The 121,522-nt window shown below is 37.4% G+C and overlaps 1 protein-coding gene and 1 pseudogene across 3 annotated transcripts; one reads left to right on the top strand and one right to left on the bottom strand.

Annotated features, from left to right (window-relative positions):
• The first annotated feature begins 20,867 nt into the window (after positions 1 to 20,867).
• LOC105473364 (TBC1 domain family member 15) lies at positions 20,868 to 108,386 on the top strand. 3 transcript variants are annotated; one of them, XM_011727153.3, is made up of 18 exons: positions 20,868 to 20,974; positions 60,689 to 60,787; positions 61,547 to 61,621; positions 67,215 to 67,353; positions 71,539 to 71,749; positions 79,606 to 79,708; positions 80,706 to 80,756; positions 81,068 to 81,265; positions 82,329 to 82,457; positions 83,055 to 83,158; positions 84,226 to 84,320; positions 93,421 to 93,537; positions 98,420 to 98,520; positions 102,256 to 102,355; positions 103,018 to 103,115; positions 105,291 to 105,407; positions 105,933 to 106,019; positions 107,576 to 108,386. In XM_011727153.3, exons 1-18 carry the CDS (start codon positions 20,945 to 20,947, stop codon positions 107,795 to 107,797), a joined length of 2,076 nt encoding a protein of 691 aa, XP_011725455.1. In that variant the 5' UTR covers positions 20,868 to 20,944; the 3' UTR covers positions 107,798 to 108,386. The 3 variants fall into 3 exon arrangements, with proteins under 3 accessions (XP_011725455.1, XP_011725456.1, XP_070927541.1); XM_071071440.1 differs by lacking the exon at positions 20,868 to 20,974 and adding an exon at positions 37,717 to 37,740; XM_011727154.3 differs by lacking the exon at positions 80,706 to 80,756.
• On the bottom strand, positions 30,363 to 32,471 carry LOC105473470 (magnesium transporter MRS2 homolog, mitochondrial pseudogene; annotated as a pseudogene).
• Positions 108,387 to 121,522: the final 13,136 nt, after the last annotated feature.

Below are 121,522 nucleotides of genomic sequence, written 5' to 3'. Positions count from 1 at the left end.
TATTGCAAGGAATAGGTTTATGTGGTTGTGGGGACTAGCTGGGCAAATTCAAAATCTATTTTGGCAGGTCATCAGGAAAAGCAAGCTGGAAACTTTGGGGCAGGAGCTGACACTGCAGTTCACAGGTAGAATTTCTTTCTAGAGAAAACATCAATTCTGGTCTTAAGATCTTTCAAGTGGTTAGATCAGACCCACCCAGATTATCCAGGATGATGTTATTTACATAAAGTCAAGTGATTGTAGATATTAATCATATCTACAAAATACCTTGGAAGCAACATCTAGATTGATGTTTGATTGCATAACTGAGTACTGAAGCCTCGCCAAATTGACACAAAAAACAAGCCATCACAATACACTCTGTTGGCAAAGTTATGAGAAAATAGACACTCATATATTATTGGTAGAAACACAAAATGCTAATATCCTTATGAAGGGAAATTTGGCTATATCTAGCAAAATTACACAACATTTATCCTTCAATCTAATATTCCCATTTCTAAGGTTATATATCAAAACATGCTGAAGAAAATGTAAAAAGATGTGAGCACAAGCCTATTTATTGCAAAGCTATATATAATAGCAAAAGACTGAAATCAACTCAAATATACATCAATAGAAGACTGGCTGAATAAATAATGACAAATAATGGTAACTACAATATAAATTATAAAATGATGATAACGATGTTTTCTTAGGGTTAAAACAATGTTTTATGGATTAAAAAAAGAAACAGAACTGCAATATTGGTGAGAAATATGTAAACTGGGTGTGGGGAAGCTGAAGTGAAATTTTTCTGAAATTACTGTAATGTTTAATTGTTCTGTTAAATTATGTATGCAGGGTACCATTTTAAGGATAATCAATAAAAAAAGTGAAACATAAATCTCAAACCAGTAGAGACAGAAAAGCAAGAAAGAAAGGCAAAAAAAAAAAAAAGAGAGAAAAAGAAATGCAGAACAAATAGAATTAAGAAAGTAAAGCAGTAGAAAAACAGACAAACCTTGCCAGTTAAAAGACAAAGACTGCCAAATTAATTTTTTCTTAAAAAGCCGTATTTCAATGACAAGATACACATCTAAAGCATAACACAAAAAAAGTCAAAAGTAAAAGAATGGGAAAATATATATCTAGCAAACACTGACCAAAATAAAACTGTTATCAGTATGCTATTATTATAACAAACACATTTTAACATGAAGCACTTTATACAGAAGATCATTACATATTGGTAAAATAGTTAATTAATCAAGAATATATAGGCTGGGCTGGTGGCTCATGCCTGTAATCCCAGCACTTTGGGAGGCTGAGGCAGGAGGATCACTGGAGCTCAGGAGTTCGAGACCAGCCTGTGCAACACAGGGAAACCCATCTCTACAAAAAATTTAAAAATTAGCTGGGTGTGGTAGTGCTTGTAGTCCCTACAACTCGAAAGGCTGAAGTGGGAGAACCGCTTGAACCCGAGAGGTTGAGGCCACAGTGAGCCATGGTTGCGCCACTGCACTCCAGCCTGTGCAACAAAATGAGACTCTGTCTCAAATAATAATAATAATAATAATAAAGTTAACACTTTTAAACCTGGGTTCATATCTATTAAGATAATCTCAAGATATATAAATAAAAACATTTTTAGAACTATAAAGTTAAATTGACAAACTTACACCACAAGGTGATACTTAAATTATTGATATGTCAAGCAGACATAAAAATATAAACAAAGATTACACAATTAATATATTAGATCTAATGAAATGATATAGAATTCTGCATAATTAGATAATATACATTTACCTCAAACATACAAAGAACATTTACAAAAATTGATTATATACTAGTCAACCAATTTCAACGAATATGTTTCAAAGACACCATATTTTTTACTATAACACAATTCAATTAAATTAGATGTTATTAGCAAAAGGTAATATTTAAAAATGTTTCAAAATATGAAAAATTTAAAAACACACAAAATAACTCATGCGTCAAAAAAGAAATCATAATAAACTAAAAAATACTTAGAACTGGATAGTAAATGAAAACACTATGATACTAAAACTTGTGAGATGCAGCAAAAGTGGACTTTTTGGGAATTTATAGATTTAAAGTTTGTATTAGAAAAGAAGAAAGGAAGAATATTAATGAGTTTAACTTAAAAAAATTAGAAAAAGAACACCAGAATAAACCCCCAACAAAGTACAAGGAAGCAGATAGTGAAAATAAAAGCAGAAATCAATGAAAGAGAAAATCTCAAGAAACAATAGAGAAAGGTAAGTTCAGAGATTGGTCCTATAAAAATATTAGCAAAATAAATTAAAAAAAAATTTCCAAGGGAAAAAAAGCACAAATAACAAATGAGAAAGAAAACATAAGTACAGTTACCTTAGAAATGAAAAATGAAAAAGATAATTAAAACAACTTTTCAACAACTATTATGCCCATACAGTTGAAAAAGATTAAGAACTGAGAATAACTTCAATAAGGCTGTAGATTACCTACATCAACTTGACTTAGCTGTTTGTTCAAGAAAATTTTACCTGGAAAGCATTATGCTGTAAACAATAAATTACTTCACTGCTTCAGAAAATTCCCACAGATCAATTTTTCTGAGACAACAGACTGCTCACTTTGGCAACTGGTTTGCAGGTATCATCAACAGTTTACTTATCAAGAGTCACTCCAAGACCCTCTCTTCTCTGTGTGCACCAATCCTAAATGATTACATCTCAAATTTGCACAATCCTAATCAGTTCCCTGCCTTGAAACACTTTGACTCAAAAACTGTATCAATATTCCACTTCTGACTTCCCCTTCTGAGACAGTGCTGAAATTCTGTCAAGGTAGTGTTCTTTTATTGCAGTAAGTTCTAGCAACAGCTTTGCTCATATATTATATATTATATAAAATATATATTATATATTATATAAAATATATATTATATATTATATAAAATATATATTATATATTATATAAAATATATATTATATATTATATAAAATATATATTATATATTATATAAATATATAATATATATTATATAAATATATATAATATATATTATAAAATATAATATATAATATATATATTTAATATATATATTTAATATATTTAATATATATAAATATATATTATATATATTTTATATAATATATAATATATATTTTATATTATATATATATAATATAATATATATTACATATATTATATATATATAAAATGGAGTTTTGCTCTTTTTGCACAGGCTGCAGCGCAATGGCTCAATCTCAGCTCACTGCAACCTCTGCCTCCCAGGTTCAAGTGATTCTCCTGCTTCAGCCTCCCAAGTAGCTGGAACTACAGGCGCCCACCACCACGCCCAGTTAATTTTTGTATTTTTAGTAGAGATTGGGTTTCGCCATGTTGACCAGACTGGTTTTGAACTCCTGACCTCAAGTGATCCACCCGCCTCGACCTCCCAAAGTGGTGGGATTACAGGCGTGAGCCACCATGCCCGGCCCAGCTTTGCTCTTTAGTGACAGGTTTGGTGATGTTTGGGGAGTTCAAAAGGATATGTTTCCTCTTTTTGTGAAACTCTTGGTATAAAAAATAAAGACCTTAAAGGCTTTCAAATTTCCCCACATATTTACCTTTTCTAGTGCTCTTCATTCTTTCTGATGCATTCTATACGGCAAAGCAAGTCACAAGGACTGCCTGGTTCAAGGAATAAGGAAATATTAATAAATGTCACCTCTTGATTCAGGAAGCTGTAAAGTCAGTTTACAAAGAGTCATGCATGTAGGAAGGCATGAAGACGTGTGGTATTTTTGCAATCTACTACAGGGATGAGAAAATCATCTAACTCAATCCCTGGCTTTCAGTGGTGAGGAAAACAACGTACCTAGCTTAGAGATTAGTTGATTTGCCAAAGGTTACACAACAGTTAAGTGGTAGCACTTCCCTTGAATCTGTTTCTAGATGTTCCTCTTCAGGGCCTCTCTCAGGTGTTACTGATTCTCACAGTGTGTAGTGCAGTATATTGATACAGTAGATATTTAGCAAATACAGCATTAATGGATATCTACGATTTAAAGGGAAGAGCTAAACCAATTATTTAGAATATTTTACTCTGGTATTCCACTCCTCAAGTGAAATATTCAGATTTATTTATATAGAACAAATGGTGTGAGGGTTTGGGGGCTTGAATCCCTTGATTCTCCTCATAAAAGAAGATACAGAAAGAATCACCAAGTATAATGTCTTCAAAATATTCTGATTATTTTATTATTTGAAAGTAATACAGAGGCACTGCCATAGGAGCCTTTCTCCAGATTCTTCTTTGTTTTTTGGTTATTTTTTTGAGACGGAGTCTCGCTCTGTCACCCAGGCTGGAGTGCAGTGGCGCCATCTCGGCTCACTGCAAGCTCCGCCTCCCGGGTTCACGCCATTCTCCTGCCTCAGCCTCCTGAGTAGCTGGAACTACAGGGGCCCGCCACCATGCCCAGCTAATTTTTTGTATTTTTAGTAAGGATGGGGTTTCACCGTGTCAGCCAGGAAGGTCTCAATCTCCTGACCTTGTGATCCGCCCGCCTCGGCCTCCCAAAGTGCTGGGATCACAGGCGCGAGCCACTGCGCCTGCCTCTCCAGATTCTTCTTAACCTCTGACCCTATGGGAGCCTCGTGGGTTTCCTAGAGGAAAAGCCCAGGGTGGAGCCGGTAGGGCGAGACCTCCCTTTATCGGACCCTCCAGCAGCTTCACACTCTGGAACTGGCCTCTGGTTGGCCTGCAGGAATTCATCAAGATTTCTGATTTGAACTTCCTGGTGGCTGTGCCCCTGTTAAGATGCTGGCCTCCTGACTCCTAAGAATATAAGTTCAGGAGCATATAAACCATCACATTTGAAGGCGAAGCTTCTGATAGACTGAGGAAACAAATGTCAGAAGATCAAGTTTCTTGCCCAGCATCATATTATCACAGCCCAATGGGTTCTTACTGCCTGCTGCCCTGAAAAAAACCAGTAAGAACAGCAGGTGTTGCAGCAAAGAAAGAGTTTGATAATCGCAGGGCCAGCCAAGCGAAGAAAACAAGAGAAACTTCTGCAACTGGTATCTCCAAGAATTCAGAGGCTAGGGTTTTTTTTTTTTTTTTTTTTTTTTTAACTACTTTGGTGGGCAGGGGCCTGGGGAACTGAAACAATTGATTGGCTGGGTATGAAATCACAGGGTTGTCTAAAACTGTCTTTGTGTAGCTGAGTCAGTTTCTGGGAGGGGATCTCAGAACCAGGTGGTGTCTCTTGGTCTCCTGAAATGCTAAGTCTGAAAAATATCGCAAAGACTGGTTTCTTAGGTTTCACATTAGTAATGTTATGTATATGAGTAGTTGGGGAAGTTATAAATCTTGAGACCCCCGATTACATGACTCTGGGGCAGTAAGCGACTTAGAGAAAAATAAATTAAGCAATGGCAGGTCATCGTTTAGCTATGCCTATTCTTTAGCAAAGTTCCAGCCCCTGCCATAATTCTAACCTTGTCTTATGAATGCAACTTCAGTCTCTGAACAAGGAGAGGGTTAAGTTTTACTTGTCTCAAAGTTTAATTATAAACTAAATTATTCTCATAGTTACCTTGGCCTCTGCCCTAGACTAAGAAAAAAAAAAGAAATTTAGCCTATAAGTTCAGAAGCAAGATGGAGTCTGTTATGTTAGATTTTTCTCATTACTTAACATTCTGCAAAGGTGGTTTCAATACTGCTGGTAAGGATTCACACAATATTGTCTCCAGATACCACCCTCCACTGCCAAGAAGGAATCTGACTTCAGTATAATACAATGAAAAATTGTCTCACGATAGAAAAGCAATGTAGACTGATAGTTAAAGTTTCACACAATATAAACTGCCGACAGAGTGGAATTCCTCAGTTCTAGGAGCTTGGTGTTTGGTATAGAATCTACTACACTGCAAATCCTTATGGCTTTTTATTTTTTCTCTTTTATCATATTATGCCCCTAACTTGTAAGGAAATAAAATAGTTTACTTAAGTCATTGCTCCCATGCATTCTTAAATTCCAATAACAGGCTTAGATGGCAGAATTCTCAAATCTTATCAACTAATTGAATCAGGTTCCTTGTTTACTGTATGTCTTCTCTTAATGTTTAATATTAACTCAACATTGGGGATGTGGAATAGGGGAAACTACACAAATTATGCATGCGTATGCTGTTATGTAGGGAACATTCATACCATGCTTAAATAGCCTTTTTCAGGAAATATAACCCCTTAAACTTTGTATGGAGTAATTGGACTGTAACAGCTATTATTTTCAAGGGTTCAGCTTACGCTGAATTTGAATTCGTTAGTTTTGTCTTCTCTTAGCATTATTAGAGGACAAAATGCTGTAGATTCATGCCAATATAAATTTAAATGATTACATTGATATTCCGTTTTATCCTAAAATAGCTTTTAAATTTCCCTTTTCCTTTTTTTCTTTCTTCATTGTATACAAAATTTTAAAAAAAGCTTTTAACGTAAGGCTTCATGACATACTAAAGGAGAGAAAGATGTGAGTGGGTAAGCAATAAAGTTGAAAAGGACAAATTTGATACTGGAGAATATGTGCTTGATAAAGAAAACAAGAATACCTTCACAGGCTTGAAGAATAACTCCATTTCTCAATAGTTAGCTATGGTATGATTCAGAGAGAGTGAAGCGAAACAGTTCATATATAATCAGCAGTTTTGGAAGCTATTTTTTTAAAACTATTTGTCTAATAGGTCTTTCATTTCCAAAACATCATAGCATCAGACAAAAAAACATGGTATGTATAGGCCGTCACTGAGATACAATTGACATTCAAAAATTCACTACTTATGTGGGTTTGAAGTTTTTGTTACTTTTTAAATAAGTCTTTATTGCTTCTGTAGCTAACTCCTACCATTCTATCAGTGGAGATTCTTTTGCTAGTTACTACTGTGATGAAATAATTGTGTAGGATGGAATTTCTTTCTTCTTTTGAAAAGGAGAGTGAAGATAATGGAGGGATTTTTTTCCCCCCTTAAAATCACATTTCCAGGCTGGGTGCAGTGGCTCACGCCTGTAATCTCAGCACTTTGGGAGGCCGAGGCGGGTGGATCATGAGGTCAGGAGTTCAAGACCATCCTGGCCAAGATGGTGAAACCCCGTCTCTACCAAAAATACAAAAATTAGCCGGGGGCAGTGGCAGGCGCCTGTAATCCCAGCTACTCAAGAGGCTGAGGCAGGAGAATCGCTTGGACCCCGGGCGGCAGAGGTTGCAGTGAGCCAAGATCACGACACTGCACTCCAGCCTGGGTGACAGAGTGAGACTCCATCTCAAAATAATAATAATAATAATAATAATAATAATAATAATAATAAATAACAATAAATAAATAAAAATCACATTTCCAGTTTTTACATCTTATTCCAGTCTTCCATTTATTGTTTAAATAGCTATTGAATACTTACTGTGTGGTTGATATTAGGATCAGAAATCACCACCCTCAAGGACATCAATGTCTATATAGCAGAGGTATAGAGACAGATTTTCAGATTAATTGAAAATATCCAGCCCTAGTTAGAAATGTGGACATTTGCATTTATATATTTAATTCTTCAATAATTGGTATTTATTTTTCAATTTGAAAGTTTTATAACTTAACTTTTAAGGGACAGTGATCTTATTTCAGAGTTTTTTTTGAATGTTGAGAAACTTGAATATTTGCACTCTACGATGTTCGTTTACTGGAGAGACCACAAATATTGGGTGTATTCACTTCCTTATTGGACACCTGACAACCCTAAAAGAAATAGGTACAGGCACGGTGGTGGTTGTGAGGAGGAGCACCTGATACTTTCTGGGGACTATGTCACCAGAAGCCTTGCAGGAGAAAGATTAATGTCCAGGCTGATTCATAAAGAATGAGGAACCATTTCCTAGTTGAAAAGAGTAGGTTTGGGAGTGGAAAGCAAGGGCATGCTAGGCTGAAGGAACCTCATAAGCAAAGAAACAAAGAGCACAGAAATCCAAGAACCACAAACAGTTTAGGGTCATTAGAGTATAAAGTCCTGCAGAGGATGGTGGAAAATAGACTGAAGAGTTAGGCTAAAGGAGCCTGGACTTCATCAGTCAGTGTTGACAGAGAAGTAGGAAATGATCTTAAGGGGTTAACGGTCATATTTGTGATTTAGATAATTTTGTTAAAAAGCATAAAAAGACCACTGTGCTTCATTGTGGAGAAAGAATTAGAAAGGAACAATATTTTAGCCAGGAATTACAAGGAAGCTGCTGCTGTCATTCATGGGAGAGATGATAGTGACCTTAGATATGATGGATAACTGTAGAGCTATTATTTTTCAGTTGCATTAAGGGTTAAACAAACTTTGAATCCCAGCTGTTTATATTGTGTTGAAGAGGTATAGATTGTTTATCCAATAATCACTCTCCACTCCCTTTTTTTTTTTTTTTCTTCTAAGTATTCCCTGGTATTAAGTGACCATCTGCTTCAGGAGAGACTGGACATTCTTGCCAGCCACATGGGGGCAGGGGTAAATCTTGATTAGTTGAAGCAAATAATGATATTTCCATTCCCAGAAGTGTACTAAATTCGAGTATGAGAATGAGATGCAATTCTGGCCAATAAAGATTTGAGGAAAAGACTCCTGAGGTCTTTTCATTAGTCTCAAAAAGGAACTGTCTCTTCTGGATTTTGAACAGTTTTGTAGATGTGATGAATGGGGATGCTGCAACTATTTTGACAACAAGAGTGGACAATTTTAGGATAAAAGCCGGCATTCTGCAAATGAAAGAGTGGAAATATAGTGTGAAGCTGGGTCTTTGATTACTATGTTGAAGTGGTGAATTAGTCAACCCTAAAACTGCCCTCTCTTGAATTGTTATGTGACACAAAAACATCTACTTATTATTTAATTCATTTTATTTGGATTGTCTGCAACCTTTAGCCAAAGGCATTCTAAATGATACAAATGTGAAAAGATGTAGCTGAATTTCAAACATATCCAACATAAGTAAACATTGGAAAGCTGCAAAAAAAAAAAAAAAAAAAAAAAAAAAAAAAAAAAAAAAGTACAGGGAGATCCCATGTAACTTCAGCCAGTTTTTCCCAGTGATAGCATGTTAGATAATGATAGTACAATATCAAAACCAAGAAATTAACATTGGTACAATCCACAGAATTTAATCAGATTTTAAAAGTTTTATACGCACTTACTTGTGTGTGTGTGTGTGTGTAGTGTGTAGAGTATCCAATTTTGTCACATATGTAGATTCATGTCACCACAAGGCTCCTTTGTGCTCTCCCTTTATGGCCACACCCATCCTCTTTTCCTTGATCCCCAATCCCTAACTCTTGGAACCACAAATCTGTTCGCTATGTCTATAATTTTGCTATTTTGAGAATATTATACAAATAGAATTATATAGCATGTAACCTTTGGGATTTTTTTTTCACTCAGGATCTTTCCCTTGAGATCTGTCCAAGTTGTTGCATGTATCAACAGTTCATTACTTTTTATTGCTATGTGATATTCTGTGGTATGGATATACCACAGTTTATATTAAGCACATACCTCTGTTAGAGGATGTTTGGGTTGTTTCAAGTTTTGGCTACAATAAGTAAGGTTTCCGTGAGTATTCATGATTAGTTTTTGTGTGAACATAGTTTTCACTTCTCTGAATAAACGCCCAAGGGTACAATTACTGGTTCATGTTCATGTTTAGTTCGGCAAGACACTGCCAAACTATTTTCCAGAGAGGCTGTATCATGTTTCATTCTCACCACAATGTATTATTGATTCAGTTTCTTATGTCCTTGCCAGCTTTTGGGGTTATTATTACTATTTTTGATTTTAGACATTCTGATAGTGTACAATTCAGTGTCATTAAGTGCGGTCACGTTGTTGTGTAACCATCGACCCCTATTCATCTCCAGAACTTTTAAATTATCTCTAGAACTGTTATCAATTTCTAGAATTTTTTCATTATCTCAAACTGAAATGGTAGAGTTAAACAACAACTCTCCATGCACTCAGGCCCTGGTAACCACTATTCTTTCTGTCTCTATGAATTTGACTTTTCTATGCACCTCAGATAAGGAATCATACAATATTTTTACTTTCGTGTTGGCTTCACTTAGCATAATTTTTTTTTCTTTTTTTTGAGACAGAGCCTCACCCTGTTGCCCAGGCTAGAGGGCAGTGGCACAATTTTGGCTCACTCCAACCTCCACCTCCTGGGTTCAAGCAATTCTCCTGCCTCAGCCTCCCGAGTAGCTGGGATTACAGGCACATGCCACCACGCCCGGCTAAAATTTTTTGTATCTTTAGTAGAGACAGGGTTTCACCATGTTGGCCAGGCTGGTCTCCAACTCCTGACCTCGTGACACGCCCACCTCAGCCTCCCAAAGTGTTGGGATTACAGGCGTGAGCCACCGCGCCTGGCCAGCATAATGTTTTTAAGGTTCATCCATCTTGTACATTGTATAAAAATTTCATTCCTTTTAAAAGCTAAATATTATTCTGTTGTATGTGCATACTACATTTTGCTTATCCATCTGTCAATGGTCACTTAGCTTACTTGCACATTTTAGCTATTGGGAATAGTGCTGCTATGAACCTGGGTATACGAATATCCTGCTTTCAGTTATTTTAGGTATATATTTCAGAAGTGGAATTGCTGAATTTTATGGTAATTCTAGTTTTAATTTTTGAGGAATCACCATACTGCTTTCCACAGTGGCCATACCACTATTCTACATTCCCAGCAACACTGCCCAAGGGTTCCCATTTCTTCACATCCTCACCAACACTTGATATTTTCTTTTTTTTTTTTTTTTGGTAGTAGCCATTCTAATGGGTGACAATATCTCTAATGAGATAATATTTTGTTGAGGTTTTGATTTATATTTCCTTAACGATTAGTAATGCTGACCATCTTTTACATGCTTTTGGCCATTTGTATATTTTCTTTGGAGAAACATATATTCAGATCCTTTGCCTGTTTTTGAATGTTTGCTTCTTGTTGTTGTGTTTTAGGAGTTCTTTATAGATATTTATAGATATTAATTCCTTATCAAATATACAATTGCAAATATTCTATCTCATTCTTTAGGGTGCCTTTTAACTCTGGTGATAGTGTCTTTTGATGCACAAAAGTTTAAAATTTTTATGATATCCAATTTGTGTATTTTTGCTTTTGTTGTCTGTGCCTTTGGTGTTATATCTAAGAAATCATTGCAAAATTCAATGTTGTGAAATTTTGCCCTATGTTTTCTTCTAAGAACTTAATACTTTTAGCTCCTATGTTTAGATCTTTGATCCATTTTGAGTTAATTTTTTTTTTTTTTTGAAACGGAATCTCACTCTGTCGCCAGGCTGGAGTGCAGTGGCGCGATCTTGGCTCACCACAATCCCCGCCTCCCGGGTTCAAGCGATTCTCCTGCCTCAACGTCCTGAGCAGCTGGGACTACAGGCACGCGCCACCATGCCTGGCTAATTTTTGTATTTTTAGTAGAGATGGGGTTTCACTGTGTTGGCCAGGCTGGTCTCAAACTTATGACCTCGTGATCCGCCCGCCTCGGCCTCCCAAAGTGCTGCGATTCCAGGTGTGAGCCACTGCGCCTGGCCCATTTTGAGGTAATTTTTATATTATATAAGTTAAGGGCCCAATTTCATTCTTCGCATGTGGATAGCCAGTTTTTCCAGCATCATTTGTTGAAAAGATTGTTCTTTTCCCACTGAATGGTATTGGCACCCTTGTCAAAAATCACTTGATCATATATGCAGAGGTTTATTTCTAGGCTATCTACTGTATTCCATTGATCTATATGTCTGTCTTTATTCCAATACTACACTGATTTGATTACTGTAGATTTGCACTGTGTTTTGAAATCAGAAAATGTGAATCTTCCAACTTTGTTCTTCTTTTTCAAGATTGTATTGGTTATCTGGGGTCCCTTGAGATGCCATATGAATTGTAGAATGGGTTTTTCTATTTCTGCCAAAAACATCATTGAGATTTTGATATGGAGTTGCATTGCATTAAATCTGTAGCTTGTTTTGGGTGGTATTGACACCTTAACAAATATTAAGTCTTCCAACCCATGAACACAGGATATCTTTCCATTTATTTACATCTTTAATTTCTTTCAGCAACATTTTATAATTTCCAGTGTACAACACTTTTAAGTCTATTTTTAAGTATTTTATTTTTTGATGCTATTGTAAATTGAATTAGATTGTTCATTGGTAGTGTATAGAAATGCAATTGATTTTTTAATGTTTTATATCCTCAACCTTGCCAAATTTGTTTATTCTTTCTAACAATTTTTGTGTGTGTGTGTGTATGTGTGTGCAGTTAGGATTTTCTAAATATAAAATCACGTAATGTTAAAACAGAGATAATTTTACTTCTTCCTTTTAAATTTGGATATACTTTATTTCATTTTCTTGCCTAATTCATCTGACTAGAACTCGCAATACTATGTTGAATAGAAGTGACAAAAGCGGGCATCCTTGTTTTGTTCTTGATATTGGGGAAAAGCTTTCAGACTTTTACTATCGAGTGTGATATTAGCTATGGGTTTTTTCATATGTTTTTTCATATGTGGTCCTTATCATATTGAGGTAGTTTTCATCTAGTTCTACTTTGTTCAGTGTTTCTTTAAATCATAAAAGGATGTTTAAATTTGTCAACTGCTTTTTCTTAATCAATTAAAATGATAATGTGGTTTATTCATTCATTCTGTTAAAGTGGTGTCTTACATTGATTGATTTTTGTAGGTTGAAACGTTTTTGCATTTTTCCAAGAATAAATCCCACTTGGTCATGGTGTATAATCCTTTTAATATGCTGCTGAATTCGGTTTGCTAGCATTTTTTGCAAATACTAGGATTTTTGCATCAATATTCATAAGTGATATTGATTCACAGTTTTCTTATAGTGTTTTTGGCTATGTGTATTAGGGTAATGGTGGCTTCATAGAATGAGTTTGGAGGTGTTCCTTCCTTTTTTATTTTTGGAAGTGTTTGAAAAGAATTGATATTAGTGCTTCTTTAAATGTTTGGTAGCATTCTTCATCTGGTCCTGGGCTTCTATTTGTTGGGAGGGCTTTGATCACTGATTCAATCTCCTTACTAATTACAGGTCTATTCAGATTTTCTAGTTCTTCATGATTCAGTATTAGTAGCTTGTATGTTTCTAGGAATTTGTCCATTTCATCCAGGTTATCCAATTTGTTGCCATAGAATTGTTTAAAGTGCTCTCTTATCCTTTTCATTTCTGTAAAATCAGTAGTAATGTCCACATTTTTATGTCTGATTTTATTCTCTATTTTTTTCTTAGTCAATTTTGTCAATGTTATTATTTTTAAAGAACCAACCCTTTGTTTCATTGATTTTCTCTATTGTTTTTCTATTTTCTACCTCTCCTCTGATCTTTATTATTTCTTTTCTTCTGCTAGCTTTGGGTTTAGTTTGCTCTTCTTTTTCTAGTTCCTTAAGGTGTAAAATTAAGTTGTTGAAATCGCTTATCTTTAAATTGATGTTGATTTTTATCAAGGGTTGTGTATGTTTTGGTGTGTGTATTTCACAGATTCTAAGACACTTTTTCATGTTATAATCTTTGAAGTCTGGATGTATTTTACAATTGAAGTGAAAGAAAATATGTCTTCATTTAATTGGCAGAATTTTATTTCTTAGAATATCATTAAAATAATATAACAAAATAATATACCTTTCAACTGTGGCATCTTAGATTTGATAAATACAACAGCTATATGAAGCTTATCATGAAAAACATCAGTCACAAGCTTTTCCCTTTCCACTCTGGTTTCTGCTTATCAGGGGCAACCACTTAGAAGTTGTTTTGCTGCTAATTCTACTTATCTCTAGACTTCCAAATGACATCATCATACTGTTATTTCTTGATCTCTCAATTATCCATTGACAGCGGAAGATTAGTTAGTTCATTTATTTTCACAGCCCTACTATATAGATGCATTCTCCCCTTTCAGTGTATTTACTATACATTTTTATTAGACCAATATTTGGTGTTTATGTCATTATGACTATGGTAATATTGTTCACAGCTGAGACTTGTTACATATTACAAAAACATTCTTTTCTCTTTTGTTTTCCCTGTAGTTAAAGTTGTCTTGGTTTTGTTTTGCTCAGTTTTTGGTGTACATATCACCAATTCATCTATAGACTCCACCAAAAGTGTAAATACATCAGTATACTCAAATTAATTAAGTAATCTATCTCTATTTTCCCCCTTGGTGACATCCTTCTTGGAACCCCACGTTTCTGTTCCAATCTGAACTAGCTTCTCTCTATTCCTGCCACACAGCTGTCACCCAGGGATTTCTCTCTGCTATTGTCTTTGGTGCAAAGAAAAGTTAAAATTTAATTCACCAATTTTCTTAAATTTTCCCCCTTATTTCTATAACTTTGTCTTCTTGCTCTAATTTATGGAAAAATTTCTGTTTACCTTCCAATCCATTTAGGAATTTTTCACATATATTATCTTTTTTGTTTGTTTGTTTTTTGAAGCAGAGTCTTGCTCTGTTGCTCAGGCTGGAGTGCAGTGGAGCAATCATGGCTCACTGCAACCTCTGTCTCCCGAGTTCAAGTGATTCTCCTGCCTCAGTCACCAGAGGACCTGGGATTACATGTGCGTGCCACCATACCCGGCTAGTTTTTGTAGTTTTAGTGGAGTTGGGGTTTCGCCATGTTGGCCAGGCTGGTCTCGAATTCCTGACCTCAAGTGATCCGCCTACCTTGGCCTCTGAAAGTGCTAGAATTACAGGCATGAACCATTGCACCTGGCCTATTATCATTTTTTTTTTCAAGAGTCAAAGCAGAAGTTTATTAAAATTCATTTATATAGTGTTTTACAGAAAAAAGTAGTCGTCAACATTCAGGCAATGACCTCTATTTTCAGAAGCACTTCATGAGAAGATAAATTTCTCTGCCTTCCCCACAGTAAGAGATTTCTGTTTATATTTCTAAAAATGATGCATTTAATTACACCACCTGCATAAGAAAAATCCCTTTGTGATCCCAAAATCTTTGCAGAGAGTGAAAACAGACAAACAGAACCTTTTCTAAAATGCAAGTCCTTATGACAGAGGTGTAATGCAAGAGATTTATAAAATGGCAGCTCTTCAGGGGAGTGTGTGGGCACCCAGCAGGTAGGCCACTGGGCAACCCTTAGCTGCAGGGTGTGGCCAGCCAGGACTGCAAGGCCTCCAGAGCCTCTTCTTCCTCCTTGTCCTCTGAGGTGGCCATCGCTCTTGAAGATTCTGGCTCCAGAAGGACATCAGTCACTTTACTTTGCCCAAGGCCCCTGCTGTAATTTCAGATGAAATCAGGTGCATTCAGGGTAGTATGGCCGTAGACCCCTGTAATTTCAAACAGCATTTTGTCAATTTCTATTTCTGCTTCTTCCTCTATTTCTTCCTGATTGTCCATGCTTTCAAAAGTGCCTTCTAACATCTCCTCTATGATCCCAGCCTTCACCATTTCTTTGGACAGCTCCTGCATGGTGGCCTGGACTTCTTTAATCTTCACAAGACTTAGCATCATATTTTTAGTTTCTAACAGCTTACTTTTGTTCTCTGAATATTCTTCTTTCATGGAAGTAAAATCTCCTCTTACGTCTCTAAAGACATTTATTCTAATTAAAAAGCTTTCTTCTTCTGTTCTCTGTGTTGTTAGTTCGCTTTGAATCACCTTTTTTGTTTGTTTTGGTCCCTGATTTTCAAATTAAAGATTTTCTTAAATGTGGAATGATCTATGGTTAGATGTTCATGTTTAATAGTTGGGCACCTCAACTTCTTCTGTTCTGAAAAAAAAAAGTTGGGTACTAGAGGCTGATTGGAAGTTTTGGATATAAAGGTGGGAACTTTGATCTTCACTGTAGCATGATGTGGTTGTGTCATTTCTCTCTCTCTCTCTTTTTTTTTTTTGAGACAGAGTCTTACTCTATCGCCTGGGCTGGAGTGCAGTGGTGTGATCTCGGCTCACTGCAACCTCTGCCTCCTGGGTTCAAGCAATTCTCCTGCCTCTGCCTCCTGAGTAGCTGGGATTACAAGCACATGCCACCATGCCTGGATAATTTTTTTACTTTTAGTAGAGATGGGGTTTCATCAGGTTGGTCAGGTGGGTCTCGAACTCCTGACCTCATGATTCGCCCGCCTCAGCCTCCCAAAGTGCTGGGATTAGAGGTGTGTGCCACCATGGCTGGCTGGTTGTGTCATTTGAATGAGGACCCCCAACTGTAACTAAAGGTCTGATTTCCTATTGGGGGAACCAGCCCCCAATATTTCAACATAGGTCCTTTCTATTTTCCCTAAGTGTCAGCCAGTCTAGAAATAAAGAGAAAGAGTACAAAGAGAGAAATTTTACAGCTGGGCCTTCGGGGGTGTCATCACATATTGGTAGGAACATGAACGTGATGGTGACACCGAGCCGCAAAACCAGCAAGTTTTTATTAGGGATTTTAGAAGGGGAGGGGTGTACGAACAGGGAGTAAGTCACAAAAATCACATGCTTCAAAGGGCAATAAAGATCACAAGGCAAGGCAAAATTAGAATTACCGATGAGGGTCTATGTCCTGCTATGCACGCACTGTTTTGATTAACATCTTAACAATCTTAACAGGAAACAGGGTTTGAGAGCAGACAACTGGTCTGACTAGAATTTACCAGGCAGGAATTTCCCAATCCTAATAAGCCTGAGGGTACTGCAGGAGACCAGGGCGTATTTCAGTCCTTATCTCAACCGCATAAGACAGACACTCCCAGAGCAGCCATCTATAGACCTACCCCAGGAATGCATTCCTTCCCCAGGGTCTCAATTATTAATATTCCTTGCTGGGAAAAGAATGCAGCAATGTTTCTCCTGCTTGTACGTCTGTTTATAGGCTCCCTGTAAGAAGAAAAATATGGCTCTATTCTGCCTGATCCCACAGGGAGTCAGACCTTATGGTTATCTTCCCTTGTTCCCTGCAAATCGCTGTTATTCCGTTCTTTTTCAGGGTGCATTGATTTCATATTGTTCAAACACACGTATTTTATAATCAATTTGTACAATAGTGGTCCTGAGGTGACGTACATTCTCAGCTTATGAAGATAACAGGATTAAAAGATTAAAGACAAGCATAAGAAATTATAAGAGTATTAATTGGGGAAGTGATAAATGTCCATGAAATCTTCACAATTTATGTTCTTCTGCCTCGGCTCCAGCCGGTCCCTCTGTTTGGGGTCCCTGACCTCCGGCAACAATTTCCTCAGCTAATCAACTTCTCCAGAAACGAATCTTGTAATCTCTTGGCTTTCATCGAAATCCATGCTCTCTCCATGGTACTATCTTGATAAATTAAGCACTAAAAGTCTGTAGTCTAACTGCTTTAAGAATTCAAGAGAGGTAGAGATCAATTAGTGGAAACGCTGGGGAAAACTTAATAGATCAAGTGGGACATGGGATAAGCTCAAAAGACAAATAGGCCAGCCAGAAACTGAGGTGAGAGAGAATCAAAGAGAACAGTAATTAAATGCTGTAGTTCAGAAATAGGAATGATCACATTTAGCTGATAATGTAGCACAGCTAAATAAGACATGTATATGGAATGAAGTCTCTATTCAGCCATCAAGCAGCTTGTGACTTCTGCAAGGTATTACTCTAAGACACTCAATTTCTTCACTTGAAAAAGTTGGGGAGATTATCTTCAGAGTCCTTCCTAGGCCTAAGGTTTCTTTATGGCATTTACTATTAAGATTCTTTTGCATTATATGACTTTTCCAGTAATAAATTATAATTAGTGACTATATAGTTTATGGGAGTGAATCTAGGAGCTTTGAAATTACTGTCATGATAATATTAATTTATAGGGAACTTAAGGACTTTATTTACATTGAATCTCTTATGCTTTAAATCTCATATCTCATACTGCTTTAAAACAATCTGTCCACTTGCTATATGTAAGTGTACTCTGATTATTCCCTCTAATAAAGTAAAAAATTAAAACCTGAAACTAACCCTTCTGAAATCCTGACCTTGTTTCTTCCCTTTGCATGTAGACAGAGGATATCATTGAAGAAGGAAAATAGGTCTCTTTCCTCTATTAATGTATAACTGTTCCATTCCTAAATGGGATAATTGATTCAAATTAATTTGTAACACATGATAGCAACACTTCCTTGACAAATTGAGTTCTAGCTACATCTCTTGTACAGCAAAGTGTACTAATTTTCAGAGAACAAAAGCAAAATAAAATTTCACTTAAGACTATGCATCTCAAAGTTTAATATACAGACAAATCAGGGATCTTGTTAAAATGCAGATTTTTCTGTAGTTCTGGGGTGGGATCTGAGATTCTGAATTTCTTTTTCTTTTTTTTTTAGACAGAGTCTAGCTCTGTTGCCCAGGCTGGAGTGCAGCGTCATGATCTTGGCTCACTGCTACCTCCACCTCTGTCTCCCAGGTTCAAGCGATTCTCCTGGCTCAGCCTCCTGAGTAGCTGGGACTACAGGCATGCACCAACACTCCAGGCTAATTTTTGTATTTTTAGAAGAGACAGGGTTTTACGATGTTGGCCAGGCTGGTCTTGAACTCCTGGCCTCAAGTAATCTGCCTGCCTTGGCCTCCCAAAGTGCTGGGATTACAGACATGAGCCACTGCGCCCAGCCAGATTCTGCATTTCTAACAAGCTTCCAACTGATGCTGGTGCTGCCGGTCAGTACACGTACACTTTGAGTAGTAAAGGCTTATACTTTTTTGACGCATGATTAGGTCATTCAAGTCAGGAGTCCAGTGGCAGTGGACACTGGGACTAGAGTTTAGGAAAGAGAGACTTGGGCTGGGAATACTTGGGAGTCATCAGCACATAGGAGATTTTGATGCCAGAATATGAGGATGATGGCCCAGGAATAGTGTTTGGAGAAAAAGGAAGAGAGGCCCAAGGCTAGCCCATGGGTAGCACGATTATTTATGGCGCACTTGGAGAATGAAGCGTAAGAAGGTAAAGAAGTAGCAGATGAACCTGAGAGGGGAATGAGGCTTTTCAATGAGAAGTTTGTAGTTCTCAAACTTAATATATTAAAATATAAGTAATAACTACCAGTCATTGAGCCTTTTATTCCTGGCATTGTGCTAAGGGCTTCAATGTTTCTCTAAAACACAGGGTGTAAGAAATGTGACGTCACATTTAAATTTTTCTCTAACCACATCCCAATGCTCTGATCTGGTGGAAAATGTAATTTGGGTCATTAGTAGGATTTTCCCCTCCACACCCAAGATTATACGAAGATTCTAGGGGTTTTAGTCTCAGTCCAGTACATGTGGAAAAGACCCTCTAGTCTTCACTCAGTGCTGATTACTGCTAATATTCTCATTTTCTCACCTCATTCATCCCTTGTAGGTAAGCTGCTTTCTTGATTCAATGCCAAGCTTGGGCATAAGGATCTCAGTCATGGTTGGAATCTCAGATACCTAGGATGCAATCTCCCTAATATGCCACACATTCATTCCCACCTAAGGTTCCACCACTTTCCTCACCTACTAGGTTCCTGATATTCACATAACTAGCAACTCTCCTTTTCTGTCGTTCAGCTTGTTGCCACCTACCTCAACCAAACTCAAAAGCCTCTAACCTCTCCTCACTGTGTGAAAACGTAAAGTACCTCAATGCGCACAAGTGTTTTTGGTGAAAGGGACTTTTTATTCTGCCCTGGAGCCAGGGAAATCCCAGATCTGTGCCAGAGTTATCAAAGGGGTAGTACACAATCATTCTCTGCATTATTTTACAGCACTGAGAACAAATACAATTCTTATCTTATTATCTTTACAAATCATTTTACCACACATGTATTGTCCTATGAAATCTCTACAACCACTCCACGCAGGAGTAATTCCCAGTTTACATCCTGAAGCTTTGATAAATTTACAAACCTGCTTTAAGTCACAGAGCTATTAAGTAATGTGTAGGTGCTATAAACTATGTACCTTGGACTCTGCAGCTATGAGGGCATGGTATTATCACAGTTCCCATTGAAATACCTTGCTGGAGGTCATGTGTGAGTGGCAGTGACCAGACAAATAGAGAAACCTCATATATAGAGGGGAAAAGTCTCCATGTTAGTTCCTGGAATATCTCCTTGTTAGTGCTGGGCTTTTTTGGATCTTCACGGCAACGCTACTATCTTTATTTTACTATAAGAAACTGAGGTTTCGAGCGTGTTGGTCATTTGCCTACTGCCACAAAACCAGGCGAATGGGTCGGGCGCGGTGGCTCAAGCCTGTAATCCCAGCACTTTGGGAGGCTGAGGCGGGCGGATAACCTGAAGTCAGGAGTTCGAGGCCAGCCTGGGCAACATTGGCGAAACCCCCTAATAAAAATTTAGAAATTAGCTGGGCGTGGTGACGCGCGCCTGTAATCCCAGCTACTCGGGAGGCTGAGGATCGAGAATCGTTTGAATAGGGAGGGGGAGGCTGCAGTAAGGCGAGATCGCGCCACTGCACTCCAGCCAGAGCGAGACTCCGTTTCTACAACAACAAAACAACCAGGGCAATGCTTGCGCGCTTCCAGTATGGTATTCTTTTCATCTCACCAAAGCGACGTGGCCTGCGCTAGCTTCAGAGTCTCGACAAACTCCAATACAAATAAGGTACACATTATTTTAGGAATCTTTCCCCGGGAGGACGTGGGGTAAGCACAAGCGTAGCGTTGCGGCTGAGACTCAGCCCTACCCGCCTCTGAGCCCAGCTCAGCACGCCTGCGTCTGGCGGCTTTTTCCGCCGGGCCACGTTCCTCCACGCCCTTCCCGCCACACCCCGCCCCTTTCCCGCCCGGATGTTATTCTAGTTTTGCCGGATGTTGTTGTAAGTCCGAAAGACACGTGAGGTTCTGCTACGTCATTACCAGGCACGCGCAGGAAACATGGCGGCGGCGGGTGTTGTGAGCGGGAAGGTAGGTAACGGCCTCCAGGAAGTCCTCGGCTTTTCTCTGGGACGGGGATGCTTTTGCTCTTTGGCAGTTGGCTGGGGGAGGGACACGAGGGAATTTCTATGTCCGGACAACCCGTGGTGTCTGTAGGAGAAGATTGGGTGGTACCAGCTGGTTTCCAGTGAATGCCAGTTCAGCCGCGGAGTTACAGAGCCGGCTCCTGCTCCAAGGCCAGCTAGGCCTCGGCGCTCTTCTGCCCCAGAGCAGAGAGGCTTTTATTCGTATTACCTTTACTAACGGACAGGTGGCTCTCTAGTTCCTTTTTTTCCCCCCCCCATTCACTTTTTCTTGACTCTAGTTCTTTGTGTCTACTCTTCTGACTCCAGCGTCTTTTCAGTCTTTGAAGCGTTAACCCGACTTGCCTCTTGTCTTCTTTGCTACACTCTGTTGAAGATGTTTATGCTTCCTTCGGGAGGACCTGAATAGGTGCTAGGCAGCTAGCCGTGCTTTTAGAAGAAACGAGTGTACTGGGTCTGTTTTTACCAAGGTGCTGAGTTGGTTGGTAGTGTGAGCAGCGGGACTGTTTCCTGAGAGAAATGGAGATTTACACCGCCCTCTGCTTGTCTAGGAAGGCTTCTATTCAAATATTTATTTTCTAGGCATTTCAGTGGGAGTATTGGTCATGCTGGTTTACGGAGGTGGTCAGTGACACTCCTAATTTCGTTGGAAACTAGGATTATGTGCGGAGATTTCGTCGAATAGTGCCTATTCGCGTTCCGAGGGCACATCTTATGTATAGTTAGGGCTATCAGCTTTACGATACGCCACGGGTAGTATTTCCCAGTGAAGGAGTATTTCATCAACAGCTGGAATCAACTGAAGTGACTCATCGAACACTAAGTGTTGTTTACTCATTGCAGATAGCGTCCTCTGTTCCTTGAGTTTCACTCATGTCTCCCTGTTGCCTTCCCTACTCTATTTTGAGTTGTTTAACAGCGTTTGTGATTTGGTGTTTGGAGTATTAGACTAGGTGGCCAAATAACAAATATGGGATTGGTTTTGCTGTTAATCTGAAGTATGACCTTGGAAAATTGGGCAGTTGTGACTTCTGTGTCTTTCACGTTCTTTATCTGCAGAATTGAGGAGATGGCAATCATTATTTCTTGTATTTCTTGTATTGGAGTTGTTAGGGTTATATGAATTTTTTTTTTTAAACGTAAAATTACATACTTGTACGTGCTGGCTCTTTTAAAGGATAGGTGGGCATCCTTTTTTGGATTATTTGTGCTCTTGGTTTTCTTGTCAGTTTTTACTTTTTATGTTCAGGGTGGATGCTGATATTCTGCTTGATTTACTGCATATTTGAAGGTTATCCTGTTTGATTTTCCACATAAACTGATCCAGGCTAGGACTTTTCAAGAGGGGATCCCTTCCATTTAAACATCTCCCTCTTTCAGGTTTGGATTGATTTTGAAAGAATCCTTGAGGCAATGAAGCAGAGTTGTGAAATGAAAAACATTTTTCACTCTTTGCAGCCACTACCTTTCATAGTCTGACTTCTTAAAACGAGACTTACATTTAATAATTCTACTTCATAACCTCATTTATTCTCATTCACTGCAAATTCACACCTATTGCCATCACTCCACTGAAACTAGTTTTCCATGTGAAAAGCTACTCCTCTCCGAAGTAATACTATCATGACCAACAAAACCCACGGTTCTTCTCTCAGTATGTTCAGATCTGGTTTAATGGCGTCATCTTTCACCTGTTGCATGTTAAACATACTTGGAGACATTCATTCCTATAATACTCTCTAATCAATAACCATGTCCTACCAGTTTTACCTTAAGAGGTTTCTTAAATTTGCTGCATCTTTACTATCAGTGCATAGTTCAGGCCTTTAGTCTGCTTCTATTCTTGATTTTTTGGCTGATTTTACTCCTTTTCTACAGTCTCTGCCCTTAATCTTCTCTACACCACCACTGGAGTTATTTTTCTAATGCGCAAACCTGATAATCTCTTGATTTAAAAAGCAAATGAAAACTCTATACTTTTTTACCATCAGCATTATAATAATAATACTAATGAAAGCTGGTTAATGTAACATTAAAAGACATGTTACCTTTATGCTTCCCTACTTCCTAATCTTTTTTTCTTTAGGAAAGGGGATGGGGAGAAAATGTGTGCGTATGTTTATTCATCTCCCCCTCCCTTCACCAAGTTTTAGCTAAGAGTTCTAGTTTAGAAATACAGGGGAGTGAATGTTAACCAAGGCGCACAAAAATCACTTGTGATACTGTTTAATAGAAGTACAGATGCTGGGCTACCAGCTCTGTTGAATTAGAATCTCTCAGTGTCTCCACCTAGGATGTAACTTTTCTTACAACTCTACTTGCTTTGAACTTGGAGTTTCAGAAAGTGATGGAGGAAGTTAATCTCTGTCTTGTAGGGAAGCAGCAAAAGGTAATGGTTAAGAGCTTGGTCTTTGAAGCCAAACTAGTTTCAGAAATTGTTTTCACACATTTACAAGCAACTTCAGTAAAATTACTTAACCTCTCTGTGCTTCAGTCATCTGTGATATAACAGTACCTACTTTATGCTTGGTATGAGGATTAATGAGTAAATATATTGGAAACTGTAGACTGAACTAATCATCATAAGGTCGGATCCTGAAATGTTTCATCTGCACCTAACATAGATTCTGGCACATAATAGCTATTCAGTGAAGAGGAAGAAGCAAGAAGGTACGAGAAAATGAGGAACCAGGTGCAGTGGCTCACGCCTGTAATCCCAGCACTTTGGGAGACTGAGGCGGGAGGATCACTTGAGCTCAGGAGTTCAAGACCAGCTTGGGCAACATAACTAGACCCCATCTCTATGAAAAACAAAAAAATTAGCTGGTTGTGGTGACACGTGCCTGTTGTCCCAGCTACTTGGGAGGCTGAGGTGCGAGGATTGCTTGAGCCTGGGACTTGGAGAATGCGGTGAGCTATGATGGTGCTACTGCATTCCAGCTTGGGTGACAGACCAAGACCCTGTCTCAAAAAAAAAAAAAAGAAAAGAAAAGAAAAAGAAAATGAGGAGGGATTAGAGTGGGAGAAATGGGTCCATTAATAGCTCTTTTGTTTCAGAGTTGTAAAATCCTATTATAGTACACTTCCATTCACTCTAGGTTTTTCTATTAATGTATTAGAATTTTTTTTCTATTGAAAATTACTGGCCGGGCACGGTGGCTCACACCTGTAATCCTATCACTTTGGGAGGCTGAGGTGGGTGGATTACTTGAGGTCAGGAGTTTGAGACCATCCTGGCCAGCGTGGTGAAACCCTATCTTTACTAAAAACACAAAAGCCAGGCATGGTGGTACATGCCTGTAGTCGCAGCTATTCGGGAGGCTAAGACAGGAGAATCGCTTGAACCCAATGCAGTGAGTGAGATTGTGTCACTTGTTCAGACTGGGCCACAGGCAGACTCTGTCTCAAAAAATAAAAACGAAAATTACTTGAAACAATAGGGAAATCAGCTGTTTTTTTCTTAATTAGAATTTGTGATGTCATTTTTAATAAGAATTAAAATTGGCCCTAACCAATTCTTTTTAAATATGCTCATAGTCCTGTGAAATTTTTGTGCTTTGGAAAGATGAGTATTCTTAGTATCTAGATCTTCCTGGAGACTTGTTTTCCTAGACTAGATCTTTTAACATGGTAGTTACCCATGGTATAATAGGAGTATGTCTTATTTTTAAATTTTTCTGCCATTCTTTAGTTCAACAAACGTTTTAGTACCTGCTATGTGCTGAGTTCTTTGGACACAAGGGTGGTTAAACAGAGACTTGTATTGTTATTATTAGTGTTAATTTATTTTGGAGACAGCCTTGCTCTGTCACCCAGGCTGGAGTGCAGTGGTGTGGTCATGGTTCATTGCAGCCCTGACTGTGTATCTCCTCCAGCACCTGAATTATTCCTGTCTCCTATTTGACTTTGCTTGGCACACTAATATCGTTGAGACGCAATAATAGTTCTGCCAGTTGCCCTTCCTTGAGAGTTGTACCATTCTCTAGATCTCAAAGGCTCACTCTTCACTTCAGACTATCCATGATGTATTGCCCTTACAACCACCTGTATTCTGCGTTTTTTTTTTAGTTCCACAGTCATTACTCATTAACACATCCCAAATAAAACTCAGTTTGCTTTCTTCTTTCTGTTCTCCCTATCTCAGTAAAAAACCTCATCTACACAGTTTTGTCCTTACTGTTCTTCCCTTCACCTTTCACATCTAATCAGTCACGAAGGCTTGTCATTTTGATCTTCTAAATATCTTTCTAAGCCACCTGCCTTTCCTCATCCCCACTACCATTGCCTTAGTTCAAGCAACCATGAGTCTCTCCCTCCCTGGATTACTGCAGCTGTTCGTTCTTGGTCCTGCAGCCACTTTATTGGCTTAGAAAAGGCAAGTTTCTAGTTGCTTTTGTCGGTCTTCAGGATAAATTTCAAACTCCTAAATTCTTTAGCATGGCTTATGCAGCCCTTTATGATCTGATCTGGTCTCTGTTTTTGCTTCTAAACTATGTAGACTCTACTCTCTGGTATTTGGGTTTCAATCGTGCACTGAACTACTGCTCTGTATAAAACATACCCTCTGCTAAGAACATACATCCTCTGCTTCCCTACGTTCTCTACTATTTAAAATTGCCATTATTCAGATCTGAGTTTATATGTCGCTCCAATTAAGTTTTCCTCATTCTCACTCTACCTGAGGCTCCTAAATCTAGATAAGATAGCCTTTATTAGGGCTTGCTGTGGCAGTCTGTTAGTACTTACATGTTGTAATTGTCAGTTTTCTTGTCATCCCCAGTTAGATTGTAACTACTGTGGAGGCAGTGACTGAATCTTACTTATTTACACCTAGTAACTTGCTCTGTACCTGGCACATGGTAGGCATTTACTGTGTATTTATTGAAGAAGTAACTGAAAATGGTATCTCATTCAGGAGTCTCTGCATTCCTCTGTCACACTTTACTCTATACATTGATTTACTGGTTTACATGATACTGCTAGTTTAGTCAGACACTTTTCATTGTGTGTGTTTTTTCCAGTGACACCTTTTTATTTCCAGCATCTGGTTGGTGCTCATACATGTGCTGAGTGTATGAGTAAAGAAGCTTCGAAATCAGATTAAGTGGAATGGGGAGTAGTTCAAAGAGTTTGGGCAGGCTATTGCTTATGTTCTTTTTTGAAGGGTTTGGTAGAAGTTATTTGCAGAGAGAAAGGACAAAAGGGTGTTCCAGGTAGATGGAACAGAATACACCTGAAAAAAAGCACCAAGCTTTTGGGTAGCAAGAGTTCACAATGGCCCAAAGCAGAAATGTTTTATGTGTTGGGAGTATCAGGAAGTATAGCCTCACTATAGAGGTAAAGGGTGAAGACAGAAGATTTTTAAGCCCCTATGTGGTGTAACCAGACGGACATTTTGTAAAGGTTAGTTTGGGCTGTGGTTATACATTATGCACCTTAGATTATTGGAAGGTAACTAGATCAGGAGAAGAGAGATCAGAATGTTATTTTAGTGACTTAGGCTAGAAGCGATGAGGGGCCAGTGCCAGAGGAAAAGGTTTGAGGGACTTAGGATATAGGGTCTGGATGGTGAAAGAAGCATTTAGGATAACTGGGTGGATGAGATATCTTTGACAGAATTGGGAATATCGAAGAAGAGCCGGTTTAGATAGAACACATTGAGTTCAAGATGCCTTATTGAAATAGAGATATCAAGTAGGTGCATAGATATTTGAATGTGGAACCTGTTAGGATGCTCAGTCTCGCATTTCCTGGGGATGCTTTCTGAAACCATACGCTCAAATTATCATCTGTATGCCAAATAGTTTTTAAACAAACTGAAGTTTTGAAACTTTGGTTGTTTTATTAGCCTGTAAGTTCACATAATTGCTAAAGTTAAGAATGTATGTTGTGTATGGTAGGTGAAAGGTTTCCAAGTTTGGAGAATGATTTAGGGCAATAATTTTACCCTAAAGTTACATGTAAAATATTTGGGTTGAATTTTTCCTTTATCTTCCATTTTTGGAAATAAAGATTATAATAATCATAATGTAAGTAAAAATTCAGTCTTAAGTGAAGGCACAGTATAAAAGTTACTATTGTGAAACTTCCTTAGTTTTTCTAGCTCTTTGTGTCAGGAAGGATGTTCTTGAGTTGGATTGTGCAAAAGTTCATTCTGTCTAACAGTTGAATTTATCTGTTTTTCTGCCTTATTTTTGCTTTTAAATTAAATTGCTAAATTAGGGGTGAGAAAATTTATTCTAAAATGTTTGCTGTGGTCACCAGAACTCTTTTAATAAGTTATATCTGATATAGCTCCTTTGCTAGAGGAGAAAAACAAAATGCAGTTTCTGTTGCTTTTAGCAGGCCATCATTGGAAGTTTTATAAATGTACTTACCTGCTTGGGCATCTTAGCAAATATTTAAGAATAGATAAGAGCCTGGAGGGCATGAGACATTTTTATCCCAAAAGGAAAACTTTTCTCCTTTTTTGTAGTACTTTTACACTTAGAATATTCCTTCTTGTGTAAATATTTTACCTTTTTAATAATTTTGCCAGGTACAGACAAGCAAGGAACTCTAATACCTTTTAATCTCTCTGTTCTTTATGATGTCTGGCACATAATTGCTTCATAAAAGTTTGTTGAATTGAGTTTTATACATTCAGTTTAGCACCACCAAGTGGCAAGTCTTTGAATGCTCTTGATATATTTTGCTTCCTATGGACATCTGATTCCCAATTGAGTGGGAGTGTGATTGTTAATTTTTTTTGAGGCAGAACTAATTTCTTTTTTTATTTTAGTTCTTTATTTTCTTTTTAGTGAGAATGTCCTCATATATGTATGTACTTATTTTTAGTTAGGTTTTTACTGTTTACAACAAGAGACTTTCCATGTAAATTATTTTTTATACAGCTTGTTTCCCTGCCCCCTGCCCCGACATGGCCTTGGTGTGTGGCCCAGGCTGGAGTGCAGTGTGTGATCTTGGCTTACTGCAGCCTCCACCTCCTGGGCTCCAGCGATCCTCCCACTCCAGCCTCCTGAGTAGCTGGGACTAAAGGCATGCACCGTCACACCCAGCTACTTTTTGTATTTTTTGTAGAGATGGGGTGTTGCCATGTTGCTCCATCTCGTTTGAACCCTTGGCCTTAAGTGATCTGCTCACCTAGGCCTCCTAAAGTGCTGGGATTATAGGTGAACCACCGTACCTGGCCTATACAGCTATTTTTGAGATACAATTGATGTGATAGGCCACATGTATTTAGAGTACACAACTTTTGACTTTTGTGTATACCATGAACCCATGAACACAATTAAGATAATGATGTTTTCACCATCTCTGTTAGTTTTCTCATGACTCACCGTACTCCATCACTCCATGTGTCCTCAGGCAACCACTGAGCATTTTTTTTGTCACTATAAATTAGTTTTAATTTTCTAGAACTTTATATAAATTCAGTTATATAGTATATACTTTGTTTTTGTGTGGCTTTCTTTATTTAGGATAATTATTTTGAAATTCATTCATGTTGTTGTATGTATCATTAGTTTTTTTTTTTTTTTTTTCCCCAAACAATATCCATTGGGCTGGGCATGGTGGCTCACGCCTGTAGTCCCAGCACTTTAAGAGGCTAAGGCGGGTGGATCACAAGGTAAGGAGTTCGAGACCAGCCTGACCAACATGGTGAAACCTTGTCTCTACTAAAAATGCAAACATTAGCTGGACGTGGTGGTATGTGCCTGTAATCCCAGCTGCTCGGGAGGCTGAGGCAGGAGCATTGCTTGAATATAGGAAGCAGAGGTTGCAGTAAGCAGAGATCGTGCCACTGCACTCCAGCCTGGGTGACAGAGCAAGACTGTCTCGAAAAAAACCCACAAATAATATTCATTGTATGGGTATATCACATTTTGTTTATCTGGTCTTGTGTTTGATAGATATTTGGGTTATTTCCACTTTGAGTGTTACAAATTAAGCTGCTCTTAGGCCGGGTGCAGTGGCTCACACCTGTAATCCCAGCACTTTGGAAGGCCAAGGTGGGTGGGTCACCTGAGGCCAGGAGTTCAAGACCAGCCTGACCAACATGGAGAAACCCTGTCTCTACTAAAATACAAAAGTAGCTGAGTGTGGTGGTGCATGCCTGTAATCCCAGCTACTTGGGAGGCTGAGGCAGGAGAATTGCTTGAATCCGGGAGGTGGAGGTTGTGGTGAGCCGGTATCTTGCCACTGCACGCCAGCCTGAGCAACAAGAAAGAAACTCCGTCTCAATAAATAAATAAATAAATAAATAAATAAATAAATAAATAAAATAAAGCTGCTCTGAGCATTGGTGTACGTCTTTTATGAAAATATACTTTCATTTTTCTTGATTGGATACCTGAGAATAGAGTGGCTGGATCATATATATTAGTTGTGTGTGTAGCATTCTAACACAGTGGGAAATTGTTTTCCAAAGTAGGTGTAGTGTTTTATGTTTCCACTGGCAGTGTATGAAAGTTCCAGTTGCTTCATATTTTTGCCCATATTTAATGTCAGTCATTTTAATTATAGCCATTCTAATAGGTGTGTAATAGTGTTTCATTATGGTTTCAGTTTACATTTCTGTAATGACTAATGGTGTTGAGTATTTTCCATGTGCTTATTTGCTGTCCTTGTATCTTCTTTGATGAAGTGTCTGTTTAAATCTTCTGCTTATTTTTTTCAAACTTTTTTTTTTTTTTTTGTTACTGAGTTTTTAGTGTTCTTTTTATGTCCTGGATTTTATGTTCTGGATACAAATCCTTTTAATACAAGTTCAGTTGGGTCTTTTTAAAAAAGTTATTTATTTTTATTCATCTTATATAAAAGGGGGGGCAAATATAAGAAAATAATGTTACGTCAAAGTTTGGTTTTTAAAGTACAAACTTCCAGAATTTGTTTTAAGGTTCATGCATAGAATGGTAGCTTTTAGTCACCTGAGAATCAGGAAATTCACATGAAGGTAATTCCTTGTAGTGACAAAGAACTATGGCTTCCTATGGGTTTGTCAAGCTCCTATGCTTCATTCAGCCTGAAATTGTACTTTTCTTGTTATGTATAAATTAAATAAAATTTATACAACTCTCTGTTCTTGTGTTGCCTCACATCATGTCTAAAAACAGCATTTAAAGTTTGCAGGAAATAGAATTTTAGCCTGTTACAAAGCAAACACTTTGTTTCTTTAACTCAGAATTCTGGAAATGCAATCAAGTTCTAGTATTGTGACTTCCAAAATATTTTGTCATCAGATATTATTTTTTTTCAAGTGTCTGACTCCATACAAGAAAATAATAAAAGTATCAGAAGTTACTTGTGATTATAAAAAAAAAAAAAAAAAAACTTCAGTGTCCACAGGGTTGTTCCTCATTGTTTGTTAGGATACTCCTGCCTGATCCAAGTCCATCGGGTCTGAGGCTGTTTTTTGTTCCACGCTTGTATCTGCTAGAAGAGTCTTTTTAGGTAAGGAGGCCGTCATGCGAGGCAGTGGAACTTCTAGCTGTTGTCCCAGGAATGAAAGCGGGCGCCTCCAGATAAGGCCACTTCCCATGAACGTAATTCCTGTAATCAGCCAAAACACTCGTTGGGCCTCTTCAAGGGGAGATTCCAAACTCATTCCAAAAGCAACTCCCATTACTCCAAAGAGCAAAAGAGAGAAGGTTCTTACGGTCAGCTGTAGATTCAACTTCATTATCACGTTACGGTGGCTGGCAGGATTGATGAAAATAATACTTTTGTGAATCATCAATCAGTACCCTAAGCTCCTAAGCTGCATTGGAGTGATCGTCAGCCAGTTGGTGGTAGTTTTCCATCAGCAACTCCATCTCCTCTGCATGGTCAGTCCCAGTACTGCTCTTTTCAAAGACTTGTGGGTCACTCCATTTTGATAGAACTCTTCTAGCAACTCTTCCTCATCCAAAATCTCCAAGATTGACTCTGAAAATTTTAATATGTTTCTAACTCTAGTAGACTTTTGCTGTTCTGTAGTAAAATGTGGAGTTTGCTTCTGTCTACAGAAGAATGTTTGGGGTCCACCAAAGCTTCCAACGTCTCGAGGATCAGTGGCTGGAAAATGCTAAGTTTCACCTGAAGGGTGTTGATCAAGTATTGCGGGAGCGCTTCTATAGCTCTAAACTCAAAAAGTTAAAGGGTTTATAACAAGTTGACCCTCTCCAGACAATTGTGAAGAGAGTTCTCGGAACAGGCATTGCTGTGAGTTTAAATTATGATAATCTAAAATCAGAAGACACTCTCGAGTTATCCCAGCTTTCAAATACTCCATTCTCATGATAATCCTATTATTTCTGGCTGTGATACTCATTACATGGTGAAATCTCACATCTCTGGCTTGAAGACCTAACTCTTGGTATAACTCAGTGTTCTTCCCTTCAAAAGAAGTAACATTTCTCTGTCAAATTTTGTCGTGGTAAATACTGGGGCTACACTGGCTAGAGTGGTTTGAAAGACATCAGAAGTTCTAAACCAGTGCATTTCACTTGCCATGTGGAGCTGGCGGGTTTCGCACAGTGGTGCGACCCAGCTCCTTCTGAGCAGGTTGGCTGCACAGCCACAGGCAGCAACGGGAGAAGCCACAGAGTTTTTGTTCTGTGCCCGGGCTGAAGTGCAGTGATATGATCATGACTCATTACAACCTTTAATTCCTGGGCTCAAGTGATCTTTTCGCCTCAGCCTTCCGAGTAGCTAGGACTACAGGCATGTGCCACCATGCCTGGCTAATTTTTTTGTTTTGTAGACATGGGGTCTAGCTGTGTTGCCCAGACTAGTCTTGAACTCCTGCCCTCAAGGTGATCCTCCTACTTGGGCCTCTGTATTAATCAGTTTTCACACTGCTATAAAGAAATACCTGAGGCTGGGTGCAGTGGCTCACGCCTGTAATCCTAGCACTTTGGGAGACCAAGGTGGGTGGATCATGAGGTCAGGAGATCAGGACCATCCTGGCCAGCATGGTGAAATCCTGTCTCTACTAAAAATACAAAAATTAGCCAGGTGTTGTGGCACGTGCCTGTAGTCCCAGCTACTTGGGAAGCTAAGGCAGGAGAATTGCTTGAACCTGGGAGGCAGAGCTTGCAGTGAGCCGAGATTGTGCCGCTGCACTCCAGCCTGGCGACAGAGCAACGCTCCATCTCAAAAAAAAAAAAAAAAAAGAAATACCTGAGACTCAGTAATTTATAGAGAAAATAGGTTTAATTGGCTCATGGTTCTACAGGCTGTACAGGAAGCATGATGCTGGCATCTGCTCAGCTTCTGGGAGGCCTCAGGAAACTTACAGTCATGGTGGAAGACAAAGAACAAGCTAACAGGTCACATAGAGCAGGAGGAAGGGGGAGAGGGAGATGCCACACACTTTTAAACCAGATCTCATGAGAACTCACTGTTGTGATGACAGCATAAAGAGTGGATGGTGTTAAACCATGAGAAACCACCTCCACCATTACCTCCCCCCAGGCCCCACCCTCAACAATGGGTATTGCAGTTCAACATGAGATTTGGGCGGGGACACAGATCCAAACCATATCATTCCTCTTCCGGCCCCTCCCAAATCTCCATGTCCTTATCACATTTCAAAATATAATCATACTTTCCCAGTAGTCCCTCAAAGTCTTAACTCATTTCTAGCATTAACTCAGAAGTCCAAAGTCTCATCTGAGACAAGGTTAGTCCTTTCCACCTATGAGACTGTAAAATGAAACACAAGTTAGTTACTCCCAAGATCCTAGTTATAGGCATTGGGTAAATACTCCCATTCCAAAAGGGAAAAATCTGCCAAAAGAAAGGGGCTATAGGCCAATGCAAGCCTGAAACCCAGCAGGGCAGTCATTAAATCTTAAAGCTCCAAAATAATCTCTTTTGACTTCATGTCCCACACTTAGGGCACACTGATACAAGGGGTGGGCACCCAAGGCTTTTGACTTCATGTCCCACACTTAGGGCACACTGATACAAGGGGTGGGCACCCAAGGCCTTGGACAGCTCTGCCCTGTGGCGTTGCAGGGCTCAGCCCACATGGCTGCTCTCAAGGGCTGGCATTGTGTGCCTGTGGCTTTTCCAGGCTAAGAGTGCAAGCTCTTGGTGGATTTATCATTCTGGGATCTGAAGGACAATGGCCCTCTTCTCACAGCTCCACTAGGCAGTGCCTTTGTGGAGGCACCAATCCTACATTCCTCCTCCTCACTGCCCTACATCAGGGTTCTGCTTGGCTTCTCCAAGGAGGACTCTGCCCCTACATCAGGGTTCTGCTTGGCTTCTCCATACATCCTCTGAATTCTAGGCAGAGACTCTCAAGCTTCAGCTGTTGCGTTCTGTGCACCTGCAGGCTTAAATTAACATCGTGTGGAAACTGCTAGGGCTTATAGCTTGCGCCTTGTGAAGCAGCAGCCTGAGCTTTAGCTGGAGCCTTTTGAGTCACAGCTGGAGCTGGAGTGTCTGGGATGCAGGGAGCAGTGTCCTGAGGTGGTGCAGGGCAGCAGGATCCTCGGCCTGGCCAGGGAAACCATTTTTCTCTCCTATGCCTTGGTCCTGTGATGGGAATGGCTGCTGCAAAGGTCTCTGAAATGCCTTCAAGGCCTTTTTCCCATTGTCTTGGCTATCAGCACTTGCCTTTCTGGTAGTTATGCAGATTTCTGCTGTGGGCTTGAATTGCTCTCCTGAAAATGTACTTTTCTTTATTGCCACATGGCGAGGCTGCAAATTTTCTAAAGTTTTATGTCCTGCTTACCTTTTAAATATAAGTTCCAGTTTCAAGTCATTTATTTGCATATGCATATGAGCATAGGTTGTTAGAAGCAACCAGGCCACATCTTGAATGCTTTGCTGCTTAGAAATTTCTTCCATTAGATACCCTAAATCATCCCTCTCAAGTTCAAAGTTCCACAGATCCCTAAAGCAGGGGCACAGTACAGCCAGGTTGTTTGCTAAGACATAGCAAAAGTGACTTTTACTCCAGTTCCCAATAGTTCCTCATTTCCATCTGAGACCTCGTCAGCCTGGCCTTCACTGTCATATCACTACCAGTATTTTGGTCACAACCATTCAACCAGTCTCTAGGAAATTCCAAACTTTCCCTCATCTTCCTATCTTTGAGCCCTCCACACTCTTCTAACCTCTGTCTGTTACCCAGATCCAAAGCTGCGCCCACATTTTAAGGTGTCTTTATAGCAGTGCCCATTCCTGGTACCAATTTTCTGTATCAGTCAATTCTCACTCACTGCTATAAAGAAATACCTGAGACTGGGCAAGTTATAAAGAAAAGAGGTTTAATTAATTGGCTCACGGTTCTTCAGGCTGTACAGGAAGGGTGATGCTGGCTTCTGCTCAGCTTCTAGGGAGGCCTCAGGAAACTTAAAATCATGGCGGGAGGCAAAGAGTGAGCCAACACTTCACATAGAGCAGGAGGAATAGAGAGAGGATACGTGCCACATACTTTTAAACAACCATCTCATGAGAACTCACTACTGCCAAGACAGCACCAAGGGGAATGGTGCTAAACCATGAGAAACTGCCCGCATAATCCCATTACCTCCCACCAGGCCCTGCCTCCAACATTGGGGATTACAATTTAACATGAAATTTGGGCAGGGACACAGATCCAAACCATACCACCCTCCCACAGTGCTGGGATTACAGGCATGAGCCACTGCACCTGGCCGAGTTGTGACTTTAGTGTCTTGAACATATGGGATAGACTTAAAATAATACTTTAATATCCTTCATTACTGATTATTTGTGTTGCTTTGTGGTCATTGGTAATTGATTACTTTTTCTTGTTATAGATCATATTTTCCTGGCTCTTAGCATGGCTCTTGGCATGCCTTAGTGGTAAATTTTTTACTGGAAAATGTCAGATATGTTGAATTCTCTTTTTTTGGATGCTAGTTATTTTTGTGTTCTGTAAAATATTATTGAGCTTTGTGTTAGAAGGCACTTAAGTTGCTTGGAGTCAGTTTGGTGCTTTTGGGTCTTGCCTTTAAACTTTGCTAAATGGTATCAGCACAGTGTTTAGTATAGAACTAATTTTGCCTCACTGATGAGGCAAGGGAGTGCTTTGTGAATTATGAAATTTTCCACTCTGGTGCAAACAGCTATGTGAGTCTGCAGATAGTTTCTTCTAATAGTTTCCCTCTTGCCTTGAGGAGTTTACTGACAAACATGCACTGCTCCATACTCTGCTGAATACTCGAGGAAGACTGCAGATTTCTTGAGTTCCCTGTGTGTTCTTCTCTTTTCTCTGGTACTTTCTCCTGTGAACTGTAGCTGTATTGGCATCCCCTATTTCCCACATCCCTCTCCTCACTGGACGCCTTCTGAGTTTTCTCTCCCTTTCCCATAGCTGGGAACTCACAACGGTAAGCTAGACAGTTGTATTGCTAACTTCATTTGGTTCCTTTCTCTCAGTAGTCACTATCATTCATTGTTTGATGGGGGGAGTATTGTGAAAACCATTGTTTCATAGGTTGGTCAGTATTTTTAGTTTATTATTATTATTATTATTTTCCTGGTGGGAGGTTAAATCCAGCCTGTTATTCCATCTTGGCCAGAAGTGGAAGTTTTTATATAGGGTTTCTTTTTCCTTTCTGTTTTTGGTGGAATTAATACCTATCTCTTCTGTACATCTTTTTTCCCCTTCAATAGTAGGCTGAATGTTTTCCAAATTTGTTCTTTTTGTTGTTATGAACTCTTAAGATGGCTTTTTTCTCCCAAGATTTTACTATTTCCTTCTTGTTGGTCTGCATTAATTCTCTTTTCTGTTCTGTACCTTCTGACAGGCAACATTATCAGCAAGATAATTCAAGAATTTTAACAGATGGTATGTGTTTAGAGAATGTGCCAGTAGATGTTTGAGTAGCTGAAGGTCATCATCATATACATAGAGTGGTTTTATACTAGTTTGTAATTTGTATTTAAGTGTCTTTTTTTCTCCCATCTCATTGATAGTCTGTATAATCTTCCAAAACAATAGCATTCCTCTCCCTCCAACCTTTTCTTTTGCACATTAACTTGGTGACAGGTGGTGCTACTTCCTCAAATCTCTGCTTGATCTGTTCTTCCCTTTCTTTTTCTCGAGGTATATTTTTTCATTGTTGAATTTGTGTCATGTTTTCCATCAGACAAAATTCCTTCAGTACCCTTGAGATTGATTTAGATCCTATTTAAGACTTTACATTTTGTGTATTACTTTGTTTTCACACTGCTATAAAGAAATACCTGAGACTAGGTAATTTATAAAGGAAAGAGGTTTTAATTAACTCACAGTTTCGAATGGCTAGGGAGGCCTCAGGAAACTTCACGGCAGAAGGCGAAGGGGAAGCAAGGCATGTCTTACATGGCAGCAGGAGAGAGAGAGTGCTCAGGGGAAACTGCCACTTTTAAACCATAAGATCTTGTGAGAACTCCCTCACTATTATGAGAACAGCATGGGGGAAACTGTCCTTATGATCCAATCACCTCCCATTGGGTTCCTCCCTCGACATGTGGGGATTACAATTTGAGATGAGATTTGGGTAGGGATACAGTTAAACCATATCATTTTGTGTTTATCATCAGTAATTTTTAGCATTTTTATTGTAAAACAAAATTCAGATACTGAAAATCACATTTACCATATAGCTCAATGAGTCATAAGGCAAACCTTCTTGTAATCACCGCTTAGATTAAAAAATAGACCTTTGCCAGGAGATTGAGACCATCCTGGCTAACATGGTGAAACTCCGTCTCTACTAAAAATACAAAAAAATTAGCTGGGCGTGGTGGCGGGAGCCTGTAATCCCAGCTACTCAGGAGGCTGAGGCAGGAGAATGGCGTGAACCCTGGAGGCGGAGCCTGCAGTGAGCCAAGATCACGACACTACACTCCAGTGTGGGCGACACAGCAAGACTCTGTCTCAAAAAAAAAAATAGACCTTTGCCAATAACTCCAGATGACCTTCCATGTACCACCCCTTGTCTCCTAAGAAACTGTTACCCTAACTTTTATCATAATCACTTTCTTGCATTTCTTTATTAGTAGTAGTATTAAAACATAGCTATTGTGTCTTTTTTTAAAAAAAAGATCTTCCATATCTTTTACTTCGTGTTACTGGGTACTTAAGAGTGTTGTTTTCCTTGGCCAGGTGCGGTAGCTCATGCCTGTAATCCCATCACTTTGGGAGGCCGAGGCGGGTGGATCACGAGGTCAGGAGTTCGAGACCATCCTGGCTAACATGGTGAAATCCCGTCTCTACTAAAAATACAAAAAAATTAGCCAGGCATGGTGGCAGGTGCCTGTGGTCCCAGCTGCTTGGGAGGCTGAGGCAGGAGAATGGCGTGAACCCAGGAGGCAGAGCTTGCAGTGAGCCGAGATTGCGCCACTGCACTCCAGCCTGGGCGACAGAGCGAGACCCGTCTCAAAAAAAAAAAAAAGTTTTGGTTTTCTTAATCAGTTGCACCTTTTGCCTTTTTATTGTATGTGATTTTTTGGGGGTTATCTTGTTATTCTCTTCAAATTTCAATTTAAATTCATTTACCGAAATACATTATTTCTTGATTTTAAAAGATTGGACCATATAGGAATTATGGTTCACCCCGCCCCCATACTGCCAAACCAACTAAATCTTGATTTTGACACTATGTATCCTTCGAGCAGTTTTCATATTCAGTGTTCTCTGCTAGATGAACTGGAAGATGAAATGAAAACATCATTTATATCCCCATTCGAGATGTATTTTAGGTAAGTTTTTGCCATATAATTTGGTCCCTTGTAAAATATCTCAAATTAGTAAGTTGTTAGGTTTGGGGAGTAATATCTCAGATATGGTCTGGGAAACTGATTAGGCTGTTCTGTTTTTACATATTGATGCCTCTGTATCCCTAAGGTAACAGTCATGAGAATGTGTTGCCTATACATTCTTTTACTATTTGAGATGCATGGTGCTGATTCTTTGTAGAATTTGGCTTCTTATGGAAGGAGTCTCAAACATGTTGCACATCTCTGGTAGTGTAGACTTTTGTTTCGATCTTTTTCTTCTTTTAGGCTTCAGTTTGCCAGATTCCTGATTGTAGTTTCCATTGACCTTTACCTTCTTGGGATATATATTTTTTCTTTTTTTTCCTGACTTGTTTTTTTCTACTGTTCCTATGACCTCTTCATTTTCTCTCAAATCTTAGGTAGTAGAAAGGAAGAAAGGGACTGCTGATGCTCTTTCTTTGCTTCCTGTAGTACAGAGGACCTACTCATGTTCACAGCACTGGTAGTTGGTGAATACTACAGATTGGGATGCAAACAGCATGTAGGATATTGGAACAGTTTTGTCATTGTCCATATATGCTGAGCCTTAAGTTGATAGCCTTTTTCATTATGTACTCTTTGGACAAATAAAACTTGTAGAGTAGACCTTTCAGTCTCAGCCCTAGAGTAGTAGAAGAAGCTTGAGCAAATCACTTGATTTTCTTGCAGTTTTTTCAGTTACAAGATGGGAATGATAATATCTATCTAACTGAATTTTGAGGGTCAGATTTGATAATGTAGAAATGTTTTTGTAAAGTAATGGGTAATAAAAATATTACATAGCAGATAAAAGCATTTGAAGCTTTCTTTAAAAATTTAATTTTTTTTTTCTTAAAAGATGGGGGTCGGGGGGCATCTTGCTTTACTGCCCAGGATGGTCTTGAACTGCTGGCCTCAAGTGATCCTCCTGTGTTGGCTTCCCAGTGTCCTGGAATTACACTGCGTCTGCCCAGAACCTTTTAATTTTGCGTTAGAGATCATGAATAAAACCAGAGTGAAGCAATTGAAAGCTTATTCTACTAACAAATGTTATCTGAGGTGAAATTATTCACATCATAATTGCTCCCTGTAGCAAAATAATTTTTTTGTAACAAATATGCCTGGAGATAGCTTTTCAAATGTCAGTTATTACAGTTGATAAACATAAGAAGCAGAATGTTCTATGGCAGGATACTAAAGAATCAATTCATGATAGAGTCTAAGAAATATCTTCGTTATTATATATTATTGAAGTTTTAATTGGACTTTAAAAAATCTAGATTTTGCTTTTATTTTTTAATTGGCACATAATTGTACATATTTATGGAGTACAGTGTGATAATTTGATATATGTATATAATGTGTAATCAAATCTTAGCCTATCTATTGCTTAGAACATTTATTATTTCTTTGTGTTAGAAGCATTCACAATCTCTTCTATTTGAAAATATACAATAAATTGTTAATTATATCATGTAATAGTGCTGTAGAACATTAGAATTTATTCTTCCTGTCTAGCTGTACTTTAGTATTGATTAACCAACCTTTGTCTACTTCCCTTCCCCCAACCCTTCCCTGCCTGTAGTAACTGCTATTCTCCTTTCTACTTCGATGAAGCCAACTGTTTTAGCTTCTACATATGAGTTAGAACATGTGGTATTTATCTTCCTGTGGCTGGCTTATTTTACTTAACATATTCCTTGATGCTCATCCATGTTACTGCAAATGACAGGATTTTTTTCATTTTTGTGGCTTAATTGTATACCATTGTGTATATATACCATATTTTCTTTCTTTTTTTGTTTTTTGAGACAGAGTTTCACTCTTCTTGCCCAGGCTGGAGTGCAATGGCGTGACCTTGACTCACCACAGCCTCTGCTTCCCGGGTTCAAGTGATTCTCCTGTCTCAGCCCCCTGAGTAGCTGGAATTACAGGCATGTGCCACCACGCCTGGCTAATTTTGTATTTTTAGTAGAGACAGGGTTTCTCCCTGTTGGTCAGGCTGGTCTCGAACTCCCGACCTCAGGTGATGTGCCCACTTTGGCCTCCCAAAGTGGTGGGATTACAGGTGTGAGCCACCGTGCCTGGCCACCACATTTTCTTTATCCAGTCATCTGTTGATGGACTCTTAGATTGACTCTGTATCTTGGCTATTGTGAATAGTGCAGCAGTAAACTTGGGAGTGCTTCTTTGACGTACTGATTTTCTTTTTTTTTGGATATATAGTCAAAAGTGGGATTACTGGATCATATGGTAATTTTTTTTTTCTTTTTTTTGAGAGAGAGTCTCACTTTGTTGCTCAAGCTGGAATGCAGTGATGTTATCTTGCCTTACTGCAACCTCCCAATTTCTGGGTTCAGGCAATCCTCTCACCTCAGCCTCCTGAACAGCTGGGACTACAAGCATGTGCCACCATGTCTGGCTAATTATTTTTGTATTTTTGTAGAGATAACGTTTCACCATGTTGCCCAGGCTGGTCTTGAACTCCTGAGTTCAAACCATCTGCCTTCTTTGGCCTCCCAAAGTGTTGGGATTACAAGCGTGAGCCATCACGCCTGGCCACTGTTTTTAGTTTTTTGAGGAAACTTCATACTGTTTTCTGTAGTGGTTGAACCAATTTACATTCCCACCAGCAGTGTATAAGAGTTATCTTTTCTCCATATCCTCACCAGCATTTTTGTTGTTGTTGTTTTGATGACAAATAATTAGTCATCAGTTAATTAGCCTTTCTGGGATGAGATGGTATCTCATTGAGGTTTTGATTTGCATTTTCTTGCTAATTAGTGATGTTGAACATTTTTTTCATATACCTGTTAGCCATTTGTATGGTTTTTTTTGTCATTGTCATTTTTAAATGTAGATATAGAGTTTTATCGAGGGAACCAGCCCCCAGTATTTCAACGTAGGTTCTTTTCTATTTTCCCTAAGTGTTGGCTGGTTTGAGAAATAAAGAGAAAGAGTACAAAAGAAATAAATTTTACAGCTGGGTGTCTGGGGGTGACATTGCATGTCGGCAGGTTCCGTGATGCACCTTGAGCTGCAAAACCAGCAAGTTTTTATTAGGGGTTTCAAAAGAGGAGGGGTGTACAAACAGGGAATGAGTCACAGAGATCACATGCTTCAAAGGCAATAAAATATCACAAGGGCAGAGGGGCAGAGTGAGATCACAAGTTCAGGGCAAAAGAAGAATTACTGGTGAAGGTCCATGTCCATTGGGCACACATTGTCATTGATAAACATCTTAACAGGAACAGGGTTCGAGAGCAGACAACCGGTCTGACTAGAATTTGCCAGGCTGGAATTTCCTAATCCTAGCAAGCCTGAGGGCACTGAAGGAGACCAGGGCATATTTCATCCTTTATCTACAACTGCATAAGACAGACACTCCCAGAGTGGCCATTTTGGAGACCTCCCCCTGGGAATGCATTCGTTTTCCCAGGGTTATTCCTTGAAGAGAAAAGAATTCAGTGGTATTTCTCCTATTTGCTTTCTGAAAGAAGAGAAATATGACTCTGTTCTGCCTGGCCCTGCAGGCAGTCAGACTTTATAGTTATCTCCCTTGTTCCCTGAAAATCACTGTTATCCTGTTCTTTTCAAGGTGCCCAGATTTCATATTGTTCAAACACACATGCTTTACAAACAATTTGTGCAGATAACGCAAGCATCACAGGGTCCTGAGGTGACATACATCCTTAGCTTACAAAGATGATGGGATTAAGAGGTTAAAGACAGGCATAGGAAATTTATTATAAGAGTATTGATTGGGGAAGTAATAGATGTCCATGAAATCTTCCCAATTTATGTTCAGAGACTGCATTAAAGACAGGTGTAAGAAATTATAAAAAGTATTAATTTGGGGAACTAACAAATGTCCATGAAATATTCACAATTTATGTTCTTCTGCCATGGCTTCAGCTGGTCCCTCCATTCAGGTTCCCTGTCTTCCCTCAACAGAGTTTATTTGTGCCAAGATGGAGGATTGCAGTCCGGAAGCACAGATTCAAGTTGCCCTGAATATAAACTTCCTGTATGTCATCTTTTGAGAGATACCTATTTAACTTATTTACCCTTTTTTAAATTGGAGTATTTTTTTTTTTTTTTTCTGTTGAGGTTTTTGACTTTCTTGTATCTTCTGGATATTGAACCCTTGTTGGATGTATAGTTTGCAGGTATTTTTTCCCATTCTACAGGTTGTATCTTCATTCTCTTGTTTCCTATGCTATGCAGAAGTTGTTATTTTGATGTAATCCTGTTTGTCTGTTTTTGCTCTTGTTTCCAGTGCTTTTGCAATCTTCTCTATGAAATCTTTGTCCTGACCAGTGCCCTGAATAATTTCCTCTAGTAGTTTTTGAAGCATTTTCTTACAGTAGTTTCATAGTTTTGGATCTTACATTTAAGCCTTCAATCTTTTTTTTTTTTTTTGAAATGAAGTCTCGCTATGTTGCCCAGGCTGGAATGCAGTGGTGCGATCTCAACTCACTGCACTCTCTATTTCCCAGGTTCAAGCGATTCTTCTGCCTCAGCCTCCCAAGTAGCTGGGATTACAGGCACCTGCCACCATGCCCTGCTGATTTTTTTTTTTTTTTTTTTGTATTTTTAGTAGAGATGGGGTTTCACCATATTGGCAGGATGGTCTTGAACTCCCAACCTCAGGTGATGTGCCTGACTCGGCCTCCCAAAGTGCTGGGATTACAAGCATGAGCCACCATGCGTAGCCCTTCAATCCATTTTGAGTTGATTTTTGTATATGGTGAGAGATAGGGTTCTAGTTTCATTTTTTCTGCATATACATATTTAGTTTTCCCAGCACCATTTATAGAAGAGGCTGTTTCTTCCTCAGTGAATGTTCTTGGTGACTTTGTCAAAAATCAGTTGGCTCTAAATTTATTTCTGGATTCCTTATTCTCTTTAATTGGTCTGTGTATGTTTTTTATGTCAGCACCATGCTGTTTTGGTTACTATAGGTTTGTAGTATATTTTGAAGTCTGGTAGTGTGAGGCATCCAGCTTTGTTCTTTTTGCTTAGGATTGCTTTGGCTATTTGGGATCTTTTGTGGTTCCATATGAATTTTAGGATTGTTTTTCAATTTCTGGGAAGATCGTCATTGGTATTTTGATAGAGATTGCATTGAATGTGTAGATTGCTTTTGGTATTGTGGTCATTTTCACAATATTCTTCTAGTCTATGAACATGGATGCCTTTCCATTATTTTATGTCCTCCTTAAGTTCTCATCAGTGTTTGTAGTTATTCTTGTAGAGCTCTTTCACCTTGGTTAAATTTATTCCTACATTATTTCCTTTTTGTTTGTTTGTAGCTATTGTAAATGGAATTGCTTTCTTGGTTTCTTTTTCTGTTAGTTCTTTATTGGTGTATAGAAATGCTACTGATTTTTGTACATTGATTTTGCGTCCTGCAACTTTATGTAATTTATCAGTTTATCAGTGTTAGGAGTTTTTCAGTAGAGCTTTTAGGGTTTTCTGTAAGATTATGTCTGCAAACAAGGATTCCTTACAGTTTGGATGTCCTTTCTTTTTTTCTCTTGTCTAATTGCTCTGGCTAGGACTTCCAGTACTGTGTGTTGACTAAAAGTGGTGAAAGTGGCCATCCTTGTCTTGTACCAGATCTTAGAGAAAAACTTTGAACTTTTCCCTGTTAAGTATATTGTTGGCCGTAAAGTTCATTGTGTTCAAGTATGTTTCTTCTACCAACTTGCTTAGAGTTTTTATCATGAGGGATGTTTAATATTATAAAATGCTTTTTTTTTCCTGTCTATTGAGATGATCATATGATTTTTTTTAACTTATTTATTATTATTATACTTTAAGTTCTAGGGTACATGTGCATAACGTGCAGGTTTGTTACACATGTATACTTGTGCCATGTTGGTGTGCTGCACCCATCAACTCGTCAGCACCCATCAACTCGTCATTTACATCAGGTATAACTCCCAATGCAATCCCTCCCCCCTACCCGCTCCCCAGGATAGGCCCCGGTGTGTGATGTTCCCCTTCCCGAGTCCAAGTGATCTCATTGTTCAGTTCCCACCTATGAGTGAGAACATGCGGTGTTTGGTTTTCTGTTCTTGTGATAGTTTGCTAAGAATGATGGTTTCCAGCTGCATCCATGTCCCTACAAAGGACACAAACTCATCCTTTTTGATGGCTGCATAGTATTCCATGGTGTATATGTGCCACATTTTCTTAATCCAATCTGTCACTGATGGACATTTGGGTTGATTCCAAGTCTTTGCTATTGTGAATAGTGCCGCAATAAACATACGTGTGCGTGTGTCTTTATAGCAGCATAATTTATAATCCTTTGGGTATATACCCAGTAATGGGATGGCTGGGTCATATGGTACATCTAGTTGTAGATCCTTGAGGAATCGCCATACTGTTTTCCATAATGGTTGAACTAGTTTACAATCTCACCAACAGTGTAAAAGTGTTCCTATTTCTCCACATGCTATCCAGCACCTGTTGTTTCCTGACTTTTTAATGATTGCCATTCTAACTGGTGTGAGATGTTATCTCATTGTGGTTTTGATTTGCATTTCTCTGATGGCCAGTGATGATGAGCATTTTTTCATGTGTCTGTTGGCTGTATGAATGTCTTCTTTTGAGAAATGTCTGTTTATGTCCTTTGCCCACTTTTTGATGGGGTTGTTTGTTTTTTTCTTGTAAATTTGTTTGAGTTCTTTGCAGGTTCTGGATATTAGCCCTTTGTCAGATGAGTAGATTGCAAAAATTTTCTCCCATTCTGTAGGTTGCCTGTTCACTCTGACTGTAGTTTCTTTTGCTGTGCAGAAGCTCTTTAGTTTAATTAGATCCCATTTGTCAATTTTGGCTTTTGCTGCCATTGCTTTTGGTGTTTTAGACATGAAGTCTTTGCCCATGCCTATGTCCTGAATGGTACTACCTAGGTTTTCCTCTAGGATTTTTATGGTATTAGGTCTAACATTTAAGTCTGTAATCCATCTTGAATTAATTTTCATATAAGGAGTAAGGGAAAGGATCCAGTTTCAGCTTTCTACTTACGGCTAGCCAATTTTCCCAGCAGCATTTATTAAATAAGGAATCCTTTCCCCATTTCTTGTTTCTCTCAGGTTTGTCAAAGATCAGCTGGCTGTAGATGTGTGGCATTATTTCTGAGGACTCTGTTCTGTTCCGTTGGTCTATATCTCTGTTTTGGTACCAGTACCATGCTGTTTTGGTTACTGTAGCCTTGTAGTATAGTTTGAAGTCAGGTAGCGTGATGCCTCCAGCTTTGTTCTTTTGACTTAGGATTGTCTTGGCGATGCGGGCTCTTTTTTGGTTCCATATGAACTTTAAAGCAGTTTTTTCCAATTCTGTGAAGAAACTCATTGGTAGCTTGATGGCAATGGCATTGAATCTATAAATTACCTTGAGCAGTATGGCCATTTTCACGATATTGATTCTTCCTATCCATGAGCATGGTATGTTCTTCCATTTGTTTGTGTCCTCTTTTATTTCACTGAGCAGTGGTTTGTAGTTCTCCTTGAAGAGGTCCTTTACATCCCTTGTAAGTTGGATTCCTAGGTATTTTATTCTCTTTGAAGCAATTGTGAATGGAAGTTCATTCATGATTTGGTTCTGTGTTTGTCTGTTACTGGTGTATAAGAATGCTTGTGATTTTTGCACATTAATTTTGTATCCTGAGACTTTGCTGAAGTTGCTTATCAGCTTAAGGAGATTTTGGGCTGAGACAATGGGGTTTTCTAAATATACAATCATGTCATCTGCAAAGAGGGACAATTTGACTTCTTCTTTTCCTAACTGAATACCCTTGATTTCTTTCTCTTGCCTAATTGCCCTAGCCAGAACTTCCAACACTATGTTGAATAGGAGTGGTGAGAGAGGGCATCCCTGTCTTGTGCCAGTTTTCAAAGGGAATTTTTCCAGTTTTTGCCCATTCAGTATGATATTGGCTGTGGGTTTGTCATAAATAGCTGTTATTATTTTGAGGTACGTTCCATCAATACCGAATTTATTGAGCGTTTTTAGCATGAAGGGCTGTTGAATTTTGTCAAAAGCCTTTTCTGCATCTATTGAGATAATCATGTGGTTCTTGTCTTTGGTTCTGTTTATATGCTGGATTATATTTATTGATTTGCGAATGTTGAACCAGCCTTGCATCCCAGGGATGAAGCCCACTTGATCATGGTGGATAAGCTTTTTGATGTGTTGCTGAATCCGGTTTGCCAGTATTTTATTGAGGATTTTTGCATCAATGTTCATCAGGGATATTGGTCTAAAATTCTCTTTTTTTTGTTGTGTCTCTGCCAGGCTTTGGTATCAGGATGATGTTGGCCTCATAAAATGAGTTAGGGAGGATTCCCTCTTTTTCTATTGATTGGAATAGTTTCAGAAGGAATGGTACCAACTCCTCCTTGTACCTCTGGTAGAATTCAGCTGTGAATCCATCTGGTCCTGGACATTTTTTGGTTGGTAGGCTATTAATTATTGCCTCAATTTCAGAGCCTGCTATGGGTCTATTGAGGGATTCAACTTCTTCCTGGTTTAGTCTTGGAAGAGTGTAAGTGTCCAGGAAATTATCCATTTCTTCTAGATTTTCCAGTTTATTTGCGTAGAGGTGTTTATAGTATTCTCTGATGGTAGTTTGTATTTCTGTGGGGTCGGTGGTGATATCCCCTTTATCATTTTTAATTGCGTCAATTTGATTCTTCTCTCTTTTCTTCTTTATTAGTCTTGCTAGTGTTCTGTCAATTTTGTTGATCTTTTCAAAAAACCAACTCCTGGATTCGTTGATTTTTTGGAGGGTTTTTTGTGTCTCTATCTCCTTCAGTTCTGCTCTGATCTTAGTTATTTCTTGCCTTCTGCTAGCTTTCGAATGTGTTTGCTCTTGCTTCTCTAGTTCTTTTAATTGCGATGTTAGAGTGTCAATTTTAGATCTTTCCTGCTTTCTCTTGTGGGCATTTAGTGCTATAAATTTCCCTCTACACACTGCTTTAAATGTGTCCCAGAGATTCTGGTATGTTGTATCTTTGTTCTCATTGGTTTCAAAGAACATCTTTATTTCTGCCTTCATTTTGTTATGTACCCAGTAGTCATTCAGGAGCAGGTTGTTCAGTTTCCATGTAGTTGAGCGGTTTTGATTGAGTTTCTTAGTCCTGAGTTCTAGTTTGATTGCACTGTGGTCTGAGAGACAGTTTGTTATAATTTCTGTTCTTGTACATTTGCTGAGGAGTGCTTTACTTCCAATTACGTGGTCAATTTTGGAGTAAGTACGATGTGGTGCTGAGAAGAATGTATATTCTGTTGATTTGGGGTGGAGAGTTCTATAGATGTCTATTAGGTCTGCTTGCTGCAGAGATGAGTTCAATTCCTGGATATCCTTGTTAACTTTCTGTCTCATTGATCTGTCTAATGTTGACAGTGGAGTGTTGAAGTCTCCCATTATTATTGTATGGGAGTCTAAGTCTCTTTGTAAGTCTCTAAGGACTTGCTTTATGAATCTGGGTGCTCCTGTATTGGGTGCATATATATTTAGGATAGTTAGCTCTTCCTGTTGAATTGATCCCTTTACCATTATGTAATGGCCTTCTTTGTCTCTTTTGATCTTTGATGGTTTAAAGTCTGTTTTATCAGAGACTAGTATTGCAACCCCTGCTTTTTTTTGTTCTCCATTTGCTTGGTAAATCTTCCTCCATCCCTTTATTTTGAGCCTATGTATGTCTCTGCGTGTGAGATGGGTCTCCTGAATACAGCAGACTGATGGGTCTTGACTCTTTATCCAGTTTGCCAGTCTGTGTCTTTTAATTGGAGCATTTAGTCCATTTACATTTAAGGTTAATATTGTTATGTGTGAACTTGATCCTGCCATTATGATATTAACTGGTTATTTTGCTCGTTAGTTGATGCAGTTTCTTCCTAGCCTCGATGGTCTTTACATTTTGGCATGTTTTTGCAATGGCTGGTACCGGTTGTTCCTTTCCATGTTTAGTGCTTCCTTGAGGGTCTCTTGTAAGGCAGGCCTAGTGGTGACAAAATCTCTAAGCATTTGCTTATCTGTAAAGGATTTTATTTCTCCTTCACTTATGAAACTTAGTTTGGCTGGATATGAAATTCTGGGTTTAAAATTCTTTTCTTTAAGAATGTTGAATATTGGCCCCCACTCTCTTCTGGCTTGTAGAGTTTCTGCCGAGAGATCTGCTGTTAGTCTGATGGGCTTCCCTTTGTGGGTAACCCGACCTTTCTCTCTGGCTGCCCTTAAGATTTTTTCCTTCATTCCAACTTTGGTGAATCTGGCAATTATGTGTCTTGGAGTTGCTCTTCTCGAGGAGTATCTTTGTGGCGTTCTCTGTATTTCCTGGATTTGAATGTTGGCCTGCCCTACTAGGTTGGGGAAGTTCTCCTGGATGATATCCTGAAGAGTGTTTTCCAACTTGGTTCCATCTTCCCCTTCACTTTCAGGCACCCCAATCAGACGTAGATTTGGTCTTTTTACATAATCCCATACTTCTTGCAGACTTTGTTCATTTCTTTTTCTTCTTTTTTCTTTTGGTTTCTCTTCTCGCTTCATTTCATTCATTTGATCCTCAATCGCTGATACTCTTTCTTCCAGTTGATCAAGTCGGCTACTGAAGCTTGTGCATTTGTCACGTATTTCTCGTGTCATGGTTTTCATCTCTTTCATTTCGTTTATGACCTTCTCTGCATTAATTACTCTAGCCATCAATTCTTCCACTTTTTTTTCAAGATTTTTAGTTTCTTTGCACTGGGTACATAATTCCTCCTTTAGCTCTGAGAAGTTTGATGGACTGAAGCCTTCTTCTCTCATCTCGTCAAAGTCATTCTCTGTCCAGCTTTGATCCGTTGCTGGTGATGAGCTGCGCTCCTTTGCCGGGGGAGATGCGCTCTTATTTTTTGAATTTCCAGCTTTTCTGCCCTGCTTTTCCCCCATCTTTGTGGTTTTATCTGCCTCTGGTCTTTGATGATGGTGATGTACTGATGGGGTTTTGGTGTAGGTGTCCTTCCTGTTTGATAGTTTTCCTTCTAACAGTCAGGACCCTCAGCTGTAGGTCTGTTGGAGATTGCTTGAGGTCCTCTCCAGACCCTGTTTGCCTGGGTATCAGCAGCAGAGGCTGCAGAAGATAGAATATTGCTGAACAGCGAGTGTACCTGTCTGATTCTTGCTTTGGAAGCTTCCTCTCAGGGGTGTACTCCACCCTGTGAGGTGTGGGGTGTCAGACTGCCCCTAGTGGGGGATGTCTCCCAGTTAGGCTACTCAGGGGTCAGGGACCCACTTGAGCAGGGAGTCTGTCCCTTCTCAGATCTCAACCTCCGTGTTGGGAGATCCACTGCTCTCTTCAAAGCTGTCAGACAGAGTCGTTTGCGTCTGCAGAGGTTTCTGCTGTTTTTGTTATTGTTTACTGTGCCCTGTCCCCAGAGGTGGAGTCTACAGAGACAGGCAGGTTTCCTTGAGCTGCCGTGAGCTCCACCCAGTTCGAGCTTCCCAGCAGCTTTGTTTACCTACTTAAGCCTCAGCAATGGCGGGCGCCCCTCCCCCAGCCTCGCTGCTGCCTTGCGCGATATGGCAGACTGCTGTGCTAGCAATGAGGGAGGCTTCGTGGGCGTGGGACCCTCCCGGCCAGGTGTGGGATATGATCTCCTGGTGTGCCTGTTTGCTTAAAGCGCAGTATTGGGGTGGGAGTTACCCGATTTTCCAGGTGTTGTGTGTCTCAGTTCCCCTGGCTAGGACCCCTTGCGCTTCCCAGGTGAGGCGATGCCTCGCCCTGCTTCAGCTCTCGCTGGTCGGGCTGCAGCAGCTGAGCAGCACCTATCGTCCGGCACTCCCCAGTGAGATGAACCCAGTACCTCAGTTGAAAATGCAGAAATCACCGGTCTTCTGTATTGCTCGCGCTGGGAGTTGGAGACTGGAGCTGTTCCTATTCGGCCATCTTGCTCCGCCCCCTCGTTCATATGATTTTTATCCTTCATTCTAATGATGTGATATATCAAATTTATTGATTTGCATATGTTGAACCATCCGTGCATCCTGGGATAAATTGCATTTGATCATGGTCAGTGATCTTTTTAATGTGCTACTGGATTCTGCTTATTAGTATTTTGTTGAGAATTTTTGCAACTATGTTCATCAGGGATATTGGCCTATGGTGTTCTTTTTTTGTTGTGTCTTTGGCTGGTTTTGGCATCAGAGTAATGCTGGCCTTATACAATGAGTTTGGAAAAATTATTTCCTCTTCAGTTTTCTGGAACAGTTTAGGAAGAATTGACATTTGTTCTTCTCCAAATGTTTGGTAGAATTCCACAGTGAAGCCATTGGGCTTTGGGCTTTTCTTTAATGGGAGACTTTTCATTACTGATTCACACTTACTGTAATTGTTTTGTTCAGGTTTTTGGTTTCTTCTTGATTCAATCTTGATAAGTGTGTCCAGGACTTTATCCATACTTCAGTTTGTTGGAGTATGGTTGGTTGTACTAGTCTCTCTAGTGATCCTTTGTATTTCTGTGGTATGTTTTAATGTATAGTTTTTAAATTTCTGATTTTATTGGGTCTTCTCACTTTTTTCTTGCTTTGTCTAACTAATGGTTTGTCAGTTTTGTCTGCCTTTACAAATAAATTAACTTTGTTAATTTTTTCTTTTTTGGTCTCAATTTTATTTCTCTTCTGATCTTTATTGTTTCTTTTCTTCTATTCATTTGTGTTTGGTTTGTTACTGTTGTGTTTCTATTTTTGTTTATTTCAAGAAGTTTAAGAAATTTACTAATTTCTTCTTTGACCCATTGGTCATTCAGAAACATGTTTAATTTTCATGTATTTGTACAAATTTGCAAGTTCTTGTTTCTCATTTCTAGTTTTATTCCATTAGGGTCAGAAAAGATACTTCATATGATTTCCGTTCTTTTTACCTTGTTTAGATTTGTTTGTTTACTGCCTAACATGTTCTGTCCTAGGGTATTGGTCATGTATTGATGAAAAGAATGTTTATTATGCAGCTGTTGGATAAAATGTTTTAAAATGTCTGTTAGGTTCATTTGGTCTAAAGTGCAGCTTAAATCCATTTTTTTTTTCTTGTTGATTTTCTGTCTAGATGATCTGTCCATTGCTGAGAGTGGGATGTTGAAGTCCCCAGCTGTTATGTATTGGAGTATAGCTCTCCCTTTAGAGCTAGTATTTTGCTTTATGTATCTGGGTGCTTTGGTGTTGAGTGCACATATATTTGCAGTTGTTATATCCTCTTGCTGAATTGATCCCTTTTTCATTATATAATAATCTTGTCTCTTTTTACAGTTTTTGATTTTTAAGTCTGTTTCATCTGATACACATAAAGCTACTCCTGCTCGCTTTTGGTTTCAGTCTGTATGTGTCTTTACAGATGAAGTGAGTTTCCCGTTGGCAGCATATAGTTGAGTCATTTAAAAAATTCCATTTATCAAGTCTATATCTTTTATGTGGGCAATTTGTTTACATTCAAGGTTGTTATTGATAGGTGAGGATTTTTTCCTCTCATTTTGTTGTTTCTGGTTGTTTTGTATATTCTTTCTTCCTTTTTTGCTCTCATAGTTTATCATTGAAGTTTGGTGGTTTTCTCTAATGGTAAGGTTTGATTCTGTTTGGTTTATCCTTTGTGTATCTGCTCTAGCAATGAATTTTATACTTTTGTATGGTTTCATTATAGTAATTTTCATCTTTTTTTCCTTCCAGATATAGGACTCCTTTGAGCAGTTCTTGTAAGGCCAGTCTAGTAGTGATAAATTCCCTCAGTTTTCACTTGTCTGGAGAAGACTTTTATTTCTCCCTGATTTCTGAAAGACAGCTTTGCTGGATACAGTATTCTTGGCTAGAAGTATTTTTCTTTCATCACATTGAATATATCATCCCATACTGTCCTGGCCTGTAAGGTTTCTAAGGAAAAATCTGCTTTTAGGCTGGGTGCGGTGGCTTATGCCTATAATCCCAGCACTTTGGGAGGCCAAGGCGGGTGGATCATGAGGTCAGGAGATCAAGACCATCCTGGCTAACATGGTGAAACACTGTTTCTACTAAAAATACAAAAAATTAGCCAGGCGTAGTGGCAGGCGCCTGTAGTCCCAGCTACTCGGGAGGCTGAGGCAGGAGAATGCTGTGAAATTGAGAGGCTGAGCTTGCAGTGAGCCAAGATCGTGCCACTGTACTCCAGCCTGGGTAAGAGAGTGAGACTCCATCTCAAAAAAAAAAAAAGAAAAAAAAAAAAAAGGAAGAAATCTGCTTTTAATCTAACAGGGACTTCCTTATATGTGACTTCTTGACTTTTTTTCCTGCTGTTTTTAGACTTCTCTTTTGACAGCTGGACTGTAATGTACCTTAGGGAAGACCTTTTTAGGTTGAATCTATTTGAGGACTTGTGAGGTTTTTGAATCTGGATGATTTTTATATCTCTCTCCAGACTTGGGAAGTTTTCGGTTATTTTATTAAATAGGTTTTCTACACCTTTTCTTGTCTCTTATCCCTTTGAAAGTGCCATAATAGGAATATTTGCTTGCTTAATGGTGTCCCATAAGGCTTATAGGCTTTTGTCAGTCCTTTTTTTTTTTTCCCCACTGAATGGGTAATGTTTGACTACTTATTTTTAAATTCAGAGATTTCTTTTGCTTGATCAGGTCTGCTATTGAAGCTCTCCATTGTATTTTTTAATTTTATCATTGAATTCCTCAGCTGCAGAATTTCTCTTTGGCTCTTTTTTATTCTATTTCTTTATGGAATTTGTCATTCATATCATGAATTATTTTTCTGGTTTTATTGAATTATCTGTATTTTTTTTGTATTTCATTGTGTTTCCTTAAGGTTATTATTTTGAATTCCTTTTGTTGATTTCTTTTTCACTGGGGTCTGCTACTAGAGAATTGTGTATGTTCCTTTGGTGGTTTCCTATTTCCCTGCCTTTTTTTTTTTTTTTTTTGAGACGGAATTTCACTCTGTTGCCCAGGCTGAAGTGCAATAACACCATCTCAGCTCACTGCAACCTCTACCTCCCGGGTTCAAGCTATCTTCCTGCCTCAGCCTCCCGAGTAGCTGGGACTACAGGCGTGCGCCACCATGCCCAGCTAATTTTTGTATTTTTAGTAGAGATGGGGTTTCACCATGTTGACCAGGATGGTCTTGATCTCTTGACCTCATGATCTGCCCTCCTCAGCCTCCCAAAGTGCTGGGGTTACAGGTGTGAGCTACTGCACCTGGCTGCTTTTTGTTTTTGTTTCATGCGTGCCTCTGTTGATGTCCTCGCATCTAGTGAAACGATTCCCTTTTCTAAACTCTGTAGAGTGGCTTTTATAGAAAATAACTTTCACCTGCAGTTGAGTGTTTTCTTGTGTTTCTGTTTTGTTTTGTTTTGTTTGAGACGGAGTCTCACTCTGTTGCCCAGGCTGGAGTGCAATGGCGTGATCTCGGCCGACTGCAATCTCTGCCTCCTGGGTTCAAGCAGTCCTCTGCCTCAGCCTCCCGAGTGGCTGGGATTACAGGCGCTCACCACCATGCCTGCCTAAGTTTTGTATTTTTAGTAGAGATGGGGTTTCACCATCTTGGCCAGGCTGGTCTTGAACTCCTGACCTTATGCTCCACCTGCCTTGGCCTCCCAAACTGCTGGGATTACAGGCACGAGCCACCGTGCCTGGCCCACCTGCAGTTGAGTTTTATTTTATTGGTTGAGAAGGGTGTAGTGATTGTTTCCAAATAGGTGCAGTGGTGTAGTATCCATGTAACTTCTTTAGCTGCTTTCAGTATCAGCAATAATTGTGGCACCTCAGTGGCATAGGTTGTAGAAGTTTGTGGCAGCTGTGGTAATGTTCTTGCTGTCGAGGGATTTTGGGGTCCTCCTCGTCTCATTTTCCTCACAACAGGAGACTTAGCTGAGGGTGTCTAAGACCTTTTTGGTGTCAGATTTGTCATGGCCCATAAGCAGCTGCAGTGGCACTGTATTCTATGTGTAGGTGCTTGGAGCAGCTGTGGGTTTCAATGTCTAGGCTCCGCATCTCATAAACCTGTTTTGTCATCTGGGTCTTGGGGTGCAGGTTTGCTTGCTCTGGCTGTGTTGGATATAGGTTGCCCACAGAGTCAGGATCTATGACACTGAGGCACCCTCTAGCAGCCCGGGCCAGGGGGATTATGGGTTGTAGCTGTGATTCTCTTCCTGGAGGGCAGGGCACAACACTGGCCTGACTCCTGGGAAGAGGAGGTACTTTGAAGGTTTCAGCCTGGGAAGCAGGGTGTGGCTACAATTCAGGAATTTGAGCCAGTAGGGTTCTCATTTGGAGCTCACTTGAAATCTCACTTGGATCTCAGGGGATGAGGTCCTGGGTAGTAGTGACTCTAGACCTTGGGATGGTGGGGCTTGGCAGTATTCAGACTCTGTGAATCCGGGTGCAGTAGCAGCAAGTACCCCAGAATGGCAGAACACAGCTGTGATTTGGGCCCCAGGAGAGGAGGTAGGGAATAGCACAGTGATGACTTTATTCCCCAGGGAGAGGAGTATCTCGACAGCTTAGACGCTGGAGGGCTAATCCAGTTCCAGAGAAGCAAGGTACTAGAGTTGTTTGGCCTGTAGGGTGGGCTATCTAGGTCAGCCATAGGTGTTTGTCTCGGATATGGGGTACCTCAGCCTGAGGATGTGTAGCTGCTCAGCTCAGGCAGGGCACCAATTTCCCAGGGAGTGATATGCGCTTCCGGCTTTGGCCTGGTGGGGCGTGACTGTTCTGTGCAGCTCAGGCACATTTCCCTGCGATGGAGGGTGCCACTTCAGCTTGGGTACTGGAGTGTGTGACTCCTCTGGGTGGCCAAGGCACTGTTTCAACTTGGGAACTGGGGATATGGGACTGCTCTGAGTGGCGAAAGTCCTGTTTTCCCAGAGGGCAAGATGCCACTTTTAGCTGTGGCCTGAGGGTGTGAGGGCAAGTGTAGGTGGACTGACTCTGTTTCTACTTGACCTCACAGGCAAGGGTGTACCAACTGTTCACAGTTGTCTTGGGGATGGGCCAGTGGACTGGGGTGGTTCGGTAGTGGCTTAGTCTCAGTGATGAAGGGAATCTGTGGCTACTTTCCCCCAGAGAAATACACATTCTGCCACAGTTCCAGTTCCAAGGTGGCATAGTGCAGTAGTCTTTTGCGCCACAAGGGTGGACACAATATCTTCTTTCTTGGGGGAGCACAGCTATTTGGACTCCAGGTAGCTCCCTCAGCTGGTGTTAGTGCCTGTGAGAACTGCAGGGACCCCACTGGTGAGGTCTGTAGGTGTCCAAGTTGTTGGTGGAGGCTGCTGGTATTCTCTTGTTTACATCCTTGCTTAGGAAGAAACTCCTCCTGGTTCCCAGATGATCTCAACTCTGGGATGGAGTGATGAGATCCCAATATTTCCTTCTTTCTCTGTGGCCATCCTGAGTTTCTGTGTGCTCACAAGGGTTTCTGTTATTCCTCTGATGTACTCTAGTGCTCTCCCTCAGTTATTACTTATTTTTATTTTTAGAGACAGAGTCTTGCTGTGTTGCCCAGGCTAGTTTTGAACTCCTAGGCTCAACCAATCCTCCTGCCTCGACCTCTCAAAGTGCTGGGATTACAGGCGTGAGCTACTGCGCCTGGCATGCCTCCTCAGTTATTTTTGTTAAAATGTAGTTGTTGGTTCATTGTTTTGGTTGCTTGTTGGGGGTTGGGGAGAGATGAGCACTAGGGCCTTCTAGACGACCATCTTGCTGACATCAGTCTCTGGACTTCTGTTTTTGTGTTTGGGGCTATTTAAAATAGTTGGTATTTGAGAGTTGTGATTTTTGTATTTTAATAAACACATGTGCTTAGAGATCGGGGTGATGAACAGATATGTCATATGAATAAAAAATAAGATCACACCCTTAAAAAATAGATTGAAGGACTACAATATTCAATGAATGATTTAAACCAAGATGATATTGAAAAGGGTTAAGCTTCTTGTGTAGAATATTTAGGAGTTCAGATGAGAGTAAGGGTTTTTGTTTAAAGGCCAAATGCTCCTGCATTGGTTTATAAATTTAGACATTTAAAAATTGGTTTTTAGTTCTGAAGCAGCATTGTTTTCTGCATTTAAGCCATTTCAGGAACTGTTGTCCTCTAGGGAAGCCATGTGGAAATTTTCTGGTAGTTTTTTTAGGCAGTAACAGTTATGATTTAATGGATGAATGTTTCAGCAAATCTGTAATTGGTGACTTTACTGAAGACCATATATTCATCCAAGGAAAGACTGGATTACAGATTTCCTGACGGCTCTTTCCTCAATTTTTTCTTTTCATAAAATAGAGATGTGGATAACAATATCGGTTTTGACTTATTCCGGGTGGCTGTGAGGATTTATGTGAGATTAGGGTACTTTAGAAACAAGGTGCTACAGGTTGATTATCCCTTATTCAAAATACTGGGGACCCAAAAGTGTTTTGGATTTTGGAATATTTGCAGTATACTTGTTGAGCATCCCCACTGTAAATACCTGAAATCCACAAAGTGTTCATTTAAAAAAAAATTATTTATTTTTTAGAGACAGGATCTTACTTTGTTGCCCAGGCTTGTCTCGAACTCCTGGGTTCAAGCAGTCCTTTCATTTTGGCCTTTCAAAGTGCTGGGATTACAGGCCTGAGCCACCGTACCCAGCCGAGGAAGTGTTCCAAGGTCCATTTCATTTGAGCTTCACTGAAGCTGGTGCACAAATTTTGGAGCATTTCAGACTTAATATTTTTGAATTAGGGTTGCTCAAACTATGTTTCAGTTAAAACAGTTATTACTAAGTTATTTTATATTTGAAGTAAATTATGTACCAATGCAACTATTTTTTTCCTGTGCCCTTAAGTCTTATAAAATATAATACTTTGTAAGATTTAGTAGCTATTACAAATTAATAAATTTATTAATTTTATTAATCTGCCATTTCTGGCAGAACTATTACTTTGTATCAGTTAACATCACACCCTTGAAAATTAGAAAGCTAAACATGACTGCTTTCTGAAGACAGTATAAATGTGGTTTGAAATTTGGAGTTTTGGGATGTATAATCTGTTCCTCAAAAGGGGCTGAAGAGTTGAGGAACACAGAATACAGAATGAGTGCAGCTTTGACTTTTTTTTTTTTTTTTTTTGAGACGGAGTTTTGCTCTGTTGCCCAGGCTGGAGTGCAGTGGCACGATCTCGGCTCACTGCAAGCTCCGTCTCCCGGGTTCATGCCGTTCTCCTGCCTCAGCCTCCCGAATAGCTGGGACTACAGGTGCCCGCCACCACACCTGGCTAATTTTTTTCTATTTTTCAGTAGAGACGGGGTTTCACCGTGTTAACCAGGATGGTCTCAATCTCCTGACCTCATGATCCGCCCACCTTGGCCTCCCAAAGTGCTGGGATTACAGGTGTGAGCCACCGCGCCCGGCCAGCTTTGACTTTTTTGTAAGGTGTCTGTCACTTTAATTATTTTCCCAGCTGAACTACTTAGGAAACTCTTTCAACTTTTTCTTAAGTGAAAAAAAGTAGGCAACACTTACTCAACAAATGTAATAGGAAGAGTTGCTTAATGTGCCTAAATAAGGTAAAATGTTTTATTTGGTTGTATAGGGTTCACCTCATTAAGGGTCCAGAATTTCTTTAGTGTTAATGGTATCATAGAACTTTAGATTGCATTGTTAATGATAGCAAGCTTTTCTTGCCAAATGAGTGTCTCTTTTTCCACTATGAGAATTAGGAAGTGTCCAACTATTCTACTAGCTGAGTCTTATGTGAAAATATGCTAAAGTGTTATTTCTGAGTCTCTGATCCATGTGTCACAAAAGCTTAAGAATATTTTTCTCAATATCTTTTTTAAAAATAAATTTTATTATGTACATTTAAGGTTTACAACGTATTATGGGATACATATAGATAGTAAAATGGTTACTGTAGTGAATTAGATTAACATATTTGTCATCTCACATAGTTTTTTGTGACAACAGCAGCTGAAATCTTATTTAACTGGAGGATAGCATTATGCTACGTGAAATAAGCAGATACGGAAAGAAAAATAATTGTGGGATTTCACTTATATGTGGAATATGCTTAATAAAAAAAAAAAACTCAGGGCTGGGCGCAGCGGCTCACACCTGTAATCCGAGCACTTTGGGAGGCCAAGGCGGGCAGATTACCTGAGGTCAGGAGTTCGAGACCAGCTTGGCTAACATGGTGAAACCCCATCTCTACTAAAAACACAAAAATTAGGCATGGTGGTGCGTGCTTGTAATCCCAGCTACTCAGGAGGCTGAGGCAGAAGAATCACTTGAACCTGGGAGGCAGAGGTTGCAGTGAGCTGATATTGTGTCACTGCACCCCAGCCTGGGCGGCGGAGCAAAACTGTCTCAAAAAAAAAAAAAAAAAAAAAACCCTCAAATACAGAGAATTAAACAGTGGTTACCACTAGTCAGGGTTGCTAGGAAATGGAGAGATATAGGTCAAAGGATAGAAAATAGATGCATATAATGAACAAGTCTAGAGATCTAATGTACAGCATGCAGACTAAATAAAATTACATTGCAAAATTGGAGATTTTAAGGGATTTCTTTTCCATAACCTTTTCATATTTTTTTGTGTTCCTAGGTATGATTATCTGGTTCACCCTCCTGTTTTATAAATTAATAGACTGAAATCTAGAAAATTTAGTTTATACTTCTGGACTTTCCTTTTTTCATGTTACTCTTTAAAATTATTTTTAAATATATGACTATATTTTCACTTTGAAATATTCAAATAAGTCAGAGGCGCATCAACATAGAAAGTTAACAGTTCCTCCTTCAATCTTTCCTCATCCTATTCTCCCGAATTAATCTTTGTTAACAGCTTAAAGTATCCTCCCAGAATTTGTTCTGTATATTTCACACAGATAGAAACTTTATGAAAGTGTAAATGTCAGCATACTATATATACACGATGATTTTTCTGTGTGCATTGTCTGTTTGCTCATCCATTTAATCTGCCTCATCCTAACTCCTGAATAGTATCCCCCATAGAATAGATATCCCAGGATATATTTGATAATTTTCCTATTCGTGGATGTTTAGATGCATACCCTTCCTTTCCTCCTCCCCTTCTCCTCCTCCTTCTCCTTACTCTAAAATTATAAATAATACTGCTGTGAATATTCTTATGCATATTTTTGTGCATATATTTATAGGCTTTAAAATTTCTCATCTTCACAGACAATATAGAATTGTTTCTCACCCTTTCTCAGCTCATCCTATCCCCATGTAAGCTTCTGTTTACATGCTGGTCTGATGCTTAACAACTATTTCAGTAAAGACCATCTTACTTAGGTTTTTGAAATCAAAACTTTCTTGGTGATCTTAATTACTTAAAAGACTCTTTCCTGACACAAGTCCATATCACAGTTGATTAACGTAACAAACCCGAGAGAGAGGCAGTAAAAGTAATGTGGAACCTTTATATTGTAGTGGCTAAGAGCACAGTTTTCTGTTGTCAGACTACCTGGGTTTCAATTTCATCACCACCTGTTATTATTTGCCTCATTTACCTTGGGCAGTTATTTAACCACTTTCAGTTTTCTTATTCACACAAATGGGCTCCTCATCCCCATGGTGTAGTAGAATATAGTTATATAATCTATGGTTTAGGGTGGTTGTAAGGATTAAGTTACAACATATGGAGTTCCTAGTATATAAGTGTCCTGTAAATGTTAGCTAAAAACAGGAGGATACATGCCCATTTACAGTTATGAATGAAGGAGTGATAGACTGATGGTGCTTGTCTTGCATTGCTGGCCCATGATATTCTGAAGACTAATATTAATAAAAGGTCTACAGATATAGAATAATAAACTCTATTGACCAGACTTACATATGTCAAAAGTACTTAGGTCTAGAAGTGACTGTTTTTCTTTTACTTATTTTCATAATTAAAAAAAATTTTAAATGGTTTGAAATGGGTCTCAAGAATGGAATCTTAATTTATAACATTATGTCTATGAAAAATGAGGCTTCACTTTAAATGTTTAAACTAACTTAGGAGTTAACTTAAGTCTCCCCTATATTCCCATAGGAATTTATTCAAGGATTATGTCTTTATCATCTTCATGTACTTTGTCTTTTATGTGCTTTTTACATATAGAAGCACTCAGTTAATATTGTGAAATTGAATTAGTTTAGTCATTTCTAGGAGTCTCCATCACTACTCTCTTTAGTTGTGTTCTCATTACTACTCTTTAAAATTCCTGTATTATTTCCTGAATTTCTATGCCATGGTGTTTCAAAAACACACCAAAATGATCTTACAGTAAAAATGTGCTATTATGGGAATAGTTAGAAAGGATTGATTCCTCATTGTGTTTCATTTGTTCTTATTCTTAGATATTTTCAAGGGCATTTTCAATTCTAGCTCAGTATTTTCCTTAATGCTCGTGAAAAAAAAATATTTTTTTGTTTTTTTAGAGAGATGAGTTATTGCAGTATTGTCCAGTGTGGAGTGCAGTGGCCATTCACAGGTGCATAGCACCCTACAACCTTGAACTTTTGGGCTCGAGCCCAGCCTCCCAAGTAGCTAGGACTACTGGCATGTGCCACTGCATCTGGCGAAAAATATAAATTTTAAGTGGATTTTAAATATTGAAACTTGTTGCAATTAGTCTGACATCTTTAAGTAGAAGATCAAGATTGTGATTATCACGAATCTGATAAACTTCATGCATTAACAAAGCAGAATTCATTCCAGTTTATGTTTGCTTGATTGAAGTGCTCTTAAGTCTGAGAGGTATTTTTTTAAATAATACATTTATATATGAAATAATCAGAAACTTGGCCAAGTATGATAAGAAAATATATCTTAATATTTTTAACAAATGTTAAAATAGTACTCAATAGAAATTATATGATTAACTTTATTTTTGCTGTTTTAGATTATATATGAACAGGAAGGAGTATATATTCACTCATCTTGTGGAAAGACCAATGACCAAGACAGCTTGATTTCAGGAATATTACGTGTTTTGGAAAAGGTAAGTTTCTAGTAAGTGATTTTATTTAATAATAGTTTATAGCGGTGATTCATCTTTGGAGAATTATCAGAAAGTTTGAATTTCATGTGTAAGATACAATTATGTAATTGAACAGTAATTGTAAATTTAACATGGATATGATGTAGTAGTCAAACACATGCTCCTTGAGTTATGATGGGGTTATGTCTTGATAAACCCATCAAAATTGCAAATATTATTTATCAAAAATGCATTTAATATACCTAACTTACTGGACATCATAGTTTAATTTCCTTAAACGTGCTCAGAACACTTACATTAGCCTACGTTTGGGCAAAATTATCTAACATAAAGCCTGTTTTATAATCAAGTGTTGATTTTCTCATGTAATATATTGAATATTGTGCTGAAAGTGATAAACAATGTTTCTTTGGTTACTTGAAGTATGATTTCTACTGCATGTGCATTGCTTTTACACCATCCTGTTACAAAAAACTCCTGAGTCAAACCATCATGACTCAGAGACTGTCTGTACTTTAGGTAAAATGACATGGAATATTCTAAAACTTATGTAGAAGTTGCAGTAATATAAATTTTTCATAATGAAAAGTAGGCAGAATTTGAAAAATGTATGTAACATTTTTGGTTTACATATGATATTAGCATATTTGAAATGTAAATACTTAAGAGGCTGAAATTTTATTTTGGGTTCAGGGAATAGAATAATTAAGAATAACATATTGCTGAATATTAAATATAGTTCATAATTTCTTTCTCTAGGATGCTGAAGTAATAGTGGACTGGAGACCATTGGATGATGCATTAGATTCCTCTAGTATTCTCTATGCTAGAAAGGTATTTAAGAAAAAAATGTGTGACTAAGGGAATGCCATTTAGAAAATAACAGTATTATCAATATATAATTCACATACCATAAAATGCATCCTTTTAAAGCATACAATTCAGTGGTTTTTAGTATATTTACAAAGTTGTGCAGCCATCCACCAGTATCTAATTTTAGAACATCTTCATCACCCTGCAGAACTCTATCAGCAGTTACCCCTCATTTCACCTACTTTCAGTCACTGGCAATCAATAATCTACTTTCTGTCTCTAAGGATTTGCCTATTTTAGACATTTCATATAAATGGAGTCATGTAATAATGTAATTTTTTTTGACTGGCTTCTTTCACTTTGCATAAGGTTTTCAAGGTTCATTCATGTTATATAGCATATATGGTCCTTTTGTTTTTGATGAATAATATTGTGTATACAGTTGTATTGTGTGATAGTGTATATATCACAATTTTATTCATTAATTGATGAACATTTGGGTTGTTTTCACTTTGCGGCTAATATAATACTGCTGTGAGCATTCATTTGCAGGTTTTTGTGTGAACATGTTTTTATTTCTCTTGAGTATATACCTAGGAGTAGATATATTCCATAATTCTGTGTTTAACATTTGGGGGAACTGCCAGACTTTTTCAGAGTGGCTGCATGATTTTCTAATCCAGCCATATATGAGGATTTCAATTTCTCTATATCCTCATCAACACTTGTTATTATCCTTTTAATTTTAGTAAACCTAGTGGATATGAATTTCTGTTTGTTTCCTAGGGCTACTGTAAACAAGTCACCACAAACTGGGTGACTTACAGCAGTCTTAATTTATTGTCTCTCAGTTCTGGAGACTAGAAGTCAGCAATCAGGGTATTAGCAGGATGGGTTTCTTCTGAGGGCTGTTAGGGAGAATCTGTTTGTTGTCTGTCTGCTAATTTATAGTAGCATCAGACATTCCTTGGTTTGTAGATTGTGTCCTCTGTGTGTTTTCACATCATCTTCCATCTGTTCATGTCTATCTCTGTGTTTATCCCCTTTTTATAAGGACATTAGTCATATTGGATTAGGGCCCATCCTGATAATCTCATTTTAACTTGATTACTTGTGTTAAGACCCTATTTCCATTAGGTTGATGCAAAGGTAATTGAGGTCTTTGACATTGCTTTAATGGCAAAGACCGCAGTTACTTTTGCACCAACCTAATAAATAGAGTCACATTCTGAGGTAATGGGAGTTAGGACGTTAATTTATCTTTTTGAGAGGGGGCAGCACAATTCAAACCATAACTGAAGTTGTATGTCGTTGTGGTTTTAATTTATATTTTCCGAATGACCAATGATGTTGAACATCTTTTCATGGGATTTTTGGCCACGTGGTGTATACAGCTGTCCTCTGGTATCTGTGGGGTATTGGTTCCATTCGATGTAGCATAGTACTTGGTGCACAGCAAATTTGAGTGTTACCTTTTGGAACTTTGTGGAATTCTTTTTTCCTGAGTATTTTAGATTCCATTTGTTGAATCCACAGATACAGAACCCATGGTTATGGAGGGTCAACTGTATCTTCTTTGGAGAAATGCCTGTTCTAAATCTTTTGCTTATTTATTTATTTATTTATTTATTTATATTTACTATTATTTTTTTGAGACGAAATCTCGCTCTGTCGCCCAGGCTGGAGTGCAGTGGTATGATCTCAGCTCACTGCAACCTCTACCTTCCAGGTTCAAGCAGTTCTCATGCCTCAGCCTCCCAAGTAGCTGGGATTACAGGTTCCTGCCACCATGCCCAGCTAAGTTTTGTATTTTTAGTAGAGGCAAGGTTTTACCATGTTGGCCAGGCTGATCTCGAATCCCTGACCTCAAGTGATCTGCCCACCTCAGCCTCCCAAAGTGCTGAAATTACAGACGTGAGCCACTGCGCCTGGCTGATTTTGAAGTTTTGCCGCAGGTTTTCTACTTTCTGTCATTGATGTTAAGTCTAATGCATTCTAATTCCTGATTCCATGTTACGTGTTTTTTGTTTTTGTTTTGAGATCTCTCTAGAAGCTTTTAATTATTGTCTTTTTGTTTCTAGTTTTATGTTCTGGTTATGTGCCTTTGTGGATTTGTTTTTTTAATACATTGTGCTGGGTACTTGATGAGCTCTTTTAATATGGAAACTTCTGTCTTTTTTTTTTATTTCTGGGAAATATTTTTGATTTATTTTAGTGATGATTTCTTCTTCTTTTTCTGTTTTCTTTCTTTCTGGAACTCTTTACACTTTCTGGATTGGTCCTGTAATTTTAAAATCCCCTTCCTTCCTTCCTTCCTTCCTTCCTTCCTTCCTTCCTTCCTTCCTTCCTTCCTTCCTTCCTTCCATCCATCCATCCATCCATCCATCCATCCATCCATCCATCCATCCATTTATTGGTCTGTACTGTTTTCTAGGAAATTCACTCTTCATTTTTGCTATAATTTTATTACTAACATCTTTCTTGTTCTGAGTGTCCTCATGTCCCCTTTTAAAGGAATAACATTAGCATTCTGTTCTTTGTGGTTGTAATATATTTTCTTATTACTGAGGAGTTTAAGGATAGCTTCTTAGATGTTTTTCATCTCCCTATGTAGTCCATTTCCCTCTAGTGACCTTTTGTCCCACCGCCACCTCATTTCATTTGAACTGTTTTCTATAGATAACTTGCCTTTGATGTTTGTTGGTTATGTAGTGCGGTGCTCATATTTAACAAATTTAAGAGCAGATGCACAGAAGTGATTATATTTTCTGTAGGTATGGATAGGCCTGGTAATAGTGAGACTCTTCCTGGGGTGCATGGCTAAGCCGTTTCCTTGGGGAATCCCTAATGTCAAAATCCATGTCTTTTTGGGCTAGTAGATTTGAGAAGAATCTGCCGATTCCTGGCTGGAGAGGGTAAGCTTGGATGGCAGTATTCTGGCAAATGAGTGGAGAAAAAGGGCTGGGAGTCTTGCCAACTGCTTTGTATAGGCTGACTTTCAGTTAATTCTCCTGATTTAAAGAAATTATTCCTTTGCTCATTGTGCTTGATTTCTCCTAATTTAGAGATAAATGATGTTTTCCAAAACTCCAGTCTTTGGAACTTAGTTGTCCTGTCTTCAGGTTGACCTTTAATCCTTATTTCCCTGATTATTGGTGTGACCTACCAATTTGAGCCTTTTTGTATGCAGAGTTGGTAGAGGGAGGTAGAAGTCAGAGAGAGAGGTGGGGAACAGAATGCTTTTGTAGATGCTTCTTAGCTTTCCTCACTACTGACGATAGGGTTAATAGGGATGGTGGTGAGGTTTTTTTGTTTGTTTGTTTCTTTGTTTTGTTTTGTTTTTGGAGAAGGAGTCTCTTTCTTTCATCCAGGCTGGAGTGCAGTGGTGTGATCTTGGCTCACTGCAATCTCTGCCTCCTGAGTTCAAGCGATTCTCGTGCCCCAGCCTCCCGAGTAGCTGGGATTACAGGTACCTGCCACCACTCCCAGCTAATTTTTGTATTTTTGGTAGAGACAGGGTTTTCCCATATTGTCCAGGCTTGCCTTGAACTCCTGACCTCAAGTGATCCGCCTGCCTTGATCTCCCAAAGTTCTGGGATTACAGGCATGAGCCACTGCACCGGGCCTGAGGGTTGAATTTTAAAAAAACTAGTCAAACAAGGAGGGCTCCCTGAGAAATGACATTTGAGGAAGGAACTGGAAGAAAAAACAATCTATTTTATAATTTAGTTTGTTCATTTTCCCTACTGTTTTTCAGTCTGTTTCCATTTCTTATATCTTAATTTTTCTTGTGCCTTTGTAGTTTCTTTTCATTCTAATTTTCCTTTTTCCCTTTTAAAAAAGAATTATACTGTCTACATACAAATACAATCTTGTTGCAAAAGTTCAATAGAAAGTTGAAGCCCTGCTTGACTAGAACCTTTTCCCTTACTTCTCTCTCTCTCTCTTTTTTTTTTCTTTTTTTGAGTTGCAGTTTCGCTTCTGTCACCCAGGCTGGAGTGCAATGACGTTGTCTTAGCTCACTGCAACCTCCGCCTCCTGGGTTCAAGCGATTCTCCTGCCTCAGCCTCTCTAGTAGCTGGTATTACAGGAATGTACCACCGTGCTTGGCTAACTTTTTTGTAGTTTTTGTAGAGATGGAGTTTTACCACATTTGCCAGGCTGGTCTGAAACTCCTGACCTCAGGTGATCCGCCCACTTTGGTCTCCCAAAGTGTTGGGATTACAGGTGTGAGCCACCTCGCCTGGCCTCCCTTACCTGTCTCTGTTTAATGTATATCTTTCCAGATTTTTACCTGTACACATTTTATTTTTATGTATGTATGTGTTTAGAAAGACCTAGTTTGTCCTCCTGTGTCAGTAGTAATGAGCCACTGTCATCAGCAGTGTGAGATGGTCCATTTCCTCACGTTGTCTTCCATATTCAGTATTATCTTTTTTAATTGAATGGAGCAGAAAATAGAAATCTGTCAGCTTGCTTTTCGTTGTTACTGAAGTTGGATGTCTTTCTATGTTAGATTATTTCTTCTTTGACTTACCTATTCATACCATTTGCCTGTTTTTCTGTTTTGATATTTGTCTATTTCTAAATAAATTGATAGGAGTTTTGTAATTTGGATGTTTTTCTTGTCATATATTTTAGAAAAATGTTCTAGTTGTGCTATCTTTAACTTATATATAGTGTCTTTTGTTGTATATAAATTAATTTTTGATTTACTCAAACTATATTGCATTTTAGACTTTTGGTTTTATTCTCTTTAAAAATGGAAGGTTCTGTAGAACTATACATGTAAATATGTTGCTTTTAGCTAATTTTGATTGCCTATAAGAAATTATACAACCATTGATGGCTTAAATAGCCACCATTGGGGCTCTTTTCCTTAAATAACTAAAAGTTTGGAGGTTGGGAGCTTTTTGCAGTGGTTCTCTTGCTTTTTCCCTATAGTCAGAAGATGACTATTTTTAGGCAGCATGGTTACATTCAAAGCAGGAAAAAGGAAAAAAGGGATGAGGCTTTTATTATGAAAGCAAAGCCATTTTCAGAGTTGACTTCTGTTATATTTTTTTTTTTTTTTTTTTTTTTTTTTGAGACGGAGTCTCGCTCTGTCACCCAGGCTGGAGTGTAGTGGCCGGATCTCAGCTCACTGCAAGCTCCTCCTCTCGGGTTCACGCCATTCTCCTGCCTCAGCCTCCCGAGTAGCTGGGACTACAGGCACCCGCCACTTCGCCCGGCTAGTTTTTTGTATTTTTTAGTAGAGACGGGGTTTCACCGTATTAGCCAGGATGGTCTCGATCTCCTGACCTCATGATCCGCCTGTCTCGGCCTCCCAAAGTGCTGGGATTACAGGCTTGAGCCACCGCGCCCGGCCGACTTCTGTTTATATTTCATCGGCAACTCTGACTGTGTGGGATTCTAATCAAGCTTCTCTTGCTTTTTTTTTTTTTTTTTTTGATAAAGATGATCAAGAGAGAAAAGGATAGGAAATGGTGTTCAGTTTTCCCACCAGTGATGTCATCTGCAGCCTACCTACAAACATTGAAGCTGAGATGATGATATGGATTGAAATTAAATTTGTTTTAGACTTTAAATATTTTATATGTTGTAATTATTTTAGGACTCCAGTTCAGTTGTAGAATGGACTCAGGCCCCGAAAGAAAGAGGTCATCGAGGATCAGAACATCTGAACAGTTATGAAGCAGAATGGGACATGGTTAATACAGTTTCATTTAAAAGGAAACCACATACCAATGGAGGTATGAATTAAATCTTTTGAAATCTTAAACTGATTTGCTACAATATAATATAGTAATAAAAGTGCAAAGAAGATTCTTGAATGCTCCTCAGTGAGAAGGATGATTAATTTCTTTGGTTAATATGTATACATATCATATTTTAGTGATACTCTCTTTTCATCTCTCTTTTTGTTTTATTGGTTGTGGCTTCAAAAAAGGATTTTAAAATACTTGCTCTATTTTATAGTTATTAATGGCAGAAAATAGAACCACTTTAAAAAATTCCTTTGGCTGTCCTTCATGCACATTTTTCTTAATCTAGTAGAATTTTAATAATCATGTTATTTTATCCCAAAGTAACAGGGAGAGGTGGAGTATACTACTAAACCATACCATTCTAATTTCAGCATTTTGCTGGACTCTTCCTGGCTCATTGCAGTTTTCTCTTAATATGTGTTCAGTGACTATTCTCCTTTCTACATATATACAATCATGTGCCACATAACAGAGTTTCAGTGACTGATCGCCTGTATGTCAGTGGTCCTGTAAGATTATAATGGAGCTGAAAATTTCCTGTCACCTAGTGACATCATAGCCTTTGTACCGTCACAGCACAGTGCATCACCTTTTCTGTGTTTAGACGTGTTTAGATACACAAATACTTAGCATTGTGTTACAGTTGCCTATGGTATTCAGTATAGTAATATTGCTATACAGGTTTGTAGCCCAGAATTTCATAAAAGAAAGAAACATTACATGGACGAGAAAAGCATAATCTGACAATAAAGATCACTTTGTTAGTAGTTCTCAGCCTTGGCTGCACATTGAAATCACCTGGGTAGGTTAGATTTTAAAAAAATACTACCAAAAATCAGACTCTAGAGATACAGCCTGGGTATCTGTGCTTTTTAAAAGGTCTTCAGATGACTTTAATGTGTGATCAGAGTTGAGAACTTCTGTGTAGCTGTATAGCTTAGCAAAAAACGACAGAGGTAAATCCTGCTTATGGCTTGACCACAGAGTAGACTTATAAAGTGATGAACAGACTTTATTTTGTAGTTATTAAAAGTTAAAGGCCGGGCGCGGTGGCTCACTCCTGTAATCCCAACGCTTTGGGAGGCCAAGGCAGGTGGATCACGAGGTCAGGAGATCAAGACCACCCTGGCCAAAATGGTGAAACCCTGTCTCTACTAAAATACAAAAAATTACCCGGGCGTGGTGGTGCATGCCTATAAGTACCAGGCAAGGGAATCGCTTGAACCTGGGAGGTGGAGGTTGCAGTGAGCCGAGATCATGCCACTGCACTGCAGCCTGACGACACAGCAAGACTCCATCTCAAAAAAAAAAAGGAGGCATTTTCTAAGCCCGTGGGTTCATTTCTAAGCTTGAGGGTTTATTTTGAACCCTCAAGCTTAGAAATTCCAGAGGTTTTAAATGTATGTCATTATGAAGCTTTTTTATTTTCTAAAAGTTTTTTTCCCCCAAAGAAAAAGCCTTTGTTTTTCTTATCTTTTACCCTTCTCATTTTTAACTTTGTACTTTTTTCTTTTTTGTGTGAGGCACAAAGTCAGTTTGGGACAAACTTTTAAAAAATTGACTGTCAGACTTACTTAATTTTATACTTCTTAAGAGCATTTTCGCTTTATATTTCATAAGAGTTTCTACTGCTACATCCTTTGTTATATACCAGACAGATTAAATGTTTTGGAAATATTCCTTCCAAGAACATCAGACTGTCTCATGTTCGTTCTAGAGATCCATCCAAATAAAATTTGTCCTTGATGTTAATTCTATTCAAGGCATATAGAGACTTACTGAACTGTTCTACTTACAAGAAGAGTAGAGCTGTTTGTTCAGTTCTTCTGGTATTTAGTATTCTCATGTTAGTGTGTTGGAGATAGTTTTTACATATATTTGGTGACATAGTAAATTCATTAGAACTAAATGATTTTCTTTACATTTGCTTTGAGTAGAAAAATAGTTTGAGTTCACTCTTGATTTCTGTTTTCCTCTGTAACCATTTCTGTTTCTGGCCAGCTATTTGCAGCAGACTAATTTGCAGATTACTTTTATGTTGACTTGATACTAGGTTGTTAATTGACTTATTCAACAGATCTTTTGTCTTTGACTACTTACTGACTCTTCTAGCACTGAGGATATAGCTGTGAACAAGATAAAGTTCCTGTTCTCATGAAGCTTTTATTCTAGTAGAAGGCTTAGAATATTTGTTTGTTAGGGTTTTAAATTTAAATATTTCTTTGTCAGAGCTTTAAATGTGGAAATGTGTGAGACATTTTCTTTTGTATGTAATATATGTCTCTTCTGTTAATGAGGGAAAAATCTATTAAAAAAACCTTTATTCTTGAATATGCACAAACTTCTAATAATTCATATAGCATACATATAGTGTTTAATATACTTCATATGATTTTCTTGCAATAATTTAGATAAAATCCTCTGTGCCGTTGAGTAATTTAATTTAAAAAATTGTCTATATGTAGTTTTTTGGGTTTCTTTTTTTTCTTCTTTTTCCCATTGCTGTTTTTCTGTGAAATATTTTTGGTCTTTGCAGATAAGCTAGCAGTATGTATCTGTTCTAGGTAGTCTAAGTACATTCACACTTAAATGATTCATGAGTAAGTTGAAATTCTAGAACTGTTCTCACTTAGGTATCAGCTTGAAGTGATCTTATGAGCTCTATAATATAAACACCAGTGAAACATTATGTAAAGTAGTCAAGTGGACACATGGCACTCAATCTAGTGTATCTTACATGTGAGTTCACTGTCCAGACTGGTGTGAAAGCTGCTAGTCATTGTATATAGATAAGTCACTTTAGCTTCCTTCAAATGATACTTGTTTAAGTGTCCATGAAATAATGATGACGCATGGTTTCCTTGCAGATAGAGGTTCTGTAAGCTGTAGATTTCTTTTTATGAGTTCAAGAGATCTTATTGGAGATGATTGCAGATAGGAAGGTGATACATACATGCAGGTCAACACTGGTTAATATGTCTTCTGATCTAGTCTAGTAAGCAGCTTCCTTCTAAGTAGTTTATCTTTGTGGGATTGGTAGTGTGGGACAGAAATAATAAAGATCTTGAATAGCAGGATAGTATGATACTTCTTAAGAAATAACATTTTAGGAAAGAAATTTCAGAGACACAGCTTACTTATGTTGGAGTTAAATTGTTAAAATGGTGTTTTACATTAGAAGTGAATTGTAAATACTAGCATCATTAGTGAGAAGAAATTTTTTTTCTCTTTCAGTTTTTTTTTTAATAAATAGTTGATGTTTAAGTTGCTTGTTATCAATTATGATAATGTTCGCAAACCTGGAATTTTAGCTTCTATAACGAGGCCACAAACTCAGAACATGCTGTATTTTACATAACTATAATTTGGTTTGAACTGAGGTCTTGATGTAGTAGAAAGTTAATTTAGCAATTGATTCATTATTTTTGAAGCATTCACAACTTTTTATCTTTTCATCCTCAATTTCTTGCTGTACTTTGTTTTTCTGCAAATAGAGTGTTGTATATTCACTCCAGTGTTATTTTTTATATCAGTATGCTTACTTCACTACTAAGTGTAGTGTCCTAAAAATAATTACAAAAGGAAATGAAGGAATAAAGGTTTTGTTTTGTTTTGTTTTGTTTTTTTGACTCTTCAAGAGAATTAAGCTATTCTTATTTTGGGGGGAGTAGAAAAGATGAACATTTACTGAGAATTTTCTGTATACTTGGCTTGTACTAGTTAGTTGAAAAGTATTATCTCCTAATTCTTATTAATAGAATTACAATGGGAGGTAAGTATAATTATCTCCATTTTACAAACAAAGTAACTGAGGCTCAGAGACATTCAATTATTTGCCCCATGTCATTCAGTTAGTAAGATGGTAGTACTGCAATATGAATCCAGTCCACCTGCTTGCAAAGCCATGATCAGTTTTTTTGGTCAAAGCTTATATTTTACATAGGAATAACATTTTAAAAATTTATATGTGGTAGGATAATTATTTTAAAAATCATTTTTTAAAAGAACATATAAGTTGCCATATCTAATACAGGTGGAAGCCATAATAATATGAGTGCTGTACTGATTCCCTGGGTTCAACTAATTTGTGTTATGCAGTCATGGAGAGCACTGTCAGTACCTTTTAAAAAGGTGAACAAAAATATTTTGCCCCACTCTCTTGTTTTTAAGATGCTCCAAGTCATAGAAATGGGAAAAGCAAATGGTCATTCCTGTTCAGTTTGACAGACCTGAAATCAATCAAGCAAAACAAAGAGGGTATGGGCTGGTCGTATTTGGTATTCTGTCTAAAGGATGACGTCGTTCTCCCTGCTCTACACTTTCATCAAGGAGATAGCAAACTACTGATTGAATCTCTTGAAAAATATGTGGTATTGTGTGAGTAAGTATCGTATTATTTTCTACTTATTGAAACTGGATCATTGTATTAATCCCAAAGCGAACTATTTTTACTTGACCTTGGGCATCAGTGACCTATGTGCATATGAGGACATGAACAGCTTTGTTTTTTCTGGGATATTGATTTATTTGGAATAACGACTGAATCATACTGTGTTATTTTAGTAATTTGAATCTGAGACTTACCACCTAATTACTGTTACAAAGAAAAGAGTAGTTTAATATTTTTTCTACATTTAAATGAATGATAATGCGTTAGTAATTTATGGCCTATATATTTACCTAATTTACCCTTTATTTTGTATTTTCTACTAAATATACAGTTATACTTGTGATGTTGCAACTTTAAGTCAGGCAAGTCCTAAGTCCTTTATAAAATTATTTCTCAGTTGGACGACAGGGCCTTACCACTTTCCAGAAATCTTGTCTCTCATTTAGTTACCTGTGTGCATCTGTACATACACATGCTTCCTCACTCTTACTCTCAGCAAATATTTTTTGGGTATCTATTACATCCCAACACTGTGGTAGATGCTTCATATTTACTAGTAAAACAGGGGTGTTCCTGGGTCTCAGAGAATTCATAGTCTGGCAATTAAAACTGAGGAACTAAGATGAAAGAAGTGTCAGCTGCTTTGGGAGTTCCTGGGAAAGAATGAGGGGCACTTAATTGAAACTGGGAGTAGGGATCAAGGAAGACTTCCTGGAGGAAGAAGCATCTAAGTAGAGACCTGAAAAATGAGTGACCATTATAAGGAAAGAGAAGGAGATATTTAGAGGGAAGCATGTTTTACAAGGGAAGAGTACAAACATGATGTAATCACACAGCAAATTAATTCAGTATTACAGGTCTGCAAAGTATGAGGAGGGGAGGGTAATACAGTTAAAGATGGGGCCAAAGAGCTGAGTGAAGTCCAAAGCACAAAGCATCTTTTGGGTCATGTTAGCAGGTTCTTCCAGTTATCCAGGTGAGATTAAAGTGACCTGAACTGGGATAGTGACAGGAAAGATGGAAGTATTGCAGTATTAGATTATAGGATTAGATTTTGTGATGGATTGGATGTATGGAGGTGAGAAGGGAGAAGTTGAGGTTTTGGGCTTGGGAGAACTGCAGGGAATGATTGCTAACTTTGTTTGTTTGTTTGTTTATGATGGAGTCTCACTCTCTCACCCAGGCTGGAGTGCGGTGGTGTGATTTTGGCTCACTGCAACCTGCGTCTCCTGGGTTCAGACAATTCTCCCACCTCAGCCTCCTGAGCAGCTGGGATTACAGGCATGTGCCACCAGGCTCAGCTAATTTTTGTATCTTTTAGTAGAGATAGGGTTTCACCATATTGGCCAGGCTGGTCTCAAACCCCTGGCCTCAGGTGATCTGCCTGCCTCGGCCTCCCAAAGTGCTAGGATTATAGGTGTGAGCCCCTGGGCCCAGCCACTAACTTCATTTATAATGTCCTCACTTTATAGTAGAATTTAACACCTTGCCTGAATTTAGATTCCATAAGGCTAGAAGTGATACAAAAACTGGGAGTCTCGACTGTGTATTTTCTGGCATGAGATTCTCCCCTACTTTGTTAATCATCTCTGGCTGGCAGTAGGCAAGCTGTTCAGTGCCAGTAAGTGTAAGAAAGTCAGACTTGCTTGGTGGTATGTGGATCTTGGATCTCGAAGTGAGAACCTGTAAATAAGTTACCATTGAGAGGATGAGTAGATTTCAGGAGAGACAGTGTCATGATTGGAATAGAAGGTTATGGTTATTGAGTAGCAGGCATTAAAGACTAGGGAGTTTTAGCACCATAGTAAGCTCAGTATCAGTGTTGTGACATAACTCACAAATGAGATCATTTGGTCTGAGACTGTTGATTAAAGCTTAATGTCTAGGATGAGGGAGGAGGTAGCCCCTCTCTACTTTTTACTGATTGTATTTTGGAGAAGTAGGCTTGAACTGCAAGTAATAAACACTGCATTTTAAATGTGCTAGACTACCTATTCTGTATTAAAGAGATAACCCAGGGTAAGGAAGGGATCAGAATGGTCCTATGAAAAATATTTCATTGAAGGATGTGGTTTAACTTGAAGAAGAGAAGTTTCAATGCAACATTAAATAAAAATCCAAACTTCTTCACTGTCATCAACAAGGGCCTGCCCTGTCTTAGCTCTGTTTATCTCTTAAAACTCATCTCATGCTATTGTCTTTTCCATTCTACTCATGCGGATTTCTTTCAGTTCCTAAAACCCCCTAAACTCTTTTGTGTCTTAAGGTCCTTTATGCATACTGTTTCTACTTGGATTCCTGAGGTCTCCATTTAATGTCACTTCCTCAGAGGGGCTTTCCACGATGCCCTCTTTCCCCATCTAATGTAGTTTTCCTGTCTCTGCTCCTCGCTATCTAATTTTCTCGTTTGCTTCCTTCATGGCACCTAACAGTATACAGTAATTTTGTCTATTCTTTTGTGTTTTACTCTAGAATGTAAACTTCTGAAGGATAGGGATTGTATCTATATTGTTTCCATATTATTCCTAGTTCCTAGCTACAGTGTCTGGTACATAATAAATGTGCAATAAATATTAGTTGAATGAATAAATGGCATGATAATTATCAATTTGACAAATACTTTTTGAAAGTTTTTTGTGAGAAACAGATTGGAGATTTGCTTTATATAACTCCAAAAAGAAATTAGGAGACAGGGTTTTTCTCAGGAGGTAGAATTTTCTATCCTGGATGGGTTCAAGGATAGTCTTGATAACCACTTAAGCAGTTATAGGGGTATATATACCTTGAATATGTGTTGTTCGTGTTTTCTTGAGAGTAGCAAGTGAAAGCTTGTTTCCTTTTCTAAATTTGTAAACAGATGACAAGTATGAGAATCAGAGATGGGGATGGGCACACTGGCCCATGCCTGTAATCCCAGCACTTTGGGAGGCCGAGGTGGGCGGATCACTTGAAGTCAGGAGTTTGAGACCAGCCTGGCCAACATGGTGAAACCCCATCTCTACTACAAATACAAAAATTAGCCGGGTGTGGTGGCGAGCACCTGTAATCCCAGCTACTCGGGAGGCTGAGGCAGGAAAATTGTTTGAACCTGGGAAGCAGAGGTTGTAGTCAGCAGAGATCGTGTCATTGCACTCTAGCCTAGGTGACAGAGCGAGACTTCGCCTCAAAAAAAAAAAAAATCAGAGATGGTGATGAAAATAATGTTAGTAGAGGGGGTTTAGACATACGGCATTATAATAATTCATCCCAGATTAGTTTTGAACTAAACCGGTTGTTGTTACTTCTTGATACCCACAGGCTTTCCTAATGAGGACAGACCACTGAGGATGTGAATGAGAGCAGAATGAAAGCACCTTCTCTTGTTGATAGGCAGATGTAAGAGAGAGGGGGAGAGAGACAGCCTGGAAAGAATTATGCTACCCTACTCTTTCGCAATCTCAGCACTTAAGTCCCTGGGAAGGAGAGTTTCTTTAGGAGAAGTGCTTATTTCCATTTGAAAATGTGAAGCCATGGAATGGTGTTCCTTGTACATGTTTCTTTTTTTTTTTTTTTTTCATTTAATTCAAGTATTTTTTTGAATGCCTACTGTGTCTTAGATGCAGCAGTGTTATTTTCTGGAAGGAAAGCAGTAATCAAAAAAGACATGGCCCCTGCCTTAAAATGCAGCTGTAATAAGTGCTGTGAATAAGACATATGGCACTGTAAGAGTATATTAGGATAACATGTAAGTTTTCCATGTGTGGGAGTGATTGAAACTCTGAGAGGAAATGAAATCAACTAAGGGGAGGATAGAGTTGGAGGAGATGTGAGCCTAAGTGATTAATTGCACCCTTTAATGATTTGGTAAAAGAGAAAAAGCTTTGTATACTTTGTTTCTTTTCTCATTAGGCTTAATCATTAAGTTTTTAGTGAACCAGGATGTGGCTGCTGTTCTTGGGGAAGGAGATAGTATCACGTAACTACTTCAAATGCTATTCTCCTAATATCAGCCACTACTTTGTGTATTGTCCTGTGACACTGGGAGGGCAATTTACTTTTTGACCCATAAATGGTCTGAAACGTGTAAAAACAGTGCATCAAATATTTTATCTCCAAGGCCCCTCCATGCTCTAGGCTGAAAATAAGTGCTCCCTCCCTAGTCTCCTTCCTGTCACAAATTATGCCCAATTGTATTATGCCATGTAGCTCACCATAGATTTTATAGAGTCCAAGTAGTAGAATAAAGCTGTTCCAAGTAGATATTCACCAGTATTTAAAAAGTCCCAAATTTATATAAGCCATCCCTCACTATCAGAATCTTTTTTGTTTTAACTTTTATTTTAGGTTCAGGGGTATATGTGCAGGTTTGTTAAGTAGGTAAACTGCGTGTCATGGGGTTTTGATGTACAAATAATTTTGTCACACGTAATAAGTATAGTATCTGATAGGTAGTTTTTCTGATCCTCTCCCTCCTCGCACTTTCCACCCTCAAGTAGTCTCTGTGTCTGTTTTTCCTCTCTTTGTGTCCATGTGTTGTTGTTTAGCTCCCACTTGTAAGTGAGAACATGTAGTATTTGACTTTCTGTTCCTGCATTAGTTTGCTTTGGGAAAATAGCCTCCAGCTCCATCCATGTTGCTGCCAAGGACATGATCTTATTCTTTTTATGGCTACGTACTATTCCATGGTGCATATATACCACATTGTCTTTATCCAGCCTACCATTGATGGACGTTTAGGTTTATTTCACACTTTTGCTATTGTGAATTACTAAGGAGAAATTTAAAGGCCCTTGTTCTTGTTAGTTAGGATTCAAATAAGTGGAATTCCCAAAATTTTAAGTTAAAGTTCACATAAATGAAAATATCTAAATATTATACCCAACTTTTATTCTACTAGGTGTCAGCCAGGGGGTTCTCATTTCCTGTCCCTGGAACAGTTATCCTAAGCAAAACAATGTTTCCAGAGTCTTATTTCTATGGTCAAAGATTGTTTTAGAGACCACTGATTTCAGCCTCATTGGGATGCCAGCGGTCACCCTTCCTGTCTTCTTTTGAGTTCAAAATGAAGAGAATTAGACCAGATAACTTTTTTTATTTTTGATTAAGATAAATTGAGGAATGTGGCTTGCTTTTGTGGCCTTGTTGTCTTCCCAATCCACTTCCTAGTGAGTTAAGTTTATCTTCCTAAAGAGCTAAATTTCCTCTTACAGGAGCAGGGCCTTACCATATGGACCAGCAGAGATTGCCAGTAATCTAGGAATGGGCAACCTAGATGACTTACAAGCGCCAGGAAGAGGCCCTGCTAGGCTAGTCATGTGTAGTTCCTTCTTTTAGTCTCAACAACCTGATCTAGTCAGTGCAACATAGGCCATCTTCTTGATGCTTAATATTTTTTAGATACTTTTCTTTTTTATCAGGAAAACTGTCATATTTGTTCGTGTTTGTAAGTATTCTTTGATTTATCATCATTTAGAATGTGATGTTCACTTGGATAAAAGAATGAGCTAGGAATATGTTTTTCTTACTTTTCTGGACCAAGTTGGTTGCTAAGATATGAATAAGACCTGTTGATTCCATTAGGTTATTTTGTATATTGGGCCATTTTTACATTGATATGCAAATATCCAAGCAGTAAAATATTCCCTTAAAAAGCCAAATTGGTTGTATCATTAAACAGCACCAACCATTTAAAAGAGTAGGTTCTAGATGGAAAATTTTGTTACTGTACCTTTCTATTTTTTATTCCCAGTTTTGATTGATAATCTCTGCAATGCTGTTTATTTCTTTAGCCTTACATGTTGGTCATTCTCAATAGAAATATGAAATAATTACTGCTACATTTGGGTGTACAAGCATTGTTCAGTTTATAATTTCTGAGTTTATTATGAGGTCTTTGGGAGAGGCTCACTCCAAAGCCTAGGATATACTTCAGAATTTTCAGGAGATATGCTTCTATAGTTGTGATATTAGACTGTAGTTTTCTTCAAATTGTTTAGCAGGCTGTAATAGAATTGCTGGATTAGCATCATTAAACGTTCGTCTTACTACTGCAATGAGTTTGAAAGTCTTGAATAATGTTAGCATGAGAGATCAACTTCCCAGAATACGTATTTATAAATTAAATCAGTGTGGTGACCTGGAAGGTGGAGACATTCTGGTAATATTTTGGAATACCAGTCTTCCTTATGATGAGCTCTTTAATTGCCTAGCAGTATAACAGTGTACTTCTTGTCCATTGACTGATGTACTTTTTAAATGTTTTGTTGATTACCTTTGGGGCAGTCAGGTCTTTACTTTCTTCATATCTTCCCTGCTTCTTAGAGCTTCCTCCACCCCCCATCACAGAGTAGTAGTTACGAAAAAGAAAAGAAGGAATTTATTTTTAAAAAATATTTGTGTTTGCTTGTTGGTAAGCCAGTCATTTCATCTTCTGATCTCCAGTTTAGTGGCCACTGTTTAAGATATGGAGCCATAGAGTTATCTGAGCCCAGAGAGCTGAAAGTTGCGTATTAGTTCCTATTTTATATGTATAGACAGTGGTTTGACTTTCATGAGCATTTTTTTATTTGGGTTTTAAAGAAATAATTTGGCTTAATTTATTGTTAGAAACAAAATGACAGTGCTAGCAGCACTGTGCTATGAATAAAATTTTGTTTTTTAGCTACTTTTCTTTTCTGATGCTACATTTCAAGGTCCATCGTTTAAAAAATGCCTTGTGAGAGAATCTGTAAGTCTGCCTATTAATTGTGACCCCCCAAAATATTCAGAAAAGTGAATGTTTTAAAATGTATGGTTTTTTCCTCCTATATCAAATGACTCAACCTCAGCCCTTTTTAAAAAGCCAAGGGGCTTATTAGCTACTGTTGTTGTATATGCAGATGGAGTGCTGTTTCTGACTATGTAAGAATATAAGGATCCTGTTTTAGATTTCATATTCCCTCTAGCATTACTGTTGCATCCTGTTATGTTAGAATTGAGAAGAGATAACTGTTATTAAAGATCTTATCTCAAACATAATAAACAGGAGGTGTATAGCAGTAAAATAACATTTAATTTTTATTTTAAACATAGAAAAGTTCTCAGTTTATTAGAACGAAGTCATAAAACTCACTAAATAGAAAAAAGACTAGATAATTTGTCAGATGACTAGAAATTAGATGTCTGTTTTGAAAAGATTTTGTTAAATTCTGTCATTACTAAGAAATGTGAAGAGACTTGCTTCTATAGTTTAATAAGCAAGAACTAAAAACATAGTATTACCCAAACCATACGTAATAATCTTTTTAAAATATGTTCATGTGTGTGCATTTGTAATTACGGTTAGCATGATTAATGATCTTTATCAAATAACTAATATATCTTACGTTTTAAACATCTTATATTACAGTATTACTAAGCTGTGAATGAAGGTGGAAACCATTTCAAAATAAGACATATTTTCTATATGTAAATATTACATACTGATGACTCCTAATGTCTGTTTTGGCTTTCTTTAATTTTTATGATAATAAAGCCAGATATCTTGTAATGGTTTTCTACTATAATTCTAGAGAAGAATTTAGGTTCATTCCAATTTAATCCTTTTGGCTTTACCTGGAATAAAAATATACTTTGTTTTATTTATGTTATATGCAGAGTATTAATTTAGTATTTGTTAATTTTGTATTTTATGTTTCATGTAGTTTTGAAGCTCCTTTAAAATAGTTACTAAATATTTGCTAATGTATTAATGGAAAACTGTTCTAGAACTGGACATTAAAATGTTTTGGTTTTTTTTTTTTTGTAGGGAACATTTGTGTCAGTAATTGTTCACGTAGTAATTGATACAGTGTGTTAGTATTTTCTACAAATCCTCTTTTTTATTGTAGATCTCCACAGGATAAAAGAACACTTCTTGTGAATTGTCAAAATAAGAGTCTTTCACAGTCTTTTGAAAATCTTCTTGATGAGCCAGCATATGGTTTAATACAAGTATGTTTCTTAAATCTATCATGTATTATTCTGACTGCATTATTTTATGTGCCCCCTACTTCTCATCTTCTCAGAGTATGCAGAATGAGACAGGTATATATATATATGTGTGTATGTGTGTGTGTCTGTGTAATCTTTTTAGAACTATTCTCTGTAATTTTACAGAAACAATAATATGTTTTCATGTTATTTGCAAGACTCAGAGGCTTCCTTGGTTCTTACTCATAAGGCAGTTTGTCCATTTATTATAATACTAAAATTAGACATCAATAGAGTTGTATCATAACTTTTATTGATTAGGTTAGGGGTGACAGAGCAAGCCAGTTTGAATTCATTAATGATCAATTTAGGCAAAAATCTGGTTTGAATTTAAGTAGGTTGTTTTGACGTCATGACAATCTTATTCCCCTAAGAATATTTGAGTATTGTTCTTGCATTAGGCTAAAAATGTACACTTAATAATAGGCAGAAGTAAATTTAATTATCACTCAGATGACTATGTAAAGTAATGAGATGATTTATTCATTTATTTATTTATTCACTTATTCATTTAACAAATATGTGAGAGCTTGCTGTGTCCCAGCTGTTCTTTTCCTGGTTTTGAAGATGTAGAGATTAATAAGATATAGAGGGAACTTTTTAGGAAAGAGGATGAGAGAGAGAACTAAACACTATTTGAAATAGGAAATAAGAGGATAATTTTACTTATTGTGAAAATAATTATTTAATAAATAACTATTTTTGCTAAATATGAATGAGCAATTAGTTTGGGCTTCAGAAGTTACCCTAGCGCTTAACAGTAGAAAAACCTTTTGCCGTTTTCCAGGGTTGCATTGTCCCAGAATAAATTATTCTTGTTGGCATGATTTACTATTCACGTAATTAGATTAAAAGTCAGCTAATATTTAAATATGAGCTTTTAAATTTAGCAATCAAATATTTTGTGTCAGAATAGCATGGTAGTACACACTTCAAGAAATATTTTTTTTGTGTGAAGGCAGGACTGCTAGACAGAAGAAAGCTGTTGTGGGCCATTCACCACTGGAAAGTAAGCACTGCGTATGTTTTCTGATGTATGCAGATTGAGTGAAGCCTGCAAATCATTTGTTTATCTGCAATTCAATCAGTGGCATTAACTTATCATTTATTATGCTCTTTTAACCAAATGAAATGATTGGCTTAGAAAATTTAAATTTTTCTTCCAAGAAAGAAAATACAAATTTAAGATAATCTTAGAACACTCTGTTTTAGTCCTGATTTCTTTTCTTTTAAAAAGCTTTGCTTTTTTTGCCCATGTTGGAGTATTCATTTTTCTTTATTTGAATTAATAATGCTAATGTTTTTCTTCCTACTGCATAGAAAATTAAAAAGGACCCTTATACAGCAACTATGATAGGATTTTCCAAAGTCACAAACTACATTTTTGACAGTTTGAGAGGCAGCGATCCCTCTACACATCAACGACCACCTTCAGAAATGGCAGATTTTCTTAGTGATGCTATTTCAGGTCTAAAGATAAATCAACAAGAAGAACCAGGATTTGAAGTCATCACAAGAGTGAGTAAAGATTAGTATTAATGTAGCTCTTATGTTTTAACAGGAGAACGTGTACTATAGAAATAGAAACTTAATTTTGGTGATATCTGCCTCTTTCCATAATCTGTTCTTACAACTTTTTGCTGGTATATCTGACAATGAGTGCTTGTCCTGCCACTAAATTCTTCATTTGTTCTCTATCTTATATTCTTTCTTGATTAATGTTGGATCTCTCTTCTTTGATTACATTTTGATAATAAAGAAGTTTGTTTCATTGAGTGCATAGTAGAGTGAAGAGCGAACCTTTCCTATAGCCTCTTAGTTCTGTTCCTTACTTGCATGTTTTCTCATAGGCATCAGAGACAGCTAGTCAGGACACTACTTTTAGGGCTTTTATTCTCATGTAATGCTTCCTTTTTCAAGTAAGATGGGTTTTGGCCTGAATTATGGCAGATCTTTATATGTGCTCAGCAAGACTTAAATTTGCTACAATTCTAGGCTTGTACATAGTTAGAAAACTATACATATCTAAATTTTAGTGCTTAATTAAAGGGTTTATCGTGCAAATAGTATTTTAAAATTATCAACATCTGTTAATTGAATAAAACACTATAGAAAATGCCAAGTGAAGCTAGTGGGTCATGAATCAATTCTGAGAAATACGAACTTTAGAAGAAAAGCTAATTTTAGAATATGATTAATGGAATAATTATATATTCTTTCTTTTTAAATAATACAGCGTATCATTTGGTTTGAAGGTTTCTTATAGAATTTACATGTCGAATGTTCTATATGTATGTAATTGAACCCAAAATAGTAAAGAACTTTATTTTAATAACAAATATTTTTAGTCTGTGGGGTTTTCTGTTTCTGAACTTATAACCCAGTTTGTTGTGTGTTTAGTAGAAGGGAAACATATGTAATGCCAACTATTATAGTTAAACTAAACATGGGAAAATGAGGGATGATCTTAGAAGTATTAGAAGTCATGTCTGAAAAATAGTATTTTAAATTTAGTTTCTATATGCCTTTATTTCATTTCACTGGTTAAATATGTACTTGTTATTGCTTATCTTATTTTTAGATTGATTTGGGGGAACGACCTGTTGTTCAAAGGAAAGAGCCAGTATCACTGGAAGAATGGACTAAGAACATTGATTCTGAAGGAAGAATTTTAAATGTAGATAGTATGAAGCAGATGATATTTAGAGGGGTAATTTAAACACTCTAATATGGCTTGTCTTACAAACTCCTAATATTCAGTATTATAAACTCCTAGTTATTATTATTGTTTTGGTGGGTTTTGTTGTGGTGGTGGTGGTGGTTGTTTTTTGGCAGGGGAAGTGGGGAGGAATGAACTCCGTTATTTCTTGATGAATGATGCCTTAAAATTCCTGGATTGAGTGGGACAGAGTGAGGTGCTTATGATGTTCCTGGGGGTTGGGTAGAGGGATACCCTTAACTCTGGGGGAGGATATTCTTCCGTATTTGAAGTTCTGTAGGTTTTGTGAAGGAGGCCTGCATTCCAGTGGCATTTGCCTTATTCTTTAAGATTGGGCTTAGACTCACCAGTCCCACTGTCTGTCTGCTGTAGGCTGCTGTATTCTGTGTACTGTTTAAACTTTCTGGCAGCTACTTACATCTTTTGGATCTAGAAGTAAAAAACAAGATGGTATTCACTGAATTGAACTATTTACATATATAAAACTACCTCTTAAAGATTAGTTTTCGTTTTTATATGCAAGTTTTGTGAACTTAACAGTATTGCATTCTTTTTCATTCATGTGTTTAATATGCATGCTTTCTTCAGGGACTTAGTCATGCATTGAGAAAGCAAGCTTGGAAATTTCTTCTGGGTTATTTTCCCTGGGACAGTACCAAGGAGGAAAGAACCCAATTACAAAAGCAAAAAACGTAAGTAATGGTCTTTTGTACATTCATTCAAAGAGATTCGAGTAACCCACCCATACAAATTAGTATAGGGTTTCTAGATGAGGATTTGGAATAGACTAGGGAATGGGAAAACAACTTAATTTTTATTGTTTTAACTCAAAAATTATGAGCATTCTAATTATTTTAAATCAGAAACACTTATTAGAAGCACCTCGTTGCATTTATTTTTGTGAATATGTAAAAAGAAGATAAACATACTCTATTTCCCTTATATAAGCCTCGTACAAGCATTTTGCATACTTGAAAGATAGCTATGTAGACATACACTTAAAAACATCTCTCATTCATCTTGATTCACTTTTACAATTCATTATGAAATTATAAAATTGGCTCATAAGAAATATATTTGCTATTTAGATTAATTACCTTTAAGTTACTTTTCTGATACTCTTATAATGGATCCTTCATTCTTTTTGGAAGAGTATTTCTATTTTAAGTTATTTCTAAGACTTGAAACACAGACCAACTTTCCAGGTGCAACTTCTTGTTCTCAGTTGTCAGTCTAGGCTTTGAGTTAAAGCTATTTTCAGTCATTATGTTCATATTTAAGTTATCTGACAGTCTTCTCTTTTCAGCATGTTTACCAGTTCTTCTAAAACATTTTTACATTAACTAGTTTCTGCAAAAAACTGCTTGGAAATGGAACTATAATGTCACTTTAAAAAAAAAAATCACTTAGATTTGTATTTACAATTATTTAGAAACTTTAGTGGTTAAGATATTTCATTATTAGAATACTTTAGAGATGATTTTAAGGATTAGATAAATGTTTTTGTAAAAGAATACCTAAAGTTTTTCTAGTAGTGGAACAAAGTTTATCACATAAACTTTGTGATATGTATAGGGTATTTTTTCTCTTGTTTTCACTTACTTGTTTAACTTTAAACGTTTCGCTGTTGTTTTTATGAACTTACATTCCGTTAGCATCATAAATGCTTTGATATACTGTTTATAGAAAAACCCAGTTAAACAGTGTTAAAAATAAAGTTTTCAAATAGCTTTCTTTGGTGTCAAATTGTTTTCTATAGTGATGAATACTTCAGAATGAAACTGCAGTGGAAATCTGTCAGCCAGGAACAAGAGAAAAGAAATTCAAGGTTAAGAGATTATAGAAGTCTTATCGGTAATTTTTTTCTTAACAACTTTGGAAATGCAAGAGGGGATTACATTGAAATCTTGATGAGATTAAAGAAGTGAAGATACACGCTAACAGTGCTAGGGCTCAAAAGAGAAATCAGAATAGAAAAGTACATTGCAATGTGTGTTTAATGTTCTTTGTTGTTCCTCTTCCAATAGGCATATTAATTCAGTAAGTGTATTTATAAGTGTTGATATATTTAATTTTCAGTTCCAAAGTATGAATTTCTAAAAAAGATTATTTACCTGTATTTGCTTGTTGAATTAATTTCATTTTTTAAAAACTTTATTTTCTTTTTTATTATGAAAGTGTTTATTGTAGAAAATTTAGTAACTGTAGATGAGCAAAAAGAGGTAAATATAAATTATTTTTGTTTCTGTCACCCAGAGATAATTATGGTTAATAGGTATTGGTTTATATCCCTTCAGAACTTCTTTAAATATACATATATTTCATTTTTAAAATTAAATGACTCCAGATATAAAGTTTAGTTAGTATTTGAAAATAGAATATTTACCTGGGGATAACTATTCTCTAAAACATAGAGATGCTTGATAGAATTTTATCATAAAAACATTAGCTGCAATTCATAATCTCCATTTACGAATGAGAAACTGAAGCATGGAGAACATAAATGACTTGTCCAAGGTCACATGGTTTAAATAAGTGCAGAGCCCAGTTTAAGGTTCTTATTACATTGTCTGTGTAATTTTAGGATAGCATTGGATAGTACTGGAACTTAGTTTTGAAATTCCTTTATGGTATCTGGATTTGTATATCTGTGGTTTCATAAAGAACGATAGAGGGATTTGTTACTGTTGTTAATGCCCTCTCATGAAAGAAAGAATTTTTAAAATTTTATTTAGAAAGCCCAACATAACAAGCTGATTTGGTACCGTTTGTGGACATAAAAACAACATCTTTTTGGCAGTGATACTTTTGATCCAAAAAGAATTTATTTTTCTGAAATGTAAATTATACCAGAATAAACTTTGTCCTTTCTCTGATTAAGGCAAAAGGTTGGGAGTCCTGAGTTTTGGAGTTATCTAAAGTTTCTAACTGAAGCTTCTTGCTGTTTTCAGTTTCAATAGGAAAAACAATAATGGATTCTGGTGTTTTACTCCTGCTTGAGCGTAAAGTATTTGAACTGGAAGGGAAGTTAGAGGTCAACTAAACTTGTATTTTAAGCCTCTTCTTTCTGCATGCCATATCCTCTTCCCTTTATATCAAGCATCAGTGTTGATGTCTCTGATATTCTCAACCTTTCATGTCCTGTTCTCATCCTTTCCAGGAGACTGGTAGAAAAATTTAGATATTTAAAGTCCCCATAATGTAATTTGAATTGAGACATACTTTAGCCTACTTCGTTCATTTTTAGCAGATAAAATTGAAGCCCAGAAAGGTTAGTCAGTTGTCTTAAGCCATCTATCTGGTTAGTTTTATAGCTCAGACTCATTCATACTCAGATCTAATTTTTAAGTGGCCTTTCAGCTATACCATGCTTTCTGCCAGTAGAAGTGTATAAATAAGTTAGTTTTAAAGCATTCTTTTTCTATAATGCTTTTTCCCAAAAGTATTTTGAGAATGATTATCAAAAGCTTTTTAGGTAGTATAAATTTACTTTTATTAAAAACAAAACTACGCAGTAAGCTTTAGGTCTTGCATACATGCCAATAAGCTGGATTTTACTTTAAGTGTGATGAGAATCTATTGGAGCGTTTTAAGGAAGAGTATTTTATTTACATTTTAAAATCATTTTTACTGCTTTGTGGAAATTCAATCAAAGTAAGAGTAGGAATAGGGAGACCAGTTAGTAGAAAGCAGAAGTCCAGGCAAGAAAATAGTAGTAGAGAAGGTAAAAAGAAGTAGGTGAGACCGGCCATGGTGGCTCCCACCTGTAATCCCAGTATTTGGGAGGCTGAGGAGGGAGGATCACTTGAGCCTGGGGGGTTGAGGCCACAGTGTGTTGTGATTGTGCCACTACACTCCAGCCTGGGTGACAGATTGAGACCCCTTCTCAAAAAAAAAAAAAGGTAAATTCAAGTTATATTTTGGTGTTAGAGTTGGTAAGACTTTCTGATGTATTAAATATGGGGTGTGAAGGGGAAAGAGAAATAAAAAATAGGACTCAGTTTCTGACTAGAAAACAGGCAGTTAGTGATACCCCTTACGGAGATGAGGAGAAATGGGGTATGGTGAAATTGAATTAAGTGTTAAAGTATATATACCTTAAGGTGAAAAATACAAATGGAATGTCAAATAACTAGTTGAATAGTCTGGACTAGTCTGGTAGGAGATAGAAATTTGGGTATTATCAGTATAAATATCCATGGAAACAGATGTGCCACCTAGTGGAAAAAGAGACAGTTAAGAAAGCTCAGGAATCCCTGTTTTTAAAGCAGTGGTTTCTAACCTTGGCAACACATTAACTCATTTATGTCTAGTTTTCCATTATTGGAACACTGAGTTTGTGGGAGTTATTTCTATCCTACTGCTCAAGGTCATCTCCAAGGTCTGATTTTTCACACACAGAAATTCGCAACCTCTGGCATAAATGGGTTAAAATCACCAAAGGATCTTTCTGAAAACCAAATTGATTATTTCAAGCATTCATACACTCATTCATTCTTTCAATAAATATTACTTAGTGCCTATTATGTACTAGGCTGTCCTCTAGGCATTGGGGATTCATCAGTGCACAAAACAGGCAAAATTCTTGCCCTAAAGGAGTTTTCATTCTTGTGGAAGAACAGACAGTAAACAAGTTAAGTAAGTGACATATGTGGTATGTTAGTGATACATGCCAAATAGAAAAATAAGGCAAGGAAGAGGGTTAGGATGTTTGTGTGCCATGTTGGCCATTTTAACTTGGGCAAGCAGAGACAGCTTTTAGTGGGAAAGTGATATTTGAATAGAAACTTGAAAAATAGAGGGGGTTCTCTCATGACTCCTGTTCAGTATAGTATTGGAAGCCCTAGCCAGAGCAATCAGGCAAGAGATAGAAATAATGGGCATCCAGATGGGAAGAGAGGAAGAGCAACTGCTTGATGTAAAGGGAAGAGGATATGACATATGGATATTGCTAGGGTTTTTGTCTTTCAAGAGACAGATTCTTGCTTGTCACCCAGCCTGGAGTGCAGTGGCACAATCATAATTCACTGCAGCTTGGGCTCAAAGGATACTCCAGCCTCAGCCTCCCAAGTAGCTGGGGCTATATGCATGCACCACCACACCTGGCTAATTTTTAAAGTTTTTTGTACACATGGGGTCTCACTATGTTTCCCAGGCTGGTCTCCAACTCCTGGCCTCAAGCAGTTCTCCCATCTCAGTGTTACAAAGCATTGGGATTATAGACATGAGCCACTGTGTCCAGCCAATATTGCTGTTTTTTTGTTTTTGTTTCTGTCTAAGATGGGAAAAACTGAGAGAAGAAAGTTTGGAAGAGAATATTTAGAATTCAGTTTTAGATTTTAATTTTGAGATGCCTATTGAATGTCCGTAAGTTAATATGTTGAGTTGAATGTGGATATATAGGGCAGGAATTCATGGGACTGGAGATAAATTTAGGGGTCATCAACATAGATAGTATGAGATTACATAAAACTATGAATTATGAAACTAGATTACTTCAACAAACTAGGCGTCAAAGGTACAAACCTCAAAATATTAAGAGCCATCTATCACAGACCCACAGCCAACATCATACTGAACAGGTAAAAGCTGGAAGCATTGCCCTTGAGAACCAGAACAAGACAAGGATACCCACTCTGACACTCCTATTCAGCATGGTATAGAATCAGGCAAGAGAAAGAAAGAAAAGGCATCCAGATAGGAAGAGAGGAAGTCACCCTCTCTTCACAGGCAATATGACACTATACCTAGAAAACCCCATAGTCTCTGCCCAAAGGCTCCTAGATCTGATAAACAACTTCAGCAAAGTTTCAGTTTACAAAATCGATGTACAAAAATCAGTAGCATTGGTATACACCAACAACGTCCAAGCCAAGAGCCCAGTGAAGGATGTGATCCCATTCACAGTAGGCACAAAAAGAATGAAATACCTAGAAATACAGCTAACCAGGGAGGTGAAAGAACTCTGCAATGAGAATTACAAAACACTGCTGAAAGGAATCAGAGATAACACAAACAAATAGAAAAACATTTCATACCATGGATTGAAAGAATACTGTTTAAAATGGCCGTACTGTTCAAGGCTATTTATAGATTCAGTGCTATTCCTATCAAACTACCAATGACATTTTTCACAGAATTAGAAAAAACATTCTTATGCAACCAAAAACGAGCCCAAATAGCCAAAGCAATCTTAATGCAAAATGAAGAAAGTTGGAGGCCATACTACCTGACTTCAAAGTATACTGCAAGGCTATAGTAACTAAAATAGCATAGTTCTGGGACAAAAACCAGACACATAAAGCAACAAAACATGTTAGAGAACCCAGAAATAAAGCCATATACCTACAGCCATCTGATCTTTGACAAAGCTGACAAAAACAAGCCACAGGGAAATGACTCCCTATTCAATAAATGTTGCTGGGCTAACTGGCTAGCTATATGCAGAGGAATTAAACTGGACCCCTACCTTTCGCCATATACAAAAATCAGTTAAGATGGATTAAATACTTAAATGTAAAACCTGAAACTATAAAGACCCTAGAAGAAAATCTAGGCAATACCATTGAGGATATCGACCCAGGCAAAGACTTGATGAAGAAGACTGCGAAAGCAATTACAACCAAAACAGAAATTGACAAGTGGGACCTAATTAAACTAAAGAGCTTCTGTACAGCAAAAGTAACTATCAATCAACAGAGTAAATGGCCTACAGAATGGGAGAAAACATTTGCAAAGTATGTATCTTTCAAAGGTCTAATACCCAGAATCTGTAAGGAACTCAAATCAACAAGCAGAAACAACCCCATTAAAAGATGGGCAAAGGACATGAGCAGACTTTTTTTTTTTTTTTGAGACAAAGAGTCTCCCTCTGTCGCCCAGGCTGGAGTGCAGCAGTGCAATCTCTGCTCACTGCAACCTCTGCCTCCCGGGTTCAAGCAATTCTCTGCCTCAGCCTCCCCAGTAGCTGGGATTACAGGCGGCCGCCACAATGGTGGGCTAATTTTAGAATTTTTTTTTAGTAGAGACAGGGTTTTACCATCTTGGCCAGGCTGATCTTGAACTCCTGGCCTCGTGATCTACCCGCTTTGGCCTCCCAACGTGCTGGGATTACAGGCGTGAGCCACCGTGCCTGGCTGCAGACACGTCTTAAAAGAAGACGTACACATAGCCAACCAGCATATGGAAAAATGCTCAATATTACTAGTTATTGCAGCATACAATTCAAAACCACAATGAGATACCATCTCCTGGTAGTCATAATGGCTGTTACTAAAAAGTCAAAAAATAACAGATGCTGGCAAGGTTGTAGAGAAAAGGGAACGCTAATACACTGCTGGTGGGAATGTAAATTAGTTCAGCCACTGTGGAAAGCAGTCTAGACATTTCCCAAAGAACTTAAAATAGAACTACCGTTCGACCCAGCAATCCCATTACTGGATATATGTCCAAAGGGATACAAATCATTATATCACAAAGGTAAATGCACATGTATGTTCATAGCAACACTATTTGACAATAGCGAAGACATGAAATCAGCTTAGATGCCCATCAGTGGTGGACTGGATAAAGAAATGTACATATACAGCATAGAATGCTATGCAGCCATAATAAAGAGATCCTAGCCTTTGCAGCAATATATGTGGAACTGGAGGCCATAATCCTAAGTGAATTAATGCAGAAAACCAAATACCACATGTTCTCAGTACAAGTAGGAGGGAAACATTAAGTACACGTGGACACAAAAAAGGAAACAGTAGACACTAGGGCTGTTTGAGAGTGAAGGGTGGTAGGAGGGTGAGGATTGAAAAACTACCTGTTGGGTGTTATGCTCATTACCTGGGTGGCAAAACTATCTGTACACCAAACCCCCATGACACACCGGTTACCTGTGTAACAAACTTGCACATGTACCCCTTGAACCTAAAATAAAACTTGGAAGGAAAAAAAAATAGATTAAATTGCCAAGGGAGCAGTACAGTTATAAAAATAAAAGCCCAAGAACTGAGCCCTGGGGCACTTCAATTTATAAGTAGGAAAAATTAGAAGATAGAAGAGACTTAAGTAAAGAGCCACAGAGAAACTGTGGCTATCTATTTCATAGATAGATAGAAAACATGTAAGTTTGATGTCCTAAAAGACAAATGAAGAAAGTATTTCAAGAAAGGGTAATTGGGATGCCAAGTAAGATTATTTAAATTGACCATTGCATAGAGGAATAAGGAGATCACTGGAGATTTTGATTAAAGAAGAATTTTGATGGATTGGTGCATGTGATAACCTGATTAGAGTGAATTGAAGAGAAATGGAAGACAACTTGGAGACAATACATACAGCTCTTTCAAGGAGTTTTGCTGAAAACAGATGTAGTTTCAGAAAGTGAGCTAGCAGTTAGAGGGAAAAGTAGGATTAAGAAAGGTTTTAATGATGTTGAAAGAAATAATATAAAGTTGAATACTATGGGAATGGTCCAGTAGAAAGGAAAAACTGGTAAAGCTGAAGAGGGAGGTAATTACTAGAGTAACTAGATAAGAATTACTAGAGTCCTTGGGTAGTCAATAGGGGATGGTTCTCATGCACAAGAGGAGGGGTTGGTCTTTGCCACAGAATTAATGAAACTCATTTATAGTGTTAGGAGAGCGGGGAGACTGTATCAGTTCAAACACGGTTGTGTGGTTAGAATAGTGGGAACCTGTGGAAATTCTCTAAATAGTGTCATTTTCTCAGAAATAGGAAGCAGGGTCCTTATCTGAGTGAGGATGTGGGAGAAGATGGAGGCTTGAAGAGAAAGGAAGTATAAAATAATTTTATGAATAGGGAGTGAATGGACAAGGGAAATAGAGCAGGATTGCCAGACAGCATTCAGGATCCACTTGATGTTAGTGATGGTGAATATAAAATGGGGTCAGTTAATGTGGTTGTGTTTTTCTTCAGCCTTTTTTTTAGCTACATCACATTAGATGGAGAGTTAGATTTAATAAGAGCTTTTTGTTTTTAACTGAAGTACTCCTTTTCAGAAATGGGATTTCTAGAAATAATTATAAAATAGCGTTTATATATATTACTTTTTATCCCTTTTCTGATTTTCACCTGGCTTGTCACTATTAAATATTTATACAAGAAGAAATACTGGTAGTTCATGAGAATACAAACAACTTTTTTTTACTATGTTTGAAAAACATATTAAGGCAGATACTCTGTACTGGCATTGTGGTAATATAAATTATGCTTGAGTTAATAAAAATTATGAACTTTATCAACTGTGAAATGAGACAGAAGCAGTTTCATTTTGTTTTTTTTTTTTTTTTTTTGAGGCAGGGTCGCACTGTGTCGCCCAGGCTAGAGTACGTGGTGCCATCTCAGCTTCCTGCAGCCTCAACTTCGTGGGCTCAGGTGATTCTCCCACCTCAGCCTTCTGAGTAGCTGGTACCACAGGCAAGCGTCACCATGCCTGGGTAATTTTTGTATTTTTTGTAGAGACAGGGTTTTGCCATGTTGCCCAGGCTGTTCTTGAATTCCTGGGCTTAAGCAGTCCTCCTGTTTTGGCCTCCCAAAGTGCTGGGATTATAGCCATGAACCACTGTACCTGGCCCATTTTGACATTTTTAATTGTAATTTTATATAAATAGCATGAATTTTTCTGGTATTACTTTTGCTTATTTGAGAACTGTATCCACAATTCTGTGGGTATTTGCTTGCTTTTTAAAAATCAAATGTAGTACATTTTAACAGAAAGCTAAAATATTTGAATAATTTTTAAAATGCCGTTACAGAATCTAATTAAGCTCACATCATATCCTGTTGTTAGATTCCACTCTATTGTATCTCCTTATCTTTTTTTTATTATTACTATTTTTGAGACAGTATCACTCTGTGGCCCATGCTGGAGTGCAGTGGTGCGATCTTGGCTCACTGCAGCCTCCGCCTCCTGGGTTCAAGCCATTCTCGTGCCGCAGCCTTCTGAGTAGCTGAGATTACAGGTGCACACCAGCATGCCCGGCTAATTTTTGTATTTTTGGTAGACAGGGTTTCGCCATATTGGCCAGGCTGATCTTGAACTCCTCACCTCAGGTGATCCACCTGTCTCGGCATCCCAAAGTGCTGGGATTACAGGCGTGAGCCACCACACCTGACCTCCTCATCTCTTTGTAAAGAGTTTTGAGAAAGTTTTCAGATTACTCAGTTTAATTGGGGGGAGACAGTTATCACTTTTAAACAATTGATTCTACAGCAGTTTGTTTAAGTTACTTCTTCCTAATTTACTGAGAGATTCAAGTTTGGAGAATTCCTTGTAAAGTCTCTCACATCATGATGCACTTAGGCATCAGTGTTTGTGAATTGAATTGTCAGTACAACTTTGGACACACTCATGATGATGTTTCCAAATCTGTTTCTCATGAAGTCATTTCCAACTTTAATGATATCTAAATTGTGTAGATAGGAAAATAAGGAAATAATTTGTCCTAAAGATGATTGAGACATGACAAAGAATTTGATGATACTTATAATAAATGCAGTAATTGTGAATGAAACAAATCTCTTTGATTATGCTTGATTAGGTGGTAGCTTTTTAAAATTAGTTTTCAAGTACTAGTATCTGTGACATGCATTAATGACTGGCATTTTTGTTGGTAATGCAGATTATTACTTAGTGTTGCTTTTAATTCATTGAAAATGTTTTCCACTATGCAGTTGAAAGGTTTCTATGTTTAGATAAAAATTGAAAAATATTTTAAAATCTGCCTATGAGGAGGAGGACTGATTCTTGAAAAAATTCTGAAATGTTACTTTATTGCATATTTGAAATAGAATTTGATGAATTTTTTCTTCATTAAATAAAGCTTGGTGAGTGAAATTAATAGCAAGAAAAATGACTCTGTACTTGTAAGATGTGAGCTTTATAAGAGTCCGGTTTTTGGAAGCTTTTCAAATATGTGATGATTTTCCTCTTCAGAAAAAGATGTTAACAGAACAGATCGAACAAACAAGTTTTATGAAGGCCAAGATAATCCCGGGTTGATTTTGCTTCATGACATTTTGATGACCTATTGTATGTATGATTTTGATTTAGGTAAGTTCTCCTCTAAAGTCCTAATTTTAAAAGATGTAAATATATTTACTTTAGAATTTACATTTTTAATCCAGTTAGACATGGCTAATAGCTTCATAGGCCTAGTTTTAAGAGAATTTGTTCTCCAGGGGACTGGAAACTTACAAGGCTATGGTTCTTAACCAAGGAGCCCTGGGTTGCTGCAGCAGACTAACTGGAGCACCATGGGATATTTAAAATTTTTAAGGGAATTATAGAGACATCTATAGGACACCACTCTAACTACTAGCTGAAATAGCTAAAGGTTTTAACATTAAATCATTACATTCTTTTTGATGAAGTTATGTCTTTGCAAAGCTGGGTTTTTGGCCTTGCTGTGATAAGTAACTACTATGTAAAAATAAATGATAAAAATAAATGGGGATGGTGATAGCCAGTTGAATTTCAAGGTTTGAGAAGTATTGTAGTGCTCAGTAGGTGGTAAGCTCATAGGACATGAATACTTACTCAATTGTTTTGACCTAACAGCTTAATAAATGGAGTTGTTATTTCTTTGAGACTTAGGAGTGCCTTGGGAAAAATTGCTGAGATACTAAGGATGATAACCATGAACTGAGAAAGTTTGCAAACCATTGTTTGATATGCTTTTCCCATTGCAAAGAAAAATACTGATTGTATATCTTAGATAAGCAGTGCAAAAATTTTGTAGGCCATATAGAACTTACTCTTTTTTTGGTAAATCTCTTTACCAGAAATTTGTTGTAAGAACTGATGCCGGGGCCGGGTGCGGAGGCTCATGCCTGTAATCCCAGCACTTTGGGAGGTCAAGGCAGATGGATCACCTGAGGTCAGGAGTTCAAGACCAGCCTGGCCAACATGGTGAAACCCCGTCTCTACCAAAAATACAAAAGTTAACTGGGCTGGGTGGCACACGCCTGTAATTCCAGCTACTCGGGAGGCTGCGTCAGGAGAATTGCTTGAACCTGGGAGGTGGAGGTTGCAGTGAGACGAGATCGCGCTGCATTGCACTCCAGCCTGGGTGACAGAGTGAGACTCTGTTTCATGAAAAAAAAAAAGAGAACTGATGGTGGAATTAGAAGTGTGAAATTACCTGGGGAAGGGACGCTAAGGGGTAGAAAACTTAAGGAACCATTATTTTAAGGGGCAAGAGAACTTAAGATGTTTATTTAAAGGACCAACAGCTTGTCTAACCATCAACTTTTGAATAAGTATAAATACTAGAAATGTTTGAGTTACCTGCTATGTGAGTGGCTTCTAGCTAAAGGATAGTGGAAATAGATGTTTTCTAGATTAGTAACGTTTGAGACATCCTTTAGAGAAGGTGGTTGGATACTTAGCACATTAAAACCAAATGAACCTTGAATTACGGGCACATTTTCTTCACTGTTATTTCTGTGTAAATTTCTCTTGGTTTCCTATATGTAAGTTAGGGGAAGATATACTCTCCGTTTTGATCTTGAGCTATCAGCCTTTTTGGTGACAGTAAGTCAGAAGTTGCAGTTTTCTTTAAAATGTAAAATGTAGTCAGTCCTGTCTGTGACACCTATAATGAGCTTCAAGTTGAATTGTTGCAAGAATATTAGTAGAGTGCTTTTCAGGTTACAGAGTGCTTTCATACTTGATTTGATTTTTCATTCTCATAGCAGCCTTTTGAAAAAGGGGGGAAATAATTCTCACTTTATGAGTAAGGTTATTTTGATTTAGAGTGTGACTTATGGTCACACAAGTAAATAATTGGTCTGGGAGTAGAGACCCAGGTCTTTATTGCAGGCTGGGATTCTTACCTCTACACCTTCAGCACTTCAACCCCTTGCCGTTTATTTTAGTTTCGGTTACCACTGTAGGGAATAGGACCATTCTCCTTCGGAACAGAAGGCATTGCTCCATTCTCTCAGATGGTAATTTTGAGATACGAATTCATACGTATTCTGTAGCAGGAGTTCCTGAATGCTTAATTTTCTCAGGGCATTGTCCCAAACCAGCTAACTGGATAACTTACCCTCTCGATTTGTTTATACTCATGTCGCATTCTTTCTATATAGACATTTCAGTTACCTGAAACATAGTCAAGCTTCCTGCAGATAACTGCAGGAAGCCAAGATAACTTATGTGAAGCCAAGATACTTTTTATAAAAGCAATAGACAACATTTCTTACTCTTTACTCATAGCAGAGCAACCTGGAATGTAAATTTACTCTGTCTTGTAGGTGATTTCATTATATGGAGTTTGGCTTCTTAACCCATAGGTGAGGTATAGGTGTATTTGCATCGAATACAGTCTCAGTAGGGAGGAATGAGACAAAAATTACCAAAAGTAGACAAAAGAACTTAAGGAAGTGTGACTTTGAGTTAGTGCAGATACTACAGAAAGTTTCTGTGGGTGGTATCATTACTGGATATGTAATGATGATACTGAATAATCAATGAAAGGTTAGAGTGTGTAATGTTTTTTAAGAATGATTTCTGATCCTCAAGATTTTTGTTTTTTAATTTGATACTCTAAAGGATAAGCTTCAGTAACCTGGAAAATTGAACTATATGTAGTTTAAATTTTCCTTTTTGGTGTAAGCAAGTGTACACTAGGATGATAAGATGTTCATTTCTCACCTCCCTCCCACCCCCTTCCTGCAGTGAAACAAATTTGCTATGGAAGTGATTTTAGGGAAGTACTTTAGAAATTGTACTGGTGCTGATTAAGATGTGCATCATTCAGCAGTAGTGAGGAATCTGAGTATCACTAAATGCCAATTTAAACATCTTTAATCTTTCTTTAATTAAAAGGAATTTGTACATTAATTCCACCCCCCATAACCCATGAGATACCCCAAAGAACATCATGTATAAAATAAAATAGATTAAAGGCAACCAGAACATGAAGATTAATTTGACAACTTGCTTCAGCTAAGACTTAACAGAAGAAATATGGTAGTGATTCCATATGGAAACTGAAGACTTAAAGGATTAAATTGGCTTCTTAGGAATTTTTATTCATTATAACTTAATAATAAAGCACTTTTTTAAGAGGGGAAAGGTGCTTTGTAAATCTTTTGAATAGCACACTTTGAAATATTTCTGATGTAGATCGTACACAGTCAGACTCAGTACTCTTGCACTTTGTTGAATTCAGATTAGATTTCCTTCATACTTTAATTGGTTTAACCTTTATTATTTGTCATTGATTTCACTATGTCAGATAGGAAAGTTCTGATGATAACAATTTAGTCTTCCATCTATCTTGTTCTTTTTTAAAAAGTGTACATTATTTTAGAAACCATCTGTATAAATTCGTAGAAATGATTACATGTAGATATCTTGTCGTATGTCACTTTTGTTTAGTTTTTTTCTCTAAATGTCTTGGTAACTTCATTGTCTGGTACTGTAATAATTGGATGCCCTCCATGAGAACCCAGGTGCCCTTTTATCCTAAAGTGAGTAGAGCTATATTTTCCCATAGGGTACAGTTTAGACAGAGTGAGGCTAATAGGACTGTGGAAAGATGTGGCGGTAGATGATTGGACAGAGGCTCACAGCAAATTGAGCTGAAACTTCATTTGTAAGGAGATTCTGAGGTGATCTGAGTGCCTCTGTCTGTTGTATGTTTGATCTGAGTTTTCTCAAGAGATTTAGTTTACCTGCCTTCTGAGATCATTTTTTAAACTTTTCTTCCAAAACAGAGTAATGTATAGTTATGTATCATTTATATGATAGCAGAACTATTCCCTCCCTCTTTTATTAAATATTTACTTTTACATGGCTTCAGTGCAGATAGATTTTGTTGAATATAAATGTAAGCTATTGATCTGCAAATGAAAGACTATTTTCCAGACTTCCCAAGCTACCAATAAAGACATTTCTACATGATTTTAATAAATACACAGAAGTTACCAAAGTTGAATGATAATGTTTAAGTAAAAAGGCTTAGTATAAGCTCATGTCCCTTCATTGGTTCAAGAACCTCTTAAGTCTGAAAATTTTTCAAGTCTTGAAAATTGTAAAACAAGGATAATTGAGGGTTTTATAAGAGGAAGTAAAAAAACAAGAAGTTTGACATGTTCAGGTGAAAAAGTAAAACTAACACTTTTTCTTATTTTTAAGCGAGGGATCTGACTCCTTAATTTCCTAGTTTTTCTTTTAATCGAGGGCTCTATTACTGTCACTGTTGAGAAATTATAATAACATCAAGAGATATGTAGGTAAGTGGTCACTTCAGGTACAAAATATTGATTGGATTAAGCCCAGTTGCTGACATTGATTGGGTGTAGAGAGTAACAAAAAAAGAGAGAAGGACATAGATATGACTACTTAAAAGAGGCTCTTAATTTTGTAACTCCTGTTGTGTGAATCTAAAGGTCTGATTGTTAAAGCAGTTGAACCCAAAGTTCTTATTTTATGTGGCTTGCTCATCATAGTTTGGCATTGCTAACCACTCTGGGCTTGGAACTTTCTGCTTGATTTTTGCAACATTCTTCTCCCTTCATTTTTTTCTTTGCTTCTCTGACTGGTCTTTCTTAAACCTGTCTTTGAGTGTATACTCTTACATTTGACGTTCCTCTTGATTATCTCTTCACTCCTCTTCTGTCTCATGATGCTCTTGCACATTATTTTTAAAATATTACTCACTCTTGATAGTGTATCTGCACTGAGACACATACTAGAAGCTATATATTGCTTGACATCTCAATCTAAAACAACTCATCTTTCTTACTCATGACTAGAGTTCCTCCTCATTTATATTCTTTTCTTGGTGAATATCAATGTCTACCAATTTCTGAATGCAAATGAGAAAGATACAATTTTAAGCGAAGTGGTGGTGATATGCACAACTTTCAGAAGGATACATAAAACTTGGGTTTTCAGAGACTCTCTTTTCTTTTCTTTTTAGGATATGTTCAGGGAATGAGTGACTTACTTTCCCCTCTTTTATATGTGATGGAAAATGAAGTGGATGCCTTTTGGTGCTTTGCCTCTTACATGGACCAAATGGTAAGAACAGGGATTCCTTCCATTAAACTGATTTTGAAAATTTTAGTTGTATTATTTTATAGTGTAAGGTTGATTTTTATGTTTAGCCAACTATGATGGAACTTAAAATAATTACCTCATGCCTTTTGTTACTTTTTCTTTTTAGTAGCCTTTCAAGGTCTTAGAAATACTGGTGGTGTTTTTAATACAGGAAATAGTTTGTGTCTGTAGTATAGGAATAATCAGGATTTAATATCAGTAAATGCTTATGTTCTACTAAAGAGCCATGCGTCATTATAGAATATTGATAAAATAGATGAATTCAATTTTGTGGAATAGTTGAACTTTAATATTATCTGTTTCAGAGATAAATCTTAGTCATGCCAAGTAATATCCTTACCTTTTGTGAAGACTTTGAATTTTATCATTATAGCAACTGATTTTTCTCCAGATGTGTTTGAACTATTTGTAACTCTGACACTTTCTTAGGAATTCATTATTTTCCCAGAAGTATATGATTATTAGAGTTGAACTGTCTATATATACATGTTAGTACAAAGAACATTTTATCTATTATCATTGTTAAATCTTTGAGACAGAGTTCTAAGATAATAGTGCAGAGAATATTGACAGGGAAATAAAATAGAAAAGTCTCTCAAGCAATCTATTAGAAAAAAAAAAAGCAGAAGGGGTGAGACTAAATAAAGGCATATGAAGTTCAAAGACCTGACTACATAGGTTGCTGTGTTTCTTCAAAATAAGACTAACATACTGGATGCTGGGCCTTTATGTTGGACATCGAAATGGCTTGCTTGCAAGGGGATAAACATTTTGAATCTAACCATCTGAAATATTTTCCTGTAATACAGGGTTTAACTCAGAGTTTTTGGGATACAAATGTGAAATTTGGAAGTGGTACCCTTCTCTTTTTTTCTTTACTTGTATTCTTCCCTTTTGCTTGCCTGTTTTTCTTTCTCCTTCAGATTTTCCCTGCTTGTGCCCATTTCCTCAAGTCTCTTGTCCATAGATTCAACTTGTTCTCACTTTCAGTTTTTTTCTAAATGTATACTTGGTAAGATTTGATAGTTTTAAAATGTTCTTTTACTGTTAAATTCATAAATATTCAAATTGGTTTTTTGCCATAAATTATTATTTTTTGATTATTTGGAAGGATTATCAGTGCAGTAATTTGGTAATGTCATTGTTTGTCGTCCTTCCTTTTTTGATTGATTGATTTGTCTACCTTCTTAGTTCCATTTACTCCCAAGTGCTCTAGAAACCTGAGGCATTTATTATAAAGGTCTATATAGCTGATACCAATTACATAAAAACTGTTGTGTGCCTTCCTTGTGTTTTTGTTGTTTATTCTCTTTTCACCAGAGTTAGTATGTTCCTTGATAAAAGGGATTATATGTTTGTTTCACTGGTAGCATACCAGAATTTTCCTAATGCCTGACATGAGGTTGTTCAACAGATTTTTGTAGAACAAACACGTGAATCTTTCCCCAGTGATTAGTTTAAATTGCTATAGTAGATATTCTAAAAAATATAAAAATAAAGCTAAGATGAACATACTGTAGTTAGGATTGTGCAATAAGTTTTCAATAAAACTAAGCCAATATTGGCATGTAAATATATATTGACATATAATGCCACATACATACATGCATACACATGTGTGTATATAGATCTCATATGTAAAGACTGCCTTCTGAACGTGTGTAATAAACACTTTATAGTCTGTCATTTTTTGTGTATGAAGGTTCAGTTTAATCATTTTCACAGTAAATGCTCTCGTGTTTGCCTTTTCCATTAAGGATGTTCTGTGGATTTTTCTAGTCTTTATTCTAAAAAGTTATCTTCTTAGTATATTGTCTGCTAACATCTTTTCTTTCATAATGTTTCAATAATGAGAGGGCAATACGTGGCAATCAAAATAACCTGTATGATTTTTTTTTTCACTGCATTGCCTTTGTTTGATGTCCCTAAATCTGTGCTGCTGTTTCTTGATTCTTTGTTTTTGTTTTATAGCTTTACTTCATGTAAGTTTGTACTACTTTTGTGGTGGCTGAACCTAATGTCCATAAATTTACTTTTATTGATGTTTACTTACATCTAATGTAGGTCTAGGCATAGACTTTGTCTGTTATTATGGAAATACAAAGTACAAGTGATCTGATGAACTTTGTTATACCCATCATCCATTTTGCCATATAGTTTTAGTTCCTTTCTCCTCTCCATCTCGCCCTCCCCTGCCCCATACAGAGACATTTATTTACAGACACATTTGAAGCCCTTTGTATATCCATTGTTGATCCCACTCTCCCTTCTCCAGGAGTAACCACTTTTTCAAATATGGTGTCTGTCACTATGGATATGCTTCTTTTTTACAGCAGAGTGGGTAGCAAATGGCTATGCCATGTTAGTTTTCCCAAATCAGCTCTAGTCTTTGGCTGTGTCACAGTAAGAATGATCCTGTTAATCAGAGTTGATTCTGCCCCTTCTCTATAGGTCTGTCTGGTAAATGTGGAGGAACTATATCCTAAAGCCTTGAGTTAGTCTGTTAATAAACGGTTTTCAAAATTATTAAAGAGAAACAGCTTTTTGAGAATTAATAGACTTAATTTTTTTTAAACTAAAGAATGAATTGTTTCTAATGTGATAGTTGTATTAAAGCACTATTGCACTGTAAAAGTGAAAAAGTAAGTGTGAAGGAGGAAATGTTTTTCTAAGGCTTTCATTAGGTTAGGGTTAGGTTACCCCAGAGGGATTGGGATTGGGATTGAGTTAAAGAGATCCAAATCATTTAAGAAGCGTTTAAGAGCGTCTGTTTTGGTGCCTTCTGGCCCCTTGACTCAGGTGTTGGTGGGGAGTCTACTCAACTGTGAAGATTGCTTAAAGCGTATGAACCCCAGCAGTTCTCAAACTTTGTGACCTCAGGGCCCCTTCACACTCTCCCATATTATTGAAGAACTGAAAGAGTTTTTGTTTATGTGGATTCTATCTGTTGATGTTTATGTGAAAAATTAATACTGAGAAACTTGTATTCATTTATTAATTCATTAACAACACATTCTACCTTAACATAGATTACATTTTTTAATGAAAAGTAACTTTTCCTAATGAAAAATTTACTGACACAGAGATTGTTTTAAATTTTTCATTTTTAAAAATGTCTGGTTTAATAGAAGACAGCTGAATTTTCACATTTGCTTCTGTGTTCAGTCTGTATTGTGCATCATACAGCCTTTGCACTTGTGAAAGAATTTAAGTACAAAATCCAGATAATATTTTAATATTGTTGGTTTTGACTTTACGGATTCTCCAGTGTCAGCAAACCTAAGAAGTAATTCTTTAAAATGAAATACATATTAACCCTAAAATTAATTTTATTACATGTAATTTGAAGGAATATTTAACAGTGGAAAGAATTTGTGTGTTTCTTTCACCAAGTCTATGCTGTGTAAGAAATAAATATCTCAGTCAGTCAGCAGTTGCTGTGTCTACATTTTTCTTTATCTAAGTCAAATGAATAGAGGAAAAAATAATCCTTAGTTTTGAGAGCAAGGATTTTCTCTTTACTTTCCCTTTTAGTATTGCATTAGTTTTTTGGTTAGTTACACATTTTTTAAGATAACCAGTGTGGTATAAGTTCAACATTTGTCCTTGGACATCATGTTTTAGTTATCAGTCATTATGTACTATAAAATATTTATGAAATATTACTTGTATAATAACAATTATTTCCTTTTAAAGCATCAGAATTTTGAAGAACAAATGCAAGGCATGAAGACCCAGCTAATTCAGCTGAGTACCTTACTTCGATTGTTAGACAGTGGATTTTGCAGTTACTTAGGTAAGTTTAGTGAATCAGAACTATACCCCGCAAATTGTAGAGTAATGCATAGAAAAAAATGTAAAGAACTCTTTAAAGAAGCCAGGTGCAGTGGCTCATGCCTATAATCCCAGCACTTTGGAAGCCAAGGAGGGAGGATTACTTGCACCCAGGAGTTTGAGACTAGCCTGACTAGCACAGTGAGACCCCATCTCTATAAGGAAAAAAAAAAAAAATGCTGGCTGGGGTGATGCATGCCTGTAGTCCCAGCCACTCAGGAGGCTGAGGTGGGAGAATTACCTGAGCCCAGGAGATTGAGGCTACAGTGAACTGTGATCACTCCATGCACTCCAACCTGGGTGACATAGCAAGACCGTGTCTCAATAAAAAAGAACTTAAAGACATACATAGTCTACTGCACTTTCTTCGGTTCCATAAAAGTGTGGGACCAAACTCTCATTGTATAATTCTGCCTTAAACTTGATTCATAAAATGTATTATTTGTTAGTTTTTAAAAACAAGTCAGCCTTCAAGTTTGAAATGATTCCTTAACGTAGAAGACAAATGTATAGGGCTTGAATTGCCTAAGATGCATAGGAAAATTAGAGAGAAGTAACTGTATTCTGACGTAATCAGCATGAGAATAAGTCGTATATGTGTATGTGTTTTTTTCTTCTGCATAGAATCTCAGGACTCCGGATACCTTTATTTTTGCTTCAGATGGCTTTTAATCAGATTCAAAAGGGAATTTAGTTTTCTAGATATTCTTCGATTATGGGAGGTAAGTCCTTAAATTATTATGCAAATGTGATATTTATTATGAAAAGAAACAATTTATTCTGTAGAGTATAAATGGATTATGATAGCCTTACTGAAATATCTAAGGCAAGTATGTTCCAAAATTCTGATGAACTGGTAGCCTCTTCTTAAAAATTAGTCTCATACTGAATATTTGGTCTTTTGGAACTTCATTCTTCAAATTACAGTCTCTGTGAGATTTGGGGCCAAGAGGTATCCCAGAACAAGTTCTCTAGACCATTTATTTGCTGCCTTTGTTCTTCCTTTGAGACACTTGACTTTATGTGAGGCTTTGCCACATCTGTTATAGAGGATTTTCTTATGTTTTTGGTGTACTCCTTTTATTCCATTTTTTACCCAAGGCAACTCTTTATTTTTTCAACTTTTAGGTTCGGGGAGTAGATGTGCAGATTTGTTACATAGGTAAATTGCATGTTGCTGAGGTTTGGTGTGTGAATGATTCCATCACCCAGGTAGTGAGCATAGTACCCAATAGGTAATTTCACATCCCATGTTTCCCTTATACCATCCCCCCATGTGTAATCACTATTGTTTATTTTTCCAGGGCAACCTTTAATGAAAAACCAAATCATTTCACATTTTCTTAAGTATTTGTTAATAATAAATCAGTGTGCTTTTTTTTTTTTTTTTTTTTTTTTTTTTAAGAGAAGGGGTCTTGCTATGACTGATCTTGAATTCCTGGACTCAAATAATCCTCTTGCCTTCAGCCTTATGAGTAACTGGGACTACAGGTGTATGCCACTGTGTCCAGCCTGGTGTGCTTTTTAATAGAATGCTGGTATAATGATTGATCATACCTTAGGATAACAGAAATTCTTCCAAGGAAAGAATTGGGAGATAATCCATTTTGATAGTAAATACAACTTTATACAGTGGAGCTCTAGTTGTCTCTGAGGTTTTTACAGCTGGAAATGGATTCCTATACTATTGATGGCTGTACTACCATTAGACAAGGCATTGTGCTGGTTACAAGTTAAAAGTGGATTGCTTTGTGCTCACTTCCTCTGTTCTGAAATTAGGAGTAAAACCCACATGCTCTGTATCTGGAATCATACTTAAATGTTTATCAGTTTTGTTAAATTAGTATCTTAATTTGGGAGTTAAAAATGGGTTAATTCATTTATGTCTAGTGTTCCATTATTGGAATGCTAAGCATGTGGGAGTTGTTTATATCCTGCTGCTCAAGATCATCACCAAGTTCTGATTGAAAAATTGAAAAAATTGCAACTTCAGGCATAAATGGGTTTTAAAGGATGAATTAAGAATATTATTACCACATAGCTAGAATAACTCCTCAATCTGTGTTTACTAAATAAATTCAAACTTTTAATGAAACTTTGAGGTTAATTGCATTATAATTAAACTTTCAACAATTGGGTTTAGTTTGAAAATTATTCAACTTGATTTACTCCTTTTGAAAGAAGTAAACACATTTCAGGTATGCTCTAATGGTATGGTTTGTGTGGATGTTTTTATGTTTCCAGAAAAGATGTTATTAGGTACATGAAGCAGGGGGAAATTAAGACCCTAAATTCAAGGATGTTATCTATATTTAGGAACAGCTGAGCTATTGATGAAGCATTTTATATGTTTGGTTATAAATTTGGGGCAGTTAATTCAGTTATTGTCACAAGCAGGGATAAAATGTGATACAAGGGTTTTACGTATTTAGAATGGAGAGCTATCTTTGGGTGTTTCTGATTCCATGTACTATGTAACTGAACCTTTTTTATTTCCAGGACTTAGCTTTAGTCTTTTTTTCAGATCACAGTGAGAAACTGATACTTTGGAAAAATATTGAAAATACATCTAACCCTTACACGTTAACCTTGTGGCTGTAGGTCCTGTATTAATAACATTTATCATACTGGTTAAGCTCAGTAATTTACTTAATATAGTTATCTTAACTGCATTTAGAGTATATCATATTCATATAATATTAAACTTGATGATAGTTACTTTGTAGGTGAAGGTAAGACTCTAGTTCCCCTCATTTCCTAGCTAGAAAAACCTTGGGCTACCCTAAACAGGCAACATCTACTTTGCATAGAAGTCATTCAGTGTTCAGAATTGTATCTGTGAGGAAAATGTTTTAGAATTGATACAGTTTGCAAAATAGTTCTTCTGCCTTCCATAGGTAATGTGGACCGAACTACCATGTAAAAATTTCCATCTTCTTCTCTGTTGTGCCATTCTGGAATCAGAAAAGCAGCAAATAATGGAAAAGCATTATGGCTTCAATGAAATACTTAAGGTAGTTATTCCTTTAATTCAGATTTTAGTGTTCTGGTTCTTCTATTTGGTGGTCCTGATATACAGAACATTTCCTTGAAACATTATTAAATCTCTTGAATAACTTAAATTGTGTCAGTAACAATGCTAGGAATGACTATCTGAGAATGACAGTTCCAATACACATTGGCCAGTTATTTTTACCTGGCTAATTAGGAAGAAGAGAAAATTCAACAAATGCTCTTTTATGTAGTTTAGTTTTTCAAAAATTAATTGTCTTTTGATTATAACTTTGAGATGTCAGACTTGGGAGAGCTGCTGGATTTAATGTTCCTTATATAAGACTATTAGCTAGTCTTTAGCTTTAAAACTTGGAATAACCTAAAGAAAGATACATTGAATTTCCTATGTATTTGTAGTATATGAATGTTTTTGTTTTAAGGATTTTGTCTGCAGTGAAATATAACTGGTAATCAGTTGTTTGTATAATAGAATATAATAGTGTATTCACTTTTGATTATCATTTTATTTTGTTGATACTTTTTAGCATATCAATGAATTGTCCATGAAAATTGATGTGGAAGATATACTATGCAAGGCAGAAGCAATTTCTCTACAGATGGTAAAATGCAAGGTATACAGTGTTTCAAGTAATTGCAAGATTTGTTTGTTTTTGGTGGGTTGAGATCAAGAAAGATTTTTCTTCTTGGAAATAAAATAGCAATTTTAGTAAGTTGAGGGCAGACAAAGTATTGACTGGCTTATTGTTTGCTGTTCTAGATTTACAGCACTTAATTGAAAACAGTTGACTAATTATGGCAGATAGGAAACAGCTAATAATAAGGCAAAATGATAAAAGTAATGAAAATATTTCTATAACAATTTAAGAGGCTGTAAAATTTCAGCAATGATATATTACCCAGTTGAGCTCATGAATACAGAATAGGTTCTCATATTAAATATGCAGAATCTCTAAATAAAAATGAATGCTAATCAAAAATAATTAAATCAGTATTATTTAGCCTGTGTCACTCACTTATATTAGTCAAGTTATTAATTATTTAAAAACAAGGCAAATTTGATATATTATCTGAATTTGAACCAAAGCAGTGTACTTTTGGTGTGTTTTGGCTTTTTCTTTTTATTAAGAGAAAGGGCCTTGCTAAGTTGCCCAAGCTGGCCTTGAACTCCTGGGCTCAAGTGATCCTCCTGCCTTAGTTTCCTGAGTAGCTGGGATTACCGGTGCATGCACACCACTGTGCCCACCTCATGACTTTGTTTTTTGTTTTTTGTTTTTTTTTGAGACGGAGTCTCATTCTGTTGCCCAGGCTGGAATGCAGTGGCGTGACCTCGGCTCACTGCAGCCTTCTCCTCCTGAGTTCAATTAATTCTCCTGCCTCAGCTTCCTGAGTAGCTAGAATTACAGGTGCCCACTACCATGCCTGGCTAATTTTTGTATTTTTAGTAGAGACGAGGTTTCACCATGTTGGCCAGGTTGGTCCCGAATTCCTGACTTCAGGTGATCCACCCACCTCGACCTCACAAAGTGCTGGGATTACAGGCGTGAGCCATCACGCCCGCCCATGACTTTGCATTTTTTTTTTTTTTTAAATACTTTAAGTTCTAGGGTACATGTGTACAACATGCAGGTTTGTTACATAGGTATACATGTGCCACGTTGGTTTGCTGCACACATTATGACTTTGCATTTTTATGAAAATTCTTGCTTAGTCCTTGCATCATTTGTTCATGGATCCAAACTGTTACTTGGTTCAGTTCTACAAACATTTATTTGATACCTGTTCTCTTCCAAAGCATGTCAATGAGATACTGCTTGCCTTTGAAGAACTTTGTTTACTGAAAGAGACAGATGGTCTAAGTAAGATATTATTACAAAAAGTAGAAAGAGATAAATGCCAAATATTAGGACATGCTATGTTTGTGGGAATGTGGAGGTGGGATGGAGAGTGACTAATTTGGAAGATACCCAAGAACCACTTAGGGAAAGAAAGGTGGTTAGCATTTCATTTGGAGCTGAGAAAAAAGTTGTGAGAAGGGTACATGACATTCACATTGTTAGGACAAATGCTCAGATTCTGGAATCAATGTAGTCTTAAACAGAGGTGTTACTTTTTGGTTATTTTTCCTCTGTAGTGAAATATGGTTTTGAGTTTGATTTTTCATATCCAGGAATTGCCACAAGCAGTCTGTGAGATTCTTGGGCTTCAAGATAGTGAAGTTCCAACACCAGATTCAGACATTGGTGAAGACGAAAATGTTGTCATGACTCCTCGTCCTACATCTGCGTTTCAAAGTAATGCCTTGCCTACACACTCTGCCAGTGGAGCCAGAGATGACAGTCCAACACAGATACCAGTGTCCTCAGATGTCTGCAGATTAACACCTGCATGATCACTATTCTTGCTTTTTTGGGAAGAGACACTTTGTTGCAACTCTTTTTCACGTACTTGAAAGTTGAAAATTTAAAATCTTGGTATTGATCATGCTTTAAGGTTTATGTAAAGAAAGTGTACTGATGTTCTTACATTAAAGCTTTACAAAGATTTAAACTAATTATTTTTGTAGTTACTTCTACCAAATAGCCTTTCCTTTTCGATAACATTCCTGAGTATTTTTATAGCCAAGTACATTTTATTTTCTTGCTGATGAACTGGAATTGGATAAATATTGCAAGTGGATGAGTTGGAAATTATGCACTTTGAAAAACATTTGCTTTGTTTACTCTAAGTTTATTGGGTTTGGGATTTGATTAAATTAAATGTGGAGGCTTTCTATAGCATTCTAAGCTGAGACGTAGATTGTTACCCAGTAATGAAATAAAAAATAAAAATAAAAGGATTTTTTTCTCTATTGTTTACAACAATACTCAGCTTAAATATTTATGCTGGTCGAATGTGATTTAAATTGGACATTTTCATCAATGCAGTCTAATGTGTAGATAAATAATTATTTCAACCATAATAAATGGATTGGCAGTGTATTTTTTACATTGAACTTTTCTTCACTTGTATATAAAGATTATATATAAGTACTTATTTATGAATATAAGAAAGGTTAGGCATATTTTCATTAACTGAATAAACTTGATTTATATAACCTGGTTTATCAAAATTTAACATGGCTTCAATATGAGATCTTTTTCAAAACTATTTTCTTAAAACATTTATTTCATGAGATTATGTTCAACCCTGTACCTGGTATAATTTTAAAATTAATTGCTTGTAACCTCACTTTACTAATAATGTTTATTATCTTTCCTAATAATGCATTAACTGATTAATCAGGTATTTAAATTTTTATAAAGTACTCTTTGCAAAAAGCTTATTTGAAAAATTTCTAGATGCTCTCATGAGTCTCAAAATAATAATTTTTGTATGTGCACAAAGCTGTTGTTTTTACCATGCAGTATTGCATGAGTTTAAGTTATGTGGAATAAACATAACTTACTTTGGTTTAATTGTAAGTTGTTAACTCCTGTATATATCATTAAAATAAATTTGAAGTTGAAGTAGTGTTTTTAGTTAAATTATACTTAGAAATAGTCTGCTATTTTTTTTTTTTTTTTTTGAGACAGTCTTGCTCTGTTGCCCAGGCTGGAGTGCAGTGGCACAATCCCGGCTCTCTGCAGCCTCCACCTTCTGGGTTCAAGCGATTCTCGTGCCTCAGCCTCCCGAGGAGCTGGGACTACAGGCTTGTGCCATCGCGCCCAACCTATTTCTGTATTTTGAGTAGAGACGGGGTTTCGCCATGTTGGCCAGCCTGGTCTCTAACTCCTGACCTCAAGTGATCCACTTGTCTCAGCCTCCCAAAGTGCTGAGATTACAGGTGTGAGCCACTGTGCCCGGCTAATTCTTTAATAGAAGAAAAAACATCCAAGATGGACCTCAATTCATCTCATTTTTATGTGATTAAAATGATCATCTGAATAAGTTATGGAAATGAAAAACATCCCTTTTAAAAACTGAAAAAAATTTTTCATTAGCATGGAAATGGGCACAGTGTTGCCTTGAAGGATATAGTTATTTGACTCTGTAAAGCAACTTACTACAAGTGATGCTAATAGTGTAAAGAAAAAAGTTGTGCAGTTCTTTTTTTTTTTTTTTTTTTTTTTTGAGACGGAGTCTTGCTCTGTCACCCAGGCTGGAGTGTAGTGGCCGGATCTCAGCTCACTGCAAGCTCCGCCTCCCGGGTTCACGCCATTCTCCTGCCTCAGCCTCCCGAGTAGCTGGGACTACAGGCGCCCGCCACCGCGCCCGGCTAGTTTTTTGTATTTTTTAGTAGAGACGGGGTTTCACCGTGTTAGCCAGGATGGTCTCGATCTCCTGACCTCGTGATCCGCCCGTCTCGGCCTCCCAAAGTGCTGGGATTACAGGCTTGAGCCACTGCGCCCGGCCAAAAGTTGTGCAGTTCTAAAATGGTCCTAGAGATAGACTTTTTTCCCCCAAGAAAGTTAGGGAACAAAATGAACTTTTTTCCTGGTTGAGCATTAACTGACAATCACAACAGTAGAACTGTTGGAGATTTTAGTTTTTAATATTATGTGTATTATCTTTCATCAGTTAATAATGAGTAAGCCTATTCAGAAAAAGAACATAAACTGATCAAAAACCCAGCATCTCCAGCCTTTCATTTCCTGCTATTCAGGAAATTGCTTGGAACATCTTGATGTCCTCCTTGTTCTTCCTGGACAGTGACTTTTTGGGAGTTTTGCTACTGCATAATGTGATACCCACTTCAGATTTTTTTTTTTAATCTTAATACATTTAGTAAGTTGAACTTCTGTCAAGTTTTATTACAAAACTACTTGTTAAAACAATTTTTACTAAACTGCATTTCTATCTAGCATATTTTTTATATGGAAGTGATAGTATAGTATAGTTCTAGAGAAAGTCTTCATCAGTCCACAGAGTCTAGTTAGCAAATACTATGTGCTATTAAGATTGCTAAAATATATAGTTCAGGTATATTTACTAGTTTTTTTTAAAGGTTTGTTTTCACAAGATGCTCTGTCCCCACCCTTATAACATGTAAAATATGTGCTATATTATGTGGTAAAGTTGTTAAAATTCAGTTTCTAACATTAACTGTTAAAAGTACAGATGATCTAACTTATGATGATTTGACTTACAAACTTTCAACTAAATTTATGATGGTTTTAAAGCAGTACATTGAATAGAAACCATACTTTGAGTACCCATACAGCCATTTTTCACTTTTACTACAATATTCTATAAATTACATGAGATATTTAACACTTTGTTATAAAATAGGCTTTATGTGTTAGATGATTTTGCCCAAATGTAAACTAATGTAGTGTTCTGAGCATGTTTAAGGTAGGGTAGGCTAAGCTATGTTTGGTAGGTTAGATGTATTAAAAGCATTTTTTATTAATGATGTCTTCAGTTTATGATATGTTTATCGGAACATAACCTCAATAGAAGTTGAAATGCATATGTATTTTCAGTTCTGGCATGAATCTATGGGAACCTTTTGCATTTAAGAACCTCCCTATTTTAATAATTTCATGGGTCTAAGATTCTTCATCTGTTTATAAGGAACTTTAGTCTTAGTGATTAGATACTAAATTTTTTTTTGAGCAGTAAAAAAGCCTTTTGGGACAGATAATGAGTGATTATTATGAACTTGACATTGCCAAGAAATTTTATAGGCCGGGCGCGGTGGCTCACGCCTGTAATCTCTGCACTTTGGGAGGCCGAGGCGGGCGGATCACGAGGTCAGGAGATCGAGACCATCCTGGCTAACACGGTGAAACCCCATCTCTACTAAAATACAAAAAATTAGCCGGGCGCGGTGGCGGGCGCCTGTAGTCCCAGCTACTCGGAGGCTGAGGCAGGAGAATGGCCAGAACCCGGGAGGCGGAGCTTGCAGTGAGCCGAGATGGTGCCACGGCACTCCAGCCTGGGCGACAGAGTGAAGACTCCACCTCAAAAAAAAAAAAAAAAAAAAAAAATTTTTATAGAGGGAGGCCGATGAATTCTTATGTGAAATTCACATATAAGCATGCCCATTATTAAAGACAGTTTGTATAAAGTAACCCTAAATGTTTATTGAAGAACCTACAGTTCAACTGACTTATGTGCAGATATGTACCAGGAGAACATCATTCTAGCTTGGGCATCTTTTTGGGGTTTTCAGAAGATCCAGGAACCTCACTGTATGCAAAGTCTTGTGGGCGTACCTCCATGTTTTTGGAGGCAGGTCACATAGTTTCTGAAAGTGTTTTCTGATTTTCCTCAAATGTTGGTAACCACTGTTACAAGTTATTTACCAGAATAGTAACAATGTATAACTTATGCTAATGATTTTGTGTGCTGAGCTCCCATTAATTAAAATATCTTCAGAGTGCTTGTTTCCAGATCCTTGGTCTGTACTATTAAGATATATGTCCAGGTGCTACTTCAGGCTTACAGAATCAGAGTCTTTGGAAGTCAGATCAGGAATCTGCATTTTTAACAAGCATCTAGGTGATTTCCTGAGCCCCTCTGAAGCTAGAGCACTACCATTATATATTGTATTTCATATGGTAATCTTTTGATTTATGGCTAAGTGGACAATTCCCTTAGTTTTTAAAAAGATTGTTCCTTGATTTTCTAAAATGGATTTGCTCTAGTTCTGGTCGCCATTTTTAGTAAAAAGTGATGACAGCTCAGCCTGTTATATGTAGGTTTCTCCTCATTTCTTACTTTCTGAAGAAAATTAAGCTTTTTGTGTCACTTCTGAGCACGAAACAAGATTAAATTATTGGAATCTGAAAGGCTTCCATCAGTACCTAATGTCATTACCTGATACTAAGTATCTGTACTTGGACATATGTATATACACTGCCATTTAAATGATGCAACCATATTTGGCTTGTTCTTCCCTTGGGATCTTATGAGGAATTTAAGTTGTGTATATTTGAGCAGTTTTCTAATTACAAATGCTTTCCCCATTGTAAGCAGTTTTCTATTTTTCAGGCCATCCATCTTGACACAGGGAAAAACGGTGTGTTACCCTTAGAAAGGTTGGGGGAGTGTCTACAGTTGTACTGGACATCCACACTCTTTTTTGATATCCACAGCACTTCTTTCAGCCACCTGGGAAATTACACTGTTTATGAAATCAATGTTTAAAAGAAGTGATTATAAACAAAAGTCTTCTAAGAACAATCAGGAATCAGGAATATGGTTTTTGCCTGATGTGATTCAATCCCTATTCATGAAATCAGGATGTTAGAATAATAGGAAGTGAGCTATTAAATATGCCTCTCCCTCTCAAGTGATCTGGATAGTATATTGCTCCTCACATACCTCTGTCTCTGCAAAAGGTGACAGAATGAAAAGAAATTCCAGTAAGCTTTGCTGCGATCATTGAGCAGCAGTCTAGTTTAGCTTTTTTAATTAAAAAGACCTATTAACTTCTGAGAGGGACTTTTGCTGTGACAGTCAATAATGTTTCCAACATCACACTAGTCTTACTGGAAGCACAGAACCCAGTGGGTTGGTAGACTGCTTTGAAAATACAAATAGGGCTGTTTTTCTATGGCTTTGAGTGTTGTTTTCCCTGATTGTGTAGGTACTGGAATCTCTTCCATTGGTGTCACTGACTCGCTTTGCAAAGCAAGTTGCTCTCCAGTAGGACAGCCATCATGGTTCTTCTGAATGTCAGCATTAACACTGCATGCTACAGTCACTGTCGGGGGCATGGATATGGAGTATGTACCCAACGATTTTGGCCACATGCTTTTTTTGTTAACTAAGTCAAGTCTTAAATGAGCCAAATGTAGTGTTTGCTGACTAGGAAGTAAGTCATTGGAAATTAACAGTATTTAGGCTGTGCATGGTGGCTCATGCCTGTGATCCCAGTACTTTGGGAGGCTGAGATGGGAGTATTGCTTGAACCCAGAAGTTTAATGTTACATTGAGCTATGATGGTGCCACTGCACTCCAGCCTGGGAGACAGAGCAAGACCCTATCTCTTAACAAAAAAAAAGGTTAACAGCATCTAACCCTAATAAATTATATAGAAATTAAATTGTTAGGTTTTTGGAGTGAAATTTAAGTTCTTTTAGTTTTTGTACTTTTACAAGTAATGCTATTATAAACACATCGATGCCCCTTCAGACACTTCTTCCCCCAAATGGACAACATCCACTCTTCTTTTGCACATCAAGGTGTAAAGTGAAGTCTAAAAGGTGAATTTTTTAAACTTGCTCAAATATTTGTCCCAAAGTTATTCAAAAGTTGAGTAACTTTGGGACAAATATTCTTCTTTGATTAACAGAGCTTTTAAGCATTCTGTATAAAAGCTTAAGACTTCTTAAAGGAGGAGAAACTATCATGGTTCTCACTAGTTTCCTCCACATCCTACTAACTAATAATGTTTTTCTAAACTAACCTTTGAACTTTCTGTGGAGGATGACTTTTGCCAAAGTTTTATTGACAAGTGAAGACAGAGGAGAAAAGAATCCTTTTCATTGACATTTCATACCTGAAAAGCGCTTCATAAACTACAGCTTACATAATGGATGGGTTGTCTTGGCAAAGGCACATCTTAGGGATGGAATTTAAGAAATAAGAATGTGGTCAGTTCAGATGACAGAATCCTGAAGCCATCAGTCAGACACAGTAGAATCCTTCCCCGATTAAAATTGCTTTTATCAAAAGGCAGGCAATAACTGATACTGGTGAGGATGTGGAAAAAGGGGAACTCTCATACACTGTTGGTGGGAATGTAAGTTAGTACAACCACTATGGAGAACAATATGGAAGTTAGTAAAAAAAAAAAAAAAAAACTAAAAAAACTATCTTATGATCCAGCAATCCCACTGCTGAGTGCATATCCAAAAGAAAGGGAATAAGCGTATCCAAGAGATATGTGTACTCCCGTGTTTATTGCAGCATGATTTATAAGAGCCAAGATATGGACTCAACCTAAGCATCCATCAACAGATGAATAAAGAAAATGTGGTACATATACACAATGGAAAATTATTCAGCCATAAAAATAAAATTCTGACTTTTGTGACAACACAGATGGAACTGGAGGACATGTTAATTGAAATAAGCCTGGCGCTGAAAGATAAATATTTCATGTTCTCATTCATATGTGGAGACTAAGAAAGAAAAACTGCGTTTATGGAGATAGTAGAATGATGGTTACCAGAGCCTGGGAAGGGCAGTGGGGAGGTGGGACAAAGAAGGGGTGGTTAATGGGCATAAAAATACAATTAGAAGGAATAAGATCTAGTGTTTGTTAGCACAATAAGGTGATGGTAGTTAATAATTTATTGTGTATTTCAGAATAAAAAGTAGAATTGGAATGTTGCTAATGCAAAGAAATGATAAGTGCTTGAGGTGATAACTATCTGCCCTCCCACCAAAGAAACATCCTTTCTCCAAATATATTCCCCTTGAGCCTAACAGGACAACTGAATCATTCTGAACATGAGAATACACCTTCCTTTTAAAAACAACACACACACACACACACACACAACTCTTGTAGCAAAGGAGATTCTTTACCACAGAAATTCTCATTTTTATGGGTCACTGAATTTGATTTTGTGACACTTTTTCCCATGTCTGGGTTGCTGAGGTTTCCACATCCTTCAGCTCTACCCCTCAGAATTAGACATAAATAAGTTTAGAAGAGAGTTTATTCTGTAACAAGGTTTGAATTATAAATATTGTACTTGATAGCTTCACAATACGGAGTAGATCCATAAGAGGCCTACCCTTGGTCCAGGGTTCACTCATGTTTTAATCTCCTAAGTTTCCTAAGTTTTCCTTAAAGACTCACATTGTCTAAGAGCATCACCACGGATTTCAAAAAATACAGTCTTTGTTGTTAAGCTTGCTTTAAAAAATGCAGCCGGGCACGGTGGCTCATGCCTGTAATCCCAACATTTTGGGAGACTGAGGTGGGTGGATCACCTGAGGTCAGAAGTTCAAGACCAGCCTGGCCAACATGGCGAAACCCTGTCTCTACTAAAAATACAAAAGTTAGCGGGGTGTGGTGGTGGACACCTGTAATCCAGGCTTCTAGGGAGACTGAAGCTCAAGAATCACTTGAACCCAAGAGGTGAAGGTTGCATTGAGCCGAGATCATGCCACTGCATTCCAGCCTGGGCAACAGCCAGTCTCCATCTCAGAAAAAGAAGAAGAAAAAAAACTTAGAAGTTTTATAAGCCTTATTTTTATTCTTGTTCTGTTATAATTTATATGCTATCGCTGACCCAAAGTTTCTTGGCCACAATTTAGAATTTTATACCCATGTAAACACAAATAATGTGAACCGTGTTGATAGGTCGTCTTATCAAATAGTACAACTTGCTTTAGGGGCTTGTTTTCTCAAATTCAAGGTGAAATCAGGGTGGAGTCTGGATACCTGGGTCACTTTTATAAGGTGCTTTATTCTTGCAAAAGATATAAAGTTTGTTCTATAAGCTTTGGAAGTCAAACGTCAGAAAATAATTTAGTCAAACTGAATTGTTCATATTAGAAAATGTCTACTTATGAAGCAAAACAAAAATTTTAAGAGCACAGATTTGAGTCAGTCATGGATTTGAGACCTGGTTCAGTTGCTTCTTAGTTTTGTGACCAGGCCTCTCAGCCCTCATTTTCTCATCTGTAGAAGAGGATATTACTTACCTCAGTTGTGAGGAGTAAATGGAGTACATATAAAATGTCTAATATGGTACTGGGCGTGATAAAGCACTTATAAATGCTATCACTATTATTATTTCATGGCAACCAAATACTGCCACAAACCATCTTTTTGAATCTTACAGCTATGTGGTTTGCTTTTCCTCCCCATACATACTACCCTGCAGATAGAGCCTTGAGGCACCCATCGGTTTGTTTTCTATTGATTGAGGTCATTTTGACTTCAAATCTGAACTGTGTATTCCGGTTTCTTCCGAGCCACAGCCTTACTGCCCCCACCATAAATCACTATTCTTTTTGTGCTTCAGTTTTCTTCATATTTGGCTTAGATATGCTTGCCTTTTATCCATTCTCCCTTTATAAAAAATTATTTAAAATGATGATGAGAAAAGAGTGTAAGATATAGCTCATGTTTTGCTTATTTATGAGGTCTGATCACCCTCAATCAATAAATAATCACAAAATCAAAAATGACATGTCTGCGTTAAACATTTTAAGTAGTATGGGAAATCACAGTGTCTGACAGTGAACATTTTATTAGGAAACAATGCTTAATATTGTGGACAGCTGTTTTTGGTTTTGCTTCAACATTAGGTCAATTCGGTCAGACTCTGATATCAAATTGTCCTGCTTGATTTCAGGTCAGATTGTATTGTCTGCATGTCTAGATGGTTGACACAACCTTCATGCAAAGTTTCAGTGCAATTTTTCTTTGTTTATCCTTTTTCCCTCTCAAATGATAGTTTATGTAGTATTTGAGAGTAATCAGGAACAAATACTTTTGTGTTATAAACACCTTCATCTGTTACAGTATGAGTTGAAGTGCTAAAAGTCACTTGAGTATTAATTTTTGGAAATTTTCATCTGAGCACAGTGCATCACTCATATTGACTATTGAGACTAATAATCAATCAAGACTTCACTCAAAGTCAGGAGAGATGTTGGTTTGTGAATATCTTGAAAATAAAATGGTGTTATGTAGGAGTCTGCTTGAGTTTCCTAAAAGTAAATAATTGCAGGCTTATTTCATTTCCTTTTATTGATAAGTTACAATACTAGTAAATCAAGGAAGCACCTTAGATGGGCAATAAACTCATTTTGGTATGATATTCATGCGGTTAATTTGACAAAATTAGGAGTGGTTGGTAGTAATAGAGAACAATTCCTTCCAAGAAGACTAAAGTATACCCTATAATCTCTAGAAGACAAATGTCAATGGGAAAAAAAATCCAGCCAAACTGATTGTTAGCTTGGTTGTGTGCTATAAACATAGAAGTCAGCCCTTTCTCTTGTCTTGTTCAATATGAATTTAAGCATAGTAAGCACATGCATCAAATTTGCTTGTGACACATACTTGATAGACTGGAATGATAGCTTAAAACCTAAAGGACAAGTTATTAAGGGAAAAGGAATCAGACTTTTTGTTGAATTCCAATCTTGAAACTCCCACTGTTGCTTTGAGTATCTCCAAACACTCATACAATATCTATCCATTAATAACTTTACACCTGCTTTCTCCATTCACACTGGGGTGTTGCCAGGCAAATTCTCCCTTACTTTAAGTATACTCACGTCCTTTCATTCTTTCTCCCAAACACATTTCTTTGCACTACTGAAGTCTAGCTTTCTCTTCATGACATTGCATTTCCAGCTGGCTTCTAACTTGGCCAGCATGATGGGTGAGAGTGGTAAGGGAAGGAGAAGAAATAAGGAGTCCTCAGGCCTCTCACCTTCTGTCTACAACATGGAAATTGGTAGGCATGGATAGGTTAGTCTCTTCCAATTGTGGGCCATGGACGCTTCAGCATCCCCTTGGTTGTTTTAGTTTATTTATATTGCCTTTTTCATTTCTTTGTTCATATGGGCTACAGCCTCACAGAAGCCATTTCCATTTATCCAGGTGTTTTAAGGACTGGTTTATAGTATTTCTCTCATTTCACTACTTTCCTCAATGACAACAAATACCTATGTTGAGGACTCACTGATATTCTTAACATAAAACTTCCCTAATTTTGTGGACCCCTATTTCATATCTCAGCTGTTTGTCATCATGGCCATTCATGATCACATGGCCTTCTTCCTCCTGTAAGATATTATATTGGAGGTCTCCTTATCTGACAATATCTCTCTTTGTATTTTCTACTCAATTTTCCACTTCCTGACTTCTAGGCTCTGTAGCTGCTTGATCCAAACCAATTCTGTTGGCTCACCTTATGACTATTGACTTCTTACTTAACACGAATTATGAGGGCAACCACCTCATTAAAACCTAGGTATCCATGTCTCTTAAATTTCTGTCAAATATTGCAAACCAATGCTCAATTTTATATTACTCTGGCTTCAGAATCAATGAGGCATAGGAAGATAATTAACACTTTGAGTGTCGAATATCTGCCAGCCGCCATGTTAATCACTTTATACATATCTAATACAATCAGCATAACAGCCCTATAAGGTTTAGATATTATTGCCCTTCTATTACAGAAATGGAGGCTGAGAAATGTGAAGTAATGTGTCCTGCTTAAGCACAAGTAGGAAATAGCAAAGCCAAGATTTAAACTTTGTTTTACTTAAAAAAAATGCCTTATTTCCATGCAGCATTTATTCATTTATTTATTTACTTTAGAGATGGAGTTTTGCTCTGTCACTCAGGCTAGGGTGCAGTGTCATGACCATAGCTCACTGCAGCCTTGAACTCCTTGGCTCAAGCGAGCCTTCTGCTTCAGCCTCCTCAGTAGCTGGGAATACTGCCACATACCATTACACTAGTAATTTTAATTTTTATTTTTAGTTTTGTCTTTTGTAGAAATGGGGTCTCATTATATTTCCCAGGCTGGTCTCAAACTCCTGGACTCAGCAGTCATCCTGCCTTGGCCTCCCAAAGTGCTGATATTATAGGCCTGAGCCATTATGCCTGGCATAATTTATTTTCAAAGTTTATATTTTTGTAATCAATGTCACACATGTACATGGTTTCCACAAGATTTGTTGTTATGAGAAACTGTTCCTCCCCTTCTCCCCACCATCCATATCCTCCTACCCTCCTCATCCCCCACCAGTGGCAAGACTTTCAACTGTCAGGTCATGCTTGTGGTATTTACTTCCATATGTCTGAATGCTGTAGTATGTGTATGTTGCAACTACTTTGATTTTCAGCTCTAGGCATTAACCATTGATTTTTCATCTTGGAAGATGAGAATTTAGCTGTTTATCCTCTCCCCACAGCCCCTATTATTCATATGCACACTTTCTTATCTGTCTGTCTTCCAATATAATTGATATAATATTGGTTAGGTCAATATTTAGTGCTTATGTTATGACTTTGTAAATGTAATCCTCCAGTGAGACATGCTCCCCTTCAGCCCTAATTTTCATTTTTCTTGGGGAGTTAATTTTTATCAAGGTTTTTTACTTGCTGATTTTATATATAGTTGTCACTAATCTAACCCCATACTCTCCAACAAATATTTAAATTGGGGCTTGTCAAATGTGAACTTACAGGGTAATCTGATTACATTATTTTGTCCAGAGCATTCAATATTATCTTAGCTCTCACTGTGTTTTAAGATCTTGCCTTTGCCAGATTCTCCAAAGAATTTTTTTTGTCTTTATTTGGCTGGAGACTAAATGCCTGGCTGTCAGCCTTCCGATGTTTGGGAGTCTCCATGTCATGATATGAGTCTCAATACCTCAATACATTCGTTTAATCAGAATGGTACCCCCTATTCTCAACTATGCTTGATGCTCCTAAGTACAGTGGCCCTTTGTTTTACCCTTTCCAGAAAGTAACCTTCCCAAGAGGAGGTGGCGTGGCTGTTTAGAATAGTCAAGGGGAATATGGAATTTTAACTGCTTTTTAAAAATAAGATAACAGCTTTATTGAGATATGATGTATACGCCAAAAGTTTCCCTCCCTTAAAGTGTACAATGTTGTGGTTTTTAGTATATTCACAAAGTTGTGTAACTATCACTAATATTTAATTTTACGACATTTTCATACAGAAACCTTGTACCTTTTAGCAGTTATTCCCCACCTCCTCTTTTTTTCCAGCCCCTGGCAGCCACTAATCTACTTTCTGTTTGTGTCTCTCTCTTTTTTTTAAAATGATCTCTTTTAACATCTTCTAGACATTTCATATAAACAAAATCTTACAATACATGCATGGTCTTTTCTGACTGGCTTCTTTCACTTAGCATAATGTTTTCAAGGTTCACCCATATTGTAACATGTATTAGTACCTCATGTCTTTATATTGTGAAATAATATTTTATTTATGATACATCTTTTTTGTTTTTTTTCATTATGTGATAGCATTTGAGTTGTTTCTACTTTTGGCTACTATGAATAATAATGCTTTGAACATTCGTGTACAGTTTTTGTGTGGATATATGTTTTCATTTTTCTTGGGTGTACACCTAAGAGTAGAATTGCTGAATCATGTAGTAACTCTAGTTTTACCTTTGTGAGGAACCACCAAACGTTTTTTCAAAGTAACTACACCATTTTACACATACCTAGCAGTGAAATTGTTGAGTCATACAGTAACTTTATGTTTTGCATTTTGAGAAACCACCAAACTGTTTCCCAAAGTGACTGTACCATTTTATAATACCACCAAGTGTGAGTGTTTCACATTTCCTGCTTCCTTACCAATATTTGTTATTGTCTGTCTTTTTTATTTTAGCCATCCTTGTGGGTCAGAAGTCATACTGTGTTTTTCGATTTGCATTTCCCTAATGACTAATGACGTGGAGCACCTTTTCCTGTTTGCATTGGCATATCTTCTTTGGAGAAATGTCTATTAACATTTTTTGCCCAGCCTCATAATAGGAAGACCCTGCCTTTACAACAGCAACAAAAAATTAGCTGGGTGTGGTGGCCTGTTCTTGTAGTCCCAGATGCTTGGGAGGCTGAGGCAGGAGGATCACTTGAGCCCAGGAAGTGGAGGCTGCCAAGAACTATGATTGTGCCACTGCACTCCAATCTGGATAACAGAGCAAGCTGTCTCAAATAAACTTTGTTTCCCAATTAAAAATTGGTCTATTTGTTTTTTTCATTGCTGAGTTGTAAGAAATTTTTATTCTGGATACTGTCTCCTATGAGATACATGGTTTACCAATATTTCCTCCCGTATTGTGGGTTGTCTTTTCACTTTTCTGAGGGTGTCCTCTGAAGCACAGAAGTCTTTAATTTTGATAAAATCTTATTTTTTTCTTTGGGTACTTATGCTTTTGGTATCGTATCTAAGAAACAATGGCCTAATCCAAAGGCAAAAACATTTACTCCTACCCTTTCTTCTAAGAGTTTTAATTTTAGATCTTATTGTGTGTTTATGATTCATTTTGAGTTAATTTTTGTGTGCAATGTGAAATAGAAATTCAACTTCATTGTTTTGCATGTGGATATCCAAAGTTATTCCGGGACAGTTTGTTCAAAAGATCATTCTTT

The sequence above is a fragment of the Macaca nemestrina genome, chromosome 10 (genome assembly GCF_043159975.1).
Source record: "Macaca nemestrina isolate mMacNem1 chromosome 10, mMacNem.hap1, whole genome shotgun sequence".
In the NCBI taxonomy this organism is placed as follows: Eukaryota; Metazoa; Chordata; class Mammalia; order Primates; family Cercopithecidae; genus Macaca; species Macaca nemestrina.
This window is presented reverse-complemented; position numbering and strand designations above follow the sequence as displayed.

What these genes read in the sequence shown, in the direction of transcription:
- LOC105473364 (XM_011727153.3), top strand. Translation starts at nt 20,945, where the DNA reads ATGGCGGCGGCGGGTGTTGTGAGCGGGAAG. An exon ending in TATGTATGATTTTGATTTAG is followed by an intron (nt 93,538 to 98,419) that starts GTAAGTTCTCCT and finishes TTTTCTTTTTAG; the next exon opens with GATATGTTCAGGGAATGAGT. An exon ending in CCTCTTACATGGACCAAATG is followed by an intron (nt 98,521 to 102,255) that starts GTAAGAACAGGG and finishes TTCCTTTTAAAG; the next exon opens with CATCAGAATTTTGAAGAACA.